At 41.2% G+C, this 144,179-nt stretch overlaps 3 protein-coding genes and 1 long non-coding RNA gene across 4 annotated transcripts in view; 2 read left to right on the plus strand and 2 right to left on the minus strand.

The window, feature by feature from the left end:
* The window catches only part of EXOC3L4 (exocyst complex component 3 like 4), a 19,290-nt gene extending 19,160 nt beyond the window's left edge, over window positions 1–130 (minus strand). The window contains exon 1 of the mRNA XM_053475469.1: window positions 1–130. This exon is cut by the window's left edge and continues 294 nt beyond it. Within this exon, the coding sequence (XP_053331444.1) occupies window positions 1–82 (82 nt within the window). The 5' untranslated portion in view covers window positions 83–130.
* Window positions 131–26,533: 26,403 nt separating this feature from the next.
* On the minus strand, window positions 26,534–45,595 carry LBHD2 (LBH domain containing 2). The gene is made up of 4 exons (XM_053475482.1): window positions 45,254–45,595; window positions 29,693–29,780; window positions 29,265–29,466; window positions 26,534–26,649 (listed from the first exon to the last, which is right to left on the minus strand). The coding sequence occupies exons 2-4, from the start codon at window positions 29,777–29,779 to the stop codon at window positions 26,603–26,605; spliced, it is 336 nt and encodes a 111-aa protein (XP_053331457.1). The 5' UTR covers window position 29,780; window positions 45,254–45,595; the 3' UTR covers window positions 26,534–26,602.
* LOC128505175 (uncharacterized) lies at window positions 36,231–37,157 on the plus strand. Its single transcript, XR_008355542.1, has 2 exons — window positions 36,231–36,289; window positions 36,721–37,157. It is a non-coding gene; the product is annotated as an uncharacterized LOC128505175 (long non-coding RNA).
* A 24,069-nt stretch (window positions 45,596–69,664) lies between the features above and the next one.
* On the plus strand, window positions 69,665–105,552 carry CDC42BPB (CDC42 binding protein kinase beta). Its single transcript, XM_053474317.1, has 36 exons — window positions 69,665–70,272; window positions 81,198–81,289; window positions 81,848–81,931; window positions 82,299–82,394; window positions 82,929–83,077; window positions 84,326–84,419; window positions 85,356–85,556; window positions 86,617–86,865; window positions 86,961–87,040; window positions 88,561–88,727; window positions 88,808–88,927; window positions 89,102–89,235; window positions 90,407–90,649; window positions 90,808–90,918; window positions 91,163–91,407; window positions 91,488–91,593; window positions 91,904–92,028; window positions 92,584–92,689; window positions 93,448–93,596; window positions 94,182–94,276; window positions 94,370–94,449; window positions 96,888–96,980; window positions 98,099–98,204; window positions 98,417–98,553; window positions 98,824–98,963; window positions 99,364–99,445; window positions 99,566–99,785; window positions 100,360–100,422; window positions 100,831–101,427; window positions 102,083–102,180; window positions 102,278–102,362; window positions 102,657–102,777; window positions 102,891–103,008; window positions 104,397–104,514; window positions 104,850–104,905; window positions 105,073–105,552. The coding sequence occupies exons 1-36, from the start codon at window positions 70,098–70,100 to the stop codon at window positions 105,202–105,204; spliced, it is 5,067 nt and encodes a 1,688-aa protein (XP_053330292.1). The 5' UTR covers window positions 69,665–70,097; the 3' UTR covers window positions 105,205–105,552.
* Window positions 105,553–144,179: the final 38,627 nt, after the last annotated feature.

Genomic DNA, 144,179 nt, shown 5'->3' on the forward strand with positions numbered 1-144,179 from the left:
CATCAGGTGTATCCACCATGCTGGTGTTTCTGGATCTGTTACCGGCACCGGGCAACATGGATTTTACCACCTTGGTTTCCATTCTTTATCCCTGCCACCATATAATCATCTACCTGGAAAACAAGAAAATACTTCACCATTGTTTGGTAATGGTCTTACCCATCTATCCAGTAATGGCCAACTTTGGCTTTCAGATCATCCTTGGAACCACCATCCACATCAAAAACCCTACCAAGAATGCCCAATGTTGTAGAAGAACCAACACAATGGGTAATATTGTCACACGTGTACATACCTTAGTGGAATGTAGCTGTTATGATATATAATTATGTCTTATTTATTCATCCCTGTCGCTCTATGGACTTACATGGAGAAACTGACTGGTGGGTCTATAAAGCCTTGTGCCTACTCCACATGCTACATGATGAATGTCATATATGTGGAGCATATGGAGTTAATTAATTTATGGGTTTATAGGATAAAGGAGATTATCCCATTACTCATGATAGTTACTATATGATCCCAATTATGACTAATTAACCCATTCCCTAAACTCTGTCTTCTTGGGAATTTTACAAGCCAGTAGGCGTCACCTGTCGTATAGACAGCCGGTGGATTGACAGTAGGGCGGCAGAGGACCAAAAGGGATAAGGAGAAGAGAGAACGCTGCTCAAATACTAAACTACTGGCTGAAGGTGCAAACAGGATGGCAGGAGGAGTACCCAGAATTTTAGGAGATTCCAACGTTAATGTTCTGCAACCTAACTTAAATATTTAATATAAGTAATCTGGGATCATGACGACAAACATTAAATACTCTAAAAACTTTACTAAATTTAATTCATCTGAAAGGGATTGGATTCAACTTGGGGGTTACGGGGTTCATCACTGGTTGACTGATACTGTTTGTATTTATTATCCTAACTGCGCATATCCCTTTAAACTATTAACCTCCGTATAACCTACAGAAAATGTAACACCGCTTCCTGGAACAGACATGTCGGATCAAAGTACACAAACCCTTCAAATGCCAGAAAACACACCAAAAACCACAGTGATGATTCATTTCAGCATAAACAGAAATATATTAACAGGTGTCCACGAAAGATACGTTTAACAGGGTTACTTTTTTCTCGTCGTACGGAATCCTTACCATTCAGGGAACAGTCGCCAGTCGTTCTATGAGGCTTCACTGGGGGTCATCAAATAGAGATAATCGACGAAAAGCCATAATGGTTGTAAATGGGAATCTATTTTTCCTGTGGCTACGTTGTTATTTAATGAAAGACGGGAAAGAGGAGATATCCTTCCATACTTAAGGGCTGTGTTATACTTTTCCTTTCACTTATAAAACAGCTTGCGCGATTAATGCCCTCTGCTGAAAGTTCTTTTCACCATCAATTATTAACGTCAACGGTTTGCTGCATTGCCAGCATTAGTATCTGGATACTGGAAAAAAAGTTATTATCAGTCAAAAACAAAATAAATTGTGCCAAGATTTCACATTCTTGTAAGAGAAAAGCAACACAAGTTAGCAGTGAAGTTCTAGAATACTGAAATTCTTAAACTGAAACCAAAAGAATGAGCAGTTTATGTAATAAAATATACAGTAATATATATATATATATATATAGTTTCTATTATATATATATATATATATATATATATGTGATATAATGTATAGATTTTTTTAAAATTGAAACCAGATTTTGTCGTTATCATCACAGGGAAGATACTGAAGTTTTTTTTCTTCTTCTTCTTGTGTGAGTTTTAAAGCAAGTTGGCTTTAGTGAATTTGCAATTTAGACTTTTGTCAAATTCATTTGAGATTGATGCTGCTTATTTTTTTTTTTGGCAACTCTTAAGCACTCATAGTTTAGTGAATTGACCTCTTTGAGTCTTCAAGAAAGTCTCTCCATTTCACCCCAAAGTGTTTATACATTTTTTTTTTTTTTAAATACACTGACTTTGCTGGCATGTGGATATATCGATGACGTACCATTGGGGTAGGGGCTTCTTGCCTTCTGCAGCGTTGAAGTCCCCATGTTGGTATTGAAGGTCAACCTGTACGGACGAGGATAAACGTATGTAGCTATAGTATAATATAGTAACTAAAGTAATAAGCTCTGATGATGGCTATTCTTCAAAAAACATTTAAAAAAAATAAAAAAATAATATATATATATATATATTTATAATGGTGTGCTAGGGCCGTAGCTAGAAGGGCTTTTGCCTTTGCCAAGGGTAACCAAAGAAACCATCTGTTGAATATAGAACATAGAGCAGTCCCGGAACATGTCAGATCCGGGCAGAGGAGGCTGGTTTTAAGGAAGGCTATTAACGTTATAGATCATTCACTGAATACTTGGGATTCCTTTCTCTTCACACTGGTTAACATTCTTGTGTGTTGTTGCCAGGAATCACATGACTGAGGAATCGTCGATTTCGTGGCCCCCCCCCAGATATCCACTACCTTAACCCACCAAATAAAACGCACGGACACAAACCGTTTTGGATACGAAATTGGCCACAGATTTTAATATGTATGGGAAACAAACCCAATCAATTATTAACACAATAAAGTCATTGTCAGAGTTAACACCACAAGTAATACGGTGCATACATTCCACCATCGTTTTCCAATCACCCCCTGTCAATGACACCCCCCTATCCATACATATAACACTATTAACCCCGAGCCTACTGAGATGCACCTTTCCTACAGGTTCTGAGCCACCGACCAGCTCAAAACCACCAACACCAACCAAACCAGAAACACACTATTTCTTATTAACCAACCATTATTCCCCCCCCGCCTTACACTGACCAGCCCCGCCACTGTGACACCGACGAGAAGACCCTCAATCATCCTACTAATAACAGGGAAGGATGGGGGGGATTCAGGTAAGAAAAACTAATTAAAAGTCCTACTTATACAGGACCTCCCGAAACAAGTCCCCAAACCAATGTCCCTTAACCCCAATATCCTAAGCCCACCTCGTCACCCAGTCAAGGCCTCTTCCACTTAACTACGCTGTTTCCATGGCTACATTATGCTGTTTACTTGCTGTTTTTCCTTTGCTTATAAAGTTTTAGAATAATTTTAGTATAAAAATATCTCAAAATATGTAACTTTTTAGATTAACCCCTTAATGACAAAGCCCGTACATGTATGGGCTCAAAATGCATTGTTTTCAATGGGTTTAGGGGCCGCCCATTGTCATTAAGGGGTTAAACCTGAAATGTACCTATTCTAGAGGCATATATATATATATTGGGAGATGCTCTTTGGGATAACACTGTTAAAAATGGTTGATGCATAATAACTGCCAACTGTCTCATAGCTGATCAAGACTAAAAGTGATTAAAAATGATCGTTTCTGGTCTTACCAAAGCTTTGTATTTAATAGGGTGCAACAACCGAAAATTCCAAATTCCTTTGTATCCTTAATTAAAATGGATCTATCTCGTCAGATGAAACCCTCTGTTTTTCGTCTAGTCAACATTTTTTAGCCTGCAAAAAAAAGAAATTGTTACATTTACTTACAGAGGAGATTGTGGGACTGTTACAATTGTTACAATTGTGGGACTGTGAAAATGAACGTTAACACTAAAATTGCCAATATACAACTCGACAATAAAATGAATAAGCATTAAGATATACTGGTACAGAAGGAGAGAGCCCTGTTCGTACGAGCTGACACTCATATTTATATAAATATATGTGTGTATATTGTCAGCACATTCACTAAAAACCCTTCAGCTTAATTTATTCGTCAGGGTATTTTTAGACTCGCTCGGCCCGGGTTTAGTCACAGCTTCTGTTTAAGCTCCCGAACCTTGTTATTTACATTGTGGGTTTTTTTGAATTGCAAATTTTGTATTTCAAAAAAAAAATCAAAAAAAAAAAATTCAACACAGCGTTTACTTTTTACAGAGATCGTAGAAAGAAGTGTCCATTTATATATATAAAAAAATATTCTTTTAAAATCTGTTGGCCTGTTTTCCTCTGCAGCTATATGCAAATTCATTGTTTATGAGCACAACCGCTCAATTGCATACAGGGTCAGACTGATCACATGACGTTAAAATACATTTTTCTTCCACTTTGTAACTTGGTCCGAGTAACTATGCAGCAGGGGGGAAATTATTTTTATATTTTGAAAGCCACGGCCACATCATTAATTTATTCCCTATCATTCCGAGGGTCTGGGGTCCCATTTGGTCAAATGGGGCATCAGAGAAAACCATGGACTCTCCAGTAGCATAGATCACTCATTCGCCTGCCCCTACTTTAGTCCCCTTGTGAAAACACTGTCGGTGGGATATAACCCATATAATCTTCATCCAAAGACCTGGGGACAGACCGGGTTCGCCCCTTAGGCTCCGGACATCACAGTTTAGTACCAGACCCCTTATTCCCTGACCCCTTATTCCGTGACCCAAGAGGCTGTGGAAAGCTAGCCCTCCCTTCAGACCTCAATTCTCCACTAGCAAGACAGAACTAATATAAGATTTATTTTTTTATTTATTTATTTTTGCTTATGAGCATTTTATTTGGTTAAAATTCTTAAAAAACAAAAAAAAAAAAAAAAAAAAGGAAAAAAATAAATAAATAATAAATAAATAAAAAAAAACATTTTGGTGAAATACCCATTGCTCAAATAATTACCACATTAATGAAAGTGTATATTTTTGAAAAAGAACAATTGTTATGCTCCACATTGCTTTTAGCCGATCGTACCTTGTGCGAAGAGCGAAGGGAAAATATGATAGAAAGGTTTAAATATGTTAATGGATAAGTAAAATCCAAGAGGAAAGCATTAGTGAAACATGAGCGGCAGAAATAAAAGGCATTATTTAAAGTCAGAGGGTAGAAGACCAGGAATAATACGTAAAATATTTTTGTACAGAATGGGTAGTAGATACTTGGAATGGGCTTCCAGTGCAAGTAGTACGGACAAACACCATTAAGGAATTAAGGAAAGTTTGGGAATTCAAATGTTTTTTTTTTTTCTGGCACTACTGTTACCGAACGCTTTCTCTGCTTTTATAATGGGTCTTCTTCAGCTCTGCTGCGGAGTTGCATCTCCTATGGCTGCACTACCCCAGCTCGGACACCTGGTGGCAGCATTTCCCTGCCCTGAAACAATGGGAACCTTCGCAAGAAATTGTGCCGATTCCCGGCTCCAGCCACCTGCCTGCACTAATTACTAGATTTGCCTTCATTTACATATAGTCATTGTAGATCTACGAGGAAGAACAGTGTGTCCTCAAGAGGAAGCGTGTCATTCAAATTGATTATTTGCACATATTCTGTTAGCCTGAAGTGACTTTGTGAAATCAGTCGAATTTGTAGCTTAGGAACGATTTTTGTCTGTAGGATCATAGAGAAATACTGTGACCCAGAAACATGTTTCGCACATACAGAACAGATACATTCAGTGTAGGTTCAGTAGGTCCATTCCCAATGGGCGCTAGAACTTGGTATATCCTTGGCGCCCCTTGTGGCAACACATGGAACTGCGAGTACCAAGAAAGTCCATATTGTTTAAATCGAGGAACCAGCCACGTACTACCAGCCGTTCTTCTATCCCAGGCCACCTTGCCCTACTATCAATGCCTAGCTTACATATTAAGCGATATCTCATTCTGCACACCAGAAGTTACATCGGAGCTCATGCCATGTGGACTCGATACGCACCTAAAACGTAACACACAATATTTTGGCTCAGAAATCCACTTTTGAATGGTAAAACCCCGCAAACAATACGACTGGAAAGGTCAGAACCTTGGACTCCTTGTATAATACGAATTGGGATCCAGAAAGGCATTGTGTAATGGAAATCAACACGCAGGCGTCTTAAATGTTTATTTTATTTTCTTCTTTAACTATGTTATCAGTTTCTGATGCTGGGGGGAAACGTGGAGGAGATACCGTAAGCAGCCAGTTCCAGGTTTAGAGGATTCCAGTGCAGATACGGAGGAAACGAGCCAAAAGAATGAGCGCACCGGGGTCAGGCTGCGATCAGGGGGCACACAAAATATATAAAAATCCTGAATTTATATTAAGTTGCGACTGGCACTGTTCTCATTCCACTGGGTTATTAAAGCATCCGAGCTCATGTTTTTGTTTTGGTGATAGAACTATTGACTTCATCCACTAGCGAGCGATGGCCGCCCTTTTTTATTTTTTTTATTTATTTATTTTTTTTAACTCCTTTAATAATATCGGCCAGGATATACCTCTCCCCTCCTTTCCATTCTTTATTGTAAACACTTTCCCCCGCTCGGAGAAATCAATCTGGTATTTATATATCACGAGAAACCTGCCAAGCTATTTATAGCAAAAGGAGCAGAATGTGAGACGCGAAAACACGGGGAGGAAACGCGTCTGCGACGTCTCGAGAATAAGGTGTGAATATTTCGCGAACGTATACATTTTTATATGTTTTTTTTCCCTTTTTTCGGGCTCTATTTTTAAGTACTCGTCATGGTTTGAACAGAATTAGCAAGCAATTTTTTCCGATTGTCTTCTACGATAAAGCGCTAAGCTGTAGACGGCAAGAAGCCACGACCAGCATTTCATACTTATTATTTACGTACAAAGCTGCGGGTGTTACGTTGACGCTGGAAGAACGCAATTTTACGTCGGTAAGTCAAACCTATTAAAGGGGTGACATCATAGATGTTCTACGGATGAAGCATTTTGCCACCTATGACCTTCATTTTCCATGATGGTCCACCGGGACCGGTGGGAACGCGATTAAGGGTTTAATCGCTAAGGAGTGAGTTTTTTTTGGGGGGGTTTACGAAACCAAGGAGCCAATATGGAGGCCTGTGCCTTACATCCTTTAAGACACAGAGCACCAGGATATGACATCATATCCCGGCATTCCATAATGAGGATGGCGGACCTGGGTCAAGCCTACGGTAACTCAACAATTAAAAATAAACAAAAATATATATATATTATTAAAAAAATATATTTTTGCTGAAGGAAAAGTATATGTATTATTTATATATATTTATATATTATCTATATTATTTTTGAAAGGAGCTTTAGCATTAAAAAATAAAAAACTTTTTTGTAAAAATTCTTCACCGTTTGGATAATATTTAAATTTAGGTCAACAACGTCCCCGTGCTCCTAAGGACATCCTAAGGTATCTGACAAACGGTTACAGTTCATATTTCTCAAATCTCCCATTTCCTTGCAGACCTGGGAGCGTCTTCTGAACGCGGACTCGGAAATGCAAAGTGACATTTTGTTTCTATTTTTGAAATTCTTCAAAAGATTACAGATTCATTTTTAGATTCTATAAAAAAAATAAAAAATAAAAAAAAAAAAAAAAAAAATTGCTCGCCGGCAATTTTACAACTGAATCGCAACACACCAAGGTTAATCATTACCGTCCAAAAAAAAATAAATATATATTTTTTCTTACAAAATGTAAAATATATAGACTTTCCTGCTGCCTCGTATATTAACATACAACATATGTGTGTAAAACATTACAGATAAACGACTACATGGGCCACACGTTCTGCTTGGTGATATTATATTTGAGATACATTTTAATGTCACGGTATACAAGAAATTTAAGAAAGTTTTTCAAAAATATATATTTTTTCTATTTTAGTATATTTTTGTATATATATTTTTTAAATCTAATATCACTAAATATTATTGTTATGTTAATTGTATTGCTATGATTTTAAAAATAATGCATCATTGGAGCGGATTCATCAACTATGAAAAAGTGGAATCGTGCTTTAACAAACATATGGTAAAAAAATTAAAAATGCTAAAAAAATATATATATTTTGGTCCTTTGGTTATGAAAACCCCCAGGACTGAAGGGGTTAAATAGGTAGGTGGATGCATCCTTAGAAAAGTCAGGTAAAAAAAACTAAAAGCCTTTCATGTTTAATCTAATTACCCAGAAAAATATTTAACAAAAGGACCTGTCACTTTCCCTAATGCCACATTTTACAGTTTAATGCACAGAATATACTCGTCGTTCACAGATTATATACGTAATTAGTGAGTTCTACGTGGTTATTTCTCTCCATTAAGTTATCTCTGCCCTGTTGTCAAGTTGCTGCTTGCTGCTGATTGGTTCAGGAAGCCTTTAGAATGGTGGGGAGAACAGGAAATGGAGTAACACCCCAACAGGAAGTAAGATAGCTTTAATAAACAAATCTAATCATTCTGAAAGCTTCACCTATGTTCTCTTTTCTGTATCAAACCTATCTGCACAAAAACAGTACATTTTGTTGAGGTTTTTTTTTTTTTTTTTTTTTTTTTATTCAGTTGCTATGTTTTTTCTCCATGGTGATGCGGAATATTACACGAAGCATGTTCTTTACATTCATTCTTATTGTACCAAAGCAGCTTTCAACCCACACAGTGTCAGGAAAACTTTCCAATGAATGACTATCAACGGCACAGCGCGGATCACTCGATAGAAAGACGATCATAACACTAGTGCTGCTAAATCACTCCTCCACTTTCTCGCCGACATAATGGCAGTTCAAGGTAGCAGACTTTGTATTTTTTCATTAAAGGCGATATAAAGAGAATATAAAAAAATAATTACAAAAATAAATAATAATAAAAATTATATACAAAAAAACGCGGGTCTGAAAGATATTTGTGATATTGGGCAAGCAGACACGGGGAAAATAATTATATATAATATTCAATTCAAGGTATTAGATTTTATGTCTCATTCATAAAGACAAAGGGAGAAAAATGACCTAGCTGTTTTATGTTTTTGAAATTGTTGCTATGGCGATTAGCACTTTTGGAGTCTTCAGTTGACGTTTTATAATTTTATTGGGCAAACATAGCAAAAGATGTAAGGCTACGTATGCTTTTGGGAAGTTGGGCGTCTCTCCTCCAGACATGAAGAAGAGACGGTGATAGAATCTAAACATTTTTAGAACCTAAGCATACACCCCAAAGAATAAAAAAAAACAAAAAAAATGAATAAAATTAAATAAAATGACCTAACAGACATAAACAGACTTTATGACAAATAAAAAGCTTTACATGTGTTTGTACTTTAATGATGGATGCCCACATGTTTAACTTTTTTGTTCACTTGTGTGTCAACAAACCTTTACTGTCTACTTGTAGGACCACAAACCTTTTCTGTCTACTTTGTGACAGTTTAAACCCCAGGGAGATGCTCAGTTTGGCATTTGGGTACAGGTGCTATCCAGATCATAAATATTGGTCCCTGGGTGGAGCAATTGGAGAGCAGGGTGGGCCAATGCTCCGTTTCCCCATTTTGTGGAAATTCCATGCCGGGTTTCCCATGAGGCAAGAAGTCCGCAGGATCCGGTCCGGGATTCCTATGGGGCCGGCGTCAGGCACAGGTGCTGGGCATTAAAAACCCCTGGAGCCTGATACTCGGGGAGACTGTTGGGGGAAGAGGATGTTCCCTGAGCTCCCAGGGCAAGGAGAAGCCCTGGAGAAGACAATCCCTGAGCCAAGTGAGGCAAAACCTGCCTGGACATTTTGTGTGCTGTCTGGGGGAGGTTTTCCAGAGCCTGGCGTAGCTGGGTCTGGCTGGGAGGTTGAGGTAGTGGGTGATTAGGCCGGTCAGTCTGGACCAGCATAGTTTAGTTAGAGAGGGCTCCAATTGGGAGCTAGGTTTTCTTTTTAAGATTTGGTTTTTGGGGTTTCAGCAATTAAAAATAAAGATCTGTTTTGTTACAAGCTGGTGTTCCTGAGACTGATTGCCCTAGAGGACTGTGCTTAGGACCCCTAAAAGTGACATGTATGGCCCTCATGCTACAGGGTTTGTCACAACTTGTAGACATTTTTCCCGGTGCTCACTAGTGTCAGTATTACAGCTCTGTTGTAGAACATCAAGCTTATTTTCCAAGCTGGAAGCCACACATAACATAACAGGGGATTCCAGAAACTCGACATTTCCCGTAGAGGTGGGAAATAATTCATGACGAGCTTTCCTTCTGCTGATAGAAGAAGACAGCACAAATAACCTGCGTCTGTAAACCAGGCTTAGAGGAGATCTTAGAAGCTCTCTACGACAAGGTGACCTCTTTTTTAGTCTCTCTTGTCTGATGTAGAAAACACAGCTATTACAGCCGCATCGGATAAAATTCATCAAATTTGGATTATCCTCGTTGGGGGGATCAGCTGAACTCCTTATCAATCTCCAGAAAATCAAACCCAACATGCACAGTAGGGTAGGCATCCAGTGCCGTCGTTCATGAATCAGCTGTACACAATCTAAATGTTGGCTAATCAATAGAGTTAATGGACAGTAAAAGCCTAACTCATGTAGATAAGCAGATGCTCGACCTGTACGCTAATTTATATTTGCTGTTTGTTCGTAATTCATTGGCGTATTCGTTCAAAGTGCAATTGTAGGGCAAGGTTCTAAATTTGGTGCAGTCACCATGGAGACAAATTGAATGTTTCCGCTGTTTATTCCACATTTAGAAGTTTGCTCAATATTTTTTTTTTCTCCTGGTCAGACTAGCTCGGGGACCAAATATTTCTTGATGGCTTCTGTTCTTGCCAATGTGCCAATGGAAAAAAATATATAATTTCTTCTTATTTTACAATTCTCATTTTCTGCTTCTAGCATTTGGCTAAATAACCGAATAAAGCATTGCATTTTCCAAAAATGGTATTTCTCTTTATGTATTATTGAACAATAGGATATATTTGTACCACTTTGTCTGGTCAATATCTATATATATATATTTGTTTTGATCACCTTAACCCTATAAAGCCTTACAACTAATTCAGGTTAATTAGCTGAAATATTGGTATTATTTGTGCTTTTCTAAGTTGTGCAAGCAAGGGTTACGCCAGGAATAAGACCTTTCAAAAAACGATTAAATCGTAACCCTTTTAGAATATGTGGGGCACAGACCAAGTTCAATACATCCTCGCAGACATAATATGTATTATGCACAGTTACCATATCATTATTTCATATGGAGGAAAAATCCGTTTAAGGCTTTCCGCTCGGTAATGATAATTCAGACAGTCGGCAGATTAAAAATAGTACTTTTTAGCACATCTGCCGCTCTTCTGCATGATTCATAAAGGAGCATTACTCGTGAAAAGCTCTATAATATATATATATGTATCCTCTTTCAGTTCTATTTCGTGGACACAAATTGGCATTGTCGCCGCTCTGTTGCAATCAGAATACAATTCCAGAGGTTGTGGAATTATAATTCATTCTCTGAAGCAGGGTAGCGATCCTTTTATTCCATTCACTGCCGGTAAAATGGTTTCAATGCCAATCAGCGACTTAATAACAGGGGAGAGCTAACTTAATGGAGAGGAATAACCATGCAAATTAAGATGGCGGTTCCCATGTTGTATGTCCATGGTTGGTTCCCAATAGACTTTTTTTTTAATCTGGTATAAAAAGTGACAAATCCTATTTATGTCTCAAAATAGAAGACTACGGCAAGGTTTCTCAGTGCGAAATGCCGCTGGTTAATAAATGAGCATTCAAATGCCGTTCGTAGATCATCTTAACAAATGTTGAGAGCCCGCGTCTTCAAGAGCGCTCTTCTCACACGGTAATTGCGTGAAATTATAAAGGTCCCCTCGACATCCTTGACATCGGTGTGTCTGTGATCGGGAGAGAGGTGTTCCAGCCTCGTAAGGGCACTCTAGTTATCAGTGGATCTGCTGATGATGAGACTGTACTCCTGACCCGAGTCAATTTGACCTCTTCCAGTCTCGTCAGTTCTACCAAGACCTGGCTTTATTGCTTCTCCTCTGAAATGTATCACAACATTCTTAGAGAGACTGTAAAATAACTTTTAAAGCTTAACAAGCCCATGTAATATATGACTTGTACTCCAAAACCTTTAATTATGCTTTGAAACATGGCCTTCAGAGACGTGGTATATTCTTATTTTTGAAGACCTTTCAATGTATGATGTTCCATTTGCCAATCTTCAACGCCACTCAATACTCTCTCTCTCTCTATATATAAATTCAGAAAGTGCTAAATTGGCTTCAGAAGAGCATTGAGATTAACATTTTTAGTTTAGGGTAGCCACTTTAAAGTTTGTAGGGTCAAACTGGCCCTTCTTGTAGGCGAAGCTACCGTTGATGAGTTGAGCCCGTGAGCTCAATCGCCGTTGACATGTTAGCTCGTGGAAACGTTCAGTATTCCTCATTCCCCCACTCCACACTCTCGGCTTTTGATGGGTTAATGTGGAGCACGAGAGAGAGTGGGTAATTGGATAACCCACCACCAGGGTAAGTGGCCATCTTGACGAGTAAGATGGTCCTCCTGGTCCTCACCTGGATCTTTGCCCCTCAAACTTCTGTTTGGTGAAACTCTACTGGAAAAAAAAGGCACTCAAACAAATAGTTTTTTTTGAATATTTTTATATGTCCGCCATTCACTTGAGCACTAGGACCTTTTCAAATGACAGATACACGAGTTCTATTTCAGATGATGCAGAATAAAAGAGGGTTTCAGGCAGAATCGTTCATACATATTTTGCATTTATTGTGGAAATTCAGCTGAACGATGATAACATATCGAGTAAAATCACAGGAACATTAGAGCAAAAGGGCATAATCAAGGTAATGCAGAGGAGTTAGAGACGTGCGAGGGGAAAAAAAGGAGTTTTCAAAGGAGATTCGCGAACAGACCATTAGTCATACATTAAAAAAAAAAGAAAGAAAACAAAAGCATGACTGGGATACAGAACATGAATTAAAAAGAATATCGGAAAAACAGTATGTTACTACTAATATTGCAGAATTCCCACTGAAAAGTGCAGGCAGGGCCGGCCTTAGGGGTGTGCGACCTGTGCGGCCGCACAGGTCGCCACAGCAACAGGGGCGCCTGCCCGGGACTTAAATTAAAACATCGTATTTTTGAAACTTTATTTAACATCCTTCATGTTAAATAAAGTTTTGTGAAAATATTTTTTTTCCTTTCTTTTTTGGGATTGGGGGGCGCCAGAGGAGTAGTCCGCACAGGGCGCCAGAACACCTAAGGCCGGCTCTGAGTGCAGGTTACGAATCAAAGAGTTTTCCCCCAAAGTGTTCATCGCAAGCCTAGTAGACACCTTCATTTATTGGACTGTCTTCCAAAATCCGTGCACAGGGTGCTTAGAAAAACGTCTATTTAAAAATCTGTACAAACAGAGTTAAAGTTGAAAACATACTTCTGAAATGAGACATGATAGAAACATAAGGAATGGCCAAAATACCTCTAGGAGGGTCAAAAAAAGCTAAATATCCAAAACAGCCAGGGATCCAGACCTCTCATTAATTGTTTCTGCATTCTGCGTATATTTTTCCAAATTGAATATTCATTATTTTATTATATTTTTTTCCACAAAAAAAAAAAAAATAATGACTTGCTAAATTACTAAAACTTTACTAAAATGCCACCCTTTAGGAAATATCTTTTTAGGCTGAATCCCAAACCAGAGGAATATTCTGTTTTTGCATTAAAACATTTTTTTTTGTTCCTTAATGCAGAATATTCGCAAAACCCTTCCATGGGTAACAAATGATTTTGTGAGACCAGTCGGTTTATCCTTGGTACCGCACACTCCTCTGGGAATTAAAAGGGTTAATTTGAAAATCCAAAGGAATATTTATGGGGGTTTTTTTTTGTCATTTTTTTGAGACTAAAAGCAATTTCTTTAAGTAATGAGCGCCTGTTCTCCAGCTGTGAAAATAGTCTCTTTCTCTACATGAAACAAAATCAACCACTGGTTCCACCCAATGTCCCCCCCCACACACACACATGTGATCGGAAGGGGTGATTGCATGTGGCACGGGTTGTAAAAACATGCTTAATTAAAAAAAAAAAACATAGATAGGAAGGTAATTCCAGCATTTTTTTTTTCTGCACTTGCAAATTATGGAATCCCTGTCAAGTGTCTCCTGCCGAGTAATTGGTTTCATTAGCAGGTGTGCCGAGGTTTTTGCATATTAAGGAAATAAGAGGATGTGCTCGGGGAGACTCTAACATTTCCGTCTAATCACACACATGTGTCATGTGCATACATGTCATCTATTTACCCCCCCCCCCATTGCCTTGTGTGGGTGATATTTATAGAAGGACACTAAGTATGAAAATTAGCTTATTTGGTGTTTTTTGTCTTTGTCTGTGGAATGATATGTAGAAGGGTTGAAAATGATGGACTTAGGTCTTTCTTCAACCGAAATTGCTCTGTTACTATGTAACAAGTGACTACCAAGTTCGCCTTTATATTTTTGCGGATAACGCTCTGGTCCGCCCCGTATGTAACCTTCTCTCCTGGTCGCGTGGTCATCATCTCTAGGTCTCAATCATTTCTGGATACATTCTACTGATGCCACTGCGTCTCTGGGTTTGAAGCTGTAAGGGAGTATGTGTCGGAGCAACAACATTGGTACGGCTGGGAAGTATCTGGGTCTCTCGTGGTCCTTCTGGATGTTTTTCCGCACGACATGACACGAGGGCACACATTTAAGCTGCTTGTTACATGAAGCTTACCCTCACATAACAAAACATAAATATGTGGTCTATATCTATCACACCTTAAGACCATGAGACTTTACTTCCGCTTTAGATACCTTGAGAAGATCTAACTCTAGAACGTTAAACCTTGTAAAACATCTAGGTACTTACTAGAATCCAGGCATGTTGGGGTATCTGGCTCAGTCAGCATCTTCTGTCTGTCTGACAGACACAAGCTGACGGTTTGGATGTGAATGGATGATATCTTCAGGGTAGAGTACTAGCAACGGGACGATGGCATGCAGCTCAGAAGGACGGTCACCACTTGGTGATACCAAGCGGCAACACTCAATTACTAAAGATGTGAACCACTTTATCGTCAAGCTAAAAATATTCTTTATTCAACCAGTGATAAAAGTAAAATTTGATAAAGACTCATTCATATTTGTTGCAAGCAAAGCTGGGCAGACGATCACGAGGTGGCCCTGGCGCTCTACAGCCAGCTTTTAAGCTCAAGGAGCATTCATGCCACTGACCACACACACTCCAGCACCCAATCTCCCGCTGGACCAGATCAGTTGAGTCAGAAGGCCAGTCCATGCCTGGTTGCACTCTTCGCAATCCCAGCAGGCAATTTCTGACAAACCTGCGGTGCATTAATGTGATAAAAACAGTACATTTTGAGGGTTCGCACTCGTCAAAGAGATTTAAAGCACTTGGAATGCTGCATGAATTTTAAAACAGTCCTGACTCCACGTGTTTACCAGCGCAGCTGTACAATGACACATACACCCTATAGACACAGCTATTGTGTACTTTTTTTTTACGAAACCACCTTTCCTATTATTTCAGCCCCCGCTATGCGCCCTTATTTTGTAAATCGCAATGACTGCATTTCAGCTGTGTTATTTCTGATTGTTTTCTCGTCGCACTAAAATGGAAAGAGTGATGTGTACGAATACCCCGTCGGAGGATATCTGCCCATCTGCCGCTTTGGACTGTACATTTCTATATTTATTTATAGTTACTGATGAGTGGTATTTTTCGAAGTTGCATTTCATTTCCTTTGCCAGAAAACACAAAATCTAGTAAATACAAATCAGATTTTTTTTTTTGTTCTGCTTAAATCCTCCAGGCTGTAGTATAAATTGAACCACTAAAATTTTAAAATCGGTCACCTAGTTGAGGCCAGATCTCCTCTGCTAATTTTGTCCTCCCCTGATCCCCTCTTTTCTAGGAGCTCAGAATATTTGGTGGGTATCGCGGGGTTCTACAGCCCTAAAAACCCCAGTTATATGTAATTAAACAGCAGAAAATAAAATAGTTACTAATTTATAAGCAATTTACTCAATTATACAGAAATAGCTATCGATCGGTCAGCAAGTCACATTAACGACTAATTAATACCCTATCCCCCTGGGATGTCCCTCTTTGGCCATGTTTTATTATATTCTTGTTTGTTAAAATTATTTTATGTTATATGAATGTTCTAAATGATTGTTTGGGTACAAAGGAAAGTTTCGATCAGTTCATTTGCTTATTGGGGAGTATAATGAGGAAAGGGCCACAATAATTTATTGACTCGTTGGACATCACAAACGTCCCATACGTCCCATTGCAGACGGCAGATTAGCATTTAACACTTGGTGTGATTCGTTGAGTACCCGTGATACTTGGAGATCTGTTTGACCGAAATGCCTGTTTCACAAGCTGGTCTAAACCCCTCGAATCTTCTGATCATGACTGGTTTGACCAACCAGTCATGATCAGAAGATTCAAGGGGTTTAGACCAGCTTGTGAAACAGGCATTTCGGTCAAACAGATCTCCAAGTATCACGGGTACTACATAGGCAGGGAAGGGGTGGCACCTTCTAGCTGGGGGTGGGGGCAGGTAAAGCCAAGAGGCCCTTTGTGCCGGCTCCCCCCAATACGACGTACTCCGCCAATAACGGCATACATATTTACACACACATAGACACTCACGCTAACACGCTCACATACATACACACATACTTACCCTAACACACACAAACAGACACTCTAACATTCACACTCAAGCTAGTATAGAAGTAATGCAGAGATGTGCAGTTGTGATGGATGTCAGCTATTCATGATAGTTTGTATACCATTGCACAACGAACCAATCACGGCGGAGAATATCAATTTCAATGTTCCTAATCGTACTGAACTCCTACACAATCACTTCACCTTTCGGCGTCGAGTACTTCAATGCGGCAGAAACGCTCTACACTGTACGACGTGTAAAGAAACACAAGTGCTTTTCTAGAAAATGCGTTCTCTTTGTTTTCTCCGACCTCCTCCGGAGACTGGAAAGAACATACATCGCGCGGAGCTGGAGACCTTTATTTTCAACAACTTGCCTCTAAAAAGCTGTTTATTACACAATGTGAACCAAAAAAAAAAAAAAATCTTTTATGTCTTAACAGAAAAGCTCAGCGATCCCACGGCTTTCAAGAAATGGTTCCACGAGCTCAGTATGTTTCACGATTTGGGGTCGTTTTTTTTTTTTTATTTTTATTTTTTTATTTTTTTTAAATAATGACTATAAAAAAATCCATTACACATACTATAAAATAATAATAAGAAACCAATAACTGGGCTACAAGCAGTCGTATAGGAGATGCCATTGATTGAATCTTATCTTGGAAGTGTCTCCTTTTCCAGCAAAAATACTGGCATGATTGTCTCAATTTGAATGATGTCCCGCTTTTCGCTTATGTCTTGTATGCCCCTTTGGTCTGGCTATTAAATATAAGGCTCAAAAGCCCCTTTTTCTTGTATCCTCAGGCCCTGAAGAGTTACCCAACCCATCGCCTTTATGGAACCCATCAACCCTAAGGCTTCGTGACTGCTTAAGCCCATAGCCCGAGGTCAAGTAACCCAACACCAAGCTTAACCCCAACATATCCCCCCAAATAAAGACACAGACACCATTAGTGGGGAGAGGGCTTTTGGCCACAGCTTTATTAACATTTGTATGCATTCCCCAGGCCAGCGAAACAACACACAACCAACCCTAAAATGACCTGCCAGCTGTTAAGCACTAAACCCAACAGGCAGATAATTCCCACATGAACCAAGAGTCCTAGCCCCGTAGGTGCCATAAGCCGCCCACGGGACGCGTCTCCCCAAATCCGTGCTGGCCAGGGGACCCAGACCGCAGCTGTGACAATAAAACAAAAAACATGTTGAAATAAAAAAAAAAGGTAACAAACAGATAAGTAACCGGACAGACCAGAATGAGCGTAAAATAACCATCAGATTGAGAACACAAAATGAGGGCCGGCGGGAGGGGAACGTCTGCAAGGTAGCCGGTGACAAAGGAGAAAGAGGGAAGATTCACCTCTTGTCCCCAATATAACCCTAATAGCTGCAACAATGTTACTGCTACCCACCAATGACAAGGACCCTGACTTATGCCCTGGGCATGAGCCAGCAGTCATGACCCCCTTCCCTATTGGTCCAGGGGGGCCCCTTTGTTACAAAGAACACGATTTCCCGTGAATTGTTAGCATTTTAGCACAATATTTTATTATTGTAGGGTAGAAGACGCTCTTGCTTCCTGGAAAGGATGATGCAGGTTAGGCAGAAGAGTCGCGGAAACCTCGGACAGACGGACGCAGGCTGTCCGAAGCGGAATTTAATGCTAATTCAACCTAAAAAAATAAATAAAAATAAACCGGGTCGATGTAAAAATAAATGTAAACGGAATTTTAATGGTTGTTAACTGATGTAAATAAGAAATGGCTTGTGTCGTATTTTCGAGGAGGAAAGGGCTAAATCTAAGTGCGGCGTTTTTTCCGAGACAGTCAGCATCTCGCCTTATCATTTATTTAAGCTCCTCTTTAGAAATATCGGTGGCGCGGGTCATTTCCGTGCAGAATGAATGCTTTTGTCGGAGAACTGGAACATCTCCTCGTTAAAAATGCACAACTTGGTCCAATGCCATACGCCAACGATCACCCAGTCACCGGAAAATAGTTTTATGCCAACCCCCCCCCCCAGCACCCACTTGTCCATGCCGGTCACGCGGATAAATTGCACCTTGCAACAACCGCAGCTTTGATGCAATAATCTCCTTCCCAATAAGCGCATATACTTAAGTTTGTCAATGCATGCAATGTCATGGCAACGGGTTTTTAGGAACAGTTGCCTTGGTTCAGAGTAAAGCTCAAGATTGGAGAAATGTGATGTCCCATGCAGGCTCCTGAGCTTTACTTAAAGCTGGATAAACACAAGGATTTGGCTTAAGGAGAAGCTGCAGTGGAAAGCCTCCTCCGTGGTCTGATGTTTCCCGCCAGGGATTGGCTGCTTGAAAGAGCCAATCAGTGGCAAGGAAGTGCTCCTATTGGAATCCGTTAGAATACTTTAATCGATAGACCCCCCGCCAACACTCGCTGAGCCAGCGCTGGTGCTGAATGGCATGAGATGTGTTTGGTGGAGCTGGGGGACGGGGGGGGGGGTGTAAATGGAGGGATGGGGGGGCCATGAAATCAAGCTAACATACGCATTAAAGTAAATGTCACGGCCGGAGTGTCCCTTTAACCACGATTCAGCTTGGCACCAAACTCTTCGGTGCCAGAGAGAGTTTTTTTTGTACCTAAAACAATATATATTTTTTAATTTAATTAACCCTAAATCCACGTTAATATAAAACACCTGCGGTTGATGATTCCAGGCAATTCTAAACCGTCGAGCTTGACTGTCAATCAGTCCGACTCGCTTCTCAAAGAGATCATCGACGTCTCTGTATCCCAAGAGGTTCTGAAGAAGTCCGACACACTGAACGCAGCGGCCCAGCTGCTACCCGCGACACAGAGTAGTCCTGGGGGACGATTAGTAGGATCTCTTTTGTGTCCCACTCTATAAAATATAAAATAATCGATTAGTCGATTATATACTTTTGTTTTAATTAGCAGTCACAAAAAAATCACTGGACTGGATTATTACGAATTATATTGTTGATGATTTGCTACCTAATTGATTATAGAGAAGTAACATTTTTCAACACAGTGGAACGTCAATCACGCTAATGCCTGCTCCTTTCATTTTGTGAGTCAGGAGGGGGCATCTTTGATTTGCGTTGCCAGACGGGGAGGGGGGGAGGGGGGTCTAGCACAGGATGATATGCTTTTCAGATTCAATCTTGATTTCTGTTCCTGCCAGACTTCTGTCAGAGACATATGCTAATGCCTTCGAATGTCTTGTCGGAAAACGCATTGGGTTGTAAGTCGGAGCTTCTCTGAGCTTTGTCACTTGAAGAAATAATTTACGATGACAGAATCTGACTTATTTATCGGGGGGGGGGGTGAAAATGCATTTAAGGCCATCTCACAGGAGTGTCTGATTTCATATGCATAAACCAAGGGAACTCCCAACAATTTATTTTTATTGCTCGTATCCGATTAAAAAAAAAACATTTTCAGGAATTTTCTTCTGTTTCCTTAAACCAGTTGTAGTTTTTGCATATTATACATTTTTTTGGGCTTTAATCTGAGCCCAGTCTCCTATCATACTGCCTGTTCTAAACAATAGAATGACTCAGTCTTAGTCACCCAGTAGGACACTCTGACCTTATGAAAGTCCATGAAGGAACAGACTTCCTGAGCATTGCATTAAAGCATCAGCTCAGTGTATACAGTGTTGGGGGTTATTTTATTACTGTATACAGCGCTGGGGGTTATTTCTGTATACAGTGCTGGGGGTAAAGCAACATGTAGAAAATTATGAAAAAATCAGAATTTTCTGCACATTTGCATGCATCGCTATTTTCGTGCGTCTTTGTAGACTATATGCTGGGTTTACTACCCCGATATAACTTCTCGACTTAAGCGTGAATACTAGGGGCAAATACCCCTTACTTACCCCAAACACAAAACAATAAAAAACGTCCTTTATGGGACATAGGCAGGAATGGATGGCATGGGTAAAACCGGGCATCATTTTACCACCGTTGACGTTGGCACCATGTATCTGAATTTGTCCGTCCAGTATGACTCCCATATCTTGTTATCCGATGTGACTTCTGGTCTTCTTTCTTGAATAAATAGAATAAGTGGCTAAAAGCTGGCTTACGCTGAGTTCAGACTTTTCCCCCGATCCATGTATCCATTCTATAGCTTATCACATATTCTATATATTGCAAGGCAAAAAAACAAACCTGGTTTAGATAAAAAGCCAAATATCTCAATTAACAGATGAAATTGCTATTTTCGATCTCTGCTATCTACAATCTCAGTTTCCATAGCAACCTATTTTTGTTTATAAGATCAGGACGTTGAGATGACATGATCAATCCGTGTCTCTGTCTTTCGTGTCAGATAAAGAAGCGGAATTTGAAAATGCTGGCCTGGGATGAATGATATGTACTGTCCATCCTAACCTCAACTGAACACCAATCAGTAATAAGCCATTTAAAGCGCCTATAGGTGACACAAGGTTATTTTTAACACATTTATACTAATATACCACTATACCACATACAACATTAAATCACTTATTGTTTGCAATTGTTGGGGCCCAGTCTGGGATAAATTAAAATTAAGATTGAGCGACTACCGTATTCTAAGGCGCTCTGCTCAGGAATGGAGCCAGTGTTGACCACCACATTGGACCGCATGATGAAGACAAACCAGATCGGGACGAGCCGGGTCAGGACACCAGAGAGCAGACAAGGTCGAGACAAGCAGGGTCAAAAACCTAGAGAACTGGATAGAACATGACTGCTCTCTAGCGGCCAAAGGGGGAGCGGAGGAGGCAGCCACATGGTTTCTGGATCTCAGTCCTGACCACCAACATGTCAGGTGTCCAAACCAGAACACCTGTGCTGGGTGTGGAAAAGCAGGAGGGACAGAGTTAGCCCCATAGGTGGACAAGGCCGGGGCATGGTGACCAAGCCACCGCAGTGGAAGAGCCTCCTCATGGCCCCTCAGAGTATCACGAGGTGACCACATAGGAGCTGAAGAGGAGGTCTGTTCTGTAAATGCACAGATCTCCATTAATTTTACATTTCCTTGGGCGGATCAGGGGAGATCAGAAGATATGCCCAACTGGCCCATGATGCCCACTGCCTGCAAAAGCAAGCCACTTCCCAAAAACTTAGAACTGTTGGGAGGTATACAGTTAGCTCACATGTTTAGCACCGATTACTTCCAAAAAAGTGTATGACCAACTTGACCGAGAACCGAGAGAACCTTCAATAAAGTGCTTCCATACTTAGATGCATCTCAAGTTTTAGGTTACCTTACACCTTACAGAAGAAACATTTTCATCAACATATCAGTCTGGTCTTGTCCACAAGGGTAGTGCACAACCAAAATGCATGGCAAATTATTCCTACATAAGGGAAGCCTAAATATACATATTTGTCCTTCATGGGCGCCATGCTTTCAGTATGTCTCTAGGGGCAGATGAGCCAACAGGGGCACAAATGGACTCACTGTCAAACCTGAGGAACCTCAAGAGATCCCCAAAGGTAGTAGCTGCATGCAAAGTCATATAAGATAAATTTAACAAGAACTTAATAGCCTGCCCAATGGTCCGTTCCCGCTCAGGAACATCTCAAGCTTTAGCTTACATGCAGAAACAAGCACAAGTGAGCTAATACGTGAGATGCTCCTAAGCGGGGACGGACCGTAAGACAGGCTGTTAAGCTGCTGTCTGTTCTCAGTTGAGCTAGAACCTTTCTTTAAGTATTTTCTCCCTTTGGACATCTCTTGGGGTTTCCTCCTGCAGCACCCTTGAGTGATTTGGAGTGCTGCTTAAAACCCCTTTTTTTAAGCTTGCTCCTTATACAGAAGAAAATACATCCATATTCTTTGTCGAGGTTCTCTCGAGGGCTTTCATTGTGTTTTCACGGGTTATAAGGATTATCTGCGAAATTCTTAGGATTCTGTCTTACACAGAAAGCAGGAGCCCGCATGACCCTGTTCCCTTTGTAAATCAGTGTAACATCTCCGTTGTAAAGGCTTGCGATGCTTAGCCTTAAATCATGCTTAACTTCTTCAAGAACAGTGATGCGTTAAAAGCTTTTTCTGAAAATATTCGAAGAATTCTCTTTCTTTGTCTTAAAATGGACACATTTCTCACAATTCTAATTACCTTAAAATTATGAGCACAAAAATGTTGCTGGAAAATGCAAACCACACATTAATCTATACTTTTAATACATATTTTTAGCATTATTTGTCTTTATATGTGATTTTTTTAATTGTTAAAATGTTTTTTGTTAACGTAAATTGGGCTAATTTAATGTTTCCAAAACTACAGTTAATTTTTCTTTGGAAATTATTAGTGTGAGTCTTTTTAACCCCTTAATGACAACGCACGTACATGTACGGGCTCAAAATGCATTCTTTTCAATGGGTTTAGGGACTGCCCATTGTCCTTAAGGGGTTAATCTACGATAGAAAAACTATTATTTAGTGCTGTCTTTCTGTTTCTTATTCCAATCTACTAGACAAACACCTGACCCCTTATCATACTGCCTGTGGGAAACAATGGAAGGGCTTAGTCTTAATCACCCAGGCAGACACTCTGACTAATGTCTATGGAGGAACGGGGGTTATATTACTGTATACAGCACTGGGGGGTTATATTACTGTATACAGCGCTGGGGGGTTATATTACTGTATACAGCGCTGGGGGGTTATATTACTGTATACAGCGCTGGGGGGTTATATTATTGTATACAGCACTGGGGGGGTTATATTACTGTATACAGCGCTGAGGGGTTATTACTGTATACAGCGCTGGGGGGGTTATATTACTGTATACAGCGCTGGGGTTATATTCCTGTATACAGCGCTGGGGGTTATTACTGTATACAGCGCTGGGGTTATATTACTGTATACAGCGCTGGGGTTATATTACTGTATACAGTGCTGGGGGTAATATTACTGTATACAGCGCTGGGGTTATATTACTGTATACAGCGCTGGGGTTATATTACTGTATACAGTGCTGGGGGTAATATTACTGTATACAGCGCTGGGGTTATATTACTGTATACAGCGCTGGGGGTTATATTACTGTATACAGCGCTGGGGAGTTATATTACTGTATACAGCGCTGGGGGTTATATTACTGTATAGAGCACTGGGGGGTTATATTACTGTATACAGCACTGGGGGGGTTATATTACTGTATAAGCGCTGGGGGTTATTACTGTATACAGCGCTGGGGGTTATATTACTGTATACAGCGCTGGGGGTTATATTACTGTATACAGCGCTGGGGGGTTATATAACTGTATACAGCACTGGGGGGTTATATTACTGTATACAGCGCTGGGGGTTATTACTGTATACAGCGGTTATGCTCAAGGAATTAAATATTTTTTTCCATGCGATTTCCCCTTTAATAAAGACCAACTATTTTACCGCTTTAAATTACAAATTACCAACAATTTCGGCACAAAATATGTTCAGTGATTATTCGAGGCTTTCAGAGTACTGAAAAATAAGAGCTTAATTAACATCTCGGCTTTTAGTAATAGTTGCAAAAATATCACACTGGGAGGCAAAACACTGGCATGACACACGATAAAATGTCTTATATAAGAAAGTCACACATTACGCCCCGTCCAACGTGATGGCGTTTTCCAGATGTTTAATTTGCGTGTAAAATGTCACGATTGTGTACTTATATTCAGACATCATCATAATAACGCTTTTAATAACGCTTTTACTCATAAGCAGCATTTTTTTTTATCAGGCCAAGACAGACAAAATGAGTAAAAAAAAAACATTTTTGGTACATTAGAGGTCTCGCCCTCCTGTGTTTTGTCCCGGTAAAAGGTATCAGCTTCGACTATCGACTATATCTTCTCTTGGGCCGATGTGTCGTCCATAAGAAAGCAGGGATGACCTTATGTCTATGATATCATTACCGTGTCATACTCAAGATTATCATCAACCCCTTAAGGGCAATGGGCGCTCCCTAAACCCATTGAAAACAATGCATTTCGAGTACATGTACGGGCTTTGTCATTAAGGGGTTAAAGAGGTAGGATCATAACGTCAAGCGCGAATTCCATTGCGGGGCAAATGGACAACCCACACCAAAGGTCTTCTTCGGCGTCTATCACCAGGAGTAAGCGTTCATGAGAATTTTTTTTTTTTTTTAAAACAGTAATTCTAAATACATCCTTTCAGTATATATATATAGATTTATTTATTTTCTAGTTGAAAAACATTACTTCACCTTAAAATGTTTGAATAATAAATGTAGCTACACAGAAGATTATTGTCCGCCTTCGACGAATGCCTACACACAAAAAAAAAATATTCTTTTCCGCCCTTTTTACGCGGCGATACAAAGATTTTCTTCTATTCCCAAGTAATTGCTGTATAAGATAAAGTACTTCACAACAAGGGCGACTACATCTCAAGCAGGCGAAGCCTTCTTCTTACTCAGAAGACTAATTTAAGCTGCTTCATCTCCTCCCACACACCCTGGAAATGCCTCGATTTTTCGAATATTCATGAGTCGACCCGGTGCAGCTGGTATTAAATCTGTCATCGATGTATCCATAATTGCCCTTGCGCGAAATAAAAAAAAAAATATATAATAAACCAAATTTAGCACTGAGGAACACACGCACACGGCTAATGGTCGGTTAGACGAAAATTCCATTGTATGAGCGCGGTTACAGAAAACGTTCGTTTATTCGCAACATAGATGAGAATTTAGATAGCTCTACGTAGTCGTGAAAACATTCTAGGTCATACAAAAAAAATGCTATAGGCTTATAGAACACTAGATAATACATCACAGTGCTAATTTTATTAACTAGTTAAAACAAAGTATGCAAGTATGGAGGACTATAGGCAGCCATGTCTTCTTTTGGCAGGTCCAATGGGGCGCCCCCTGGTGTGCCGTTGCTCAATGGGCCGGTTACAAAGACGATCCAACTGGCCCATTTACAAAAGGAAGGCTGGGCCCTAATTCCCTAAATTTAGAGCGCCGGGGGAAATGACATCATATTCCGGCACCCCACGACAAAGACGGCAGCCATGACTTTAGACAGAATTTGATTCAAAAGCATTTTACCTTGTTGATTCAAGGTTACAAAATTTGAGGTCCGCAGGGTGCAAGGACAGAGCTTTTTAGGCCAATCAGTCAATGTTCCTTCTACTTTCTTGGGCCTTGGGCACCAGGGACCGAATGATCAAGGATTAGATTGAGATGAAGGAATTTTTGGAATTCTTAAATTAGATAACAATCCAAAAAAAAAAAGTTATGACTTAAAGTTAAAGTCAAGCCTCGTCACCCCCCCCCAAAGTTTAAGATACTTAGCGGGATATTAGGTCCTGGGCAACAAAGGTTGGCAACTCTAGCGGAAACATGATAGAAGCGGCAGCCCGGATCTGATAGCATGCAAGAGGTGACCCGATTTCTACTTAGTAAAAGATAGGAAGACAGAACGCGTCTGGTCTCCAGGACACTAAGAAGAAAAAGAGAACCCCGACACCATCTTATTTATGCAGTAGATGATTTTTAACTAACATGAATAAGGGATACATTTATTCTGGAATGTATTTTACAATAAAATCCATAGTTTCTAACTGAAAAGCTATATATACACATGGAGTACTGATTATCTAAAAAAAAGAAATCTAATTACATACAAGGAAAGGGTTAAAGATTTAAGATCCGATTCTTCAAACTGGAGATTAATCAAATATAAAAAAACAAAATAAAAAAAATAAAATAAAAAAAAACACTATTATTATTTTTATAGGCTCTTGTCTAATAATTGAGATGGAATCACCAGCTTTAACCCTTAACGTGCCAAGGGACTGAATGATGCATTACATAGTGATGTCTTATTTACATTTGGTACATCATAGGTTAACCCTTGATTCTTACTGGGAAGGGAACTTGCAATACATTCTGCCAAAATACCCATGCCAGATTCTTGGAAATCAGAAAGGAACGGTTCAGTGTAGTCCCAACTGTTCCTTGCATGCGCTAACTATTCCGCCGATCATTAATGACGCCTGCCTGTTTTCTTCCACCCTGGAAGATGAAGACTTAAAAAAATAAAAAAACAAAGAAATGCGAGAGAATCCCAGGAGAAATCCAGAAGGCTTTCAATTATTACTTCCACGTTCTTCTTCCTGAGATGAATAAGAAGCACCTAAAAAAATAAAAAATAAAAAAAAATATATTAATAAAATGCAATCTCATACATTAACCCCTAAATAGGACCAAGGATTGATGTAACAATATTATGTTAGAACTCTCTTTCCTCCTATATAATAAACCATAGTATTCCGTGCAGGTACGGGTATGTAAAAAAGTAAAATTAAGGGAAATATAATTGTTGAATTCCAAACATAAGTCCCCAAAAATAAATTTCGTTGGCTGATAATAGATTGAGATTTTATCCCTTCTGTTGGGCAGCGGGCACATCAAATTTATTGGTTTTCTCAGCTTTGGGGAAAGAAGGATTTGAATGAAATATTGACTGATGGATCATGGGAAATAAATGATAATTTGCACTGACTACTCCTTTAGAGCTGGAAAGTCTAAATCTGAATAACTGAAAACAAGAACATTAATTAGAAATAATTTTCTAATTAACAAAACAATCCAGTTTTGATTGCACAGTTTTAGTATTTAATGGCGATGACTCTATTCAAACACAGACAAAATACACACATTTTTTTAACTTTTCTGGCCATTAAAAAAATAAATAAAAAATAAATAAATAATATATATATATATATATATATATATATTTATATATATATATATATACACACACACAGTGTTTGGGCTTAAACAGGCAGAATTTGCGAGACATCGATTACTGTAAATCAGCAGGTACCTCGATATTAAAGACAAATCTCGCAAACAGACTCATTAAAACTCTCAGCTTTTCCTAATAGAACTATAATAACACGAGTCCCCCGGAGGTAAGAATCGATTGGGAACGTAGCACTTAATAAATGTTGGATAAAAGATGTACCATATAAAATAAGATTCATTGAAGGGAAAAATAAACAGGACAAATAATATAATTGGAGATGTAGGCACCATGCTGACGTTTCATTAACCCCTTAAGGACTATGGGCGGTCCCTAATCCCATTGCAAACAATGCATTTTGAGCCCGTACATGTACGGGCTTTGTCATTAAGGGGTTAAAGTCTGGTTCCTATGGATAGGCATGACTATAGGGGGTGTACATTGAACCCTCAGGGATCCCACGATGTGATAATTCTGCCGGCATCCCAACTTCAATGTTGAGTTCTGCATTAACAGCCCCTCAGCTAGGGGGCAGTCATGGTCACCCTTGTTGGTGTCATTGTAATTGTATCAGTTATCCACGTTTGCGTTACTTGGTTACTTTTTCCTGTAACATCTCAAGCTTCTTCAAGCCACACATCTTGCCACAAGCTTCTTACAAAAATATGCGGCAAATAGGATATTTTCTATCTGATTTCAACCCAAAGCTCTAGACCTGGGTCATTTTCTTTGTCGCCGAGATAAACATCAATTAAACAACCGTTAAAAAGTTTGTAATTTGTAATAACTCAACTGATTCCAAGGTTAGCTGTTTCCGAAATGTACAAATGCTGAAAATACTTGTTTTTCTTGGTCTATTGAAAATAGGTCAACAGTGCGAATAAAAAGAACACATTTTAGGAAAAAAGATTTCATGTTTCTAACTTTAGAAAACCAACCTCGGCTAGGGACATGCTGTATGCCGAGATATATTTCATATCACTTGGCTAAAAATATATTATGTCACATTTCCACCGAAACATATTTAAATAGTACTTATCAAGAGGTAACATTATCCCCCCGGTGCCACAAAATATCATATAGAACACATTTTCTGCGTCATCAACTCTCTCTAGGCAGAAATAAATGCTCATTTATCTAAAATCAAGTTTTGTTTTTTTTTTAGTACCTAAAACACGTAGAAGAATATTTGGTGCTTTAAAATTGCTATTCAACCGTAATCAAGGGCGTCAGGTGACAGGGTAATATATGACTAAGCCTACTACGTGTAACCGAGTAATAAGTAACAGGAGAAATATGTTTCAAAGCAAAAATACAATCCTCATTTTGGATAAAAGTCTAAATAAATACTCTATTTGTTGAGCAGTAGAATTCCCCTACAATATTATTCCTTTTTTGATACTAGTGTTTGCTAGTATTAGGGATGTTTTGGGGGCTCCTTTTGCTCCTAATGATACATTATGGCTATTTAGGGGTTAATGTATGAGACAGCATTTTATTAATATATATATATATATTTTATATTTTTTTTATAAATTTAATTTTATTCGATGTTAATAAGAAATAGACTTAAAAAAAGGAATTGAATACTGAGAACCATCAATTATTGTCTTGTTTCAGTGCTAATTTTATTAGGATCAACCTCATTTACATCAAACCGTTGAGGTATTTCTTGACCTGCTAGGCTTTAGAGATATGAAGCTTGGAGAAGAACTTGAGTTGGTTCCTCCTGAGCTTCAGAAGACTCTAAAACAAGTTGATCTAAGACAAAGGCAGACAGCACTAAATAGCATATCTTTGCCCAATTATATCATTTCACGAGAGCAAAATTGGCAAAATTCAATTTTATTGGACTTTCAAGAACCCAATCCAGCATGACCTTGCTTTAGCTTGTGATGGGGAACTCAAGTTGAGCCTGGTGATTTCTTTGGATCTTTTGTTGGTTTATAGAAGAGCCCATTCCTTCATCTAGAGAGTCTGCAGAACAGAACATACATCCATACCTTCTGCATCAGAACACTGGCCTTTACAGGACTTTGCATCTCTCTGATCCCGGGCGGTGCTTTTGTCATCTGATGGTTTCAGGTCCTCCGGTGGCCAACGCAGTTCTCCACTCTCAACGTCTCCAGATTCCGTCGGCTCTACAACTATCGAAGGCAATCTCTTTGTCAGCTTGGGGTGTTTCTCATGTGAATCTGGAAAAATCTAAGGCAATGTCGAATTTGGGTAAATTATTCTGTATTCTACATTCCACTACAGACGTTTTTGCCAAAAAAGATGATAAAATGGACACCAAAAGTGGTTCTTTTTAATTGGTGAAATCCATATTTGAATTCTCATGTGTTACAATTCATTTAGTACACATATATAGCAAACACGTGGGCAAGGAGGTTCCTTAACCCAAGATATAAAGATGAATGAAGTCTTATACCTGAACGGCGTGTCCTTCTGCTCCGGACGGTGGAGCCAATGTAAATTCTTCCATTGCCGGCTCACACTTGTTCATCACTTCTGTCATACTGGGAAAAGATCGACCAAGTTAATCGGATTAATCAGAGTTATCACCGCTGGAATAATGGCGTCAGAAAAGTTTGATTATTATTAAACGGTATTATGAAATCGAATCCTCTAGTTAGAGCCAATAACGTAAATGCTCTGTAACACGTACTAATGCTTTATAAGGGAATGTGTCCGTCTGGCTGCCTGAACTTTAATTTAACCCCTTAATGACAAAGCCCGTACATGCTTTCAATGGGTTTTGGCACTGCCCATTGTCCTTAAGGGGTTAAAGACTTTGAAATACATTAAAAGAAAAAAAAATGTATGTGTTTTGTATTTCCAGGCGGTCATCCATGAAACGGTAGTTTTTTTAAAATGTGTTTGAGAAATCAGCTCTTGTCACATAATAACATTTTAGTATATACTCTAAGCTGAGTTTATAACCGCTGCTGGGCTATAATCCGATGAAATGTATCATTAGAGCAGTTATGTGGCTACTCTACCCTCAATCAAAGCTCCTTTCAACCTTCCGTGGGTGTCTAATGCAAGACTATGTGACGTCCTCTAACTGTGTGTATAACAGGTTGTTTAAGTCTTTCCCCCGGTCTGGAGACATTTTTAAGGACACACCGATGCTGCCATAGACTATATGCTTATGACTAAACAAAAGGGATGAGTAATCATAGAATAAGTCTCCGAAAACGAGAAGAAATCTCCAGAAACGAGCAGAAAGCTAGACTTTCCTCCTGGGAAGAACCTGAGGTTATCGCATCACAGTCTCATCGGATACATCGCCGATCTTCTCGCTCACCAGAAGCCTACATTTTTGTGGCACCCTCAGTGCCTTGGGGCATCTAAATCATCGTGTAAAGCAAAAGTACCCCAGGTTAGAAGTTTACCGTAACCCCACCACTACTCAACTCAGTTTAGAACTTGGAAATTGCATGGCGTCCACCAATCTTGAAGAATCCATGGGAAATTGTTGTTGGAAACAGGTTTTGTGAGTCTCTCTGAAGGTCTGAGCTCACACTCATTTCCGATGAAGGTACAAGGACTGTCCCGAATTTTGCAAGAGACATGGAGAAAACCATTTTTAGGAGGTTTCATGTGTAATGGAAGGTGAAAGCCTTCCAAAGTGAGACAAAGCGAGTATTTCTTCCCCATTTCATCGGCCTCTGTTGCCCGTAGAAAGAAAGCCCTTGTATATGAGGAAAAGTGTCTACAGTCTATGGAAAAACGAGTCAATGTCTGTATAGTCCATTGGTAGATGATATATAATATATCATATATAATATAATATAAGGAACAGAACACGCTCTTATTTTTGAGGATTTATATCGTATTTTCTTCAGATGAGCCAATTAGTCAACAATTTTTTTCTTATTGGGTTTGTGCTTATACACTGTGGGATTCTCCTTACTTCACGCATGCGCATTACTGTTTGGCTAATGGATGAGCATTATGGGCCGTTATCATTAATTAAACAACTAATACAACTTTAGTAACATCAAGGACTAGAGCAGCCGGGGTTGACTGCTCTATAATCAGAAGCCAACATTTCAATCTGAGATGTTTTATCATCACCATAAAAATAGATGGAAACCATAAAGTTAAATATATATATATTTTTAAATAAGATATTTTTTCTATAGAACTGCTCATGGAGGTTGCTATAGTTACATAGGCTTCCTTAAGCTAGAGGAAGTTGTTTTTTTTTTTTTTCACGTTTATGCCTTATCTATTTATAAATTCTCACAGCTGCAAAATTGTAAGAAAAAGTACGTTTTTTTACACAATTTTATGAATTTTGTTGTTTGGAACGTAAGAATGAAGACTTTTGAAACGTGTGCTTCTCAGATGTGGGTTGAGTCAGAAAGATTATCATCAGTTCAAATAAGACTCAAGTCTCTTGTGCTATTCATCAAGAAATCACACATTATAGTAACTCATTAATAACATTAATTAACAGGACGGAGTTTGGCCAGAACTTTAATTCTGAAATATCTTAAAATGTGTAACCGTATGGTTTGGTTATAAACAGACTCTAGAACATTGGGCAAAGAAGCTTCAAAGATCTAACACGTTATCCTTTCCCTAAATGGCGGATACAGAAACCTTTAAGAAGTTCTTGATCCTGTGGCAGCAAAGACTTCCATTCCATGCGTGCCCCCAAAGATGCTTTTATTTTGGGCTAAGCTTAAATAAAGTGAAGCTTTATCTTCTGACAAAGGACTTCAAATCCTTCACACAGTAGACTGGACCCCTTGCCCAACTCTTCTCATCCACTTAGCAGAGGTCAAGACAACGCAACCATCAATGGCATGTAGATTCCAACAGAAGCCTCGTCGTCCCAACTGCACAAGATCCTCGGATCTCTGCGAATACAGGGCCAGACTGGCAATGACAAAGTGCCGCTGGAGCTTTAAGACCGACGGCTGCCCGATTACCTATGTATAGCCGACGGCTGGATACGTGCTGTCGAACCATGAGGAACCGTATATCTTATGACAAGGCTTAGATAAACTTAATGAGAAGTGTAACTATATTACAGACATGTTTAAATGTTATATATCGTAAAATAAACGGTAGCTATGGTAATAATCTGGGAATTCTTCAGGTGTAATTGCGGCTGTAACTTTTATTACATTATTAGAAGGAAATTTCCCAGTGCCAAGAATAACAGTAACTACAGTTTTAGGAATTTTAAGTGTCAATTAAATGAAAATGCACGTATAATACAAAAAAATGACAGTGTTTTGTTTTTAAGCCATATGGTTCTTCAGATATTTTGTTTAAAGCTCTTTTTTTTGGGTTAGACAGATAGTCTGCAAATTACCCAAAAATGTATTAGTTTGATTAATAAGAAGAAAGTCAGTTCAAAGGATCGAATGAACATAGTGTGTCCTCATTTGCTAATAATGTATTTAGACATCCTGAACCAGGTACCGTATTTGCTCGTTAGATGACCCCACATACTTTGGATCTTAGAAAGGACCTGAATATTAGACGACCCGATTGGGAAAAAATATCAAAACCACTGTTTTTGCTTTCATTGCACTCACACTCTTATTCACGCTCTCATTCACTCACATTCTTATTCACACTCGGATTCACAAAGAAAAAGAGGTGCAGAAACTCTTCTCTTTCTCCACAAATCCGTCTGCGATATTTTGGCCTCTTGGGGAACTTCCACAAAAGGGTGGAGCTACGGCGCGCCTCTCCCCTGTTCCTCCAATAGGGGGAGGGGGTGTGCCCAGAGGCTCCACTCTTTAGCTGATACCCGGAAGAAGTGGATAAAGAAAGAAGACAGAAAAAAGAAGACGGAAGAACAAGAAGAAAGAAGAAGCAGAGCTGCAGAAAACGAGACAACCTTGATTATAAGACAAGGTCGCTTTTTAGATGATTTTTTCCTGAAAAACTGGTCTTATAATAGAGCAAATCCGGTAATCATACCTGGGAATTTCAGTCCCAGGGTTTTTGCCCCAACCTCAGGACGAAGGGACACATTCTCAGGTCACATAGCATGTTACAGAGGGAGAAGAGGGCCCTGGTCTTGGGAGCTTACAGTCTATTAGGAGACAGAAGGGCAATGAAAGGCAAGGGATTTGAAAAGATGGCCTCTTCGTATTTATTACACCGTGGCAATAGCTTTTGCTAAATTCTGTTTGCTCTAAATCTTTAATGGATCTGGTTATTAAGCTAGTAACGCATTAACATTAATGTTTGATGATAGATTCACTTTAATATTTTATTGTATTACTTTGTGATCTGTTACAAGCACCTCTTTCAGCCAAAGGGTTAAAGACCCTCGATAAATTTGGCCAGTAGCGGCAGATCATATGGTTAAGGCAGAAATAATCAAATGCGAATGACAGGATTATCAGACGATCTGCAACCTGCCAAAGCTAAAGTCTGTTTCGTGCTATTCTTAACCCCATTTGACCACATATTTGGATTGCATATCAGCAGATCTGGTCCCTGGCGGAGTATTCAAACATCATTTGCAAATCTTTCAAGGAAAAACAACTGATCGTCTGTTTGTTGAACGTACTAAATGGATATCCGGAGAGGAAATAAAACACCTTAATAAACAGAATTTTGTTTGTCAATGAATAGCGCTGATTAAAGTACTTTGTATGTACTTTAATATGCATTCTTTAACCTAGAAATCAATATATATATATATATATATATATATATATATATATATATATATATATAATCACTTACCTTTAGAAGAAGGTGCAGCTTCAGAGCTGCAGCCACAACACCATGTCAATGGGCTGGCTGTTGCACACTAATTGGTTGCTTGAAGCAGCCAATCATTGGCAGGAAAGCACTGTCAATGAAAGCTACAGGAGCCCTTTATGAGCATGGGGGTCTTGCTAGACCCCCACGGAGGTCTGCTGAGTCAGCGCTGTGGCTGACTGGAGGAACAGAGATGATAAGAAAATTAAAGTGGATATGATGGCTGGCGTGTCCCTAAACCCTATAGGCTGCTAGCACCCTCTCTCACTCTGATGGCTGGCTGACGCAATGAATGGTTTAATGACTTGGAGTAATATATACACCATAGCCTCAAATGATTGTTTATTTGTAATTTTGTTTCTTTAGGTGTACTGTAAAAAGTTTTTAATTTTTTTATTTTTTTTAAACAAGGGCATTAGTTGACAAAAAATAAATAAATAAATTAAAAAATAAATTAAAAATTAAATTAAAAAAATGCAGTTGAAAACTTAAACGGGGAGAAGACTTTTAGGGCTGTAGAACCATGTGATACCCAGCAAACATTCTGAGCTCCTAGAAAAGAGGGGCATCTGGGGAGGAAAAAAAGAGACAGAGGGATTTAGTTCCTATAGAGGGACTGGTCCTATTAAACAGAGACACCTGGAAGGTGGGAATATGCTTGTGAAACCAGAAGAGAATCCCCCTTTTAAAATCTCTATGTCTCATCAGTGTCTTTAATCTACTGTAACCTAAAAACATAGGAAAAAACATACAAAAAATGTAAACTGACAATTTGCACAAAAAAACATCTTACCAGCTGAATGGAAATGTTTGGTTTTATGACAGTTCTGCGTGGATTCAGCAGAAGAATCCATTCTCTTATGGCTCGGATAATGCGTTACTAGTTAGTTGCGCAAAAAACAAGGCTTGACCCGTTTCGTACGCAGGCTGTTTATACCAAGAAGATAGATTTTCCTGTCCGACTTGCCAAAAAATCAATAAGTTAACGCCACTCCCTAATAATTGACCTCCTGCATTGTTCTGTGTTTAACATTGTGTTCCATTATTTTGAGCAACGACATTCTTACATACACTACCGTTCAAAAGTTTGGGGTCACTTAGATGGTTTTGAACTTGGATCAGCCAACACAATGGCCGTTTCCCTTTAAAGAGAATGGGAGTTGTAGTTGGACAGCAGATGGAGGGCTACCTGTTGGCCACCAATGGATTAGAACAGGCAACATCTTTAATGTACGAGTTAAAATGCCTGAATACTCTCTCTTTTTATACCTGCAGGATATATTATTCTCCGAAGCAGTATTTTTTGCTCATCAATAAGAATGCGTTTATTCAAGGAAATGATGTGGGTTGTGTTTCTGATCTCTTGTCACAATAATTAGGGTTTCATAGCAAATGCATCCATCAGTCAAAACTGGTTTGTGCAGAAAAATGTTTGCCTTTCCGGTCGTAAGTAAAATCTTAGAAGACGCAATGCTACAGACTGACCCATGTGTAGGGAGGCGCGATGAGAGGAAGGGTGAAGGGTGGCTCCAGGGGCCGACAGGGCCGGGAGAGACCCAAATTATGAGCCACCTTGTGGTGATTGGGTGCAGCTCCCTGGGCCAGTCAAGGAACATTAGAGATCAACCGGCCCATGAAACCAACTGCCCAGGCAGTTTACCAGGACTGTCGCACAGAAGGCAGGATTGTTGGTAGGTATCGGCCTCTGCATTCTGTTTGTTAAGGGGTATAGACATACGCCCCCACCATCTATATTTGATGTTAGTAGAGATGGAGGACCTGTGGGAACCTACTTGCCGTGCTGCTCTCTTCTAGGTCATCAAAATGTGTTGTGATTTGTGTTTTTAAAAAGTGTTCCTGTTTGGCAGATATGGTTCTAATTAAAACATTGGGGAGTGAGGGGCAAAATAAAAGGGGATCTGTGAATAGTTTTCCGTAATTCAAGTGGAAACAAGATTGCTTACTTAACCATTCCGTGTGTTTGACCCATGATAAATAGTAATTTACTACTACTACTGCTACTACTGCTACTATTACTACTACTACTACTATTACTACTGCTACTATTACTACTACTGCTACTATTACTACTACTACTGCTGCTACTATTACTACTACTGCTACTATTACTACTACTACTGCTGCTACTATTACTACTGCTACTACTATTACTAGTATTACTACTGCTACTATTACTACTACTACTACTACTTCTACTACTGTTACAGGCCTCAGTAGAAGTTAAGGTTAATGACTGTTACAGGTCTCAGTAGAAGTTAAGGTTAAGGATTTAACTACGCAGTCACAAGAAGGACTTCTTAATATTGTAAGCCATGGAACTTTTGGTTGCACAGTTTTGCTTGCTTGCAATGGACCTCCTCATGAGACTTGTTTTGGTGGGATATGGAGAAATACTTTGTTGCATCTGTATACAGAGTCTTATGCATTTCAGTTGGGTGATTTTTTTATCAATTGCAGAGTTCTCATGAAAATATAACTTGTGATCATGTATGGTGTTCACATTGTAAATGTTTTGTTTTTCACGAAATCGCAGAAACACCTTTCTTTTTCTTTTTCACCAATAGATTTAGAATGTGGTGATTCTAATCTTGTTGATTAATTTAAGTTAATGTTATTAGCTGGACCGAGTAGTCACGATTCTTCTGCCCAGCTAATGGAGAGGGACTGTTACAGGCCTCAGTAGAAGTTAAGGTTAATGACTGTTACAGGTCTCAGTAGAAGTTAAGGTTAAGGATTTAACTACGCAGTACTAGTAGTTTCTGTTACATAAGATTTTTTTAATGTTTTAAGATTAGAATGTTTTGGCTATTCTGTAAAAATGATCAACAGCTCGGCCTTGGTGATTTTCCTCTCCTGATTCTCTCCTGAGTTTTTTATGACCGTTAGTACTCTTTTTGAGGTAGCGATACGCAGGTCTAGTTACAAAATCTTATATATATGTAGACCTTTGTTTATACTCTGGGGCAGACCGAGAGACTGAAGCTAGACTTCATATCGAGACTGACTGGTATGTTTATTTTTATTTTTTATGCATATAAGCTTTTAACAGGCATTCTATGTTATACTCTGTTTTAATTTTGGATTTCTGTAATTTTTATTATTTTTAAATAAATAATTACTATTTTGAATTCTCAGTCCTTTCTTATAATTGTGCTCACGATTTCATCTATTGAATGTGAGACCTATCCACATGTATAAAATTGAAATTTGGTAACTTATCACTTAGGGTGGAGAATAACCTCTTTTTAAGACATTACATGGGAGGAAAGGTGTGAACCTATCACACTACTACTAATACTATTACTACTACTACTACTATTACTACTACTACTACTATTACTGCTAATAGTAATAATAATTGCATCAGCGGAATGTGATTGTGCTTCCTTAAGGATAATTATAATAAACGATATGCTATAAGGACAGGAATGTAGAAACAGAATGCATATTTTATACAGCATTACTGAAAAGGGTTAACATTAGCAAGCAACCAACCGTTACATATATATATATATATATATATATATATATATATACAGGGCCGGCCCTATAATGGGGCAGACTGGGGCAATTGCCCCAGGCGGCACTTTAGAAGGGGCGGCACTTTGCCGCCCCAAGCGCTTTTTTTTGTTGTTTTTTTTTGAAGCGGAGGAGAGAGAGAGGGGCACCGAGTGGTTTTCGCTTACCCGCTCAGCGCCCCTCTCTCTCTCTCCTCTGCGGCGAGTCTCCCTGTTCGGTCCCGGTGCCGGCTTGTAATGCAGAGCGCCGGAAGTGACGTCAATTTCCGGCGCTCAGCATTACAAGCCGGCACCGTGGCAGAGCAGGGAGACTCGCCGCAGGACTGTATAAAGGTAAGTACCGGGGGGGGGGGGATCATGGATTATGGCGTCGGCGAAGTTTAAAATGCCGCCCCCTCCCCCGACGTCGGCGGGGGGGGGTGCGGCGTTTTAAACTTCGCCCCAGGTGGCGTTAAGTCTTCGGCCGGCCCTGTATATATATATCTATATCTATATCTATATCTCTATATACATATACACACACACATGCATTATCTGAGCAGACAGGGAGCGAGTGACTCATCCTCAGATCAGTGTCCAGCTCCCTGCTGGGGATCCCTGACTGCTACAAAGAAGCCAACAGCACATCAATGAGTATTTTGCTTCTTCTCTCAATGATCTATACTAAGGGAGAGAGAGAGCGAGGGAGAGAGAGAGAGAGAGAGAGAGAGAGAGGTCCTGTAAGATGAGGGGGCAGTAATAACATTCTCAATGGAAATGACAAAAAATTACAGGCAGATAGAGGTGGATTTGTGTAGCATGGGGCTGTGTGAACATTTTGTTGGACTTTCAAAGGCAAGAAAATGAGAATTAAAAAAACCATGATAAGACCACAACCTGTTCCATGCAGAGGTGGCGTTGGCACAGGAGAGTGCCACGCAAATAAAAGACTAATTGGTAGATTAAAAAAAGAAATACAACAAGTTCTACAGGATACCCACCCTCTGTGGAAACAGGTGGACACAGAGACAGGGTTCCCCATTATCAACTACAATCAAGGATAAACTCTCTTCAGGGCCATGCCTCAGTTGGACCAGTAGGTGGTTAAATCTTTTTTGGTCCTCCTCAAAAAAGTGTTGGTACCAGCGAAGTCTTCAAAGGAAGGTGGTAGCCAGAAGTCCAGTCCATCTACCCCACCAAAAACGTTGCCTTTAAATGCATCGATACGCTATTTTGGTGATCCAGGGCAGGGCTACCTGCAATTTACCTATCAGACCTCAGGACATTGACTCCAGATCAAACCTAAGTTTGTCTCCAATATCAATCCCCAGCGTGCATTTGAAGAACGTTAAATATGTTCTCCTAAGAATGAATAACGTCTACAGATATTTCTGTGAAGGCCACCTGAATTCTGCCTAAAGCTCAAATTTAATTCCTGTTCTATACCAAGAAAATATTAATCCAAAAAGGATGAAAAGTTAAACATCAACATAATTTTAGTAGCCATGACTATCCTGTAGAAGTGTCAGGAGATCGGTGGTGTTCCTCGGTAAAGGAGTTAAGGGGTATGTTATATAAACATTTTGAGACTGTATCAGGGTATGGATCAGTCAAGACGAGTCGGCTGAAATAATCATACAGTCCCGAGCATCCTTGAATTTTAATGTCCAGAGAGATGATGTCGTTAATCTCAGCACAACGTTAATTACGAGGAGATCAATCCAGAAAGCCAGAGCAGATTTAATTATTCATTGGTTAGATCCAGGGATGATGAAATTTAAAGACCCAGAAAAAAAAAAAAAAAAAAAAACTAGAACAAGACCAAGAAAAGCAAACCACGCTATGAATGGTAATGTTTATTCGTGTCTATTTATTTTTTTTAATCGAAATATTGGGTTCTTTATTAGCATTTACCCATTTAAATGCGTTTCATGCTCTTCTGACATTGGAAGGCTTAGTCCCTGAGCCATTCCCAAGAGGTCTCAATGTTTCGGTCGCACGGTTCCTTGGATGAAACGAAACAAAGTTACGACTGTTTGGAAAGGCTTCCACGCGCGTCTATGAACTTGGCTTGCGTCCCAACTTGGGGCTGCGGTTTCATAATCAGCTGCTTCCAAAAATAAAACTCTCTAGTATAAAATATTCAATCCCTACCCACGATAAAAAAAAAAAAAGACTACAAAACTCCACTGTAATAGGTGAACCGAAGAACATTCTTGAGGCAATTCGTTTGGCAAACGGCACGTCTACCAAGGAGCTGCTCATACCCAAAGAATAAACAGACGTTCTATTTACGGGGTGTAACCAGCTTCCCGGTGCTGCGGATTAAATTAAATTAAGTTATATTTGCTAACCTTATGGAAATAATACTGCGCAGCATTAACTGTCCTGATAGCACGGAAGGTGGTAACATGTTGGCTTCCTACAGCCACGTGTCACTGGAGCAAGCAGGATGGCAGTAGCCTTTAGGATAACCAAATGTTAGTTTTATTAAAAAGTTAGGTAAAATGTATGAGATTTGCCTCTTAAGCCTTGGATTTCAGAGAGAGCGTGCGACAAAATTTGGCAGAAAAATATAGATGATGAGAAAAACCTGACACGGCTGAGATGAAAGCTCCTCGTTTTAATCCAATTAGAAAGCATTGTAGAAAACACCCGGAATAGTTTATCCTAATGCCAGACTCCTTACCCATACCTGGGAGCGTGGAGTCCGTCCTCTCCTGCTCCTAGTAGGCAGGGTTAAATGGGCAGGGCCTAGGTGAAGAGTGGGTGTGGCCAAACACTACTAACCTACCCAACAACTAAAACTGTTTAAGAACAATTTCTTCCTATAGAACTCTATACTAAAGCTGTAAAATTATACATATCACATGTTACCATACATACGTATCATACTCTGCGATATTATACACACACCGCAACTTATCATACATACCGTATTTGCTCGATTATAAGACGAGGTTTTTTCCAGAGCAAATGCTCTGAAAAATACCCCTCGTCTTATAATCGGGGTCGTCTTCTAATCAGACCCCAAAAAAATGCTGGCGCCATGCTGCTTACCGGTCGCGAGCAGCGTCTCTTCTGTTAGAAGCAGGGCAGGAAGCTTGCAGCGTCCTCACAGAACTCTATCTCCCCCCTCCCTCCTCTGAGGGCGGGGCCAGAGAAGTTGCTACAGCCGGTCCCCTGCAGAAGTCTGCGAGTGGGAGATCTGCAGTTCAGGTGAGGGGGTGGGGGAGGGTTTTTGAGTATGTGTGAAGTGTGTGTGATTAAGGGAATGAATGAGTATTTAAATGTTTGTGAATGAGTGTGAGTGTGTGTGTGATAGCATGGATGTGTAAGGGGGGTGGGGGTTGTAGCATGGCATATGGAGGCTGTAATCCCACTGCTATCATCCCCAGGTTCCAGCATGTACTGGCTGCCTTGGCTTGATAGGAGTGTGATTGCTGTTAGCAGTTTGATATATATATATATATATCAAACTGCTAACAGCAATCACACTCCTATCAAGCCAAGGCAGCCAGTACATGCTGGGTTAAAAGGCATATCATGGGGCTGAGTGGCCTCCAGAAATGCATTTTAACCCCCTATATGCCACTCAGCCCCATGATATGCCTATATACCTCCAGAAATGCTTTATACCCCCCTATATGCCACTCAGCCCCATGATATGCCTTTTAACCCCCTATATGCCAGAGTGGCATACAGGGGTATAAGGCATATCATGGGGCAGAGTGGCAAATAGGGGGGTATAAAGCATTTCTGGGGGCAGAGTGGCATAACTGGGGGGGGGCAGGTTGGCAAATAAAAGGAAATTTAAAAAATATATTTTTCTCAATCATAGCTTTTATTAAACATGAAAATAATTTACATTAATTAATATTTACTGGTAAAACTTTTTCCCTATAGGGTAGTCTTATATTCAGGCTTTTTGTTTTTTTCCTAAATTAATATTTTGATTTTGGGGGGTCGTCTTATAATCGGGGTCGTCTTATAATCGAGCAAATACGGTACATACCATACACTGTAAAAATATACATATCACACGTTACCATACATACGTATCATACTCTGCGATATTATACACACACCACAACTTATCATACATACATACCATACGCTGTAAAATTATACATATCACACGTTATCATACATACGTATCATACTCTGCGATATTATACACACACCACAACTTATCATACATACCATACGCTGTAAAATTATACATATCACACGTTATCATACATACCATACTCTGCAATATTATACACACACACACAACACGTTACCATACATACATACCATACTCTGCGATATTATACACACACCACAACTTATCATACATACATACCATACGCTGTAAAATTATACATATCACATGTTACCATACATTCATACATATCATACTCTGCGATATTATACACACACACCACACGTTACCATACATACACACCATACGCTGTAAAATGATGCAAATCACATGTTACCATACATACGTATCATACTCATACTCTATCATACAAACCATACTCTGTAAAATTATACATATCACACATTATCATACATACATTCCATATGCCGTGAAATTATACATATCACACATTATCATACATACACACCATACTCTGCGATATTATACACACCACGCGTTACTATACATACACACCATATGCTGTGAAATTATACATACCACATGTTATTATCATGCATAAATACCATACTCTGCAATATTATACACACTACACGTTACCATACATACATACCTTATGTTACATACACACCATACTGCAAATTTACATTCAAAGAGTCGGGTGGGAAAGTCAGACCGATGAACACTAAGGAATATTTGCGTATTTCTCAGACGTTTTAAAGCGTTTCCCGTGTATTTGTGTTACCGGGTTCCGTTATTATCGTGTACTTATTAAGAAGCGGAGAACATTTAAGATTTACCATCCAAGGCCTTCTAATTCCGACAGAACAATCTGCTATATTCAGTGCAATTAGTCACATAATAAGTCACGTCGCGCACCAGGCTTTTACTTCTCAATGTGGGCAAAAATAGCAAAGTGTGTTCTAGAGACGTCCGCGCAGGCTCTGTATGTCGCATGCAAAAAAAACACATTATTCAGCTGCGTTGGCATCATGCATTTGGGAATTTTTTGCCTGAGACTCCGTTATTTAAATCTAAATCTGATTTTAATGATAACGGAAGGGATTGGTCTTCAGGGCAGGACTGGCGATGATAGGGGGTGGCTGGCACTTTAAGGCCAGCGGCCACCTGAGGATGTCAGTCGAGCGGCTGCATGCTACGATTTTATCCTCACGTACAGAGCCGCCGCTGTCCGCTTCAGAGGCAGATTTGGATGGAGTATGTGGCTCTGTTGGCCAGCGGCCCACCGGGCATTTGCCCGCTGTGCCAGATGGCCAGTCCAGGCCTGGCTTCCTTGGTTGAAATGAGTCCGTTGATTTATTTAAAGCCCCTCGCTTCTCAGAATTCTTCAACACAGATTTAATTTCCATCCTTCTGTCGGGAACCCACATCATCTGCTCTACCTGCATTATTTAGGCCGCTACCTCCAAAAAAAGCTATTATCGCACGAAGGGTGAAGCAGCAACTTAAAATGTGTTACGACAAAAACATGGCAGCTCCCACACTGGTGAAAATATATATATCTTTATGGACACTTTGCCGACCACCGGAGTTGGCAGTACTGTGGGGTACCATCACAAAAAGGCCTGAGTATGGTTAATATGTAATGTGTAGTATGTAGTATGTATGCGTAGAGCAAGAGGATTGAGGACGGTTTGGAATGTTCCAGTTATATATAAAAAGTGACTTTTATTTCAAAGTTGGGAAAAAGTGGTCTTATCGCCATAGCAACCGATGAAATGGCCCAATCAGTGGGAACATTCCACTGGTTGATATGGCGATAAGATTCCTTGCATAAACCTTGAGTTTGCTTCAAAATTTTCTGGAAAATTTAACGCATTGAGTGCCATAGGGCTCTTCAGCACCTTGGGACTTTATCATAAACACGTAATGTAAAGAAATACACGATGATGACCTACTTTCGAGGCACGCACTCCCCCCCCCTTCTCCATAATTTGCATTTTGCTTCCGGTGATGCCCATTTTTGTCGCTATGGCTATTTTTATTTTTTTTTTTACTTGATTTATATAGCGCCATCATATGCCGCAGCGCTGTACAAGGAGGTAATAACACACACCCCGTACAGCCAGAGGCTCTTTCTGTAGTCTGTGACCTGGGAATTCCTAATGGCCGCTCAAGAGGTGAATAGTAAACCTTGTATCCTAATGTATTATTATCATTATTATTATTATTTATTGTTTTATATAGCGCCATCATATTCTGTATCGGTTTGCCTTGGACTGGTTTAAGCGCTGCGTAAATTGTTGGTGTTATATAAATAATAATAATAATAATATAATTCCTTTTAAAATGTACCTCTGACATTATTTTTTACATTTTTTCCCTTAAATATTCTCACTTTAGATCAAAGCAGATGTAGGGGGAGGGTAATGAATTCACATAGCACAGCATTAAATGAAATAGACCGCTATACACACAGACCCACGCTGCCAATCCACTTGCTTAACGATCATTGCTTGCGGAGTATTGGCATTAACAATGCAGGATTGCTTACGTGATAATGTACCTTTAAGTACTATAGTATAGTGAAGAAAGCATTGCTCCATCAGCTTGTCGAAGTAAAAAAAAAAGATATTTTTGAAACACAACTGTAAATATCTGGACATGTTTTTGGGGCAGCTGATGGGTTAATAGAATTAGGATATGAAGATTATTGCAAAGAAAATAAAATAAATAAACATAAAATAAATAAAACATTAAAAGATAAAATCTAAAAAGCTTAAGGAAACAGTACCACAAATACTGGATAACATTGAGTCAATTCTAAAATCATAAAATAGATACAATGTTTCTGCAAATCTTTTTCTTAACCCCTTGTAAGCCACACACTGTAGCTTCAGTACTGTAGCCCTCCTTACACAAGGGGGGGGGGGTATTTTCTTTATGCAAAGTGCTCCCCCTATCCCCATATTGGGGTCCTGCATCTGCTCCATCAATGGGTCTCCCCTCAAATGCACCCACCTCAGCTCATGTTTAACACTTTGTTGGCTGCAGAACATTAACTAAATGCAACTCTCCCATCCACAAACCAATTATCATGACCAAAATGTGCTCCCCCCTTACAATTTAACATGCCATTATAAGACACACAAGCATTTACACAAGCAGGGAAGTAATAAACAGTACTCACCTATTAAATTAACCCCTTCTATTCCTTGGGGGGGGGGGAGAAAGAGTAGCAGAACAGCCCAGGAGAAGAGAAATATATTGCAATGCATGCACCAAATATTTCTTTGTTTAAGAAAAAAAATATTTATATATACAAACCAGAATTAAGTATAAAATCCAGCAGAAAATAAAGAAAAAGAGAGCCTGCAAGTTCCCCTACAGAATCTTCTGGGCAAAACTTCTTTTTTTTTTTAACTCCAATTTCCTTCCTTCCTCTTCAAACTCAAGTCATGTGAAAAGCAGCCCTTAGACATCTGATAAAAGCTGAGGCAGAAAGCATGCAAATCCCCCAGCTCATGGTCTGGCTCATGCACAGCCTTATTTGCATGGGGTTGCTTTAAATAAGCTGCAGGATGGGTGCCTGCTGTGGCAGGGGCACTACTTGGCTCACCTGGAATGGGTTAATGGTGGTCTCTGGATCCTAGAGCCAGCGGGGGTCTCTTTTTCTTGGATGCCAGCTGTCCTTGGTCCCTGGTGGTCTCTGGGTCCTTGTAGTATGTAGATTCTTAGAGCTGTGATCTTAAGGTTCTAAAGCTGCTTATTGCCCCTGTGGTTTCTGGGGGGGTCCCTGGATCCTGGTGGTCCCCTGGATTCTGTGGATCAGGAGCTGGGAGTTCTCTTTGCCTTTTCCCCTTGTCAGTGGCTGTGCTGCTGGTGTGCAAGGCTGGGAAAGTGTGCATGTGTGTGGGGAGGAAGAGAGTGTGTGTGCATGTGTGTGGGGAGGAAGAGTGTGTGTGTGTGTGGGGAGGTAGAGAGAGTGTGTGTGTGTGTTAAAGCAGCAGTGTTTCCAGAAGCTGGATGTAGTGCCTGTATGTGAAGTGCACAGGGCTATGTACTCTCTGATGTGGGAGAGGGAGCTTGTGTGACTTCATTCCAGAGCAGGCACACTCCTCACTGTCAGGGGATCCTGCTACCAGCAGAGGAGGTGCCAGGAGAAAATTATTTCAGTTCACAGGGGCAGGCTGGCAGCTCTCCTAGAGGGGGGCAAATTAATCTTGATAATAACCCAGATGACCTCAACCCCTAAGCAGCTCAGACACAGCTATTGTGTTTAAAGACAGATGTGGAAATACAAATTCCTTAATCCACAGCTATTAAGGTTTGACAAGTCCCTACTAGAGCAATGCTGATTAAATCATTGGATTACTGACACAGAAAATTAGTGGCAGGCATAGCATTCAATTTATATTTTGATACAAAAATTGCCCATTTAGGACCTCAGATACACCACCTTTGCTTAAATTCCCCCACCCACTTCTCACATAAGTCCCTTCCCTATGTAATGAGCAAATAGCACCTCACAGTGGCTCAAACTAGTACTGCATCAACAGGGATTGTTTGGGGGGCAATTATTTCCCTATTTGCACCATGCAGTGAAGTACCAAGAGTTCTTTAATTCATCCGCAAGCTTGACGCATTCCTATACATATCCCGTGCTGTCATATCGCCTGCAGGGACTGTCACGACGCCTTCCATGGATGGGATTGTTAGCAACGTTCAGGAAATAAAGCATATAATAAACAGGGTATTCTATTAACATGTATACTTGAATGGAATAATACATCATGTATTACATTAAGTTAACACTCAAGGATACATAGATACTCATTAGATATGGGATTCTTTACATGGGCAGAGAGTTCATTAAATTAACTATTTTATATACATATATATATATAAATATATATATATATATATATATATATATATACCCATACAAAGTATGAAAAGTAACATTTACTAATTTGTACTTGGTGGGTCATCTGGAATATCTATGGCACGTATTGATTTTGTTTTCTTTCATAACAATTTCATGCGTTCCGCCTCACTGATTGTTAAAGAATAGATTTCTGTTAAGGGTATTATTTTTTTTAACCCCTTAATGACAAAGCCCGTACATGTACGGGCTCAAAATGCATTGTTTTCAATGGGTTTAGGGACCGCCCATTGTCCTTAAGGGGTTAAAGTGTGTTAGCGCATACATACATTCTCATCATTATAGGTGGGTGAGCCAACTACGGGGGTTATTACTGTAAGCTAAAAAAAAAAATGCTTTTTAAATATGATCTTTAACCGTTTCGCAGACACAGGTTTTTGCCCGATAACACATCTGCAATATCCTCTGCTGACCTCCTCGAAATGAAATAGAGATTTTCAGGGACGATACGTATTAAAAATGGATGGTGTCTCCAGAAATTTGGCAGCTGTTAAAGGAGCGCACCAATTCTTTGTGTTTAAAAAAATAAGATTCATAATGTATGTATGTATATGTTATTACTCTTTATATATTACGCACATTCTGCTGTATAATCTGAATATAAGGGTAGTTAATAAATACAGAACAAAGATATACATACAGACACAACAGGAATTGAGGAATCAACAGTTTGCAATTTAGTCTTATGGCAAAGTTCCGGGCTAAAATGTATATACATATATATATATGTGTCATTTTGGAACTCCCTGTTTAGTGAATAATCAAAGCTATATAGGGCCTATGGGCTGCGTTTAACGTAATCCTCAAACAGCCTAATTAAGGTACAGCCAGGCACATAATGACCCTGGATTCCAACACGGGGCATGTTAACTGGCTCTACTGACAATCATAATTGTCCATGAACGCAGCCGCCATCTACGGCAGCTGACGAGGCAGAGGTCGCCTGCCGTGGAATAGACAGTGCATGTTAATACACGTCTGTTCACTCCTACACGCCCTTTGTGGTTCCCAAGCAACAACACTATAAACTCTCGAATCGATGATACAAAAAGGCATCGGAGCAGCAGGTAATATTTGTGAAGGCTGAGGTCTGACAAAATGTAGGTGTAACAGACTGCTTTGGAAATGTCTAACAGGACCCTCATAGAAAATGCTAGAAGGTATGACGCTCGGAGACAAGACCCTACAGATTTGTCACACATTCAACAGGTAGGAAGTTCAGCGGACGCCATCATACAGCCTGTGCCTTCCAAGGCTTGTTACTAAGTATTATGACCGAGAGGAGATGCACAGATGTTGCTCGACATCATAGGTGTAAACAGATATGGTATGGACAAAACCATTATCAAAGATATTAAGATTAAAGTCCTGGGGTTCCAAAGCTTCCATCATGGTCTCTAGAGAAGATCCAAGCTTCCTGTTGGCCTTCTGGATGGAGAGACATTTATTGTATCGGTGAACTTGGCCAAGATAGCTGAAGACCCTACCCTTCTCGCTGGCCTTCTAGATGGACAGGGCTAGGGAAGAAGACTATGGGCTTAGTCCATAATGTGACACAGATTCCCCATTGAGTGTAGGACATATCTTTAGTTTTTAGGATATATTTGGAGAGTACAACATGGGCTTCAAGAAAAGAGAAGACTCCTCTTCTTGTTGCATAGCACAGCAAGTTCCGAGAGCATATGCAGAGGAAAACAAAATAAAAAATTCTAACCCCTAGCCTTTTAGTACAGATGCCCCTGGTTTTTATTTTCTTTTAACAAAATCTACATATTATTAGCTCACAAAAAAAAAATTCCATTTGATTTTTTAAGTACTATTTATTGTCTGTGTAATTATATGTAATGCAAGACATGTCTGGACTGTCTTGTTTTTCCATTCTAGCTTTTAAAAATTATTCAGTCTTTTTTTTTTATTTTTTTTTATTTCAACACCTACTGATGAAGATAGAATTTCTGAAAAAACGTTCAAGTGTTGGCCTGAAGATGGAAAAATTACACATGCGCTTAATCTACATCGGTTTGTGAATACGTAACACTAGCTCAGGGTTTTTAATCAGACAACAGATTAGTTTTGTTATTGTAGACGTTACAGTAGATGAGGTATTTGCTTCGCTAGATAAATTGTCTTTTTTTAGTGTAATTAAGGGTATAAAATCAGTAGTTTCTGGATTATGTAACAGGATATTTTGCTAGAGATATCGGTCCATTCCGAAAGAACACAGCCTACACAAAACTGCTATCTTTGAGACCAACATTGCTACACAGCTACAAGCCTCCTGTTATGCTCTGACATCTGAACGTTAAACTGAGAACTGAAAAAAAAAAAAAATATGGAGTTTAAGAAGAAGAAGAAAAAAAACTTTCTTTAAGACCAGAATTTGGAACTTTGTAGGGTAGAAGGAAAATTTTGCTTCCAGTTATCAGATTAAATCTTTATTATCGTCTGCCTCGGAGTCCTCCATTGGAAGGCATCTTCTGATATGAAGGTTTTATTATATTCTGGCTTGGAGTCCTCCATTGGAAGGTATCTTCTGATATGAAGGTTTTATTATATTCTGGCTTGGAGTCCTCCATTGGAAGGCATCTTCTGATATGAAGGTTTTATTATATTCTGGCTTGGAGTCCTCCATTGGAAGGTATCTTCTGATATGAAGGTTTTATTATATTCTGCCTCGGAGTCCTCCACTGGAAGGTATCTTCTGATATGAAGGTTTTATTATATTCTGCCTCGGAGTCCTCCATTGGAAGGTATCTTCTGATATGAAGGTTTTATTATATTCTGGCTTGGAGTGCTCCATTGGAAGGTATCTTCTGATATGAAGGTTTTATTATATTCTGGCTTGGAGTCCTCCATTGGAAGGTATCTTCTGATATGAAGGTTTTATTATTTTCTGGCTTGGAGTCCTCCATTGGAAGGTATCTTCTGATATGAAGGTTTTATTATATTCTAGCTTGGAGTCCTCCATTGGAAGGTATCTTCTGATATGAAGGTTTTATTATCTTCTGCCTCGGAGTCCTCCATTGGAAGGTATCTTCTGATATGAAGGATTTATTATCTTCTGCCTCGGAGTCCTCCATTGGAAGGTATCTTCTGATATGAAGGTTTTATTATATTCTAGCTTGGAGTCCTCCATTGGAAGGTATCTTCTGATATGAAGGTTTTATTATCTTCTGCCTCGGAGTCCTCCATTGGAAGCTATCTTCTGATATGAAGGTTTTATTATATTCTGGCTTGGAGTCCTCTGTTGGAAGGTATCTTCTGATATGAAGGTTTTATTATCTTCTGGCTTGGAGTCCTCCATTGGAAGGTATCTTCTGATATGAAGGTTTTATTATCTTCTGGCTTGGAGTCCTCCATTGGAAGGTATCTTCTGATATGAAGGTTTTATTATCTTCTGCCTTGGAGTCCTCCATTGGAAGGCATCTTCTGATATGAAGGTTTTATTATCTTCTGCCTTGGAGTCCTCCATTGGAAGGTATCTTCTGATATGAAGGTTTTATTATCTTCTGGCTTGGAGTTCTCCATTGGAAGGTATCTTCTGATTTGAAGGTTCTGCACCCTTCAGCCAAATCTCTTTTGGCCTCATGGCAGCGTCTATGGAGTCCTTGGGGTGAATGCGCGAGCTGCGAATGCTTGGAAAATGTACCACTCGACAAGCAACTTATTGTTTTGAGTCCTCATTAGTATGAATGAGGACTCAACTCAGCAGTAGCGCACCTAGCAGATTACTAGAAGTCCCATTACCGAGCATTGCAGAACCTGCAAATGCCTGCCTCGTTCAGGCCAATTAGGTGGTGGAGCTAATCATTTATTGTGTGTGTCCACCTGTTGGATACACACTCCTAGTTGGTACACTCCTATAACCAGTAAAGTCTGCTCATGATTTATTTCCCATTGGCCTTAAAGCATCAGATCTGATTTCTATACCCAGTCCAGGGTGGACTTGCCAGGGCCAGAAGGGTTTTATTCACTAATGGGACAGTTGAAAGAAGAGTTGCAGTTTCAGCTACCTCACTTCACTATACATTAAGAAGGGCCACCTCCAATGAGCTTCTGCCGCAGAAGAGCTTGGCCGGCCACCAGGAACTGATTACAAATACAAAAGGAATGGGTTAATACCCTGTATCATGTAGGTCACATGTTTGGAATGTGATCAAATCTTGTGTCCTGTCATTTGAAATCACATGGACACATTAACAAACCCTTTTCACCCTTCATTAAATAAAACTGTATAATTATAAAGCCCTTTAATAGCAGCTCCACCATGACCCAAAAAAATCAATTCTTCAGCCACTCCATAGGATCTACCCAACGTAAAAGCAATCTGGCATACACCGCACATGATATATTAGATAAACCATCGCTCTGTTACTATGTACATAACTGAGGGTAACTAAGTACTTAGAGCTATTGACTGATTGAAGGAAACGGATGCCGTATGTAAAATAACGTAAGTACTTCCAACGCAATGAGCAAATATTACAAAATGTTTAACGTACATATAGGCAACGACATATCACGCAACCAATGTAAAAAGAGCGAGTATAAAAAAGCAGATATTTAAACCTGGTGCCATGTCCATTCGTAAGCCACACACACACTCACGCGTAAACACACATATATTTATATACATGGATTGCGTAGGGATTTCATGGACAGGCACCCCATGGCATAAAAAAGTAATAGGCAGGGTCGGACTGGGGATGCCTAAGTGGACCTGGCACTTTAAGGCCAGCGGCTGCCAAGTGTGTATCCAACTGGAGCATCAGACCAGGTAAGGATGGGACACTATGTGCCAGCGGCCCACCTGGTATTTGTCCAGTGTGCCAGATGGCCAGTCTAGGTATGGTAATAGGCTTTCGAACAGGACATAGGAGAAATGGGTAAAGCATAATGGGATATTGGTACACTATTATAAAAAAATGGACAGGGGCTGGCTGGGGTATCATTAAGTGCCTCATCTTTGTTTCCCTTATACATCTTGCTCTTGGCACACACCTAGGGCCATGAAGTGCCTGTAAGGTAGATGTCTGCACTTGGACTGATTGAGAATCATGGGACTTATAAAATGATGTCATGGAGTTTGCATAACATTTAAGCGGCTCTAGACCACTGTGTTATCTCTGAGGGCTCACTGATCATCTAAACATCAACAGCGTCCCATAGCCCCGTTGACCACAATAGGGTGTAAGTCATCGACTCAAAGTTTTAGTGACGCTCCCCTTATTTGAGGAACGTGAGCTGTCATTGCAGTGAGTTTAGCTGCGGAGTTATCCTGTTCGAGTTTAACAAGTACCCCCAGAGGGGGCCAGGTTTATTGACCCCTGTAAAAATAATGAATAGGAAGCGACTGTTAGACGCCATCAATCATCTGTCGGACAGATGACAGCCGTGACAAGATGTGGAAGGAAAAACTCGGAGAGCCGAGAAAATCTATCCGTTAAAATCGATGGGGATTTCATATCATTTGGCAAATGGCATCCAGTCCCAAAGGGGCCGCGCCACTCCAAACCCATCTTACAGCTGCGCCCTCCTGAGCCTTGATCCGCCATTAGGTGTTGCCTTACGCTGATTAACCCTATTCGTTTGTGCAAATCTACCTGATATTAACACTTTCATGTGAGATGTCACAGCCATGGCACCTAAAGGGCTACAAGTAATGGGGAAGCAAGCGTGGGGAGCGGGGACGTTGCTCACTTTATCCTTCCCCAGTTGTGATGATGGAGCAAAGGGGGTAATAAAGTTAGTTGCCCCTTTTTTTTTAACCCCTGAGCCATAAGTGAATGGAGCAACCAAGACATTCCAAATTGTATCCCCTTATACTGATGCTCCAATGCTTCTTCCTCCTATGGGTTTCTCGTCTTATTGTTACAGGACCGGTGCTGCCGACTCTGACCTTGGACTGCGCCTGACATTACATGCGCTTTACTCCATTTGTACATTGGAGTGGTAACTGTGCCGTAACCTGCTGCCAGAGAGCTTCTACCTTCCATTGACCCTTCTGGTAGAGGAATATGGCAGAGGTGTCAAGACCCCAATCCTCACAGCAGCCTCCTCCTCTTCCCTCTGCCCGTCCTTGCGCGTTTCTTGAAAGAGCTCTGATATTTTCAAGACAGGTCGAGCTCAGCTTGCATCTAAGACCTTCAATACCGTGTTTATTTTTTTTAATGTGTCTCTCTTTAATGGCTGCTTCATTGGGTCACGTTAAACTTTTGCCTATGACGCTCCACCCGAGACGGATCACATCTCAGACGCACTCAAGCAAACAAGCAAATCAACATCATTGTCCTCAACGAAGGACTGAGTGATAAATCACAAGTGCTGATTTTCTTAATTCAACGGACTCGGGTCAGACTGACCTGAATTTTTAAGGTTTTGGGAGTTGAGATTCGTTAATAACTGGACAGCCAGCACAAGCTGCCTAAAATAATACTTGGACTTTAGATCTTTGATTATTTCTCTCTCTTTGGGAGATAAGAGGTTAAATTTATCTTTTTATCTTTTTTTTCTTTTTCTGTTCAGCATCAAGTACTGTTTGAAATGTCTCGTGTGATCTAACCACGGTGATTCAAGGTAAAATGCTGGAGTAGGGCACGGCTTCGCACGCATTCCGTCCTAATAAAAAGGCGCTCGCGAGGACCTCTGTTTTCACGGAATGTCGGCACGTCTAATTCCGTATAATACCCAGGTCCTGCTCGATCGTCCGATATCATGCATATCATCTATTCTAAAAATACCCTGCACGCACCTGCCTGTTCCATGGAGATGAAGAGTCTAAATATATGACGGGCTAAGCCAGCTGGCATTACTAATTATATGCTACATTTTCTCTCCGTTCCTAATATAACAAAGCACGAATTAAAAAGGATACTTAATCACGTTTGCGGAAATCTAAAAGGTACACCCCACGACAATGCATATCATAGCTGAATGTATGCTTATGTTAGCTTTTTTCGAATACAGAATCCTCTTTAGACATTGGTGCGCCCCCTCCCAAGTTATTTGCCCTATAGGAGGGGGCAGTAAACTGCAGCTCTGAAGCTGCATCATTTTCACGAGGTTATTTTTTTTTTCCTTCGTCATATTCCACGCCGGGGTTGGCTAGCCAATATTTTTTTTCTTTTTTCTCATTATCTTTCTCTTTCTATCTCTGTCTTTCCTCTATCTGACATCTAGAGAAAATAATTTGGCTTCTATAATTCTACATAACTTTGTCCCATCCCAGTTAACGGGTTCGGGTTCATAAACCACTAAGCAGAACTAGGTAATGAATGCCATTTCTCGGTTGTGCTCCAATTGATATCCACAGCTTTCCACACCCGCATACGGGGGCCTGAACGGACAGCACCCCGCAGCCTTCATCCTTAGAGGGGGCATTTGGTGCACAATCATCAAAGCAAGTAAAGAAACGCTTTAACCAGTCTGTTTGGATTACTGACACTAATTAAGTGCATTCTAAAGCTTCGGTTCCACTATGTCTATTAATGAATGGGATGTATGGGGCAGCTCAGGACCTCCTCACATTTGGTTTGGCTTGAATGACATACATCATGATTTCGGTGGTTGAGAGAAGCTTGTTTTCCAGTTTAGAGAGAGTCGCAATGTTCCCTTTCGCTCAACAATTACACAGATTGGCTCCCGCTGTAATCACAGCTTTGTTTCGCACTGTTGACAATCCGATTCTTCCTTTCCTCTTTGAACGTCACTCAGCCCTGACACGGCTCTTTGAAGGGAAATGATAATACCTCCCCATGCTGCCTAAAGAACGATATTTTAAGCAGGGTATTATTTTTTTTCGGAGGTTAGAGTGTCAACAAATCCACACGGAACAACGGCAGCGTTCCGTGCCAGTCGCCAAAAAAAAATGATCTGTTTTACGTTGAGTCCATCTGGATAGATTTATAGCCACTTGTGAGCCGTTTGGTTTACACCGGATCTTTCGCTTTTTTTTTGAACATGACAAAGAACAAAACATTTGTTATTGTTAGTTTTGGTCCATGTAATAATACCCTGCCATTGTGATTCATGTTTTAACAGAGAAGGGCTAGGAAATCATAATCCGTCTGTTGATACTTTGTGGGATCTTTAGAACGTTTAAGGACTTACAAGCAATCCTATGGATTCCACACCAGGAGACCAAAGGTAGCGCTTCATCTGTTGCGAAATAATAATTCCCATGGGCATCTCGCTTCCACAGCAAGAGGATCGCTTGCTTTCGTCTGTAAGTTTGCTGCATCGTTGGGCCTAAAAAGCTTGGGACTGTGGACTTTGATTATGTCTTCTCCACTTTGCCCAGAAAAAGTTAATAAAAAAGTTCCATCAGAACTCGCATACTACAGCAGTCTGGAAATGACTCAAGATGTAGTTACACCAAAAACCCCAAAGCTACTTTATTAGCAATCCATGTTTTGGGTTAAATACAATCACATGTAGATAAGAAGAAGCAACACTTTTTTTTGGTGCTTAGGTGTCCTCTGGTAGAAGCTCCATGGTGCCTTCACCTGCTTGGCGTACATAATGGACCAAAGATACCTCAAAGATACCTCAAGTTACTTTGTATTTGATTATTTTTTATTGTAATACATTGTATTAGTTTGTGTTTTTCTTATTTCCAAAATAACTTTAAGTAAGTCATAACACAAACTGCCCATTTCTGCTGACTTTCACGAGCCTTCTTTTCGTATGTAAGGGACAAATGATTATTTGTCTGTGATAACGTCCTTAGGAATACATTTCCGCTTTCCTCCCAGTTCTACCCAACGTTGATGGTTTTCAAGGTCGCCTAAGGACGAGGGGCTCTTCGATTTTCATGGGCGGATCTGTGCATGTATGAGAAAGACCTCAAAACGGGCAGTTTTGGGGGTTAGTTACGGATCAATCTTTACAAAGGATGACATAATAATAATATTTGTAAAAAAAATACTTAGCCTCACATCTTACCTGGCACCAGCTGGTACATATAGTTATCCTGTATTGTATATTATTATTATTATTATTATTATTATTATAAAACATATTGACTGAGAGGGTCCAACAGAGATATTTGAGTACAAAAAAAGAATTTTGGTGGAAAGTGGTAAAAATGCTGCAACAAATGAATGTCTCTGCTAACACCTTTTCCCACTTTACATCAGAACCACTCGCCATAGAGAGTCCCCATTGATTTACGATTGATCCGTAGGAAAACAACATGCGAATACCAAGAACTGAGTATATTCACACAGAAGACTTCTCATCATTATTCATCAAGGTGACTGTTCACAGCTGGCTGAGCACATTATCAATTCAACTGTCCATTTTGCAATCATTCATAAATCCATGTTTGATAGTGGAGAAAATCCCAACGGAGCATCTGGGGGTATAAATCTGCTTCATGGAAAGTTCTGCTTTCCATATGGTTGAAGGAAATTAAAGTGGTCGTTACCGTTGCCATAACCAAGTAAATGCTATCAGAGATTAGGCCTGGGTAGTAGACCCCTGATTTCCAGGTATCGGGGGGTACAACAGGGTTCTGCTGTCCATTAGAGTGTATGTAGAAAGGAGTTGGTCAATGGGGAGCCCAGGGTTGCTCCAACACCAGTGATTGAGTCTTTGTGCTGGACATAATGGACCAAAGATTGAACAAACACACAGGTCGCTCCTTATTCTCATACTTAATGAAGAGGTCTACTCCATTATCCGACAATTGCAGGTTGTTCCTCTCGCCAGCTTAACTATGCATTATGAAGGGTCTTCTCTGATGAGCTTCTGCGATGAGACAATTGAACCTGGATAATGCATAGTCAATTTGGGGATTATCTCAAGAATTCGACTATATATTATGAAGGGTCAACTTTGACTTCTTACAGAAGATACTTGGCAGGTTTGAGCCTTGTGAATGTTGCTATTTATGTATGATAAGTGTAAAAACAAGTACACTGTAAAGGGAAGAGGACGATCTGTATCTATTTCATTCGGTTGCCTTTTGGTTCCTGGCTGCACAGCAAAAATCCCTGGCCCGTGAGCAAAAATCCATGTTGTTTCTGTTTCCTAAGAGTTAACACTCCAACGGCTGATATAGTAAATCAAAAAGACAGGCTAATAAAAAGAAATAATGCTTGGAGCTGAACCTACACATTTTCCACTCTAGCTCTTGTTGACCAAGGTCAAAATATGCACCTTGGTCCCTCAACACATTTTTTTTGCTACTGGATTCACATTTTTTGGCTCATAGACAATTCCTAACACATTCCTAATCATTCCCAAGAATTAAATTGATTTTGTTAATACAAAAGGAAATTCTACTTGGTTATTGGATCTCAGTGATAGTATTAATTGATCTATTGTAAGTCTCTCCTCGTAGGTTTCTTGATTTCTTTTTGCTCACTGGTACCCACGAGAGCGGTTCTGATACCAATTGCGATGTAAACTTAATTTTGTCGATGAGTGACCTTGTCAATGGGTGGTCGTCGGTACCTCTCGACTCCCTATGTGGTCAACGGGGTCCAGATCTGGATTACCCTTTCTATTCTGAAGCCCCGAAGTCGCCACAATAATATTTACCAAGATTCTAAAACGTTTTAGGGTTCTGTTACATACAGATTATAACAGTATACATTAATTATCATCTTTATAATTCTAAACAAAAACAATAAAAGTCCTTAATACGAAGTCGACAACCATGACAAAAAATAAATAGGAATCTACATTTCCTATAAATGTTACTGGAGTACTGATTTATCATTTAACGCCCCAAAAAAAAACCAACAGTCCACTTGTGTATTTCATTTTATAAAGATCCAAGCTATTTGTGCTATTATTCAAGCTATTATCTAATGGGAGCTATGAAATATGAAAGCTAGAAGAAGCAATTTATATTAAGCTTTTTTTTTGGGGGTTAGGTTATATGCCGCATATTTTATTTTCCAAAGCTTACTTGAATCCTCATCAGGCCCTGACTTATCAACGTGTGAGCTTTTAGTTTTTATTTCTCCTGGCAACAAACCTCGCCCGTGGTATGTTCACCGTGCAGAAATAATCATGATGTATGACCTCATAAGATTTCTATCTGTTAATCCTGTTATTCTGTGCTGCTGATTCATCAAGTATAGACATATATGAAGAATGGACGATTAAGAAGCTTCAGACAACAGTACAGCAGCAGACAATGTGATCCGTGTAATGTAATGTCTTCTACTTGGATGGCTGGCCCTAACTTATAGGTGACCTAGAAGGCTGCCTGGGTTAATCGGCTGTTGGGAACACAACTGGTTATGTTTTCACCCAGTTTAACACAGGAGATGTAGGAGTCACGGGAGATATAGGTTGTCCAGGGTGGTAGGAACCCAAAAACACGAGGTCTGTCCTGGAACGAGAGTTCTATATGAATATCAAAAATGTTCTATAAGTAGGTACTATCAGGCTGGCTGCGGCTGGTCCTTTATAATGCAGAAGAAAGTCCGAGAGATACATTGTTTCAATCCCAGTTTGAACGCACAAGTTGAATTCTCACGATCGCTTGCTCTAAAGTTGACTTCACTCCTTTTGTGTAATCTTCTTAATGATTTACCATCGATCTGGCGCATCCAACTCGCCGCTAAATGACTTCCCCTAATTATAATTATGTGAAAGTTCCACGTCTCGACATACTTAAGGTTTATTTTCAATGACGTCAACGTAGCGGAAACGTTATAAACACAAAACATTGCAGAACATACAAGCATTTCTGATTATCTGGCTCAATACTGGACTCTTGAGCCAGTCCTGGCACTTTAAGGCCAGCAGCCGGTAAACAATAGGAGTACGGCCTCACCCTACATGTTTACAGCATGTGGCCGTATGGTAAAAGTAGGTGGGAAGCACCAACCTAGGCCCCCTTTTTAAAAAACACCATCGTTTTTCCCCCCCAAACACGGTTTATTCTAATATGCCGTTCCCCATAAAACAATATAAATCACACTTGCTATTTTTTAATAGCAAGATCTGTCGTTGTACTCTTTTCTCTAATTACATAAAAAAAAAACAACTTCATGACGTTTTGGGGTTTCTACTTAAAAATCCTATGGATGGATAAGGCAAGGTTTCACAAGATTAAAGAATCATTCCTGGGAAGGGATTGGACGTCTAATAGAACAAGGAACAGTCTCTTTAACCCATTAATGACAAAGCCCGTACATGTACTGGCTCAAAATGCATTTTTTTTCAATGGGTTTGGGGACCGCCCATTGTTCTTAAGGGGTTAATTGTGTGTTTTAATTACAAAAGTGTGAAATTTGTTAAAGGTGTTAAATTCAGCAGGGGCGGATAGAACAACGTCTTTATTTAGAAGTATAATTAGGTCCTGCCAAATAACATTTTCATTACGGTCACTCCATTTCCATCAATGCGTTCGCGAGCTGCTGATCGCTCAAAGGGGTCCCCAAACATATTTGCGAACGTCTTCCGGCCATTTTTTCATTTCCTAACGCAAATATGTAGCTCGTATGATTAGAATCACAATTCTTTTCTTTTTGAACGTTGTTGGTGTTTAACCCTTTCCTTATTCTCTTGCGTATTATAATTTGCACATATAATAAAAAAGGTTCATATTCGGCAAACAAGAACATATTTAGAACGGACACATCCAGGCTAAAATGACACTCCTTAGTTTGCTTTGTTTGTACAAACCTGGTTGCTTTTCATTAAAATAACCACAACACAAAAAAATCACATGGACGCGCTTACATTTTTTAACCCCTTCAGGACAATGGGCGGTCCCTAAACCCTATTGAAAACAATGCATTTTGAGCCCGTACATGTACGGGCTTTGTCATTAAGGGGTTAAACTTACCAGATTTTTTTGCACCACGCCAAAAAAAAAAAAAAAAATACTTCTTTTTGTTTCTGCACAAAATGTACCGAATTCTTCTCGATAGCAAGCCAGGTGGCCATGACGATAGAACAATTCGCGAAAACCTTGTTGCTTTTAGAGAAATGTTTGGTAACAACGAGCTATTCCGAGGAGATGTTTGTGAGAAGATGCCAAGAATGTTGGTCTCGTACAATCTGTTTCTTTTTTTTCTTTATATTCTACCAAAGTGCTGGCATCTTTCCTATACGTGTTATGGTTAAACATTTACTTTCATTATAAAACTTACATGTATAATTCATGTGTAACATATGTTTTATAATAAATACTATACACCAGAGAACACGCATACCTTATACAATATGTTGCATGTTGGCTATGCCTGGAACTGGTAGACCTTGATACCATTACTTGTTAGGATTACTCAAGGAACCGCGTAAAGCGCCATTTTTTGGCGGGGGCGCGTTGGGGCTTCTTTGGCGCTCTGTCCATGCCTCACACTTGTCCATTTTCTGTTCCATGGAATCATACCACATCTATTTTAACAAATTCCATCCAAATGGCTTCCACGTATGAAACACCTTCACAATATTTCTTACAATGGGTCCTGCGGCACTGGGGCCACTGGGGCATAAACAGAGACCTATCAGCGACATTTTTTTTTTTTTTGGAGACTCCATATGTTAAAACTGCAGATACTTCTTCTTTTCTTCTGCTGTGCAGTATGGGTAACTGTTATCGCCCTTGTGCATCATCCTTTGACCTTCAAATGGGTCTGCTTGCTTCTATAATATAAGCTAGAAAAAGAAGCTCGGAACACAATCTCATCATTTACTTCAAAGACTAGAAGGAAACAGATGGAACGTCACTTATCTGCAACATCCATGCACACCACCCACCGCCCCTACCCCACAGTAAATGCCCCCAAAAGTGAGGAAGAACTTGACATTCTTCTTCCTTCCTTACACCGAGCAACTTTTCCCCTTGACCTTATCCCAACGCACCTTGCTAGATGTCTCTCCCTTTCTCCACTATTTACCCACCCATTCAACTTTCCTTATCCTCACTTATGAGACACTTAAACACTTTGTAACACCCTTCTAGTTGGTATTCCTTTGTCTTGACTCTCTCCCCTGCAGTCTATGCAAACGTCTGCCGCTAGGCTTATCTTCCTTACATAACACTCGTTTTCTGCTTCCCCAATCTGTGAAGTCCTCCACTGGCTCTCAATAATTAAATTAAAATCCTCATACTAACATATAAAGGCCTCCATCATACTATTCCTCCATACATTCCTGCCCCGATCACAAAATACTCCCCTACTCGATCTCTGCGTTCTGCCGGCGGTCTAAAGCTTTCCTCCTCACTTATCACTTCTTCCCAAGTCTAGCAAAACGGGAGATACAATGGTCTTTATTTCCTAAAGGTTTTGAGTGTTTTTAAAATGTTTCCATTTTTTGGCAAAAAAACCCCGTATGGTCTAAGTTTTTTCATATTTTCAGCCATATCTGGTGTCCCATGTAGCTTCCACAGCAGGCCTCCAATACCATTCCTTTTAACTAGGATGTTATGCTGGATGCTAAAGGAATAATTTCCTAAAGGTTTTGAGTGTTTTTAAAAAAAATTTATTTTTTGGCAAAAACTTAAGGTCCGGGGTCTCAGTTTTTTCATATTTTCAGCCAAATCTGGTGTCCCATGTAGCTTCCGCAGCACGCCTCCAATACCATTCCTTTTAACTAGGATGTTATGCTGGATGCTAAAGGAATTATTTCCTAAAGGTTTTGAGTGTTTTTAAAAAAAAATTATTTTTTGGCAAAAACTTAAGGTCCGGGGTCTCAGTTTTTTCATATTTTCAGCCAAATCTGGTGTCCCATGTAGCTTATAAACTAGGCTTTCTATACCACTCCCTTTAACAGGAATTATGCTTGGGGTTCAGATTGAATGATTTCAGAAAGGTGATTTTATAATAAATCATGTTGGTTATTCCACTATTACTTTTATAATTTGAAGCTGTTTTATTGACGTATCCGGTCTGTTGTTTAAAGAGTTACATCTTCTTGTAACAGAATACATTTTAATTTAATTTAGTTGTTTTAATTAATCATATTAAGTAATTACTCTGCAGATATAAAAGAGACACTAATGGATGAAATACAAGTTCTTGACCTAATATTTCTAGATGCTGAGATGACGTTTTGAATAATCATTGTGTGTATATTACCGTATTTGCTCGATTATAAGACGAGCAAATGCTCTGAAAAATAACAATCGTCTTATATTCGAGGTCGTATTCTAATCAGACCTCAAATACTGGTCTGACTATAAGACTAAGATCCAGTTCCCCCGCAGAGCTGCAGGGGACCTGGATCCTCCTCTCCGGCAGCCGGTGGAGGTCTGCAACCTCCACTTTTGCCGGGGCTTCTATGACTGAGCACCGGCATCACATGACCTTCCGGTGCTCGTCCACAGAAGCCCTGGCGGAAGTGCCGGCAGCAGCTAAGGTTGTCTGCGCGCATTGCACAGACCTCCACCGGCTGCCCCACTAGACACCAAGGAATCTGGAGCACGAGGAGAAGTCTAAAGAAGCACTGGTAAGTCGGGGAGGGTAAGAGTGGCATATGGGGGGACTTTAAAGGGCTTTCTGGAGACAGAGCAGCATATAAGGGTTAAAAAGAATATCAGGGAGGCAGAGTGTCATATAGGGGGTTAACAGGAATATCAGGGAGGCAGAGTGGCACATAGGGGGTTAAAAGGAATATCAAAGAGGCAGAGTGGCACATAGGGGGTTAAAAGGAATATTAGGGAGGCAGAGTGGTATATATAGAGGGGTATAAGGCATATCTGGGAAGCAGAGTGCCATATCAGGGGGTATAAGGCATATCTGGGGGGCAGATGTGCATAACTGGGGGCAGAGGGGCAAGTAAAAGGAGATCAAAACAAAAAAATCATTTTTCTCATAGTTTTTATTAAATATGAAAAAATAATTTACATGTGACTTAATATTTACTAGTAAACTAGTATAACTAGTCTTATATTCAGGCCTTTTTCTTTTTTTTCTAAATTAATATTAAAATTTTGGGGGGGTCATCTTATAATCAGGGTCATCTTATAATCAAGCAAATACGGTATATTTTACTCCCAGCCAGGACAGATTTTAAGCAATTTTATGATAAACAACAGCAAACTAGAAGCCTGTTGAGCAAATACATATGACAATGGCTTCTATGGATAAGAACCATTCCCATTGGATTTGTCCCATGCATGTTTAAATCCCTCCACTGTATTAGCCTCTACCACTTCTGCAGGGAGGTTGTTCCACGCATCCACCACTCTCTTCGTACATCAAAAACTTCCATACATTACATCTAAGCCTCTGACCCTCTGCTAGAGAAAAAAGCATTGATAAAATAATTGTGAATTGTGCATTTGTACAGAAGCAAATGACTATTGAAGTATATATTTTTCATCATTTTCCTTAAAAGTTGTATATTGGCCATCAAGGTTTGTAATAAATGGCTATTTAATCAACAATGTTTCTTCAAATGTAAATTTATACTGTAGCGCCCTCTACTGGATTAAGTTAACCTCATTTATTTTATAGAGAGAATAACCCTCTCGTAGCATGAAGGATACATGGATATACTTTGTTAATAAACTTGGAGTGAAGAATTGGCATCGACGACCCCCTCATTCAACAAAAATGTTCGTATCAGGATTATTGTTCTGTCCAAGTAGGGTTAATAGTACAATTAACTCAAACTGATGACAAAATAAAATAGCTCTTAAGAAAAAAGGTGATACCCTTTACAGCGATTTGAGGATGGACTACCAATAATGGCTCTATTGGGGTACATAGTTATCGCAGAAAGATATCTAAAACTGTGGCTGCGGGTGAGAGAGGTTGAGGGAGGGATGAGGTGAGAGAGTAAGGAAGGAGGGAGTGAGTACGTATGTATGTGAGAGTGTATATATAAATGTGTGTTAGCATTAATGTGTTTGTACAAGTGTGTGTGTGAGAGGGAGTGTGTGTTAGCATGAATGTGTATGTGTAAGTGTGTGTGAGCATGAATGTGTGTAAGTGTGTGTGATCATGAATGTGTATGTTTGTTAGCATTAATGTTTATGTGTGAGCATGAATGTGTATTTGTAAGTGTGTGTGAGCATGAATGTGTATGTCTGTGTGAGCATATATATGTGTGTATGTGTGTGAGCATGAATGTATATGTGCAAATGTGTGTTAGCATGAATGTGCATATGTGTTAGAGTGTGTTTTAATGAGTATGTGTATGTGTGCCAATGCGTATGTGAGTTACTGGGTGGGGGGTACAAGGGGCCACTTAGCTTAACCTGCCCCCTCCCCCCGCCCAGAAGGTGCCAACCATGCCCTGCTGTCACCCTTATAGTTACAACCAAAACTTCCCAGGGTCAAGAGCTCTCAGATACCTGCTTATTGGTTGTCCAGGGATACACCCCCTGAATTTTAAGGTTTCTCAAATTAATACGTAAATATTAGTAGTGGTGCCCCTGAAAATGGAGTGCTGTGACCCTGACCTTTCAAGGACTTAAGATGGACAGGGTGTCTTTATGAGCTTCTGCTGTGGAAAACACAGCATACCACTGTGGAATGTTAAAAGGCTATCATAATACTTAAATCTCATCAGAAATGTTACTTATTAGACATCTATAGAAGCACAAAGTGATTTGATTCAAACGTTTTAAGTTCCTCCTAACTAACAAGTAAAGTACGCAGTGTCTCTAAGGGGTTAAAAGCATTTCCTTGTCTATTGTTCCGAAGGACTCCATACCTTCTCCTGTACGTACTCGTCTCAGCTCTTTTGATAACTTAATCCGTGTTATTATAAAAATAACAATGATTTCACAGTCACTCAGGTACCGGGTTAATTAAGTTAGTAATAGAGATATCAAATAGCTGCTATGTCTTCAGCACAAACACCATCATGATCATTTAACATGTGGAAGGATTTCACAATAAACCACAAAAATATGTTACGCCATATGGAATATTTGAGATTTTTATCATTTAAGACAGCTTTTAAAGGTTGCAAATAAGTATTAGCTTTGCTCAGTCAAGAGTGGTCTTGTAGTGAAGGGGTAGTGGAAACATGGACCTCCACGCTCGCCGTACCTAGAGGGATGCTATCCATACCTTAACGACAAATCTTATAAAGGATGAAACAGCTTTTGTATTGCCCAGTGGACCAGTGGTTTATAGGGCTGCATGCTTATAGATAGTGCCATGTCAGAGTGGCATCCCTGGGTATTCTCCGGGTTTTGCCCAGAGACGCCAGGTGAAGCATTGCTTCTCCGGGACACAATCCAAAATTGTCAGGTCGCGAAAGTTGGATGTAGACACTCGCTGCCCATGGACATCTTCTCCTCCCATACCCATACAAATGTAAAGCGGTTGGGGTTAGGCCCACTGGCAACGTTGCCGGCCCCATCCACTGATGCCATTACCCTACTGATTGGCCTTCCTGAAGAGTAAGTGTCTGAGAAGACAGAGCCTAGACCAGATTGGGTGCTGAAATGTTAAATATGTTGCCTTGTCTTGACTGAGCTGTCCATGTTCTTCCATAAACCATTTCAATATATTTAATCTACTAAATCAGGGGCGTCCAACCTGCAGCCCTTCAGCTGCTGCAGGACTACATCTCCCATAATGCTCTTTCAGCTAAGGGAGAGGCTGAGGAGGATGGGAGATGTAGTCCCGCAGCAGCTGGAGGGCCGCAGGTTGGACGCCCCTGTACTAAATCTTACATCCAGACTCTAAATGCAATCGTTCACATCACCAGAAGAGGGTGCGGAGAGTTTTGGAAATCAGGGCATTTAGCAACACATTGCAGAACATGGGATTGGCTGTCCTGGAGAATAAATAACATTATTTAACCAAACAGAAAAATTAGAAGGCTGAATGGGGCGTTTAATCCGGATTAATTAGATTTTGCGGCGAGGCAGGCTAGGGTGGATAAGGGGTCATTGAGTCATTGTTTACCCAGCATGATGTAAACTACGATTCCACCATGACACAGTGTGTAGTCACCGAGCATACCTGGGAACCTTTGTGGGGTCCTCCTATTTCCTCCTCTGAAATTATTTATTCAACTGGTAGACTCTGGTGGAGGTAAGAAGGTATCGAGTGAAGATTGGGCAAACGAGAAAGGGGTCCATGAGTCCATTAACCCTGCTTGAAGAAAGGCCACTGCTTTGCAGGCAAACAATTGATAAACCTCAAGAGTATAGGCGAATGACCCTGGCATAGTAATGCCCATCATCATTGCCCACAGATCAATGATTCTGGTCTATGGCTAGGGTGGCAGGTCCCAAGGGACACCCCTTGTGTTGCATTATCGGAGACGGGTCATCCTATTGGGTGATTAGGTTCACTGATGGGTGCCGGTCAATGGGCCAGGGGTGATCAGAGATCTCCCTTATATCCTGACCATTTGTACTACAGAAGTCTTTGTCTAACAAGCATAGCCTCCAACAGGACCAGAAGAAGACCTTCTCTTTCAAGGCTTTCCCTAGCCGTTTCCGATCAAGAGTCCATCTGTGAGGCAGATGATAGCACAAGATTAATTTTTACCCAGGTCCCCACTTGGACCAGAGTCTACCCTTCTTCGAAGAAGTCCTTCAAGTCCTACCATCGTTTATAGCCCACTTGGGCACCAAGACTTATGAGCCAGCCCTATCTGTTACTATCAGGTATTGATTTATATAGGGTCGTTATATCCCGCAGGTCTATAATATACCTTCTAAATCTAATATGAAATCATCATATATTTGTCCTAATGTTGCCTACTGTGTTTTCTTGGGCCCTTAATTGTATTCCCCCCCCCTTTTTTTTATAATTGTAGAGATTACGGTGATTTAATCCTAAAACTATGTTCGTTATATTAAATATTTCCTGGCTCCGTGTCTTGTTCATTTACACCAGCCACGGTACATAAGATAAATAGATGATATTGAATGACGGTGAGACCAAAGAATTTAATTATACTTTCATAACTTTAAAGTACTTCAGTAACAGCCCAATGGACGGATGCAATTTAATTCGGTGATTATGAACTGATTTTCCGGAACGAGCTGGATTGAAGTATCTTATTCTGTTGACTCCTGAGAACGAGTGCTTTTAAGAATGTACTTTTAAATTACCTCCCGTCACCCTGTCTGAAATTCTTACTCCTGGGACAGGTGGTTTGAGGTAAAGAGACCCAAATCGCAAACGAACTACACACCCTCGAGAATAAGTAAAAAAAAAAACAACCATTTTTTGTTGTTCCTCTTGGACTAAATATGAAATAGCAAATAAACCTCAGCAGATCTCGCATTATATTCCTTCCTCATTATTTCACATCAGTTTCCATAGCAACAATTATTGCCTGTTTGTATGTTACATGACAATTACGTGTTACTGGCAAAAATCGAGGCAAACTTTTTTGGTAAAAAAAACAAAAGAAATAAAATAAATTATTGCAAAGGTTTGGCCATTCAGTCAGCTGTACGGTCAATGATGTTCCTTATGCTCATTAGTTCCTTATGCTCAGGCTGGAATAAACCCCTCCCTCTTTGGTGGGTGTGGCTTAGTGAGGGGCAGGGTTTGCTATCTATAATGGGGCGGGGCAAGTCCCACATATCTTAAGGCGGGAGAAGGGTGGGGCTATCATGCCTAAACGCCAGTCCTGTAACCAGGAGACAGATCCCGGGCGACTTGGTGACCCGGAGAAGCAGCACTTCACTCAGAGACTCCGGAGACTCTCGGGAAGAGCAAGTTTAAAGAACACGGTTAAAAAATATCTCATTGTCCTGTCCTTTGAAATCACAATATCATTAAAATGTTTAAATATTTAGCTAATATCTAGTCATCTGTCTATAAAGCTAAAGTTCCACTAGCGATAATATATGTTCATTTATTTCTTTAGGTTTATGACAAATTAGGGAACAGATGAAGGAGGTAACGATGGCACCAGCGCAAAAAAAGCATCTCTGGACACCATCTATCCTGAAACCTGAGAAGTCCCCCAGTAGAGTGATTATCCTTGATTGTCCGCTCTCCTCAACCCCAGGTGTCACTTCTGCCATCATAGCACCCTTTGTTTTATTGCTTTGTTGTCTGTTGGTTCTTTATATATGTGTTATAGACTGATGTGTTGTTTTGTCACTTTAAAAAATGCCACAGCAAAGCTAGATTGCCAAAGACTCGGCATTTTGGTGTGGGCGGTGGTCGAGCCATTTGGCCACCATCCCCCCTTGAAGACTTCAGTGGGTCTCCTCTTCTGAGGAGATCTGAGAAGACCTGGTGCTCCCTTGAGTCTGGGAGGGAAGGAAGGGGCTGCATTGGGGATCTGGTTTCCGTGTGGCCCTAAAATCACTTGGAGCCCTTGTCACCTTTTCTTCACAGACAGTGGGAGTACGAGTGTTTATGATGTGAAAGATGTTGATTGTACGATGATATGCCTGACTATATAGTGAAGCTGTTGATGTCTTCTGCGCATGCCTGGATATGAAATGTATGTCTAGTCTATGAATAAACCTCAATCGAGCCTCCGGTATATAAAGCTATTATTACGAATGTTTTAGGGCGAGGCAACGCCCATAACTCATAATGCTGTGGCGGATTGGCGGCTCCCACATACGGCGTTACAGAAAATAATAGCGACTTATATACAGATTGACATTCTTATATTTACTGGGTAACTCCTCATTTCAAGATCCACCCCATGAAGACAGAACACAGGAGAGCGTACTGAATTCCTTCATCTATCAAGCAGTGAATGCACCTTTACTGCAGGGTTTAGCAACTTTACCTATAGAACTATATATATATATATTTATATATATATATATATATATATATATATATATATATATATTAGGGATGCACTGAAATACACACTCATTCATTTACTCATTCACATAAATGAATTAACTCCTTGATATACTCATTCATTCTCAGATACTACTCATTCATTCCCTCATTAACAGATACTACTCATTCATTCCCTCATTCACAGATACTACTCATTCATTCCCTCATTCACAGATATTAATCATTTAGATACTCTTTCATTCCCTCAATCACGCATACTCATTCATTCATTTTTTTGCTGATTGCATTAACCAGTAATAAAGTTCGGTGAGGATTTTTTAAATGTTTTTTTTTTTTAATTGTTCTCGGAGGCAACCTCCTAATACCCTCTGTAACAGTCGAAAGAAGCATTGTGCATGCGCGGGGGCAGACCGAACACACCTTGCATGTATCATTGTGCCCCTCTTTCCTCTCCTGATGCCGCACTTTTCAAGGATCTCGGAATGTTTGCTGGGTATGAGGGCATCACAGGGTAGTACAGCCCTAAAAGCCCCGATAATGTATAATTGTAACACTGTAGTCTCTTTAAGGCTTTACTCTGTTATATAGGTTGAAATATCAAAAGGTCGCCAAGTCCCATAAAAATATTTTATATGAAACAATAAAAGAGGCTACAAACCGTGAAAGAAGCGTACCGGGGTGGCAGACGTTCCACCCAACATCTCAAATGGCTTCACTTGGATCCTTTATGTTTTTTCGTGGCCAGTGGATAGCTGTTTCTAGCAGAACTTTCACCGAAAATGGGGAAAAAGTCTGCGGGATAAAAAATATCAGGAAAGAGAGAGGGGTTTGGGAAAGAAACATTTAAATACTTAAGGAGGCAAGTTAATTGTTAGAACAAAGGCCATAATTTAAAAGCAGAAAGTCTGACGATTAGATGCAATGGAGTTTTAACTTACTGACAAGATGGTAAATAAGTGGAACAGCTTCCCAGCAGAAGTGGTAGAGTTTAAAAGGGAATCCTAAGAATCTGCCCCTCAGGGTCTTAGGGTGAAGGGGTAGATTCTCAGGGTAACACATCTCGACCTGATCCCCTCTTATTCTACACTGCTGTGATCACATATGAAGTGTTAGCCACCAGTATGTTATAGATGATATCCCTGCTTGAATGCAGGTGGCTCCATCAAGTGTATCTTTAAATAATGAAAAGTCAATGTTTCCATGGGAACCCGTATTAAAGCCATTTGGCGAATCAATACTTAGAATCTTAACGATGGGAAGCCAATCAGCATCATAGGGAAGCGCACACTGCACAATTTTGTCCCTCTCCTCCCCTCATACTCCAACGCTTATTCCCTATGGATGTGCAGTGTAGCCAAATGACCGGAAGAGGGCTATTCCAATTTGTTGTGACGTCAGTCGGGAATCATTCCTTCCCTTTCCGGTGGGCGGGGTTTCGCCTCCCGGTCGGCTCTCCGTGATTCCGATCCCAGGAAGAGGGGCAAACATACAGAAGGGGAGGAAAGGTGGGCGGCTATGCTAAGGGCCGCTTCCGCTCTGCAGGATCTGGTTAGCGACACTTGGCGAGCTTGAGGAGGAGAGGCCCGAAGCTAGTGGGTGCCGTGTGAGGGGAGAAGGTACTGGGCAGGGTCGGGGGGCACGGCTCGGTTCATGGACCCCCTGGGGCCTGGAAACCACACGGTGTCTGGAGCCCCCTAACATGTCGGGATAATCCCTGAGGAGAGAGGCGGCCGCACCCACAGGATAAGAGGCCATTATACCGCGCGGAGGTCCCCATACCGTGCGGGAGGATTACTCGGCTGCCTGGTGTTATTTTAATCTAGCGCTTTACTCGCCTGAAGATGTCGGCCAAGGTGCGGCTGAAGAAGCTGGAGCAGCTGCTCCTGGATGGGCCCCAGAGGAATGAGGGGGCCCTGAGTGTGGAGACCCTGCTGGATGTGCTCATCTGTCTGTACACGGAGTGCAGCAGCTCCACGCTGCGCAGGGACAAGTATGTCAGCGAGTTCCTCGAGTGGGGTAAGTTTGCAGGGAGTGTGTGGGGGTGCTGGCTGGCTAAGCGTGATGGGAGTGACAAGGCTTGTGACAGTCGTTGATGCCTATGGGCACCACAACCCCTGCTGCATACCTCTCCTCTGTGGCTAATGCCAATGATAGAGCCCTGAGCAAAGCTGAGGACAAGAGTGTGGCCAGTGGTCACCCTAATCAGGGGCAGCTGGGGCTTTAGGGATGATCCTTGATCTAGGCATTAAGGCAGGGTCCTGTGATTACACAGAGGTATGGTGGCCGGTGGCTTGAGGATGCCTTTGTGGCCGGTAAGTGTTCCGGTATCTTTAGGCACCTAGGTCATCATGTACAGATAGGGTTAAACTCTTGTACCCTGGGTCTGGCTGGGAGCCTTCGGCCGATTGTGCCGAATAATAATCTCAGAGGCCATCAGGCTGTTAGGGTGGAGTCACGCAAGCTGGCCAGGGGCTTGCAAAGGAGGAAATGGCCTAGGATAGTTATGCCAACACATGATGGCTCTGGCGTGGCTACCAGACTGGCAGGAACAGGATGATTCTAAGGGAAAGATGATGCGTGACCTCTGACGCTCGACGAGTGGAAGCCATTAGAACAGGGCTAGTCGTATATAACATCGAGGCAGGTCATCGGTGGCTCCCTTTCCATGTTGTATGGCTTTTGAAGCCTTGTATCCGTCGTTTAATGCATACTTTGTCATAAACGCCCCCTCCTCTGTGAAATCTACCCTGATGTAGTCTTTGCTTCTTGATAACGTCTTAAAGTTTTACAGCTACTTGCCGAGAACTTCGGCTTCCAACGTTTGCTGTCGGGACTCCGGGATGAAGAATAATTTTAGTCTGTTTAATAATACACGCAATCCAAATAATGGTTATTTCTAAACGTCTTTAATGTTTTCCGGCTTCAGCTTTTAAATGGAATCTCCTGGTTTTATTGACCCCTGACCTGCATTAATAATAATTTTCTTTCGTTCCTATGCTTATTGTGATCACAGACGTTCCATTATGGAGAGAGAGATCACATGTGACAGCGGATATGATCACATGATTGCATATACTGTGTATGTATACCTATATATATACATATAATTAGTATTTTGCATTAATATCAGGGCCGGGCCGGACGTAGGAGGCGGGTAGCGCCTGATATCTCGCTATCGGCTCTGTTCCCGGCTGGTCCCCCCTCTGCGGAGGTTGCACGGATTGCGTTGTGGTTTCTCGCTTTGGGTGTGACGATAACTTTTAGCTGTTGTGTTTGGAACCAGATATGGAATTCCCAGGTAGAACGCACTCCTGCCTATACACTCGGGCTTCATTGTGCAGTCCCGATGTTGTGTGCGTTGAAGTGACACGGTACGTTCCTTTCTTTGGTGGCGATCACACACGTGAAGCATGGCTAGATAAACAGCCGACAGACGCATACAGCTGAATAAACAGACTGATGACGGCGCACAGCAGTGGCAAACCTTCCCGTCTCAGCTGAGTGGCAGATTCCAGCAAAGGAGTGATTGAACTTTCTAGATGGATGTAAACATTTGGGTCGGCCATCGTGAGGCTGTCTCCTTTGTGTTAATGGATACCCCTTGGCCGTGTTTCCTTAAGCCCTGGCGCCAGATATTTTGCCCATTGCTCTGACAATGATGTTAGCCTCTCGCTGCGATCCCTTCTGTTTAACGGTTTAATTATTTTGTTAAAGGGACTCTCCAGCACTTTAATGCGTATCATGTCTGAGAGGTCCCTTTAAATTGGCATGATGTCCCACTTGCAAATGAACGAGGGAGTGTATAGAATCCCCCCCCGTACGCTTTTGCCCTTTTGTCTTGCGCCCGATATTCTTATGGCTTTACAACCGCGCCGGCCGGCGGTCTATTGAGACCTCCCGTTGAGCTTAGCACGCGTGCGCACGGGTTTTGTGTGGCCAAACACATTACCTGCAAGCCGAGGTGGGCACCGAGGCAAATGCATGGTGGGAGAATGTGCCAAGTGGGACCGGTGTCCATTCACAGGGGGACACTCGGCTGTCTGTACATTAAAGCGCGTATGATTGGCGGCGTGATGCTCTGAACGGTATCGTCGTAATGCGCGGCTCCGAGTTGCATCCGGTAAATCAGGACTGCCGAGCGTGGCTGTGCTCTTGGATGGACTGCTCCGCCGTCCCTACTTCCCGTCCGCCCTGTTTCTGGATATCGTCCTCCGTGTTTCTGGAATGCGTGTACGCGGGATAAAATCAGCGGCTGTATATATATGACAGCTGCTTCCATAAAATATATGACAGGAAGCCGGAGCTTTAAACACAGCGCTTGCCGCTGCAGTTTCCCGCTTCTCCTGGCTTCAGCATTTTTGTATCGAAACGTAACTTTAGAAACGTTGTTGCTGGAACTGTTCAAAGTAAAAAAAAAAAAAAAAAAAAAAAGCCTTCCTCAAACTTGTCTCCGTCATAGTTTTTGCTGGGAACAGGTAATTGTCATGTGACGTAAAAGCAGGCTGCTGATAGGTTGTTGCCATAGAAACCCACAAAGGTTTCTGTTTTGAGATCACTCAGAGGAAATAAGTGTATTTGCTTAATGAATTACAGGGTGCAATTAGGGTTGAACAGCACCGTTATCAGAATGATTCCGATAACACAGAAGTGGCGGAATATTTGATATATGATATTATAATATATTACATTCTGATATTATATCCTGATATTATATATACAATATCATATATTCTGGTGTGTGTGTGTGTGTGTGTATATATATATATATATATACATACAATATAGCCTGATATTATAAATACAATATATTCCGATATAATATATTCTGATATTATATATCCTGATATATATAAAAATATTATGATAATATGGTAAATATAAATATTATTCTTTTGTTCTATGTATCCAGTGCGGCAGTGAAACATACATAACCCTGCTTTATTATCTGTGTGTTCAGGCCCAGCCGCTGCTAATCATTTAGCGCAGTAGCCGTTGGGATGGCCTTTTCTACAAAATCCACTGGAATCATCTCTGCGAGAGGCAGGAAATTTTATTTCCTGTTTATACGGCTAAGAATAAGACTAAGCGGCCGGGGGGGTTGGCCGCTCAGACCCTTATCTGGCTGTGAATAGGAAGGCGTTCACAAATTCTGATATAACCGTTCCCGTTAAATACTTTAAAAAGCTTCTTAAAAGCCTCCAGTAAAGCGAAGATCTTTTCTTGTAGTTTAAAGCGTGTTTGCCTTTAACTTAATAGATCGTTAATAATAAAAGTTGAGCAGACTAAAGGGACGGTTTACTGACGGAAAATGCATATTAAATGACTTATAGGACTTTAATGCGCACTCTTCTTCTTTTTCCCCCCAAAAAGGTGCCTTCCTGCGGTAGAAGCTGCAGCTCTGCATCTGCCGCCCTCCTCTGTGGTCTAAAGATTCCAGCCGCTGGTTGAAGCAGCCAGTGATGTGGCTCCCATTGGAATAAATGGGGGTGCTTTCTGCAAATGGGCACGGGGGTCTGAAGAGACCCCCCCCCTTAGCATTCTGCCCATTTATCCCCTATTGTTAGTCTCTTTTAAGTAGTATGTCCCCAAACGGCCCACTTGCACGAGGAGGCTGTGACAGCATAAGACACAGAACGTCATGATATGATGTCATATCTCTGCACCCTGTAGACGGCGGGGGTGGCTAGCGGCACCGCCTTGGCCTAGGGCAGCGCCGCCTTGGCCTAGGGCAGCGCCGAAGATAAATACAGCACTGATCATACTATCTAGTAAATATTTGCGATGAATAACCCGAGAGAAGCGCGTGGGGTAATTAGACTTTTATGCACACTTGGGAATATTTAAATTCATATTAAAGCCGCGTGACGCGGAACAGGAGACCGTAGCATTGCGGGCGTCGGAATAAACCTATAGAATCTATAGGGGAAGGTCTTCAGTCTCTCCGCGGGGGGGGGGTAAAGCACGAATAAGCGAACGACTTTAATGCGAACGGCATGGAGATTACGGGGGCCGGTAAATGCTCCTGCGCTTTCGCTCGCTGGAAATGGACTCGTTAATATTTAATAAGACTAATGCATTCTAAGCACGGCTCTCGCCATTGTTTAAGGTCACGCGGATGCCCTTATTTCATACATTGAGTTCTCGCAGATAATCAGGAAGCCTGCGAGGGACAAACTTGTGTTGGGTTTTTGCTGCGCTCCATAGCCGGGCGCTTGCGTTAGGTCGTAAGCTAAAGAACACATTTGCAAACCATTTACTAACCCCCCCCCCCCAAACCCTCTAAAGCTGCACAACTTTAAGTTATTTATGACACCCGGCTCTCCAGAAGCTGATTCCACCACATTTTATGACTGTAAATATAATAAACGGCATAGAAGATATGCGGATATTGATTCCGTGAGCCGACTGCTTTCACTTCTTTTTCTTTTCTCTGAAATTGGTTAAATGAAAAGATCAAAAGACTCATTGAAACCATCTGGGAATTTGATGTGCACTTTCTAAATCCCAGATTCCCTTATGGAATAATATATATATATATATATATATATATATATATATTATAATATATATTAATTCAATGCTTACAAACGGCGTAATATCTACACTAATATAATGCCCTTATTAAATTCACATTTTTATGCAGTGTATTGTGGTTTCCAGCTTAAAAATTAAATGAAATGGCTGGAAAAATATATATATATTTTTTTTATTAGTATTTTTAATACTGTGTATATATATATATATATATATATATATATATATATATATATATATATATATATATATATATATATATATATATATATATATATATATATATATATATATATATATGAACCCAGACCCTTGAAACTATCCTTAAACCAGCCCAGAAGGAAGCCCTGGCCTAAAAGTACTTAGAAATCATACATTGGGTCACCTGTGTTCAAGCAGGGTTGTCCACTGTGAGATAAGATAATCATTTAAAGGGGGGGGGCACCTTCATATTCCGCGGGGCTGCACAATGGATAAACAGGACTTGACAGGTAGTTCATCCCATAACAATTTGGATTTACAGAAACAAAAGGTGAGGAGGGCCCTGCTCCAAAGAGCTTACAATCTAATCTAGTTACAGTATCCCGTGTCTTATAAACGGTATTAAATGCGTGTGATAATTTGTGGCGGTGATTTATCATAAGGCGGACAGGCTTCAGGCTGAAAAAGGTAAAAATATTTCTTTATTGTTCCGGTGGGGATGCTTTTATGGCTGGGTGCCTGCGGCGGGATGTACATGAAGGGGGGGGGGGGCTGCATTAGATAACACAACTATAGATCTTAGAGCGGTTTTAGGTTTCCAGCGAGCAAATTGTTCTAAAAGTGATTGAAAGCTCTTTGGACTTTTTTTTTTTTTAATAGTTTTTATATATTTTATACATTTTTTTGTAAAGGGACTACATAAAAAATCCTTTTGTTTCCGCCTGCCTCCTTTGCTTCCTCGCTATGCTGTCGATCTAAAGTGGCTTTTTAAGAGTTTCTTCCCCGTTTCCATGTATAGATCAAAATGTTCGGTCAATGACTTTCGAAGGAGGAAAGTTCTATGGAGCGAATGGGTTTCTGTTGTAGGGGGAGACCAGAGGATGGCCTTTTCCCGAGTCTGTTTGTTTGGTACCTCATCAAGCGGTATAATAATAACGTGTTTTCCCAACGCAAAGCAAATAGCGGAGAAGAGAGAATGACGGATAACGAGGGGTAAAAAGGGAAAGGAACCAGGATTTGGAAGGAAGGGATACAGAAACTTCTAAGCTGCCAAGAATGGAAGTCGTGGAGAAAATTGCGGCCGGGGAGAGGCTCTTATCCTCCCAGATTTCCTTCTTTTTTACGATTCCATAGAAATCTAACTAGACCGACGAGTTCTCTGAAGACCTCATCCAAGGACATGTAATACAGAGCTCCCCGCCGTGCCCTGTTAAACAATGAATGTCAAACGTTTGCTGCCACCAAAGTGATTGCTTCCTTTTTCCTGTCCGACATACTTCCTGGTAAAATGTGCTTAACCACCTCGCGACCAGATGGAGCCCCGGTGGCCCGCGGGACGGGGAGGTTAAAGGGAGACACAGAGCATTAAAAATGTATCGGGTCTCCTTTCTAGAGGTAGAGATCCTCTCTCGGACATCTGCCGGGCGGGTCGATGGCCCCGCTGTCCACGCTTCCTGCTCGCCGAGAGGATTCATCCATTATATTCGCGCCAGCTGTCGGCCAACCCTGCCTGCAACAAATCAAAAAAAAGGTTTTACGCTCCCCCGACGGAGAGCTTTACAAGAAACGCACTCCTGTGATGGTTTCCATCCAAATGATGTTTAGTGCTAAGGCTGAGCAGAACTTTTCACCTGATTATCATCAAAAAAAAAAAAAGTGGAAGCCAGAATGGTGACGATAGAACTTGACTTTGAAGCTTTTAGAGTAAGAACACCAAAAATCAACCCTAAAAAAACAACTTTTCTCTTGAAAAAGTAAGGGCGTTGAGATTCTCCTTGGAAGCGATGTTACAAATCCGTCCGGCGAATAATCACTTGGGTTCCAAAGAGTAGATGCTTAAGAAAAGGAGGAGTCTTCCCCTTAGCGAGTCCTCCCCGAAGTTGGACTTTCCTGCCTCTCTAAGCTCTTCGGCGCCCATGGGCCGCTCTCGGATCACATGGTCAATTAGACGCTAGTTAGACTTTTAATGGCTCTGGGGTGACGCTCGCTCCACGGTCTTCAAGTCTAATGGCTTTCGGTTAATTCCATCAGAGCGCTCAGCGGCTTAAAATACGATATCGATAGGAGACCTGAGGAAGTGTCTTCTGGAAGCTGGAGATAGCCGCCTCGGTTTAGGAGACCTCGCGGGGGGGGTGTTTGGTGCTGGGAGATGCCCATTAGTCTGCTATAAGTAATAGAAAGTGAAGCGGACCGGTGGGCTGCCAGATTATTATTATTTTTTTTTGTTACTTTTCATTTATTTTTTTATGATATAAAGGGGACTTAACACAGTTCTTGGATTTTTTAGCCGGTCGGAGATACCATAGGATACCAGAAACGCAGGATGACGCCACCGTCGGGAGCTAGTTATTATTATCTATTGTTTTATATAGCGCCATCAAATTCCGTGGCGCTGTACAATGGCTAAATGAAGAGGCTTCCCGTAAATGTAAAATTCGTGCAATCATTCCCTTAAGGGGTTAATATAGGAGATTGTTTGCTTTTGTTTGTAACGTGGTACGTTGAGCTTGGCATATTAAAGCGAGTTGTTGTTCCCAGATACTCGGCCCACCGGGGGCCACGTGTCTCGGCCAGATAGGCCCGTTTACTCTCCGATGGGAGCGGATTTGTAGCGACAGCCGGGAGAGGACCGGGGACAGCTGAGTGAGTAATTGTGATTTACTCTGCAAGGTTCCTCATACAATTCTTTTATCATTTTAGTGACAGTTGTCAACCTTGTCTCATCCGCGTGGCTTATCCGAGGCTACGTCTGGGGGCCGCATCACGCCAGCGTTCCTAATGGTGCAGAGACTTGCATAGAGGGCCACGAAACCTTTCCCAGCAGCTCCCGTCGAGCTAAATAAACTCTGAGTGTTCTGTGCTCGACCTCTAGATTGTAAGCTCTATATATATACAGCGCTACGGAATATGATGGCGCTGTATATATATGTGCTATGCCCCAGTAGAAGTCCCTTTGTGTGAGTAGGGAGAGGCCGATGGAGATCCAGCTCTTTAAAAAGGGTCTCGTTGCCGGGCGGTGTAGATGGGCTGTACGGCCGAGCAGAGGAAAGATCTGATCTGTGGATCTGCGTTTCGGCAGAATGACCAGGAAAGGGAGGAAGCAGAACGTTCTGCGTGCAGCTGCAGCCGAGGAAGCAAACAGGATGCGGACGTGTGTTTCCAGGAAGTCGCCGCGTCCATCGTGGTTACTGGAGAATATACGAGGACCCCAAAGTCTTCCTACCCCCTAATCCTTTGTGTTTACACGCTACCCTTCAAAAACTCAGCTGTTTTTGCGGTTTCTAACCATCAATTAAACTTTTAAACTTGTGCCATTGGAACCCAGGAGTGATGGGAGTGATAAAGGGCCATTGGGACCCAGGAGTGATGGGAGTGATAAAGGGCCATTGGAACCCAGGAGTGATGGAAGTGATAAAGGGCCATTGGAACACAGGAGTGATGGGAGTGATAAAGGGCCATTGGAACCCAGGAGTGATGGGAGTGATAAAGGGCCATTGGAACCCAGGAGTGATGGGGGTGATAAAGGGCCATTGGAAGCCAGGAGTGATGGGAGTGATAAAGGGTCATTGGAACACAGGAGTGATGGGAGTGATAAAGGGCCATTGGAACCCAGGAGTGATGGGAGTGAAAAAGGACCTCTGTACGCCTATGAAGAGATTCCATTGAAAATCGTTTCCAGCTACAATAGTCATTTACAGACATTAACCCCGTCTGCGCTGGATTTCTGATCCATTTATTTTAATGGACAACATTTTTTTTTTTTGTCTCCAAAAACAGCAGGAAAAACATCTAGTTGCCCATTTTTCCTGCTGTAACGACAAAAAACTTAATCAGTTGTTGGTCTCATCTTAGATTCAGGAGCCATATATACCTATCCCATTCCCATATATTAGTCTCTACCACTTCTGCTGGGCTTCTGTTCCACGTATCTACCACCCGTTTCAGTAAAGTAAAACTTCCTTACATCGGCACCTGGTTAGATTAAAGGATAAAAGGCCGTTGCGAGTTCCTGGACGTGCTGCGGCCTTAATCTCGCTTTCCCTGTGATGACTCTCCGATTATCCTTCCTTCTCCCTATAAATCCCGCCAGCGTTGGCGTCTGACGGCGCAGGGGAAGCGTGTTGGCCGCGCGTGGGTTTTGCTTGTACACGGATGCCGCTCTCTGCGTGTTTTGTTCGGGGAAGGATCACCTTCGCATTCTTTCAGACACATTTGTCACACGCTCAGACAATGGGACTGCGCCCCGTTTGTTTTGTGCCGCTGCGTGCCGCGGCTGGGTGTGCCGCACGCCTGCGTGTCATCTGTCGACTTTTAAAGAGCAGAATGACCAGGCGGCTCCTCCGCGCCCGCGCCCCGGGGCGATTAACAGCGTGGCGATGTGTGCTCGGATTCCATCGTTATAAGAGACGCACACGCAGCACATATAGCGAGCGTTACAAAGTGAACCATCGCACACACTTACTTTTTCGAGATGCCCTTTGGATTATTCCCGAACCTGCACCGGTTTATCCGTTTACGTTCGCTTCCTTTCTATATTTTAGTGTTCCTTATTGTCATGGAAACAAGTTCCCGGTGTATATATTTATACAATAGGTGTGTGTGTGTGTGTGTGTGTGTGCATATATATATATATACATTACTGTTCAAAAGTTTGGGGTCACTTCGCTGTTTCCATGGAAAACAAGGACATTTCTGGCTGTAACGTAATCATAAAAGGGTTTTCTAATCATCAATTTGACTTTTAAACTTAACCTTGGATCAGCGAACACAACGTGCCATTGCCACACAGGAGTGATGGGAGTGATAAAGGGCCATTGGAACACAGGAGTGATGGGAGTGATAAAGGGCCATTGGAACACAGGAGTGATGGGAGTGATAAAGGGCCATTGGCACACAGGAGTGATGGGAGTGATAAAGGGCCATTGGCACACAGGAGTGATGGGAGTGATAAAGGGCCATTGGCACACAGGAGTGATGGGATTGATAAAGGGCCGTTGGGACACAGGAGTGATGGGAGTGATAAAGGGTCATTGGAACCCAGGAGTGATGGGAGTGATAAAGGGCCATTGGAACCCAGGAGTGATGGGAGTGATAAAGGGCCATTGGAACCCAGGAGTGATGGGAGTGATAAAGGGCCATTGGAACCCAGGAGTGATGGGAGTGATAAAGGGCCATTGGAACCCAGGAGTGATGGGAGTGATAAAGGGCCATTGGAACACAGGAGTGATGGGAGTGATAAAGGGCCATTGGAACACAGGAGTGATGGGAGTGATAAAGGGCCATTGGCACACAGGAGTGATGGGAGTGATAAAGGGCCATTGGAACACAGGAGTGATGGGAGTGATAAAGGGCCATTGGCACACAGGAGTGATGGGAGTGATAAGGGGCCTCTGTATGCCTGTGAAGAGTTTCCATTGAAAATCAGCCATTTCCAGCTACAATAATCATTTACAACATTAACCCCGTCTGTGCTGGGTTTCTGATCCATTTCATGTTATCTTAATGGGGAAAAAAAAAAATCTGCTTTTCTTTGGAAAGCAGGAAAATTTGTAGGTGACCCCAAACTTTTGGAGAGTAATACAAGGGACGCTCGTGCGAGAGTTTCTCTGCGTTAAATGGTCAGGTGGAGAAGTATAATAAATGCTCAGCCCCCTGTAGCGCTTGTAACGCCCGCTGTGGGATGTTTGCGGGTTCGTTTTGCGTTTGTCTTTCTTTTTAAAATAAGTTGCCGCTCTGAACCCTCCTTCCAAAGAATGAAACGAATCTCCCGAAGTTAGAGCGGCTGCCGTTACGACGCACCGCGGTATTCTTTCTCGGCCTCGTTCGCTGGGATGCAGTCAGAGCGAATATCGCGCATCATCGATCTAAATATTCTATAAACAGTTCCAGTTTTATTTGTAAACTTACACCTTTAATTACAAGCATCTCTTTAAAATATTGTGGCTTTCTGTTTCAAAACATTTTCACATAAATACAATAAACTTAATTACCTCCTTTATTGGCTGCGTGGGGCGTTATAAAACATCCTTCCGTATTCTAATGATGGTGATTTCTGTTTATCAAAGATCTTTTTAATAAAAAAATGCCCGTTTTGTGCCCTATTAGTTAAGCTATTCAAGCCCCCGGGGGGGGTAGGTGGCAGAGGAATAGGACCGTGTTATACGACGCGCATGCACTTCTCTGATATGTCTGTTTCCTGTCCGCAGCCAAACCGTTCACGCACACGCTGAAAGGGATGCAGCTTCACCGCGAGGACTTTGAAATCATAAAGGTTATCGGAAGAGGGGCGTTTGGAGAGGTAAGCGGGGTGCCGGCGTGGACAGATCACCACCAAGCAGACCGTCTCAATTATTTGATAGCCGTGTCTTTTATTATTATTTGGTTGGGTATAATTGAGATTACGTGACTGACTTGTCCTGCCGGGGGGGCTTCACCCCTTTGCCACTCTTTAAAATGACTTAGAGGGCAACCGGGACTCCCGTCAGACAGGGTCCCCCGAAACGATGTGTCTGGACATAAATGACCCCTACATCTTCAACATCTTAATGCTTAAAAGGAAAGAGAGCCAAGTACCCGTTAACCAGGTGTGATGGTTTAGAGCCGCTATGGGCTGTATTGGGAGACGGCGCCTGAATCCTCGCTGCGTCTGCCTTCCTCGTCTTTCCTGCTCCTAATGAAGGTTTCCGAACATGCCGGTTTCATTGTTTGAAATGTCTTTCCAGAAGCCGGTGGGTTTCGGTTAACAGACCCTCTGACTTCCCACAAGCTTGGGTGACTTAACATCCTTTTCCTCGTTCCCTTAAACCCTGTTTAGACAGGGGAAGGTGGTTCACGTTTCCGTCCTTGTTTTCCGTAGGTGGCGGTGGTTCGGATGAAAAGCACGGAGCGGATATACGCGATGAAGATCCTGAACAAATGGGAAATGCTTAAGAGAGCAGAAGTAAGTATGGCCTCTCGCTCGGATCCGCACCTCGCCTCCCACGCCTTGGGGCGCGCGTCTTAGAAAGCGGTGACCCAGTTTCCGTCGCCCCTTCCGGGCGTATGCCGCTTGCCTGTCTGGCCTTGATTTGGCGATGACGATGGCCCCCGTGGCTGCGTGCATGCGGGACAGGCTCTGTTCCGTCGTGGATCATTAACCCTTTAACCGATATTGTACATCGATAATGGAAACGAGACTCATACAAACCATTCCAGCCCTACGACCCTACTCTTTGAGGATAAAATGTTTTACGGCAGGCCCCGACCCTTAATGAATTTTCCGGGTTATTATCCGCGGATTTTGATTGCCTCTGCTTCCACCCACCCAGACAGCGTGTTTTCGAGAAGAGCGGAACGTGTTGGTAAACGGCGACTGCCAGTGGATTACCACGTTACACTACGCCTTTCAGGACGAGAATTATCTGGTAAGCGCGACCTTATTCCCTTCGACATTAAATCACCCCTCTGGTCCGGGGAGGGGGGGGGTAGTTCTCAAATCCTTCACTTTAGGGTTCGATGAACTAAATCACTCTATCGCCGTGTTTCAGATTTTATTGTGTGATATACTTAAAGACTCACATTACGTGGCGCTCTAACGCGAGAATCTAATTCTAATCTACACAATTAATTTACCCACCCTATTTATTCCTCCTCGTCGGTAGAAGCTTGTTCCGACGGGCTTGGTTTGACCGGGGAAAGAATAAGTAGAGGACTTGTTTGCCACAAATGCCATTTTTAACCCCTTAAGGACAGTGGGCAGTCCCTAAACCCATTGAAAACTATGCATTTTGAGCCCGTATTCATCTTTTGATATTTTTTCAAATCGGTTGAATTAATAAACAAACAAAAAAAAACCCATAAAGCACGCGGTTTAAGCTCCATTTCTGCCTTTTATTTTTGTTGCCCGAACAGACAATTTAACCCTGTTTTCTCTTCTGTTTTTTTTTTTTTTTGCGCAGTACCTAGTCATGGATTACTACGTAGGGGGGGACTTGCTGACGCTTCTCAGTAAATTTGAAGACCGTCTACCCGAAGACATGGCTAAATTTTACCTCGCCGAGATGGTGCTGGCCATCCATTCCATTCATCAGCTGCATTACGTGCACAGGTGAGCCGGAAGACGACATTCTTCCCTGCGGAGATCTCTGCAATCACCCTGTCCAAAAAAGAAGCCCGAGGATTTAAATCTGTAAACCTTCGATCGTTACGAGGGAAGATCCTTAAAGCAAAAAGCATTTGGTCCCGACGTGTACCCCTACAACGTGCAGATCTGCTTTGCTTAGTAGAAGAAAGAGCAGGGATTTATTCAGTTCCATAACACAGAGAGGTTTTAAAAGGTCACCTGGGGTCATTATCCATCAAAAAACAAGCCTGAAGACAGCAATTGCCCCATCTCGTTGTCTTATTGCCCAATCACCTCCATCCAGCCGCCGTAACCCCCAGGTTGATGGGGGTAGTTTGCCCACAAACTGTTTTATGAGTTGCAGATGGTGCCACGAAACCCACCCAGTGCCATGTACTCCTGGCACTTAAGGTGTTAACCAACACAGGTTTTTTTGTCTACTTTGCGGGGATAGCTTCTTTTGTCAAGCTAAGAGATCTTAAAACAAACTAGTTGATAACCTAAAGAATGTTACTAGACGCTGCACCGGTTTGCGAAACTCTTGCGAAATAATCTGCACCTTCGTAGCCCGACGCGATGGGGTTATTCAGTAACCCTTCAAACCCCACTCCTCAAGCAGGAAAAATCATCGTTTGTTCCTAATGCCGTAATATAGTCTCCCCTGTTTCCCTTTTAATCAGCAGATTTAAAAAACCTTTTCAGTTCAGGGCTTCCTCCTTAACCCCTTCACGACTTACATGTACGGGCTCACAAGACATTGTGACTGATAGGTTTAAGGGCAACCCGTTGTCCTTAAGGGGTTAATGATCTGATTTCTGTTTGTTTTTGGTTTAAGACAGTTAGTTTACTACTGAATTAAAGGGGCAGTCCCGCTTTTAAAGTCTTATTTATTATCTATACTGCATGCAGACCGAGAACTTAATCCCCATGGACTTCGGTTTAGCCTCAGCAGTCCTTGCGCTATGGACTTGCGCAATAAAAAAAAATCTTGGGTTTCCCTTTAAATGTCATCACATGGGTAGGAGAGATTTGGGACACATTGATCATCCCGAGGTGGTCTTCCCATGAAATCTGAGCAACGGCATTGAACTCTTTTGGTTTTAGGAAGGACGGTGGCATATAATGCGCATGTTCATATAACCATACAGCTGATCCTTTATGCGTGAGCAAAAGACCGGCAGCCGTAAATGCGCCTACCCTTATTTCTATCATCGCGTGTTTTTTCCTCTGCAGAGATATAAAGCCTGATAACGTCCTCCTAGACATGAACGGACACATCCGCCTAGCAGACTTTGGCTCGTGTCTAAAGATGAACGATGATGGAACTGTAAGTACCGACTCTATGTAAATGCTTTGCACTTTGTGCAGTTTAGGTATTTATAGTAGAATTACTCTGAAAACGATGCTTCTCGATTTCTTTGGACGTAGTATAAATAAACCAGTTTCTATAGACTGCCGTTCACAAGTTTGGGGTCACTCGGCTGTTTTCATGGAAAACAAGGACATTTCTGGCTGTAACATCATTACAAAAGGGTTTCTAACCATCAATTACCCTTTTAAACTTAAACTTGGATCAGCGAACACAACGTGCCGTTGGAACACGGGAGTGATGGGAGTGATAAAGGGCCCTTGGAACACGGGAGTGATGGGAGTGATAAAGGGCCCTTGGAACACGGGAGTGATGGGAGTGATAAAGGGCCCTTGGAACACGGGAGTGATGGGAGTGATAATAGGGCCCTTGGAACACGGGAGTGATGGGAGTGATAATAGGGCCCTTGGAACACGGGAGTGATGGGAGTGATAATAGGGCCCTTGGAACACGGGAGTGATGGGAGTGATAATAGGGCCATTGGAACACAGGAGTGATGAGAGTGATAACTGGCCGTTGGAACATGGGAGTGATGGGAGTGATAAAGGGCCATTGGAACACAGGCGTGATGGGAGTGATAAAGGGCCTCTGTATGCCTATAAAGAAATTCCATAAAATAGTCATTTCCAACATTTACCCTGTCTGCGCTGGATTTCTGATCCATTTCATGTTTTAATGTTCAAAATTTGCTTTTCTTTCAAAAACAAGGAAATTTCTAACTGACCCCAAATTTTTGAACAGTAGTGTATATACATTTTACTGAAGAATGTTTGCTGTTATAAGCTTTGTGAAGGAACGATGTGGTAATGAATAAGTTTTTATTTTTTATTTTTTTTTGTTTTATCATTTCGCTGATAAGGTACATTAATATTCAACGATTACATTTCCTTCCAGGTACAATCATCGGTCGCGGTTGGGACACCTGACTATATCTCGCCCGAGATCCTGCAAGCCATGGAGGATGGAATGGGCAAATACGGCCCCGAGTGCGATTGGTGGTCCCTGGGGGTCTGCATGTATGAAATGTTATATGGAGAAACCCCGTTCTACGCAGAGTCTCTCGTGGAGACCTACGGAAAGATCATGAATCATGAGGTATGTCGGACGGTTTTTGGTGCTTTGATAAACATATCCATTAGGCAACTAATTGGCAGTGCATCTTTCTGCGCATGACCACAAGTGGATTTTGAAGTGTTTGAGCCTGTGCTTGTAGACCTAGACGCTTAAAATCCAAGGGTCCTCTGTAGCAGGGTTTGAGATAGAGGATTTAACCCATTCCACTCTAACAAATAGGTTTAAGGTAGACTTGCGAATTTGCATTCATACAGAATTCAATTTTAATGAAATTACCTATTTTCATTTATTTGTACTGACGTCTGAAAACGTCGGGGGACCCCAATGAATCAAAGGGCTCCGAACTTCCGTTTATCTCTCATGCTTCTCTGCCGCTATGGCAACAAAACCTTTTAACCTACCAGCCCTATAAAAGGCCATAATTAACTTGGTCTGGAGAATGTGCACGGCAGCCCGGGGTTAACATGAATAAAGACGGCTTTTGGCATTTAAAGATAATAAGGCTAGAAGCTGCAAAACTAAATTTAGTTCTGGGACAGAGCGTAACCGTTCTATAAAAACAAAAACACTTTTTTGCCTTATTCAAAAAAATGGAATGTGTTAAAAAAATAAACAATTTTCCTTATTGCTGTAGAATAACACCTTTAATGCGTTTTATGAGGTTAAAATAACATTGAGGTCGGCGACGTCTTTAACTCCCATGATGATAGCTGAACATGGCGTGGTTTGCTCTTCTAATGATAGGAGTCAATTTTTTTTTTTTTTTTAATTTTACTTTTTTTATATATCTGGAGCCAGCAGTGTTTTATAAAACGTTTATAAAATTATATTAGAGTCTGAATTAAATAACAGGAAATAACAACATTTAATGATTTCTACGTGTCCTTAGTGCCAGGAGTGTTGCACAATGGCTTTTAATATAATTTTAGATTTTGCACAATATTGTCAGAATTTATTTACGGTTTTTTTTTTTCCAGAATTTTTTTTGTTTCTGAGCCTTACTGTTTGTGTTTATAGAAAGAATGAAACTAGGATAAGTTTTATTTAAAAATTAAAATATAATGTTTTGTGTTTCATTTAGGAAAGGTTTCAGTTCCCCTCTCATCTTGGGGACATCTCCGAATACGCCAAGGATCTCATCCAGCGGCTGATCTGTAGCCGGGAGCGCAGACTTGGGCAGAACGGGATAGGCGATTTTAAAACGCACCCGTTTTTCGAGGGAATTGATTGGGAAAACATCAGGAACATGGAGGCTCCGTACATTCCCGATGTCAGCAGTCCGTCCGACACGTCAAATTTTGATGTCGACGATGACGTTCTTAGGAATCCTGTAAGACTCTGACTTTTTATTTATAATCGTTGTATGGATCCTTTAGAATCTTTTTTATTTTCACGTTCTGTTTTTATTTATTTTTTTTTGCTCAGGAAATGGTGCCCCACAGTACTCACAGCGGCTTTTCAGGATTCCACTTACCTTTTGTAGGATTCACCTACACCACCGACAGGTAAGCCTGGCCTTCTTGACAGCGGCTTACACACAGTTTGTGGGAAGTGTGATGAAGTGGATGTTTTTTTTTTTTTTTTTTTTATAGAATAAAGCTTTAATCACCCATATTTTTTTTGAATAATATATCCCAGTTCTGATATGCAGCACAGATTAGAGACTTGAGTCTTTGGGAGTCATTGCAGTTGTCCTTTCAACTCCCTCTTTTCACGCCTGCTGCCCAAGGAACTTGGCCAGCCGTGTATAATGTATAGTTAAATCAGTGGGATTTCTCCAGTCTCCTAGTAAATTATACATCACACAGGGTCAGCTCAGTCCCTTACACAGAAGAAACTTGCCAGCATTGGCCCTGACTGTCCTACAAACTCCCACAGAACTGGCATTTCCCCTGCAGTATCCCTGGCTACTCCGTTGTTTCTTTTCCATTCCTGAAATGTGCCATGGGTCACCACCACCTTTGCAGGATCCTTTGTTGCTATTAATTTAGAAGATCTGTGTCCTGCCTTCCAGGAAGTAAGCTGTCATCTCCCTTCTTTAGAAAGATCTAATGCATGAGCTTCCGTGGAAACATTTTTTACAAGCTAAACTCTTGTAGATGTGATCATCTCGCTGCTTGCGTGTACACATAACTTTTTAACGGCTTCTCTGGAATCATTTATGATTTCTTTTAAAGTGAATGGGTGCAGGGCATGGACTGGTGGACACTGCTATAGCGTTTTCAGGCATATGCCTGTACCGTGTAACATTAAAGTGTTAATAGAACGTAGGATTTAAAAATGCTTCCTTCTGTAAGAAGATGAACCCCTTCATAACCCTGGAAAGACTTAGAATCTTGGATCGGATGCATAAATATCAACTAATCTGCGACTGTGAGCAAAACCGTATTGTCCTGATTATAGGCTGCTCCCCTATAGTTTTGTGCTAATTTAATAAAAAAAAAAAAACCCAGTAGAAGGATAAAACAGTATTTTCCCACTCTTAATCACGCTGTCACGCTTACTCTCTCAAGGCTTCCTTACCGTCTCCAGCATCCGCTTCCACGTCTCTGTCTCCTTTTCCGCAGCTCTGCTTCTTCTTCTCTTGCCTTCTTGTTCTGGCTTCAGTCGCTTCTTCCTGGTATCCGCCTCCTGGAGTGCTTCCGCGAGAGGACGGAGCCTCCGGGCACCCCCCCCCGACTAGAGAAACAGGGGAGGGGCTGCCAATGTGGGTTATGGTGCGGCCCCACCCATTTTCAAGAGAACGCCAAGAAGCCAGAATATTGCAGACAGAATCGCGGAGAAAGAGAAGCGTTTCTGCACCTCTTTCTCCGTGAAGAAGGCGGGGAGACATTGAGAATCTCTAAACCTCAATTATAGGCCCCACCCCTGATATTTAAATATTTAAATTAGGGGGAAAGTGCGGTCTATAATCAGGACAGTACAGTATACATATTTTTCTAATGGTGGAACCCTTTTTTTTTCTCCACCAAAAACCTGCTCTTCCCTTAATTCAGTGCACATTTTTTTTTTTTTTTTTCTCCAGCTGTTTTTCGGACCGAGGCTGTTTGAGAGACTTCATTCATTCTAACGCTGTGACCAAAGACGAGGACGTTCAGCGAGGGGTGGAGAACAGCCTGCAGATCGATGCCTATGAGCGAAGGATTCGGCGCCTTGAGCAGGAGAAACTGGAACTCAACCGAAAGCTTCAAGGTTAGCGGAGCTGCGATCTTCACAACGGCGTCAATTAAAACACAGGCTGTGGTCTGATTACATTTTTGATCCCCCCACAGAATCCACACAAGCGGTTCAGTCTCTTCAAGGTTCGTCTCGATCAACCGGGACCCTAAACAGGGAGAAGGAGATCAGAAAACTGAATGAGGAAATTGAACGTTTGAAAAACAAATTATCAGGTATGTCCTTTTTTGGCTGAAATATCACCTGGGTTCATTTTTTTTTCTGCTTATCTGCTTGGAAATAGAAATTTGTTTTTAGAATTTAGGAGTCCCCCTGAAAACGTTGAAGCATTTAATGTGTTACTGGACGTTCTTCTTGGATATTCACTTTTTGATTACATCTTATTTTAGATTCAAGCCGGCTGGAGAGGCAGCTCGAGGATGCGGTGGCTCTCCGACAACAGCTTGATGATTCTACCATCAAAATGAAAGGACTCGAGAAGCAGCTTAGAACCTTAAAGCAAGAAAGGGATGACCTCCATAAGGTATGTCACCCAGACGGGACTTATGCCAAACATGTAAGGTGTCGATCGGAGATTATGAAGGGACATCCGTTCTACTAAGTAACGTTCTTGGCTTGTATGTAACGCCCACAGGGAAATATGAGACCGTGAAGACCTCTGCCATTGACGTAGCATTCCTAATGAAAAGTGAAAGTGAATTTAGACACCCGAGTAAATTAAATAACAATAGAGAGGTTACATTGCAAGTAATGAGAGCTTTAAAACACAGGCGTTATCCACCGCGCCATAGATTTCTCCATGGCGCGGTGGTTGCCCTTAAGGGTTGAGTTTTTGATGTTCTAGGACCTAGGTATATTGGAGTCGTGATATTGACCAGTATTGTAGTAGCGGGAGTTGTAGTTGCAGAAGCTCCTAGTGATGTAATCGGACCTGCTGATGACATCACTTTGTGCTTCAGATCATGCATACAGTTCCCAGGATGAACTTCAAATAAAGAAATTGATTCTATGTTTAATTATTCACAAGTCAAACATTGACAGTATGTAACTGGTTAATCAGACTCGCTTGTAAGGGGCAATGAACCGTCAGAAACTGGTTTATTCTTGCCGCGGTCCATCATTTGGACCCTAGCAGGCCTTTCCACTTTCTCAATACCGCCAGAGCCGGCCAGCCAACCGATTTCTGCTTCGTTCTGGATAATCGGCCGTTTATCATAGGCTGACTTCTGCGTATGTTGGCCGCACCTCGTGGTTATACGGGGTTGTCTCTACTCTCGGTACATTGTGTCCAGTTATTTCCTTGTATTATCTCAGCGTTGCGCAGAATAGCGAGTGTTTCATATCTCCTTTGGCCTCGTTACAAAACCTTTAACCCACATACCTGCCGAGGTTTTAAATATAGCGCGTGTTTAGCTGTTTATGCCTTTTTTTTTTTTTTTTGGTGACTAGTGCATTATAACATTACCCCATTTTTATTGGGGGCAGATCACCTAAACCAGGTTAGACCTGAAAATACTGTGTTTGAAGAGAGAAAGTAAAGAGGATTGGGGGAAGTGGAGTTAAAATGTAAAATGCCTGTAATGCAGTACTTCTGTGTCTCGTCCAAATGGGCTAACCAGTACACAAGTGCATAAAGACCATGTAACATGTATAATAAATACTGGTGGACATGATTTGTCTTCCTTCTGTTAAAGCAACTGGCTGACGCTCAGGAGAGGCTGAAGTCGCAGACCAAGGAGCTGAAGGACGCCCACCAGCAGAGAAAGCTCGCCCTGCAGGAGTTTTCCGAGCTCAACGAAAGGATGGCCGAGCTCCGCTCCCAAAAACAGAAGCTGTCCCGCCAGCTACGGGACAAAGAGGAGGAACTGGAAGTAGTCACGCAGAAAATCGACTCCATGCGCCAGGACATTCGGAAATCCGAGAAAGCCAGGAAGGAGGTGAGATCGCGGAATAGCTACGTTTCCGTGCGCGATTATTAACAGATTTTGGTGCAGAAACTTCTTTTTTCTTTGATACTCTGAGGGATGCAAAATACCCCCCCCCCCAATTTTTTGGGGTGCATAATTTTAATCTTATGCGTATTGTCTCGCAACAGTTGGAAACTCAGCTTGAAGATGCCGCTGCCGAGGCCTCGAAGGAACGGAAGCTGCGCGAACATAGCGAAAACTTCTCCAAGCAGCTGGAAAGAGAACTGGAAGCTCTCAAGGTTAGAATGCCGAGCTCCTTTTTCCCCCGCGCGACACCGATTGCCTTCTCTGCAAGTTCAAATCGCAAAAGCAGATCCAGGCTTCTGAATTTGCAAAGAGCAGCCCTTGAACCGTCTCTCTCGGGTTAAGGCTTTGGAAGATGATCCTAGAAAGATGAATATCTAGCTATAGGTTATAGGATGTGCACGTAGGACACTGTTGCACAGTCTTAGATGCCCCCTCTTTTGTTGTCGTCCCCCATAGGTAAAGCAAGGAGGACGTACCCCCGGGGTCACGTTGGAGCACCAGCAGGAACTGTCTAAGATGAAGTCCGAGCTAGAGAAAAAAATCTTGTACTTCGAAGAGGAGCTGTTGAGGAGGGATACGTCTCATTCCTTAGAGATCAAGAACCTAAAAAAGGGAATCCATGACTCTGAGAGCCAGCAGCTCGCCCTGCAGAAAGAGATTCTCATACTGAAAGATAAACTGGAGAAGACGAGGAGAGAAAGGTGAGTTGCGTTCCACCTCCTAAAGGATCCCTCGCCCTGTCTACGGACGATTACCGAGTCTGTCTTTCCTTCTGTCCCAGGCAAAGTGAGCTGGAGGAAGCCGTGGGAACGGTGAAAGAAAAATATGAGCGAGAGAGGGGCATTATTTTCGAAGAGAATAAGAAACTTTCTACAGAATCGGAAAAGGTATGGCTATTGGGGTCGGGTTTTATTTAAATCTAAGTAAAGGTTCCATAACGTTGGTCCCTTGGTATTGGGAAAAAGTCCGAATTTATTTAAAAAGAACATGTTTTAATGCTATTGTCAAAAATACCTGGGATGGCTGGGATGTCACAGGTAATGTACACGATGGCACACCTGTGCTAAAGAATTGCTATACTGAAATCTGTAGGTTTAGTGGCATTTTACAATCAGACATCGGTCGTAGAAAAAACTTTATATAAAGACATCTGATATTTGCGTAAATTAAAAATACACATTTTTGTTTTCTCCCAAGCTCTCTTCTTTAGTGGATAAACTGCGCTCGCAAAACAGACAGTTGGAAGACGAGCTGCAAGATCTGACGGCCAAAAAGGAATCCGTCGCGCACTGGGAAGCCCAGATCGCTGAAATCATTCAGTGGTACGTCTCGTGATCTGTAGCTTCCATTTATAAGCAGATACCCGTCCTCGCGTGTAAATTCTGACGTGGCCGGTCGGAGTCAAGTTGATTACGATTGACGTTGTATAATGTTTGTTTTTTTTAAACTTTTTTGATTATTATGAGGATGGAAATGCCCTACGTTGTTGGTCACTTATGCCTCAGCAAAAAGTGTCATGTTACCAGCAGGTGTTCAGTGCTGACGAATCTCCATCTAACTCTTTATATTCTATTTTTTTTGTATAACAGGGCTATTGCTTGTTCTGAATTATACATGGTTCAATAAATAAAATTATCATAGGAATGTACCATACTTGATAACATTCATTGTCCTCTTCCATCTTAATCGATATATGTGTGTGTGTGTGTATATATATATATGTGTATATGTGTGTGTGTGTGTGTATGTATGTATGTATGTATATATATATATATATATATATATATATATATATATATATATATATATATATATATATATAATGTCTAAATATATAATTTTTTATATAAATTTATATATAATTTTTTTGTTTTCAGGGTAAGCGATGAGAAAGATGCCCGGGGTTATCTCCAAGCACTAGCTTCTAAAATGACCGAGGAACTTGAGTCACTGAGGAGCTTCAGTCTGGGACCGCGGACTCTGGTGAGTTAAGAGTCGTGATGTAATGTTTAAAGCTTTCTTTTTAACTCCTTGTGTTGTGCTCTCCATGGAGGGAAAGGAAGAACCTGTTTGGTGTCTGTCGTCATTGTATGCATATTTGAATTTCAGAAACCTGAATATCGGTGCAAAGCGATTCGTCAGTCAATAGGCAGACTCGTTACAAATAGTCCTTTGTATACAGATCACTTAATTATCTAAATACAGATGAGACATGTAACTATATTTAAATTAACCTGTTTGGGCACAATATTATAGAGAGAGATAGAGATAGAGATAGAGATATATATATATATATATATATATAGCAAAAAGTTCTATTTTAATATTAACTTGGAGCAGATTTGAAAGCTTGTTTTTTGTTTTGGTTTTTCCGTTGGGATTTTACCATTTTGTTTCTAGTAACAGATTTTATGTTCTGATTACTTTAGCATGACCTCTCATACCAACAAGGCTTGGCCCCTTACAATTCTGATAGGCTGGTGAGTTATTCGCGTGATCGCCACTGATCAAGGCAAACCGTAAATCACACCGTGGCAATCCAACGCGACGGTGATTTGCTTTGGTGATTTCGGTGGTGGGAATCTAAGTTTTTACCCTCCGCCCTCCCGCAATCCTTGGGGGATTGGGGGGGGCTTTACTCTTGACTTCTGTTCTCTTCTATGACTTAAAAAGGAGTAAGAAAACCTGTACGCGCGTCTGTATATTAAAGGTTTATTCCTTTTACGATGTACCTGCTGCAGGATCCGCTCTGGAAGGTGCGTCGCAGCCAGAAGCTCGACATGTCTGCTCGTCTGGAGCTGCAGTCCGCACTCGACGCGGAGATTCGAGCCAAGCAAGTGGTCCAAGAAGAGCTGAGGAAGGCAAAGGATGCAAATATCTCTTTTGAAAGGTCTGATTTTTATTTTGTATTTTATAACGCCGTACGATACTCGGTGTATATCGTATGAAACGGGAACAGACACACTTTTTAAGAGTAAAACCAAACCATCTTATCTCTCCGAATGCTTTATTTCAACGTTCCACATTCCTTTGACTCGACCTGTAAACACTCTCGTCATTGAGATAAAACAGATGCTTTATGTTGAGGATTGCTTATTGCTCTGGAGCTACATGTAACGGTGATCTGTGCGTTCTAGGCTCTCGACATTTCATACAATGGCACCGACCTGCAGTTCAAGCCACCTTTCTCAAAAGATACTGTTTTCTTCTTGGCCATGAACTTGGGCTACTTGAAACATATGCCAATGCTACCTAGTGGTAGTCTTGCTCTTTATTTACACGCTATGTATTTAGAGGTAGATATTTAGACACGTCTATGTATTTGTGTGCTCTTATTATGTTTACAGTCTTCGGGTGAAAGCTGCCCTTTTTTTTTTTTAGCTAGGTATTTGCAAGTAATCTCGGTTAGATTTCCATCGATGCCGCCACCAGTTATCGCGTGAATGTTATAACGTTACTCGCCTTTCCTCTACAGCAAACTGAAAGACGCCGAATTGAAAAACGTAGAGCTCTTGGAGGAAATGGAGAGCTTGAAAAAGAAGTTGGAAGAAAAGCTAAGAGAAGATAGCGGTGAGTGAAGCAAGCGCTTTCCGTGGATTCAAGCGATACTCTGTAATCTTGGCAGAACCTGATTTCTTTACTTTTGGCTTCGTTTTCTTTCAGGACTGAAACTTCCCGACTTCCAAGAGTCCATATTTGAGTATTTTAACACTTCTCCTCTGCCGCATGAACTTTCACTTAGGGTGAGTATACCTTGGTTATATTTGCTTACCAAATTATTTGGTATATACGATGATCTTGTTGTCCCTGTGGCTGAGGATGATGGAAGTAGTGGTTAATAAAGAGGCGCTGTTAATGTACAAATTTGACAGTCCCAAACCAGAGTATGAGAAATGTAGTTTATCCACATCACGGGCATGTTTATTAGGCCTAAGGCATGCACACAGATACAGGGGCACACAGACAAAAGCCCGCAGGCAGGGATGGATCTACCCCTATGTGCATCTCAATTGGCTTGGTTATACCCTTGTCTTCTGCTGGTTGATGTGAACTGCTTCAATGGCGAGCGGCCCACGGTTTAAAATGGTTAAAAGTAGATGCCAGATCGGTTAATCATTTATCAGCGTGCATCGCTTACATTGTTAATCATATGATTGCTAGAGCAGGCTTTATCTATAAGCAGTTGAAAGGGGTGCAGTACAAAGGCCAGCTATGTACCCATCACCCGACTGACATTCATGTATATGTACATTTTAAGTGATTTTTTTGTGTCCCTCGTGTGTCCCACCAAAGGAGCCAATGTCTTCTCCGTCTAGAGCCTCACTGCTAGCCTTTTGGGAAGATGTAAGTCCTGTTATAAACAGCTTTTTTTGTGTTAAAGCCATGACTGATGTCAAACCAGCACCCAATAACCTAGGACAACCTTTTAATACCCAGTAACACCGTCCTGTGTTCACCAACATATAAACCATAATAGACTAATATGAAGAAAACACTGTTAATAAGGAAATCAAAACATTATAAATGTTTTTTTTTCTTATTCGTCATCCACTCATATTTAGTGCCATACGTCGACTATATGTGGAATCCTTCTTAACCTAGTCATTGTTCTACCTAATTCTGAATGGAACATATTTTCAGATTCTGATCTATGAATTTTTTTCTGTAACCTATTGCAAACCACTCAACGATTTTTGCAACGATGGACTTCCTGAGATGTACAACTATCCGTGACCCAGTTAATGTTATTTAAGAAACTAGACATATATTTGGCATGGTGGGCTCTGCAGCAGTACTATGTGACAGTATCTTTATTTCCAAAACAAATGCTTCTGTTTTTCTTAAAGCAAATTGGTTGTGCAGTCTTGTGAAAAAGAAAGTAAAGCCCTCTTTGAATTCTATGATTTTACATATTCGGACATAATTATCTGTTCCTTAGCAGGTCTAAAAATTGGTAAATAAAACAACACATGACATTAGAGTCATGATTAATTTAACAAAAATAAAGCCAAAATGTAGAAGCTGTGTTTTAATAACTAAGTACACATTATGATTCAGTAGCTTGTAGAACCACCTTTAGTATCAAAAACTTGAAGTAAACATGTTCTGTAAGACTGTATCAGTCTTTCACAACGTTGTGGAGGAATTTTGGCCCACTCTTCTTCATAATGTTGCTTCATTCCATTTGCAGGCATTTTTTTCCATGCACACCTCTCTTAAGGTCCCACCACTGCATTTCAACAGGGTTGACTGGGCCATGGCAACCCCTTGATTCTTTTCCTTTTCAGCCATTCTGTTGTAAGTTTCCTAGTGTGCTTGGGATCATTGTCCTGTTGCATGATCTAATTTTGGCCAAGTTTTAGCTGTCTGACGTACAGCCTCACATTTGACTCTTGAATACTTTGGTATACAGAGGAGTTCATGGTAGACTCGATGACTGCACGGTTCCCAGGTCCTGTAGCTACAAAACAAGCCCAAATTATCACCCCTCCAACACCGTGCTTGACAGTTGGTGTGATGTGTGTGTGCTAATATGCTTTTTTCCCCCCACATGGCTTCTCCATTTTGGCTTTATTTTTGTTGAATAAATCATGACATGGTGTAATGTTATGTGTGTTCACCTGAGGTTGTATTTACCTAATTATTAGACCTGCTAAGGAACAGATGATTGTGTTCCGATACGCAAAGCAATAGAATTCAGAGGGTTGACTTTCTTTTTCACACGTTTTCAATTTTAAAGATCCCTAATGTAAACGCGCATTTTGCAAAGCTCCATCATACACCATAACCCTCACCGAAATGAGTGTGGAGGTAATGGTGACGCGGGGTAAATGGTAAAACTGCCCCCTGCTCACGAAGCTCCAGCCTGCCATCTGCTGGCTCAGTATCACACTGCAGCTTACAGCATCTGCACTAACTTCACTAATTGTCGTATGTACATACATCCATGTAAACAGTATTTCACGTGTAAACTTGGCTACAAGAAATTGGAACCTGAGCCAGAGGTCAATATTTTCATAGATGTTGAAGCCTTCCTTGTATCTGTTAACTGTTTTTGTCTGGGTTTGTAAGGACTTATTTTGCCCTGTAAATCTAGTTTCTAAATACACACCATTTAGTGTATTGTGTAATTCATGCCTTGAACTTAATGAACGGTGTATTTGTATATTTGTTTTTACAGACCAGCACTATTATTGAACAAGATCTCCCTTCGTTCAAACCTGACGTCTCCCCATCTCTGTCTGTCCCTTCAGCCCACGAGCAACCGCAAGAGGCAAGTGAATTTCAAATTAATTTCTTAATTAAACGAAAGTTTGTTGATGTTGTCCAGGGTTCAGCAGAAGCTTTGCTTCTCTTACGTTCCGGGAGTTTTCTACTCTTTTCTTTGACTGTTGCCCTCGCACCCAAACTCCAGTCCCCTGGCACTTATCTTGTATCGTCAGATGGAGTCTGTGCTTGTCTTGTAGACCAACGTCAGTGTGGAATTGCTATAACATTGCTTGGCAGCTGATTAATTAAATTGAGAATTGGTGCGTGAATGTCATTTTATCCTATATCGAGCTTTTTTTCCCCCAGAGCTGATGTTTGGCTCATAGTAATGACGTCGGGGGAAAGTCCACATGAGTGAAAATGTGTGTGTGTTTATAAGACAGAACCTGAAGTCCGATAAGAACTATTCAGGCCATCTAGTGTGCGCGTTTTTATAAACAAATTTAATTTGGGATTGTTGAAAAGCTAATTCTTTGACCGGGATGCAGCTCCTTGAGATCTGTGTGGCTTCCTGGAGAAAACCGTTCCACAGTAACAGCTCTTTACATGTATAGCGAAGCCTCCGTGGGAGATCACTAAGCTGGGTCCTATTCGCTGTAGGGTTTAATACCTGCGCTAAACTTACTCTAAGTCCGCTTGCTTTGATTTAGGAGCCCACTCGACAGTCGGTCCGAGCACCAGCTGCTCCTTCACCCACTTTTACTCCAATCTCCATCTCTATTCCTAAGGTAAGAGCTCTTTTGATTCTTAAACTTGATGATCTGCCTATTATATGTCTACAGCTAGCAGGGACATCACCCCTGTTTGTACAGATTCCCCAAAATCTGCTAAAACCCCCAATTCTGTGTTTTGCTAAATGGGCCAAACGAAACCCCATATGATCTACTTAATAGTAAAGCTGTTGGGGGGGATCGGCCACACAGCAAGCCCCTCGGTAACATTCTTTGGCGTTAATGGTTTCGATAAGTTACAGACGAGAGATTTCGCCCAGATTCTGATCTGGTTTTGGTTCTGCCAGCGCTGCGGGGACATCTTGTTTATGAGAATGTCTGTAATGCTATTGATTTTGATGCTAGGGGGTGTTTTATTACTTGCTCATCGTATCATTTTACTGTATTTTAGCCTAAAGCTCACCAGCTTGCAATAAAGACCTTTGCGAGCCCCACTCAGTGTACCCATTGCACATCACTCATGGTTGGATTAGTCCGACAAGGCTATGCGTGCGAAGGTAAGTGCCCCGGGAAAATGAATGGGTTATGATCTGTTAACCGTGTAGAACATAAGAGGATTCAGTATCTTTGTATTAATTTAATTAACCAAAAACCTCTGTTTTTTAGATTTATTTGTTTTTGCAGTTTTTTTCCCCGCAGCATTATTTTCTGATTGTCGGTTTCGTTTAGTATATTCACTCTATCGTGCCTTCTTCTGTTCTTATTGCAGTGTGTCCTTTTGCTTGTCACGTTTCCTGTAAAGACAGTTCCCCTCAGGTATGTCCTATTCCCCCCGAGCAAGCCAAAAGACCACTTGGCGTGGATGTACAGAGAGGAATAGGGACTGCGTACAAGGGCTACGTGAGGGTGAGTATCTCTTGTGAACTCTTTGCTGAGTGGCTGGTGGAGCGTTCGCCCCAGTGTTGTAGCGTTAGCGCACCTGGATGCTTTAAAATGTATTTATCAATCCTATTGGATAAAATTATAATTTGATAAAGCCTTTGATCCTTGATACACTATTCTGAAATACGGAATTAATTCTTTAATCCGATACTCTTGCTGTGTTCTTTAAACTTGATTTTAAGACTGTTTTCATGCCCCACCTTAAGGATTAAATATGTTAATCTTTTTTGACAGATACCGAAACCAACGGGAGTCAAAAAGGGCTGGCAAAGAGCGTACGCCGTGGTCTGCGACTGTAAGCTTTTTCTGTACGACGTCCCGGAAGGAAAGTCTACCCAGCCTGGGGTGATTGCCAGCCAAGTGGTAGATCTCAGGTGTGTATATGATCAGCGATCCGAGTATTTGATCCACTGAGAAATATCGCATGGCTACGGAGCAATTCTTTAAAGCCCAGTGCTGTGCTTTTGTCTTCAAAATGACTCTGGATTTTAAATCTAATACAAGAATACTTGAACACAGCAACTGTCTGCTAATCCCACATACCCCCCACGGCTAATATTGACCTCTGTACCGAATCTTAATTGACGTTTTTGCTCTTAAGGGTTCACTTACAAGGCAACAACAATACTAAGCGCACCCAACCCAATAAATATCGCTTACATATCGCCATTGTTTTCCAGAATATAATGTTCTACATTTTTGTCCGTAATTACTAACGGCCAGACTTTTTACGCGAGGATTGCGCTCATCCTTTTCTTTTGTCCGATTAATCAGAGATGAAGACTTTTCCGTGAGTTCCGTCTTGGCATCCGATGTGATCCACGCCACCCGCAAGGACATTCCATGCATATTTCGGGTAAGCTTTCTGCTTGTTTTCGGACATGGCCGGAACACTGTCTGTATTAAAGAAATAAAAACACAGAATAAGCCAGAGGCTGCTGATATCCCCGTAACGATTCATGCTTTGGCTGTGCAGGTGACGGCCTCTCTTCTAGGCGCACCTTCCAAGGCCACGACGTCGCTCCTTATCCTAACGGAGAGCGAGGCCGAGAAGAGGAAATGGGTCGGGATTCTGGAAGGCCTGCAGTCCATCTTACAGAAGAACAATCTCAGAAACACGATGGTGCATTGTCCGCAGGAGGCGTACGACAGCACTTTGCCCCTTATTAAAGCAGTTGTTGCGGCTGCTGTCGTAGGTATGGACCTCATCATGTCGGTGGGATCGGGCCGCTCCTGTTTGATGTGCCACTTTTTCTGTCTATCCACGTTGTAGCCATGTGTCTTTCCTGTCTTCGTCATGGCGGAACTCTCAATAGCATTAATTCCGTCCGGTACGATGTTCCGCGGCGGCTTTTAATGGCACCGTGTTACTGGGACGGCTGATTGAACGTGCCCTCTGTGTTTCCATGTCTGATGGCTGCCACTCAGCTACATTAAATACCATGGGAGGGAGTGGGGGCTGTGGCTGATAAACCCCCTAAACGATCAACGTCACTTCCCTTTTTAAGGAAGCGATTCCCCCTAATAACATGAGTATCATACATCCTAAGTGATGCTTCGGGGCCATGTAATTAGTAAATTAAACTAAAAAAATATATATATTTTTCAGTGTGCTCCATAATTTTTATGTCTGTATAATTATTTAAAATATTAAACTACTTGCTTGCTGATTTCTGTTGAAATGGTTAACTTCTTTTTTTTTGGTGGCTCCGTATTGGTGGTGCTTTCGTCGGCTGAGGATTTAATGATTTGTTATCCTTTGTATCATAGATCGAGACCGAATTGCCGTGGGCACCGAAGAAGGACTCTACGTAATAGAGGTTACAAGAGACGGTAATTACACAGCTTACCTTTAAACGAAAGATGTGGGAACAGAAAAATAGTCAAATAAATTAGATTCTGGTGCAAACGATTATTACACCTACACAGGACCAGCAATGGTCTTTATACGACCCCTTGGTCTCTTGTGACAATGGCTTTTAACCTCTTTGCTATTACCTTACTAAGAGTGTCCTACTGATGTTGAACAGACTCCCAGCAGAAATGGTCAGGGCTAAAACAGCAAGGGAGTTTAAACATACACGGGATAGGCATAGGGCCCCTGAATCTAAGACGAGACCAATGACCGAATAACGTTATTGCATCACAAATAACGGGCACACTCAATGTGGCCGAGTGGTTGTTTCTTTAATCTTCGCGGTGATATTGACCGGATAATAATGACCCGTTCTGTCTTTGCAGTGATAGTCCGTGCCGCCGACTGTAAGAAGGTGTACCAGATCGAATTGGTCCCAAAAGAGAAGATCGTTGTCCTTGTGTGCGGCCGCAACCACCACGTTCACCTGTTTCCTTGGTCCGCGCTGGACGGCTCGGAAGGCAGCTTTGACATAAAGCTTCCGGAATCCAAGGGCTGCCAGTTCATCGCCACCGGAACGCTAAAGAAAACGTCCACGTCTTGCTTGTTTGTGGCCGTCAAGCGGCAGATTCTTTGTTACGAAATCCACAGAACTAAACCATACCACAAGAAGTTTAACGAGATCTCGGCTCCGGGAAATGTTCAGTGGATGGCGGTATTTAAAGACCGGCTTTGCGTTGGCTACCAGTCCGGCTTCTCGCTATTAAACGTCCACGGAGAAGGGCAACCTGTGAACCTTGTGAATCCTAGCGATCCCTCCCTCGGGTTCCTGTCCCAGCAGTCCTTCGATGCCCTGTGCGCTGTAGAGATCAGCAACGACGAATACTTGCTGTGCTTCAGTCAGATGGGAGTTTATGTGGATTCGCAGGGCAGGCGGACGCGCTTGCAGGAGCTGATGTGGCCGGCCACCCCTATTGCTTGCAGTACGTATCTCATGTGACTGCCGACCCGATGGCTTGGTTCATTCATGTGTTTGACTTGGGAAAGGCATTTTATAATTGGGTTCTGGGTTTGTTTAAGGACATTTTAGGTGTTGAGCTTTGTAATAAAATATATAAGGCCAATACAAACTTCAAATAATTGGATCAACACATATGAATGTATGTGCGTCAAAAATAGGCAGAGTCACTTCACCTGTTTCGAGGAGTATTGTAATCCCTCGTTTACATAGTTGACCCATGTATCAGCCAGGCATGTGCACATGCAGACACACGCGTGCATTTATTCTGTTAACCCTTTGATTGTCGGGAAGTAGAGCAGGTGCGTGATCAGCGACACACGCATGCATTTATTCTATTAACCCCTTGATTGTCCGGAAGTAGAGCAGGTGCATGTTTGTGTTGCTTCACAACAATTTTAAGGTATAGGAAAAGGGCGTCCAATGTGCGGCCCTCCTGCTGCTGCAGGGCTACATCTCCCATGCTCCTCAGCCAGCCCCTTGGCTGAAAGAGCATTATGGGAGATGTAGTCCTGCAGCAGCTGGAGGGCCGCACGTTGGACGCTCCTGGTCTAGGATAACTTTTCTCGGAAACCTTCTGGGTATTTAATGGTTATGACGATGTCTTCTCTTTTTTGCAGGCTGCAGCTCCTCTTATGTCACCGTATACAGCGAGTACGGCATCGACGTGTTTGATGTGGCCTCTATGGAATGGGTTCAGACTATCGGATTGCGACGGGTAAGATGAAACACACAAATTAAATCTTCCATTGTTTCCATTATTTGTTGTCCTTTGATGTGACCTCCTAACTTTTTTTTTTTAAATTATAATACAGATCAAGCCGTTAAACGTGGAAGGTACTCTGAACCTGCTGAATTCCGAGCCCCCGCGTCTCCTGTATTTGAAGAGCACATATTCAGGTTCGGTATCACAGAAACACACTTGCAAAGTCAACCAGTAACCCGAAATGTCCCCCAAAAATGGATATGGATAATGATTTTAATTATTTTATTTATATTAAGTTCTAGTGAGATCATCCACAAATGATTTAATCCCTATAAATAACATTCACTCTTATTAATGAACCAGGTCAATAAAGACTATGGAGTCGGTGGCTTCTTTTGCACAGTAGTAGTCGCCTTTAATGAGTGTATTAAGATTTTGGAACGCTTTATCCTGCTATACTGATTTACTTTTCATTTCTTTATTTTCAGAGGGCCCCTTCCTTAGCGTCCCAGAAACATCCGATAACAGCAAAAAGCAGATGGTGAGAACGAGGAGCAAGAGAAGATTCGTATTCAAGGTGCCCGAAGAGGAGAGGCTGCTGCAAAGGAGGTAAAAAAAAAAAACAAAAAAAAAAAAAGATGGTTGATCATGAAATGTCTTCTCACGATGGTAGGGGATGGGGGTGTTTACTGCTGGTTCAACAAAGCATGCTTCTGTTGCAGGGAAATGTTGAGAGATCCGGAATTAAGATCTAGAATGATATCGAATCCCACCAACTTCAACCACGTTGCCCACATGGGACCAGGGGATGGGATGCAAGCACTCATGGATCTGCCTTTGGTAAACTGCTTTCTGTTTTATCAGAAAGTAAATAGAAAGCCAGTCCGGATGAACGTTTTGCTGCTGAACTTTAACTCTTTCTGTTCTGCTGTGTTCGCAGTTACTTGGAAAATAGTCACTGTCCTTCATTTTCTTGTTTCCCATAAAATAACAGAGTGAATTTGCTCCCCCCTCATCCTCCCGAAACTCTGCTCTGATATCGCCTCCGGCAAACTTTGAACACGTCTATCACATGAGCTCTGTTTCTGCAAACCTCTTCCTTCAGCACGAGCAAGAATTCTCTCTGTCTTCTTCCTCCTCCTGTCCCTCCTCTTCCTCTTTAGCAAGGGTAGGACCAGCTGCTCGAAACGGTGCTTTGAAGCGTGTGCTGGGGTTTGGTGCACAAACACAACTACTAATTCTTTTTTTTGTTTTAATATATATATATATATATATATATATATATATTTTTTTTTTTTTTTCTTCTTTTTTTCATTATTTAACCCCTTAAGGACAATGGCCGATCCCTAAACCCATTGAAAACAATGCATTTTGACCCGTACATGTACGGGCTTTGTCATTAAGGGGGTTAAAGCATACTCATTAACACACTTTTATGCAATTGGCTAGTGTGGCCACACCATGGGAGTAATGCGCAGACACTTAAAAATAAATTACCCTGGTGAACTGATATCTATTTAAGGCAGTTCTGGAGGACTTGTTGTCCACTGGGCAAGATTTGGGGCCATCGCAGTTAACCTCCTTTGAGTGTCTATAGAAAGATGGCCTGCTATTGTTTCATAGTCTGCATTCAATAAAGGGAAGAAACCTCTGGTTGGAACGATAAAAAGGAGAACAAGCCCCCATAATGTCATAAAGTAAATCATTGGTTGAGCTCCCATGGCACACAGTCAAGTAAATTCTGTAATCGCTCAACCATGTACTCCGCACGTTACTTTGTATCACCCCTGAAAACGCTACTTTCCATACCAATTGAGATCAAAGCATTCCACTGCCCAGTTTTTGGAGAGACCAAACGATGACCTTAACCCTAAGTTTATCTTCCTCCACGCGCGTGGATTAGCTTCCGACATTACCGTTCTAATCCTTCAACAACATTTCCAGCGAGAAAGGGTGTTGTCCCTTAATGGCGATCACAAAAAGGAGCGTCGGTATTTGGTTTGGTCGTATTAAACCTCGGAAAAGTCTTGTTGAAGAGCAGATATGGCGAAGACAATAACTTTATTGACTAATTGAATTGCATTAGATTGCAAGATTTTAAGATCACTCAATATGTTGGGGAGACCCCAATAGCTAATTATGCATTCCTGGAAATGCTTGAGAAATAACATTACCTTGTGTATAAAAGCTTTAGTTAAAGTTTATTAAACCTCTAATATTTTTCCTAGAGCGTCTTGCCGCCCAGTCAAGATGAAGCCTCTCGAGAAAGGCAGCGCCCCCCTTCAACCAACCTGGCTCGGCAGCAACAGCAGAGGAGCAAATCCTACATCTCACGGCCTTCTTCAGGTAATCAAGGGACCCGACCCTAACTTTCAAGTGTAACGGATGTTGGCTACTTAAGAGTCGCTTACTGGGAAAAAAGTCTTAAGATATAAAAGTGGGCAAGAGTTTCTCTGGAGGTCCTGGTACTTGCACAGAGACCAAGTTGATGATGATGACGGAAGCTCCAGCTTGCGCTTATCCGCCTATAAAGCCAACTGTTGCCTTTGAACTCTGCTGGCTTGTCCATATATTGGTTTGTAATGCATTATATGCAACAATGTATTTTCCTATTATTGTGAACCAGCCCTTGTGGCAATTTAATGAGAAGTGATGATTGATACCCTTAATTTATGTCTCAGGTGCTGGAGAATTGCCCTCGCGGAGCATAGACCCTGACCAGGATCTGGACAGAGAGGTAAATACTTTTGGTTTTATTTTTTTTATTACCTATGCCTAGGTCTACGTTTTCTCATGGTACTCGGGGATAGATTTGCTCTTTGGAGAGCTTTGGGAAAGTCAAAGAGTTGGTAGAAAGCACCAAACCCACTCCGAACTCACATTTACCCCACTTTATATTCACAGCCGGATTCAGACTCCACAAAACATTCCACTCCATCCAACAGCTCAAACCCAAGCGGACCCCCAAGCCCCAACTCCCCACACCGAAATCAGCTGACGTTGGACGGTATGGACCAATCAGCCTGCGACGCATAGCGCTCTCTCCACGCCAGGACTTCAAAGCATCATCGATCCCTGACCTACGGGGAAGGAGACGTCCGTTCCTTAAGATAGTGCCAAGACGAGACATCTCTAGTGTTGCACAAATCCTAAGCCCCCCCCTGTTGTAGATACAGTAAAAGTTAAAAACAACAAAAAAAAGTAGAAAAAAAGGGTATAATATATGTGATCAAGCTTTTTATATGCAAAAGAATTCACTGTTTCTTATATTGATTCTGTTCTCTTTTGTTTTACTATAGAGAGACAAAAAGATAGGATGTTTTTTTTTGTTTTGTTTTTATTTTAAATGTCACCTTTTTTTATGATGCTGCTAGTTCTGGGGGGGAAGGAAAATAAAGAGGCTGCTACTGCTTTTGGTAACCAGCGTCAGAGATAGGATAATTCATTAGGAACGCGACATAGGCTCTTGAGGAATATTACCGAGGCGTTTGGGGTTTTGCATAGGAATCGTGACACTGGTCCGGCTGCACCAGAAGGTCAGACTTCTTCTGTTATCAACCTTAGATACAGATGAACTACAACTCCCATGAAGCCATGTCAGACCGGGAGTCGTACCTAATGAAGGCTGCCCTGGTCCTTTGCCGTTAATATACTGCATCTCCGGGTAAGAGCCGATCTACGCCTGCGTGGGTTTAAACTCGCAAGCCTAGATCGGCTTCACGTTTTAATTAATGTTTTACTTGCACAGGAAAAAAAAAATGTATTATGAGCTCAGTATTTTAATGAAGAAAGGTGGCTTCTTAGTAACGATAAACAAAAAGGGGCGATCGAATACAAGCAAAAACAAATAAGCATCTCACTAATCTCCCGTTGGTTGGTTTATCATGTACAAAAACCCTAATGCCCTCCTGCAGGTGTGAACTCTTTAAAAGCCCCCCCCCCCCCCGTATCATGCTCTGTCGGCAGTTTCGCAAGTAAGTCCTAGCGGTTACTATGGCTGTAAGTGGAAGAACATGATTAACAAAAAAAAGAAAATCTGTCTGCTAGGTCTACCTGTCCCTGCCAAAGTGCGATCAGTGGTGGGCAGCGACGCCAACGTTCCAAGGCTTACTAGTTTTTGTTGCGACTTATCCTCTCCCTCCATCGTTTCGTAGTCTGCTTCATGCCGTTTCCCCCATCCACACGTGAACATTCGGCGTCTTCGTATGGGACCTGGAAATGCTTCTTACCTGTGAACTAATCTTTTTTTTTTTTATGTCTCCGTTGCCATCGTGAAGACCACACTACATGTCTATATCGCGTTTGTTCTTCTAGAGGAGGAACCTTTCATGTGCACATGTCACTGTGAAGATACTCTCTCGTGTAATAAGTAGAATATGTTCTTAGAGATCAGAACAAGGAAGAAGAGATTTTGTCACCCGGGCGTCCGGTCGAACGAATCGCCAACCAAAGTGGGTCATTAACCCTTTAAATTATAGGCGAGCCTGCAAGCTTAAACGGCAGGGTTTAACCATCAACTCTTGAATATGAAGAGTTACTCAGATGTATAATATGTGCTGCTTTTTTTCTTTTTTTTTTTTTACACAAAATAAAAATACTCCCCCCCCCCCAAATCTCCATGGCCAGAAGACTCAACCCCAGCAAACACGCTATCCATTGTATGTACGCTTGCATGAGAACCACATGGATGTTCAGTCTTTTGATCATGTAAAAGGAAAGATTGTCACGACACGTGTATATTTTGCTCCTGTCCGTACAGCCGCCTGGCTCTGCGTGTATATTTAATCGTATGCTTTCATGTCCGATGCGTTTTAGAACCCACGATCCGTGACCCTGTTTTATTAAAAGCTTGTCATTAATATTTTGGCTGGCGTTATCCGTTTTGTCACCGCTACACTTAGGGTGCCTTCTGTGCCGATCATAAGACGGTTGCATCGCCATTAACTTAAATTCGGTCTTATCGGGCTAATCATGTGTAACGACGGTTAATTGTTCCTTTCTGAAACACTGTATAGGACGTGCACTTATTTTTATATGAAAGCCAAGTGACTTAGTCTTTTTTTGCCTGTTCTGTTGTGCGTTTCATAGCTCCTTTCCGATTAAGAGGTTCTGCTAAGAGCGTCATGGGGTTTTCTAATTTTTTTTATATATATATATAAATATAAGTTTTCATTGTAATTATAAATTGTACGTTTTTTTTATTTTATTATTTTAATTTTTTTTTTTTTTTTTTTTTAACACGTGACCTGTTAATAAATCAGAGGAGGCGATTTTCAAAGTTCTGGTCTGTCTTAACATATTAAAACATTTGACATGGATACCCGCTTGTCATTTTGAATGTAGTTGGTTTCTTACTAATGTGGAGAATGAGTCAAAGCACACTTCTCATCAAATGTCAAATCATTGTTTTAAAAACATTAAAATTAACTTGTACAGCCAAAATGTCTTATTTTTCATTTAAGTGGCCCTCCCGCTCAGGAACGACCTCATCAATAGAGCACCCAAGGCTATCAGGATTGTGTAAAAAGTTATTTTGTGTACAAAGTCTAAAGCATTGTCATTTCCAGAACAACCAGTTATGTTTTCCTGGTCTTTGGACAATCCCACTCTCCGAGCTTTGTACCAGAATCACTTTTTTATGAGTATCCTCTAAAGTGTGTGTATTCAGGGTAAATCGTATGTAAAATAAATATAAATATATATATATATATTTTATTATTTGAGCATTAAACAAATTACCGTATTGTCTCGGATATAGGCCGCCCCCGTATATAGGCCGCACCCTAAAAGTTTGGTGCTTTTTTAAAGAAAATTTTTTTTTCTTTAAAAAAGCACCAAAAAAAACATGCTGCCACTCTGTCCCCCCCCGAGATATGCTGCCACTGTCCTCCCTCCCCAAGATATGCTACCACTGTCCTCCCCCCCCGAGATATGCTGCCACTGTCCTCCCTCCCCAAGATATGCTACCACTGTCCTCCCCCCCCGAGATATGCTGCCACTGTCCTCCCTCCCCAAGATATGCTACCACTGTCCTCCCCCCCCGAGATATGCTACCACTGTCCTCCCCCCCCCGAGATATGCTGCCACTGTCCTCCTCCTCCCCCCCGAGATATGCTGCCACTGTCCTCCTCCCCTCCCCCCCGTGGGAAGTGCTGGCAGGGGAGGCTGTCTGAGCGTATCGGAGAGTAGGATACAGGTCCCCTGCACCGCTGCGGGGATCTGTATCCTAACCCCGCTGCCTGCCTGGCGCCCGGGACTGCATGTCCCGGGCGTCGGGCGCTAGACCCCGAATATAGGCCGCACCCCCACTTTAAAGACTTAAAGTGGGGGGAAAAAGTGCGGCCTATATTCGAGCCAATACGGTATAAGGTAAGAATGAGAAAAAAGTTTTGGTTCTAATCATTATTTAAGTGTTATATTGTAAACTGCTGGTATTCTAGCTGCTCACGTGATATTTAGAGGTCTGTTCAGAAAAGTTGATGTTGTATCCCGTTGACAGCAGAGTCGAGGTATTTAGGCCAAGTCAACTGTGTTGGCTCAAAATGAGAATTTTGTAAGTTCACCAAGTTAAGTTGGCAATAGAAAGCCTTACAACTTGCCCTTTTAAAGAATTCCAACTAGTGTTTTGCAGTAGACATGAAAAAGGACTTCATGGTTTATGGTCAACTCAACGCCGTTGACCATAAACCATTGACTTAATGAATGGAACTCAAAAACTCTACGGCTAAGGCTCGGGTGCTCAACATCTGGTCAATGGGATTCGACTCGATGGAGAACCAAACTTTTCAAACCTCGCAGTGTTTTACCCAAGACTTCAAGAAGTTGAGAAGCCTCATCTCCACAATGCCACCAAGTATAGAAGGACTCTAGAACTAGCGTTTTGTTCACAAAGGGAATATATTTGATACAAGCTGTGTAGGGCGATTGAGCAGACGTTTCAAACAGAATTCTTATGGATCTGCCATACTGGAAAGGAGGGAAATAGCGGTCGTCAATCTTTTAAATTAGACTTTATCTGAATAACGTACTCCGCTTGCCTGTCTGTACCGGCGTTTGTTAACAAACCGTGCTTGTACAGAAGAAAAGAAAAAAAAAAAAAGGCGCACCGATCAAGGCATTAGCGATGCGGTGGACGTGCCAGAGAAGAAGGGTAGGATTTGTTTTCGCTGAAGATATAAACTGAATTTGACAGCACTGCTTCCAATTTGCATGACCTGTTTCACTCGACGCCACATCCCTGGTGTCACGCTGACAGCCGACAGCGGCAATGACAGCGGATATGCAGAGTATCTCGGCAATTTCCCTCCGTTAACTCGAACGTTACCGTAGCGAGCTGTGCTTAGTGGTTGTACCTCTTAAACCGTGTGATGCGAAGCTCTCTTGGATTAACGGTCGGTTAATGGAATCACGCTGGCTCTTGTCTAGCGTGACTGTATACACCGAATTCACAGTACACGGAACAGTTAAACTTGACTTTTATCTCACACATCCTTGACTGCAATACATTACCCCCCCCCTTTTTTTTTGTATTAAAACAATATATGAAATAGAAAAAAAATGTGCCCCCCTAGATCCCCTGTTGCTGGTTACTATTATGGGAGATTAAGACAATGCCTATGGGAACAGGGATGCCTACCATGCTTCTACCTACATCTGTTTCTATTTTTTTCTCTTCCTCTGTATTTACTGCTTCCATCGAGATGCTTCTTAGCCTGTCTCATGGTGCGTCACCGCCTAGGGGCATCTCACATTTCATCTCTCTTGCGCCGTTACAGAGGAACAAATCTCCATCTACATAACCAGTCTAATCCTGCCCAAAAGGACAGTCCAGAACCTAAATGCTCTCTGGGCGAGCGAACCAACAACCTCACGCATATTTTGACCTCATCAATGGGGCACAGTTGATGTTCCTCTAGATCAGGGGTCTTCAAACTGTGGCAATCCAGGTGTTTCAGGACTACACCTCCCATACGCCTCTGCCAGCCTCTTAGCTGGAGGAGCATTATGGGAGATGTAGTCCTGCAGCAGCTGGAGGGCCACAGTTTGAAGACCCCTGCTCTAGATACAAGAGCGCAAGGAGGTCCACTGTCCAAAATCAATGCATTCAACCCCAAGCATCGTCTCACTGAACGCTTGCATCTCTTCTACCTATAATTCTTTGTTGATAAAGCGTCATCTTGTCTGTCTGCACTCGGTGTAATCAGGATATAAGGAGTCCTGGATCGAGTAATAAAAGACGAGGAGGACCGTGCTCAAGCAAGCTTCCAAACAAGAATGGATTTTGGTTTCCTTTTTCCTTTTGGAACCATTTCTGTCTTTACTGGATACATTTGGTCTTCTTGTTCTTCGCTGATTTGGGTTGGATAGAAAATGGCACTAAGCATTGACCTTGTTGAGAAAATCCAGAATAGAAGTAAAAGGTTTTAACACGTTTTCTATATTATGATTTTTAGGGCTGTGATGCCCTCATACCCAGCAAACAGCCTGAGCTTCTAGAAAAGAGGGGCATCAGGGGAGGTAAAGAAGGACTATGTCTGGTAGAGTGATCCTTGGGACTGGGCAGGTCACTATAAATCAGTGTTAACTCTGTCTGGTATTTTTCTCTCTTTTTTTTTTGTGCTGAAAACATGTTGCCTCTAGATGGCAGACCGGTTACACGACATAAAATGTGATCTTCTGCACTTGGCAGGGAACGGGCGCAGGTTAAGCACTGGATACAAAAGCATTATTATCCTAGGGACAATGTTCGGTGATGTCTGCTATGTTGCATTCTGATAGCTGTATGACACGATCGTCTCCATGTATAAATCACGAATGCAATTAGTTCTGCATTAAAACCCACAGATTTTGGTGAAACGTGCGAAGGGAACGCCGGCTCTTCCATTACTCTGTAATTAGCACTAGACTCGTGTCCCCTGCTTTAAAGAATTACTTATTCATTCCTGCTAAGCACGGCAGCAACTAAATGTCTTTCTGCTATGCTTAGTGGTTAATCTCGGATAAGATCCCATTTCCAGCTCAACGTACACCTCCCAGTTAAGGTTTAAATGGCTGAGGATCATGAGAGTTCACCTGCCTTTTACTGGTAAGTACAGTTTCGTCCCCCCCCCCCCCCAAGAACTCCTGTGTCTGACGAGAAGGGTCTTCTTCTTGGTCTCATACTTGGTGTGAGGCATGGGCAGATCGGTGGGGCAATAGGGAAATTGCTCTCCCTTTTATGTGACCATACAGTTTTAACCCTTCCGACCCTGCCCAAGGCATCTAGAGTCCTAGTTATCAGTAAGACCCCCACACTTATCACCTACGAATCGAGGTTTGATGTTCTATCTGTGCTGCTCTTCAGAAAGTGGAGAATATTTTTATCATCATTAATATTCTAATTATTATTTATATGGCACCAGCAATGTCCGCAGCGCTTCTTATAGTCCATACGTTCAAAGAGCCTGAAACCAGAACTGGAGGACTCTTACAGCAGACGTCAGTGGCCGTAAAATGCCTCTGATTAAATATACAGGGAACTTTAATTCTTCTCCCCAACAGCATTGACGGGGAGTATTGTAATGAAAAATTATGGAAACGGCATCTGTCAAATGTCTCGTGAAAATACGACATTAGGAGGATTTGGGAGGATTAAAAACTGGGCATGAGAAAAGGGAAGAGGGAACGAGCGGTTTAAGAACGTGTGTGAGAGAAGGAGACACCAAGGAACAGACGGAGGACGGCGGCAGAATGAGTTAAGGGACGTGTGCTAAATATTTACAGGCCGCTTACTGATGAACGGTTTGCTTTGGCAGAGCTTCTTTATTGAACCTCTTCGGCACAGATAATTACAACCGAGTTCAAGTGATTGCAGGACCCACGGAGTGCTTCGTGCCGGGAGGGAAAAGGTATATAAATATTGTATCGATCTGATTAAAGCAGAGATTCGCTGAACGTATCTGGATGCAGCTTCGTTCAGTTTTTCGAGTGATTCCGCCCCGCCTGCCACTCGTCTGACCTCCAGCCAGGGGGGGGGGGCGCGAGAATCATGGTCGTGGGGGGTTGCAACTTCAAACAGGCCCGCTGCTCTAGGACCTCCCCTTTAAAGCCGTTATGTCCCTGTAATACCCGCAGCTAGCGGCACACGTCGCATAATCTCTTACTTTCCCTTACAGAATGTTTGGGGGAAAAAGATGCACAGGCAGGCTTTTTAGGGGCACTGACAAGCCTCCAGTCCTCCAGTCCTGCGGCTGCATTTGTGTGCATGCGCTGCGGAGCTCTGTGTGGCGAGTCTGTGCTGCCGCTGCGCTGCGGAGCGCCCCGGGTAACATGCTGAGCACCGCTGACTTCACACGCCGGCTCTGGAGAGTGTCATTGTGTGTCTCTTTGTGAAAACACCCCACTAGAGCACCAGGGAACATGTAAGTGCAGAAAACGAGAAGAAATGCTGGCATAAAACAGTTTACCGATTTGTGTCATAAATATTATTTTACATTTTAACGTTTGGGGAGGAGGTGCCAAACACTGTAGGTGCGCCCCCGCTTAGATTTAAGACCACCCAATGAGAAAAAAACTGAAAACCAGTCTAAATTGTGTAAAGGGAGGTAAAAGAAAGCTGCTTAGAAACAGAGTCCTATCGTTCGTCCAAGGCTCCGCCTCCATGTATTACATCACAGCGACTGGCAGGCAGCCAGAGCAGAGCAGCGCAGAGGGTACCAGTCCGGCTCAGTCTACTTCACATCCATACCAGAGAGTTTAGGGAAAAAAATGTCTGGGTGGAACAGCAGCTTTAAGTAATTAAAGCACAAGGTAATCACACGACGGAACCGAATCTCTTTGAGATGGAAATCTTTCCTCTGCATGACCCGGAACGCCCGGAAGGGAAAAGCCGCGAGGTTTGCGTAGCAGACACCATTCCAGTCGCTTCACCCAGGAGCTTCCATATTTAGTAACAGATGTGACTAAATCTACAATGTTCTAGAATTTTCAGGGCAGCTACATTCTATACATAATTAAATGTTTATCTTCTAAGCACAGTGAACTTATGTGATTGCCCCGGGGAATACGAGGGGAATATCAGATATGTCAACTATTAAAAAAGCTATGAAGACAAAGATTGTTACATTAAATATATCAGATGATAATGACGGATGTGACCTGAAACGTCTTCTTTCTCCGGATCTTTACGAGTTTCTAGGAGGACAACGGCTATGAGGCCTTCAACCATGGTGAGGAGAGCGGGAGTGAAATCAGGTGGATACACGAGGTCTGGGCTGGGTAAAGCTCTGACCCAGAGTTTCGGAAGGGAATAACTAACAGAATTGGGCAGAAAATGTACAATTTTTCTACTTGCAGGACTTGAAGTACTTACGACTTCTCCCCGAGGAACGCGGCCCTTGCAGAAGTAGTGCAGAAATGTCGACTGCTTGTGGATGTCATGATGAAAAAAAATAACTCAACTTCCCAAAACACTTTAAATATTGTGACGTCGACTGCATGCAGAAACACCGGGTGGAAACTACCATTTTCCGTCAATATTGAAACCCACCAATTTCACCCAATCTCTGGTCGTTACCTTTGACAATTTGTACGTTTCGCCCACTGTGAACCATGAACATAGTGTTTTCCATCTTTGCAAATCGACAGGAGCTCCACTTCCAAGAAGAGACATTTTGGCAGAAGAATTGCAAAAATCAATTTTAAGGAACTCTACCTTGATTTGAAACCAAAAAAATGCTATTTCCAAAGACCCCAAAATTCTACTCTTTCAATTTTTTTTAGATAACCAATAGATTAACAAATATTCCGCCTTTCATAAGATGACACACCGTTGTAAGGATAAAATGGGTGATGAATTGAAGGTTGAATCGCTGACAGCTTGTTGAAGCCGAAAGAACAATTCTTTCCTTGACATTTAGGGTTTAGAACTTCATCTGGATACAGAAAAGGTCTCGGAAACGTCTTCTGGGAGTGAAGTAGATTGATTCATGATTTTTAAGAAGCTCCGCTGTGGATATCAAGGACAATAAGGTTCAAAGTCATAAAATGGAATTAATCTTCATTATATCTCTTATAAGCGGACATTTGAACCGTGGGTCTAATTCCGCTCTAATTGATTGCGCAACCAGAACTGTCCACGGGGACCATGTCTACACACAACTTGGGTTCCATTCTAAATCGTTTAACAGGAAAATGAAAACTAAAAGGTTAAAGTTTTCATTTGAGGCAAAGACTACAGATTATTTAAGTGGTTCTTAATCATCACAGTTGACTCATAATATTCTGCTGAGGTTCCTTCGACGTGGAAACATTGCTATATCTTTTAACCCAACTGTCCAGTGGCTGCTCACACTGGCCATGATTAGGTGGCCCTGGCGCTTCAAGGCCAGCAGCTGTCCGATGACGTTAATGAGGTCAACAGCTGGATCCCCGCGTCCGTAAACCACGTTTTTATGGTCATGTAGCGTATGGCCGGGCATATCCAGTCACTGACTGTAACTATTGGTCTCCCGCTGGATCGGCAGATCACGCCAGCGGGTGGCTGTCGGGCAAAGCGACATTACGGGTAAAAAGAACCCAAAATCTATTTTTCGAAACTTCTGATTTTTTTAATCCACTGCACCCTAAAAAACAACTTCAGTCTCAGTATTAAAAACATATAGCGCAGCATATAAAATGCTCGATGCGTGCGGCTTTTATTTAATTGTCTCGGTGAGATTGTTGCACGTTTCAGAAACCTGATTACTGTGTAAGCGACGTTATAAGAAGAATTGCTGGAAATTCAATCCGTCTTGTTTTGATCCAATCTATTCCCGAGGATTTATCCATCAATTATTCTCTATAATTGCTGTCCCGTTAAAATAGGAATTTTTTTTTAAAAAAAAAAATACCCCCCCCAAACATTATTTTGAAATAGCCCTATTTCCACATCTTCTTGACTTATAGTTAATTGGTCATTTGCTACTTGAGAAGGTTGATAATTCAAGAGATATTATAGAACAGAGAAAGAATAAAATTAATTAAGAAATGGAAAACTAAAATAGTTGTTTATGACAAACCAACAAAATTAGAGAAAGCAGATTGAACTAAGAAATAATAGAGGAAATTGGGAAAAAACGCACTTAAAAATATTACTCTGTCAATGAAAGGACCTTCTAAAATAATTGTACTTTTTACTTGAAGACGTGACGATCGGCATTAAATCCCTCTTTTATGTTAGTACCTGTTGTGCTCTGTTGGACTCTTTTTATGATGACAAGACTAGAAAATGTCAAAAAGCTGTTTAATAGCCATAAAGTAGCTATTAGTTGAGTGATCTGCCTTTTGTGATTTGCGCATGTCTTATGCAGCTGAAAAGCTACATTGTAGACGGTTTCTCTCACATACAGGCCATCAAAAAAGTCTCTGCCTGCGAGTTCCAGAATCAGTGTTATTGGCGAGGACATTCGACCACACAGCCATTTCATAACAGGCCTTTGGAATATTTATTCAGTGTTTTAAGGAATGCTGTCATATTCTGGACTCTCCCTAATCCCAATTCTTTTGCCTATGACACACTAATCAAGTATTAAAACTAGTATATTAAAAATAACAGTTATATTGTGGCCTAGGTTGACTAGGCTTAGGGTGGTAGGTCCAAGTGGGTCGCCCCTGATGTGCTGCTGCTCAACAGGCCGGTTACAAGAGAGATCTCCCTAACCGGCCCGCTTATATTATGAGCTGGCACAGCCTCCCTAGACTGCTTTATGTCACAGAGCATCAGGATATGACATCATATTCCGTCGCTCTGAAATGAGGTCAGCAGACATGGGGAGGGCTTTGGCTGCTGCCCTGGGTCGGGCCTAGGGAAGTACCTGTGGTAAATAGGCTTTAGATTTTAAAGAAAAATGTTGATCAATTTAGCTTAAGAAAAAAGTGTTTGATAGCTCAGAAAGCTTTGAAGTTACATTAAATTTACATCTTACAAAGGAAGACAAACCTCCCCTGAAGGTAGTTACATGGAGCTGCGTACAAGCAGGGCTGGTTTCCTAAAACAAAAAGGACCAGGCCACCTTGTACACAAAATCCTGGGCGATGCTGGGCTCACCTCCTTCTTTCGTCTCGCAGCTTCTTCACAAAGTATTGGAAGAGGACTAAACTAAAGCTGGAAACTTAAAAAAAGTTTTGTTGTAATTTTATTAATCGAACAGCTAATCCATAACTAAGGAAATCGAGCAAAATCTCTTGCGATATGGGTTGTCGAAGTTCACGGAAAGTTAAAACTTACCATTTTAAATTGGGCTGAATAACAGTATGTTGAACATTCCCTCGATATTGAAATGATCAGTCAAGAACGCTTATTAGGTTATTTCTCTGCTCCAGCGTAGTACGAGAGTCTTTTCTACCTCTCATGGGAAACAAAATATGAGATTATTTTATATTTTTGGGTACAGAAGTGAGCCTAGGGTCAGTGGCATCTTGGGGCAGTATTTCTTTAAGCCTCCCCATCCCTAACTAACACACACACTTACTCTAACACCATTCACATACATACACACAGTCACTTTCTTTCCTCCTTTCCCTCTCTCTTCCGTTAATCCAAGGCTCACCCCTGATTTACCAACAGCATATACCTACCCAAGCCGACATCAGATGCTAACGCATACACACTAACTCCATTCACTAAGACACACACACTCTCAATGTAAGATGGTGCATGCTACCTCCAAGTACTAACACTCATGCTAACACCATACACACTAACGCCATTCACTAAGACACCCACACACTCTCAATGTAAGATGATTTATGCATTGTAACACAAACACTCATGCTACCACCATACACTCTAACGCCATATACTGACACACCGACAGACACGCTAATACCAAAACATCATGCGACACTTCCAGTCAACGCATGATATTGTGATGGAGAAAATGAATAACCATCAAGACCGAAGATCCGGCCTACCTGTCAGGGTCCATCCAGGCTGCGGAGCTGCATATCTCTGTTTTTCCCTGCCTTGCCTCAGTTCCCATGTTTTGCTGTGGTCCACTCCTGGATTTCCGTATGCTGTCCTGAACCTCTGATTCCTTGAATCCAGTCTGCTCTTTGCTTCAGCTCCTGTTTCCTTTATAAGGTGTCCCACCCGTTTGTTCTGTTTGTCTCAGTCTGCAGTCTAAGGTTTGTCCTTCTCGGTTCTGTGTTTGGATTCAATGTTTAGTTTCGTATGCAGGGCTTAGCGTTAGGACCCACCGTCATTGGAGTACTTTGGCGTAGTGGTGGGCTAAGCATACTATGGCCATAAGATGTGACGGAATCTCCAATTGTTATCTTTTAGTCCTAGGCTAGTTCCTGTATTCGTGTTTGTCTGTCTCTTATGTACCTTTGCCCTCTATTCCCTGAATCATCTGAGGATTTCGGTTCCTCTCTCCTTTCCCCATGTCCCAGTTAAGTAGTCCTATCCTTGCTTAAAGGAGAAGCGTCCGAGGATTCTGGCTCCTCACTCCTTCCCCTGTGTTCCTTGCCTTGTTCCCTGTCCTTTGTTGTGCCCTGTATCATGTATGTCTTGTTTGGTTATGTTCCTTGCCTGGTCTTCCTATCCCTTGCTTGTTATGTTTCTTCTATAACCTCTGCTTTCCTTCCATACTCCCAGCTCCTGCAGCATGATTCTAGTGCTATGTCTCATGCCTGCTCCAGGGTGCCTGCAGGATATCTCCAAGTTTTGATGCTTTGTCAGATCCAAGTTTAGTTCGGATTTCCGCATCCAGCCAAGTTTAGTTCTGCCTTGTTCTGGACATCGTCAGCTGCTATGTCAGGGCGCTGGTATGTGGCTGCTCAACCCTAGATGCCCACCTGGGAGAGTGCAGTCGCCCTGCACCAGGCCCTGTCCTACTCCACTCCTGCGCAATACCTCCTGAACTCCATCTATGGGCGCGCTGGGTCATTACAGTCGTCTGTATGGACCCAGTTCCCTGACACTACCCCATCCCAAACCAACAAAGGAAGCGAAAACGTTGAAGAACGAACAAACGCGATGGAGTAGAGCCAAGGAGTTGGAAGCAATAAACTAAACTCATGATTGGTTAAACCACATAAAAGTAACACTTGGTTCTGATTCATAAGTATGAACATCTGCTCCCTACGATGAATGATATTTGTTTTCAATGCAGAAATCTCACCTACGAGCAACAACAGAAGGTCAATGTGTGATTTAGGTATGTCTGTATCTGAAAGTCACATATTTTCTAGTTTGGGGACAGGAGATACAATACGCCAGATGCCAACAACCAAACAACGTTAAGTTACGAGCGTTCATTAATAGCGGAACAAAAAAAAACAACAAAAAAACGGTCGCATTTCTTCAGTTTTACTTGTGTTGTGACACATTAATTGTTAATTTCTTCCTAGGAATTTGGGGGATTCAATAAATTAGCGGAGTTACGGAACTTTAATGTTTACCACGTAGGGGGTATTTCACAGCTAACCTGACATGCTAATGGTAAGCAATAGCCATGAGCTATATTATAATATACAAAATAAACATTATGTTTTTTTTTTGTTTTTTTTATTGTTATATATTCAATAAAGTGTGGCGCTCAGCTAATTCGGGGTTTAGTGGTGGATCACGCCCCCCCCCCCAAAGGGTTTAATTTCTTTAATCATCTTAAGTATCTTTCAGATGAAACATTTTTTTGGGGCACATTCTATCACTTTTCCCAACTTCTGCCTTTTACAGTTCTATACACTGAATAAACCAATATAATGATTTTACAGAGTAAAATAAGCAATTTAAATGCATTTAAAATTCCCCATAATGATGCCCACGGGGGGGGCAGCATGGGCTATAGTGGGCCTTGACTGTTGTGCGGAGGAGGGGTAGGCTTTTTGGCGGGAATTTCGGGGGTGGAGTTGGGGGAAGATTATATAAGTGGCTGCTTTCCCAGGCTCAGGAACCATTTTTTGTGGTTAGCTTACCTGGTTGCGTGTCCCACCCTCCCTCCCCTTTTTTCTTTTGTTTGTAGGTTTGTGTCGTTTGTCACAGTCTGTGGGGCGGCAGCTTGCCAGGTATCCAGGGGGTTAATGTGGTGGTAAGTGAATGGTTGGTAACATCTGGTGGGAGGTTCTTGGCTGTCAGTGCTGGGAACCTCAGGTCAGGATGGGGGCATCTGGGTATGTCCCTTCCTTAAGTGGTATTTGGTTATGGTGCCCGGATTACTTGGCAGGCTTGGTGTGTTCATTGTGTTTATTGTATATATTTACACGTTGGTGTTTGAGTCATTGTCCTTGTTAACGCACCGATGTTTATTGTTTCAGGTTTTGGCGTGACAATGACTCTAATAAATAAAATTGGCTGTGGCCTTTTCTCATCCATATTTATGGTGTGTGGTGTCATTATTGGGGGGTTTTTAATGGGGAGTTAAGCCTAGCCCGGAGAATCGAAGCTACAACAGTCATCATCATGTTATCTCTTCACTAATGTTGAGTTGCTGATGATTGTCGACTGGTTCCAGCGGTCCTTGTAAAGCTGGAACGACGAGAAGAGAGACAACCGGAAACTCGTTAAATAATTCTGATTTACCACGTATTTAAACTTAATTTCTCCGGAATAGCTTTAATGGCAACCGTGCAGTTTAATGCGGTGCTAATTTATGCATTTTAATGCAGAACCTGTTGTGTGTGATGTCATAGGTGATCACACACATTCTATTTATAGACTGCTCCTTGTCGCGAGCAGTCCAAAAGCCACGCACTTTTGTTCTCAACTTACATTTTCTCTGTATTCTTCATGATTTAAGATCCTATTATCTCCAGAATGTCAGATTTTTTTCTCCTAATGGCTTCTTTTTATTAAGAAAAATTCAAGTGAATTATTGATCTATTGTGCGGTTTTCTTCCCATATTGGATCTGGGCTACCACATTTTGTACCCGTAACAAAAAAAACAACAACCTCCCGCATCCCGAAAGCTTACTTAACTTTATATCTTTCTATGTTTGCGCAATAAAAGGTATCAACTTCAACCAAAGCCTCTATTTCCTCTCTATTTTATGTCATATTTTTCACGAAATAGCAGATGTTTTTTATGCGTCTCACAAAACAATAGAAGAATAGAAGAGCTTTTCATCCTATAGTAACATTTTTTGTGTTATTCTGCCGACAAAATACTTTTGTCTACATAAAAAAAATGCATCAGTACAATTGTAAAGTTTAGAACATGGCGTTCGTCCTGAAAGGGTCTAGAAATTGCAAGCCCTTCGTGCACTCAACTACTGCTGGACTCCAAGTCCCATTATCCTCCCCACCCCATGTTGTTTGCAGGACATAGTGTTAGAAATGGCTCCATTAGCAAAGGCATTAAGAACTTTGAAAAAGCAAGAACAAAAGCCGAGGGTATAGACAGTTATTTTCACTCCAAACAGATATTATGGGGATTATTAGTCTGACAATCCTTTGAAGAGCCGTGCATTTTGCTTACATAAAACCTCTTCACAATAATAACTTCATTTTACCGACGACTCTCGAAAACGGTGGTAATGTTCGGCTCAAAGGGTGTTGCTGTGATGAAGAAAGGTTCTGATGAGACGGTAAGTACAATGGACGTCAACAAAATGCCCCGTAATTCTGCACACAACAAAAAAAAAACCATGCTGCTGCTTTCAAGTATGAAGTGCGGAGCGAGACACGAGCCCATCGTAGCCGGAAGTTACAAGGCGACTGCGGGGAAAATGCACTCCATGGAACACGCAGCCTTTATTGGACTCATTGGGAAGCATCCTTTGAACTCCTGTCCATAGCAGCCCCGTAACGACATCTCTTGCCTTTCTGTTTTAACCATGTCTCTAAAAGCTCTAAACTTATAAAAAAAAAACTAGAAATCCAACTTCGTTTTGTTAGACGGAAAATATACAATGTAACCATTGTCAAAGCGAAGGTTGCTCTTCTCAACTGTTTTTATTTTATGGCTCTATACACCAATTAATCCTGTGTCATGTTATTTTCAAATTCAAATATTCGATATATAGGTTTAACCAGGGATGTGCCAGACATGTCACTCAAAAACAGTCAGTTAATGACCGATGACGTGCCTGACACGTCATGGCATTAAACAAGATTAGAAAGCAATCTAAGATTAGATTAGTAAAAGATGTTTCATTATATTTTTTTGTATTCTTTTTATAAGAAATTAGATGGTTAAGAAGACACCTTATGTATGTACCTGTTTCTCAGGCGCTGTGGTGTTATTCCTCCCCATTAGGTTATACCTCTGCTTGTGTTCAGTTACTACTAAGGCTAATTGGCTACTCCTTCTTTTTGGTGGATGCTGATTGGTTCTGATGGCCTTTTGTAAGGGTGGAGCAAAAAAGCTAAAGGAAGCTACTGGTTTTTACAAGTTTGTGAAAGATTTAATCTCCCCTGTTTAAAAAATTTAGATTTTATAGTCATATTTGTTTCTAAAAACTGTTATTATCCAGTGTAAAAGATAAAATTCATTTAGATTGGGGGAAAAAATAAGTCAGTTTAACAAGGAGAAAGGCGAGTCTCCGCATTGTGCATATTTTTCATAACATGAAAGTCTAATGAATAAATTGTGGACAAAATCCAATAATTAATATTTTAATTAAAAAAAAAAGAGAGATTTATCTCCCAAGCTGGATAAACGGGGTTCATTCTTCTTTATTCTTTATAATGTTACTTACAACTTGTTATATTACATAGTATATAATATATTAATATAATAAATACTACAAATAATATCAGTTAAGTAATAACGTGTTGTGATAAATAACATCAATACTATCCAAGTTTGAGAATTTGTTACAAAATCATAAAAATTTTGCCAATAGCCCTGTTTGGGTCACTTTGGTAATTTATTTCCGAAGATTAAAACTGCATAGATCTAACTGCTTCTCATCACAAAACATCAAAATGCTTTAAAGCCAATTAATTCCCACTTATTTCCTTGGATATCAAGGTCCTTTAATCAGTAAAACTAAAGCATCCCTTTCCGCTGTGCCCTTGAATTTCTTTAAAAACTAGAACCAAAGAAAAGAAAGAAAAGGAACGCAACTAATTTAATCAAACATTCCGCCTTGAAGCTAAATTCAAAAGAACACTGATAAATTAAAAAAAAAAAAAAATTAGCATTTTTTTTAACCCCTTAATGACAAAGACCGTATATGTACGGGCTCAAAATGCATTGTTTTCAATGGGTTTAGCGACCGCCCATTGTCCTTAAGGGGTTAATTTCAAAAATACATCATTAATATATATATATTTTGTCACGCGTTGAGGTTCAGAAATGATCATTATTGTCCGAAAGCCTCCCGTCGAAAGCGTGACATTTTCTTAACCACTGTTTGGAATCCTCGCTAGGAAAATGAGGCAGATTCCGCTTATTTAATTAACGCTTCAAGAAAACAAACGCCAACAAGATTTGTTGACGTTGTCAAGTCAATTATGCTTCTACCTATTGAGCCGGTTACATAGCCACAGACGCACTGCAACACTCCATGTTTCCCAAAATGATGCACTCAAACTGTTCAGGGGGCTCCAAGTTGACATTAGCGATGTGCTGCCATATTGCTTAATAATTAGTTAATTTCACTCGAGTCTCACAACGGGGTCAGACCCAGCTGAGATAAACATCTGTACGGACTCGAGAGGAGGAAGCAACATGGTTTTTTTTTCTGGCATGGATTTTTAAAGGGATTTAGACTATACCAGCATGTTCAGGAAATTCTGGTTTCTATCAAAAAAAATAATTGAGTAGAACGTTTCACAAGTACCTTTACAGATCTAGCAAGACATGTATTTGGTCTATTGAATATTTTTTTGGCTTTTAAAACTCCCACAGCGCAGAAATACTGATATTCTTTGCTTTCATAGTTTGAGTTGATCATGGAAGCACAAATGCGTAACATTGTAGTGAAAACGTTTAATTTCCTGATCTAGTACATGGCTCAAGCGCCAGTAATGCATATTATCATAAAATATATAAAAAAAATGTTTTGTAAGATTAAAACTTGGAACTTTATCCTCAAATGGGGGAGCTATGGAGGTTGGGCTCAGGGTGTTTTGGTGGGTAGCCAATTGAGGCACCCAGGGCCTGAAGGGTACTAAAACTGCCTGCTTTTCTCTCCTTCGGTGGGGATTTAGCTGAAAGAATGAAGATCTTCAGATCACAGGGTCAGTTCATTTCATTAACCCGGCCGAGATATGTTTTGTAGCCTAGTCTCGGTAAAAAGAGTAGGGAGGAACTTATCACAAATGCTACATGGAGGGGTGATCCTTGGAGTCCAATCAAATTAAAATGGAAGATATTTTAAAGACTCAAGCAATAGAAAAATAAAGGGAGGGAGGGTGGGACACGCAACCAGGTAAGCTAACCACAAGAATGGTTCCTGAGCCCGGGAAACACAGCCACTTATATAATCTTCCCCCAACTCCACCCACAAATTTCCCGCCAAAAAGCCTACCCCTCCTCCACACAGCAGTCAGGGCCCGCTATATCCCATGCTGCCCCCCGTGGGCATCACTAGAGGAAAATCTTGCTTTTGTCACCAATTAGTACATTCTCCTTTTTGTCTTCTTCACGAAAAGCTTCACTAAGGACATTCATTAATGAAATACCATGTATTGGAATTAGAAGATACACAATACAAAAGAACATGGCTCCCGTACCTTTTTTTTGGCCCCTAATGAAAATATACTGGAAAATAAACACGTAAAATACGACACGGACTGGAAATGCTTAGAAATGTTTTAAAATTAAGACAGCGGTTTTATACAAACAGATTGATGTGCATCTTTACCCGGCGGCCATGCGTCTCTATTTCATTGAGTTGTATTTGGAAGACCAATTATTTGAGATGTCCTGCTAGGAGAGCACTCCGGTGACGAGTATGTGGCCCATTATAAATTCGGCAGCAGCTTGAGGCTGAAGTGGGAACCTCACAATACATCTTTTTCAATAACCCACCGTCCCCGGCATGATAGCTGCTCTAGTATTGAATTTTGCTTGGAGTATTTGATTGCATTTAGAGATATGTGCTTTTCTGTCATTATCTTCCTGCGAAGTAACCTTTTGATGAGAATGTCGGGTAACATTTGCCTTGAAACACAACACTTGGTTGCTAGGATGTGTTCGGTAAAATATAATTAATAAGTAACCTATTCTTTTTAAATTTCCGGCTGGATAATAAGCAGGCGTCCTTGGCGTGTCATATTAATTATAACGGTTCGCTTCCCGTCCGGTTACCACGTTAGCAACAAAGGTTAGAGCCCAAAAAAGGGGATCTTTCCAAAAATTATACCAGAAATGATGATAACTGCTAGGTTTCTGTATCTGATTACATCATGTTAATATGTTGTAGTCCCACCGAATGTATAAATGGGGAAATGTTTCTACTGCTCAGTGTTGTGCTGAGAATAGCATGTAATTGGGAAAAAAAGTGAAAAAGACAATAAGGATAGAGTGCTGCATAAAAATTGTTTCTACCAACATATATGTATTTTGTAAAATATTCTAATGATGTACTGTGCGATACATGAGATCAGCCAGCAGGGGGAGCAATTGGAGAACCCTACAGGATCTCTCCTTTCCTCCAACGAACTTCCGGTGGGTGTCAGCAGTGAAGAAAGCTAGGTGCCGCCTGCCTCTTGGAGTACTTCTGCAACAGGGCGGAGCCAGTGGGCGCCCCCGAGGGGACAACCTTTCCTCCTTTCCTCCAATCGTGGGAGAGGCAGAAGCGCGCCGTCAGGCTTGGCCAATGCAGCGGATACCAGGAAGAAGCAAGCCAAGAAAGAAGACAGAAGAAAAAGAAGAGGCAAGAGAAGAAGCTGAGATGCAGAAAAAGGAGACAGGGATGCGGAAGCAGTCGGGGGAGAAGGTGGGGAGACATTGATAGGGAGCATGACAGAAAGTGACTGAGAGTCTTAAAAAGTGTGAGAGAGGCTGAGTAAGAGAGAGCGTGAGAAAGTGTAAGAGTGAGTGAGTGAAAAAGCAAAGAAATTCAAAGGAAATCGGGAACTCTCTGCTTCGTTTCCGTATGCTTTGTTGGGTGTCCGTCCTCTTTTTTGGACATTCATACCAATTAACAAAATTATTCAAATTAAAATTCGTACGAATCAGAATGCACAAGTCAAGTAAATAGTCATTTCTACTTTTTAACAAATATAGTGGAATATTGTGCTTTATAAATACCCGTTTAGCCCTTTTAGGTAATGGATTGATTTTTTTCTTCCCCGTAAAAGGTCCCCTAAGGTTTATTGTCCCGTTGTCCTTTCTCACCCTCTGTTGAGCGCTTTAATGTGCATTAGGCATTCACGAGCCCCTTTTCACAACACACGCGTACACAAAACGGTGTTAATAAAGGCATATTATTTTTCATCACCAAAATCCCAGTTGGTCTCCTGAGCCATCTCCGCCGGCGTACGTGTGATCCTCTCCCACAGTTTAGCCGCCTTTGTTGGCTCTGTTAAATGATGAGATAAAATGACCTATATAATTCGCCTGCTGAATTTAAATACCACTCATGCTGTTTTCTTTCTTTTTTTGAAGTTAAAGTTTTATCAGTAGCCAGAAGCATTTGTGTTTGACTCCGCTGCCGTTAATCAATAGCACCCGTCACAATTATGCCGTTATATGCCCCGCACGAATGGTGCTTTGCATAATTTTACATCTTCTCCATAATTTATGTTTTCTCAATAGTAATGCAGGGGGAAAAAAAAGAGTCCCTTTCTACCTTCTTGAAAAGTCCTGGAAGAGATTAAAAAGAAAAAAAAAAGGGAAAAATACACCTCGTGATCATTAAAGGCATCCTTGAAAGCATCAAGAGGAGTATAACACGCCGAAAAAAGTACGAGCAAAAGGAAACATAAATCAATCAAAGGTAAGAGACGCTATAGTACAGAGGCAGACTTGTTGCTTTCAACCTAATAACAGACGTTCTGTTATAATTTCATAAAATATGGAATCGCATTAACCTTTTGGTTTGTGCTCCACATGCACATGATGGTACCATTTTTTGACAAATAATAAAAATAGAATAATTCTTCAAAGAAGGACTTTTATCCTTAAAATTTGAATTATTGATATTTTTTATTTTTTTGGGAATGCCCCTCCAGTTGATGATGATGGGCCATTGGAGAACAAGGGGTCCATGTTAATAATTATGAACGTCGGGGCGTGTGCTGCCAACGGTTATTTGCGGATGAACGCAGCTCGGTCTGTAATGGATATCGAAGTGGCTGAAAAAGGGGGGCTTACACTTACCATTTCCTCTGCAGACACATAACAAATGGCTTCCCAAGTGATCTGAAAGACAGGAGGCAAGTTTGGAGGAGGCAATCCGTGGAGGAACAAGTCTGCGTCATCGATGAAATAATCGGGCCTAATCCAAGATGGCGCCGGTGACGTCTTCCCAATTGAGGTTCCCCTCAATGATTTTGATGTAGACACTGATGCACTTCAGGGATTTCCCAATAGGAAACCAATGAAAGAAGACACGGCATTTTTTTACTGATACCGTTCAAAATGAAGTTAAAGGTTAAGGAGACAGAGCAGATGAACTGGAAAGTAGATGGAATCGGGTTCTGTTTTATCCAACCTCAGTGAAACTTTTATATGTTCTCCAAAAAGATATACCGACAACGGATATCATACTAGACAGAACACATAGTACACAAAGCCATAAACATGAAAGAGATTTTCTAGCTAGAATTTATTATTTCCACGTGGAGGAAAAACAATTCTTAAGTCTTTTAGACAACGTACTGAATTTTCCGAAATATGTGCAAAATTGGAGTTATGGACCGGTCTTCCACCAGGTAAGAAGAGAATTTGCACCTATTACAGCAATACTAAGGAAGAAAGCAATCTTGTGCAGATGGGGTGTTCCTGTTTTTTCACCATTTCAACTGTAACTGAAGGATAAAAATTACAACATCAATTTGCCCTTATGTAAACCTCTTCACTAAAAATACTTAGCTAGCGACCATGACTGCTTAGACCCAATAGCCAGGAGAACCCAACATTAAAGCCTAAACCATGCAAGAACTCATGTATGGGATTTGGCCACAGGTCCTGTTGGGAGTTGAACTCAGAGCCTAGAGGGTACTAGAGCTTTTCCCTAACCATCGCACCACTACGGGTCGCTGTGCTGCGTTTTAAGATTATCTGTCCCGTCTCCACAGGACTCATCTTCTCCACACTGTTCCAAGTTAGTCCCCTGTCTTAGATCCTAATTAGCAGCATTATATTAACCAGCCTTTGTTACACATTATTTCAGCCTGTTCTGGTATCCTGCTTTTTATTTTGCTGCTAAGACCCTGACCTCGGCTTGTTTCTCGTTTCGCTGCTGGGCCTGTGACCCTGACCTCGGCTTGTTTCTCGTTTCGCTGCTGGGCCTGTGACCCTGACCTCGGCTTGTTTCTGGGCCTGACATATATAACTGACTGAGACTTTTCCCCACAGGCAAGTTCTCACATAACAAGGCACCATGACCTCTCATCCCAAGGGTGCCATCAGCCGCCACTTTGGACTTGTCTCCCCAATCTTCTTGGCGGACCTCAAAGTGCCGGCCCGGGTACATCCAGCTGTGACTAAAACCACAGAAGCAGTTGTTGACTCTGCGCCTAAAAAGAGGTAGGCCTCCACGATAGCGGACATCAAGCCTTCGGCCTATGACATAAAGATGAATGTTTCACATTGATTCCATAGATTATGGGAGATGAAAGAACAGCGTTGCATCACACATACGACGGTATTTTCTTTTCTTCAAGACGCTTTAAAAATAATATTCATATCAGCTACTTCTCTGTGCCGATGTCAAGTGGGGGTTTTCTACGTGCCTCCACCAATTCAACCAACACAGAGGTTTAGAACTTTGATATGAATTTATAATAGAGTTATTGTTACATGTACAATGTATTAAAAGCCTTTCAAGGAGAAGGGGCATATTTTCCATTGCTTAAAAACACATATTTTGTATTCATCTTTTCCGTTCACTCTTAGTGTGGTTTGAAGTTAATAGGTAGTACTACAAGGAGACTGAAATAGATGACATTTAAAAGCACAAGAAAAGGATTATAGGGAAGGGAAAAAAAATTATCTTTGAAGCTTGAGAGGTATCTAATCCGGCACTATTTAGAGAAATATTGGAACGACTACTATTGTACGTAACCCAATTAGTATGGCAAACCCAACAAAGGATTAGTATTTGCAAGCTGTGCGGGAAATTATTAGCCGACAAACAAAGACCAACATTATGTTCCCTCCCCGTTAGTCAGAGCCACAAGAGCAGCTGTCAAATCGAGCATTATTTTCCTCTTATTTTTTATTTGCATAAGATCGGACTGATTTGAACTTTTCCGAACGTGAATCTCAGCCCATGGAGACCTTTGGCAGAAATTGGGTGGAATTATAGCCGTTGGCAGAGCGGTTACCAAAATATAATACAGTATGATGTCATGGCTATTGTGAAAGCCTTTAATGACCCTACAGAAAAAAAAAATATGCATGTGAAGAAAGTAATGTGCTATGGAACATTTTTGTAGTAACTGTTGCCCAGGTCGTCATAACCCCAATGGTCCATTGGTGATGGCATCCTAGCTCGATGGTGGGACCAAGGCATGCGCTCCACCAGCCTACAAAAGATACAACGGCACCATATGTTTCTATATAGTTTTGTAAAATGATCTAACTGGGTGAATTAATAGAATTGTTACCCCCCCCCTAAAAAAAGTATTTTATATTGACCATAAATCCCTTGAAATTTCCTAAAATCATTCCATTTTCAAGAAGACACATACACAACATTAACCAAAATCATTAAAAGTCAACATTAGTCTTTTAGTAAGAATATTTCTGGGCATTCTCCGCCTAATTAGTTTGAATTACACTGCTGAACGTTTAATATGAAACCTCTTCAGTGCCTCTAATTACAATTTCCAGATGATTAAAAGGAAAACTCAAAATAATATATATTTTCTCGACGATTGGGATTTTCTTTGTATATTTACAGTTCTTGATCCAGGATGTAGAAACCCGGAAGCATCATCGTTGTAAGAATGATACATTGTATGTCCGAGAAATCAAACAGACAGAAGACTCTCGAGTAATTAAGGGCATTGAATTTACCTAAAATATATAAAATGGGGCAAATTCTATTTTTTTTTGTAAATAAAATGATTTACGTTTATTATTGGATAGGCATTATTGGCTGAACCTATTAATCCACTTGGTTTCTATTGGTTGATAATCCCGTAATACATTAATAAAATGTTTTCCATTTATTCAGCAATTCTATCCCAGGGACAGATAGATGTTAAGTCTTGTTGGGTTTAAGCCCGTCAAACAAATCAATACACTAAATGGTGAGTTATATAGTCTGATAATGAATAAGGCTGGAAAAAGACATAAGTCAAAGAGGTTCAACCTATTCAAGGTATCTCCCGAACTGCATTTATCCGGCTGAAGGCAGAAAAAAACCCCCACTAAATTCCTTCATGACTCAAAGGGCAGTCAAAATAACCCCTAAATCATCAACATTTCAATTATTTTATGTCCTTGACCTTGTTGGAAAGCAATCCAGTTTATTCTTGAAATCCTCGGCAGCATTTGTGGTCACTGCCTCCATAGGCAGCGCATTCTGGAGCTTTACAGCCCTCACTGTTTAAGGCGGAGTTCTGGTTTATTTTATGGTTTATGAAAAGTGACCTCTTGTTAATTGCTCATTTTTTTAGGAGGTTAACATTTCTCAGGAAAGGAACTCATATGAGGGTCAGGTTTTTGGGAGATTGAGCATTACAATTCTTCATTTAACTTTGGGTGGGTTTGGTCCTTTGTAGCAAAAATAAATGAAAACCACGAAAACCTCCTTCTACCCAATAATACACCATAGGGATTATTTATAAAGAGTAATTATGGTACACGGACCTCCTCTTAACCAGTGGGTAACTGATAATCACCTCTTCTACCACCGCTTACGCCATGAGGGGTAATAAAAAAAAATCTTGTGTATGTATAGTGCCCAGATCGCATATCCTTTTCTCTGTTTATCCTCTTTATGGTAAACAAATAGAAAAAAAAAACAATATTTTTTTCTGTTTGTCTCCAAATCGTTGTTTATTATCTCCTTTCAATTAATAAAAAATTATAAAAAAATAAAAATTATTAATCGCGGGGAAAACACCAATCTGGGGGGAGGGGTAACATTTGCGGACTTACTGGTGTATGTGATTAAGTTATAACTTGGAAAAAGCTAGAAAAATGTTTCTCTCTCTGGCTTCTTGAGAAATTTTAATTTGCTAAGTGAGTTTCTTCTCATTAGAGAAGAAGACGCTAGAAATAATATTAAGTAGATATTAACGAGCTATCCATAAAGGCAAAAAAAAATCACAAGGGCCTCCATTGACAAAAATAGGATAATTTGCTCATTAACCATAATATTTAATTCCCGATTTTTACCTTGAGATATTTGTTTTGTGTCTGTGAATTCTCCAGTAAATTATTTGCATATGTCCTTGGGGTCCTGTTTACCTCGAAGACTCTATTAACATCATGCAGAGTTTAAATGAACTATGTTGTCCTTCAGTCTCGACAGCCCAAAAAAAAAAAATTGTTTTGACTGACGGCATGAATGGTCTTGCATTCGGAATTACTACTTTTAATGTAACAGAAAAGGTACCATGATAGGTCCCTTTCTTTAACTCCTTGATGACCAGCTGGGTCACTGAAAACTGGTACTATAATATATGTGAGGTACCTGGTACCAGATGGGTTAAAATCCAAGTTGCGCCACTCCTGATCACTGGCGGAAGACGTTTGCTTACGGGATGGTTGCTATATGTTAACCCACGACATCTATGGATGGGGTAAGAGGCATGGTCGAGGGTTCATGCCTCCCATAGGGCTACTTAGAATATTTAACCCCCCATCCCTGGCTGATGAGAACATATTCCCTCAAATCAAATCAAAATGGGGTCCCCAGGGTCCTCTATTAACAAACCCATGCGCGCTAGGAGAAGTGGTGGGGCAATCGTTGCCCACCCTTCTCTCTCTGTAAGTAAAGGGTCCTGGATACCCCATTTCGATCTTAATTGTATTTATTTATTTTAAAAATGTATTTATTACAGTGGGATGGGGTTTTCCTTTTGAGAGTCACAGTTGAGGACATGCGAGTTCACAGTGACCTAACGTGCCCTCGCCTGTAACTTGCAAAAAGGTCACAAGCATCGGCAAGCACTCTGTGAGTTATTTTCCAAGTGTTAGCATGCAACTGGAGCTGAGCCTGGTTGGTCGCGTTAACCCATAACTCGACTGACCACCCTACTGATGAGGTTTTGCATGATTTGGGTCTATTCACTTTTTTCCCCATGCAAAACCTCGTCGTCGAGGGTTAAATGCAGCGCAGCACGCAAATCATTCCAAAACAATGAAAAAAACATTAATTCAGTGTTGACTAAGAGCATCTTTAGCTGTTTTAAGGAAATAATGAGTTTGACCAATTTCCTGGGTATTAGATAAGTTGCACAGACATTCTAGAATGTTCGCATCAGACCTGATTCTGTGAATCCGCTTTTGAAGAACAAACGCAAGCCATCCATCTGAAGAAGAGAAGGGTTATTACTGCTTGTGTGTAGCCGCGCATGTCAATTGCAGCCTCTGCACAGCCTAAACCCCACAGCGAGTGTTTAGAATATTAATTGTAAATGTTTCAGGCAATTCTGTGGAGATGTAATAAACAGAACAAATTACATCATGGTGATTTATTTCCAATGCCGTATTGGCTGCAACTGGCCGACTTACAGCTGTTCTGTATCCAAATATGCCTAATTAGAGGATTCAGCACACAACGCCTATCTCTGCTCTCGCTATAAATCAAGCAAAGGGTAACAGAAATCTGTTTCGTATGTTACAACACCTTTATTGTCTATGAAATTTATTGGCCCAAAAATACACCTAATTTCCTAGTTATGATAATCCTTTAAACAGAGATAATCTATTCTGCACTTTGGGAGAAATCTTCCTCCACTAAGAGAATCCCCGCCTTTCCTTATAATAACTCACATAGTCTACATAATAGAGACAAATAGTTTCAACTTTAAGCGTAAAGTTTCAAACATTTTTGGCAGTATATTCAGTCTGGGATATATTTTAAAAAAAGCCGAAATGCCTTTGGTCGCTATAGAGTTTTTATGTCTTGGGTGGTCAACCTGTACTTGGCAGCATGCAGCTGATATGTAGCCAACCCAGTAATGGAACCAATGAGCAAGCATTGTCCTATACGTATCATCACGACAAAAAATGAGGCATTATCACGGACAGCGAGGTTGGAGACACTGATGCAAGTAGGACCCAAGGAACAGATAAGTTCAAGGTCAAGATCAAGCCGTGGTCAGGGTACCAGATATCCCGAAATACGAATAACAAGCCGAGGTCAGGAATCCAGAAGTCAGGAGTAACGATAAACAAGCTGAGGTCAAACACAGAAGACACAAACCAAAACGCGCACTGAGGAGTAGCACTGTGAAACATAGGCACGACCATCAGAGGGCAAGGTCTAAATGTCCACTGAGGGTTTATAAAGGATGAGAAAGTGACTAGGCACCAATTGGAGCTATTGGCGCCAAAATTTGAACAGTCTAACATCACTTCCTGTTTGGTGGAATCCGGCAGCCATCTTGAGTGTTGCTAGACCGTAGCCTATAAGTATAGGTGCCTGCGGTTCTGGGTGGCTGCTAGCTAGCAGAAGGAGGTCTCCCTCTCCTCCGTGGAGGCCGCTGTGGCTGCTTGCTGGCACAGGGCAGTCTCTCTCTCCTCTGTACCGGCGGCTGCTGATTCAGGTTGGTGACAGGAATGATCTTTTCCAAAATCATGTAACAAGACATTGTGAATTGTACGTACAAGAGCGGGAGTTAAAACTCACCAAGTTCACCATGAATGGAAATACTCAACTTGGCCGCCAAACAACCAGAACGACCCCCTGTCCTTCAATATCAAAGGGAGCCCCTTCGTGCTAATCAGAGGTGTGAAGATGTGAAGACAAGATCACTAGAGCTGCAGCTTCTCCTAAAGATATGTAAATTTAATAATACTATTATTATTATTTTAATAGGCTGGAGAAGATCTGGTGAGTACAGGAGCTGCTGGCCAGGGGACCAGCGGACATATATATACGTCCAATGCACAGATACATGATTAGATACCCGTTATATATCTTATAACAAACAATGATACTAATAATCTGTATTCATAGCTTTCCTTTTCCCAGCTATGACAAGATCGTATCTATTTCCGATGAACTTGTACTTAATTTCAAAGCCGATAAGAAGCCCCCCCCCCATTTATTGTTTGGAAAGAGAATGTTTCTGTGCTGCGATTTATTTGTCGGTATCAATATCTGTAATAAAAACCTGTCTTTCTTCTCCCATTATCAGCGTATCGCCTTTAATTTCCTGTTGTCTTCTCTCTAATTGCGAAACGGAGACAGGTGTTGTCCTTTCATTTACTTCTCATCAAGGTTGTACTTATGATAATACAAATTCATTACTTTTGTGTTAAAAAAATGTATTTTTATTTATTTTGAAGTGTAGAATTGCCCAAAAAAGCAGCTGATCAGAGATCTATGTTTCTAGGGGGTATTTAAGAAAATATTCTCAGTTGTAGTTAATCCTAAAAAGCCGAAATAATGTTATATGCCGGGAGCGGTGAGAATTGATTTTTCTACGTTATCTCTATTCATCTTAATTATAAAGGCAGAATTAGCATCGTTCAGTTAGAACAGTTAGACAGTAATGCAGCTTCGTGTTCTACTCTAGGCGTAGAGTGGCAGGTCCAAGGAGGCGGCAGCCCAACACGCAGCGCAACAGTGAGCGAATCGCACCCTATCGGAATATCAGGATCCCCGTACGGCCAATACTCAATGGAGGAAAATCAGTGCTCTCCCCAACCGGCTCGTTCACACTATGGAGGACGCGGCACAGTCCTTCAGACTTTCCTTCCACTCAACGGCGCACGTCCTGAAAAAATTGAGCGCTGGGACATGACTAATGCCTAGCGGTAAGGTTATCGGTGTGTATGTGGGGGGTGGTTGGTGCCGCTGCCCTGGGTTAGGCATGGGGCAGCCCGAATATAAATACACAATGCAGTATTGGTTTTTATTTCCACTCATATGAAATGATCATACATGTAAATTGTTGGGCGGCTTGGATGTTTCGCAGTTTTATTGCCCCAATGTATAGCAGAAAGTAGACTAGTTAAAAAGCCTCAAACATTCTGTGTTTGGTTTACTGGCTCCTCTTTCTTTAAAAAAAAAAATGGGAATAGAGCTCTGATTTTAATAACTAATAAATTACAGCCGATTGACATAAACACCTTTAATTATACAAAAAAAAGTAAAAATAACCATTTAAAAAAAATCACACAGATATAATGGTAGTAAATGAATGCCAGGAAACTGCACATATCATATAACAATATATTGCTTTTACATAAAAAGGGAATTACTGAATGAACTCACTTAAAGTTCTGAAGATAGCAGCGTGGGGTAACCATGGAGCACCCAGATTAAATAACAAGGTACCTACTGAGCAGTTTTTTTTAATGGAAATGCTAATGAAGTCCGTTACTCCATAGACCTTTATTAATCGGAGAGTCCGGCCGGGTGATTAAGACCAAGCAATTCTATTGTTTGCCGCAGGCAGTATGATAAAGAGGGTGTCTGTCAAGTAGATCAAGCGCAGAAAACACAGTGAGAACTCATACAAATGTCTTAAACACTACACTGAGCTGTTTTTTTTTATGGCAATGCTGATCAAGTCCGTTCCTCCATAGACCTTTATTAGCCGGAGAGTCCGGCCGGGTGATTAAGACTGAGCAATTCTATTATTTACTACAGGCAGTACGATAAGGAGTCAGGGTTTTTGTCTAGTAGACTGGGCTCAGATAATAAACATTATATTATGCAAACTCTTTTAAAAAGGAAAAGGGTGCAATATTTTCGAAAAAAATATATTTTTAAATCTGATGCTAAAAAAATCTGCATTTTTTTTTTAAACTGACTTTTTTTTTGCCATTATTTGGATCGATGCAGTTTGGGGTGTATTGGGAAGCTTAAACCCAACGGATAGATATTCTCTTCTCGTACCAAACAATTCTGTATTATTGCTGAATGTGTGATGCTGCAATACCCCCGACATTTGTGTAATTTCTGAAATTTAAATTTGCTGTTTATCGTGGATCTTTAGCAGAATATAAAAGCCTCTCTGTTATTTTGCTTTTCATTTGGCGCTGCTCAAGTAGCAGACATCGATTATTTTTATGTTTCAGAAACCGAGGTATGAAAATTATGCAATTTGCCTGAAGTTTCTTTCCGCAGTCAGAAATCCCATCTCTGGAATAGAAAATAGATTTATTCAAGGGCACCAGTGATTAGGGGCTGATTTGCATTAATGAGGAATTAGGGATGTGCATATAGTTAAGGGACAAGCTTCATCTACGATTGCTGCGAACTACAACTTCTATCATTCTCAGCCAGCCCAAAACTGTATTTTCGTTGTCCCGTAAGTTTAAGATGACCATAAATGGGCAAAAGATTGAAAAATTGTTGTACCCCCAAAAAAACATAATTTTTTTTTTGCTTTCAGGGGTTGTGAAAGTAGCCGGAAATTGACAGCCACGGATGGTATGGTTTCAATGCAATTTTTACTGAGGAATCATGGGAAATTAGGAAAGACTTTGAATTTATTGTGCTTATCTATTATTATCTTTTGTTATTAACTCCTTCAATCCCATATTAATATACAGGCATGTCCTAAAAACTGCTTAAAAGCCCATTACACTATGTTTTTGGGCATTCCCTTTCAGTAGACATCACTGCTGATGTCCGCCAGCAAAAGGTTATATGAGGACAGGTTATACCCAACAGAGTCTGTCTAGACCCTGCTGGAATTGCTCCCCTGCTGGCCAATCACACGCATTGCAATCAGCCGTGCTTGCTGATCAGTGAAGGGGAGACCCACTTGACGTTTTCTACCTCTTCTCACAAATGGAAAAAGTAACAAAAAAAATATATATATATTTTTTCTACATAACCTCCCACCACCAGTCACTACCCCAAACCCCTTAAGCCAGAAGTAATACAAATCCTAAAGGGTGCTATGTAAGGGATAAATGCGGCCCTCTTGAACATAAAAACATTGTATGTGGGGTATATATGTGATCAGAGGATGTTGCCAAACATAAATAGTGTTATTGTTCATCAGTGGCACCTACTGTGTAGAAGAAGTTTAAATTGCCAAAAATTTTTTTTTAAAAAAATCAAAGCCCCTGGATGTACAATTTGTACGGATAAACATGGAAAAGAGGAATCTTAACTAAACCCGTAAAAATAGCAGCAAAATATACAGTCTTTAGGGTATTGACACCCCCTGGGGCTGAAGGGGTTAAAGCCAATATAATTATGTGTACTTTGATAAATAAATAACAATACTAAGACACATTGTAAATGGATATATTCTATACGGCCAAGCCGCTTCTAAATCATCTCCATGGAGCCACTACTTCCAACAAGGATGCATATCAGCAATAACAACGCAAAATGCGACGCGGTGGACGCAGCAAACAATATTTATCCATGACGGGGACCTTCATCCACACGTTAAGCCATGATGTGGAGCCAGGACTTTACACGCACAAGAGTTCTCCCTTCTGGACTCATCAAGGTCAACAAAACATTAATAAAAGACAATGGCGCGACCAACAAAAGACCAACAGCCTTTATAATCCAATATGGTGCCAGCCATCGAGGGACTTGATCAGCTATCCGTTCTAATCATAACCGCCAACGAGTGAAGGCTTATCGCGGCTTTATTGGTTCCAATCCAGGATTCTGAAGGCCATGGCGGCTTCTATGTCCCAACCAATATGACATCTCTACTGTACATAGCACTATACAGAGGGGGGGGGGAGACGATCCATTGTCTGTGTCTACCAAGGCTTGGATGACCGAGGGGCTGTCGACAATAAAGATGGTCCGACCGAATTCATTCATCGGAAGGAAAACAGCCGTATTACAATATTTACAACGTTTGTAGCCGATCCGTTCCCGCTTATATGGAGGTTTTTACAGCCGCTTCATCACGTTTTATTTTTGTGTTTGGAAATATGCAATCTTCGTAATAATGCGATATTACATTTGTGCTAAAAATAATTATTCTTTTGTATTTTTACTGCATTGACGCCGAAGTTCCGAGTGGAAATGAGCCAGGCAGTTGCAAACAAAGTCAATACCCGCAATTCATAAATGTGGGGATATTTCATACGTTTCAAAGAGACTCAAGGTGAATTCGTGCCAAATGCTAAGTGATTTTGAGAAGGAAAGTGGGGGTTTATCGAGGGAATAATACGCTGAGATTTATTATAATCTCCTTTAATAGTTTTGTACACTGTTGACGAGCCAGTATACGAAATGAATTAGAGTTTTGCAAAACGGAAAAGTCTACTTATTATTGTTATTCTCATGTTGGTTTTATATTTCTCTTCTCTCTCACTCAACATACACTTCCAAGCACTCACTCTAACAGGCACTCAATCACATACACAACTTACATACACTCACTCTATCACACATACTTACCGTAAAACAAACGTACGCACGGCCACTCTAACACATACGTTCACTCTAACACACGCTAACTTATATAAACTCACTCTATCACGCACACACACTCACCCTAACACATGCAAATTTACACACACACACAAACCTATATACACACACTTCCAAGCACTCGCTCTAACAGGCACTCAATCACATACACAACTTACATACACTCACTCTATCACACATACTTACTGTAAAACAAACTTACGCACGGCCACTCTAACACATACGCTCACTCTAACACACACTAACTTATATAAACTCACTCTATCACGCACACACACTCACCCTAACACATGCAAATTTACACACACACACACAAACCTATATACACATACTTCCAAGCACTCACTCTAACAGGCACTCAATCACATACACAACTTACATACACTCACTCTATGATACATACCTACTCTAAAACAAATGCACGCATGGCCACTGTAACACATACGCTCACTCGAACACACGCTAACTTACATTAAGTCACTCTATCACACACACACACTCACCCTAACACATGCACATTTACACACACACTAACATATACACACACTTGCATAAACTCACTCTAATGCACACTCTAGCAGACGTGCACACTCACTCTAACACATACAGAATATATGCCATATATATATATTCATGGCCACACACACACTTACTCTAACACCTACTAATATACAGTCATTACACCAGAGGGACCCCCCCCCCGAGCTCCAGCCTGTTGAGAGGGGTAGCCCAAGTTGGACATTCACTGTTTAAAGATTTAAGACCATAAAATATTAAGAATAAAAAAAGACCCACTAACATTATCTTTTTTTTTCCAGTTGTTGATATATTGCTGAGATTTGTGTCAGAAAACAAGCACTGACTGTGCCGCTATCAGCTAAGTTCTTTTTCCGTGGGCATTTTTTGGTTTTTCCTCTTTCTTTTTAACTTAATTTTAGCACCGAAGCACAAGGTTGTTAAAAAGGATGTCACAAAAGATGAGTTATTGTGCCAGGCGAGTGCAACATTTTTGACAGCCTTATGCTTGATATAATGCATATTGGAACAAGAGGCACAAAATGAATCTTTAGCGGCAGGTGCCACGGTGCCCTTGTTTTGATTATTTATGGATTGTGATTTGAAGGCACTCGCGGCGTATATCTAAAGCTTTGGCTCCGAAGGTAGAGAAGAGAAACTATGTGGCGCTGACGGTAGGGATGGAGTCTGAAGGTTAACTTCAAGCCGGTCTTACCTCTCCTGGTTTTATTTTTTCTCTGCGATTCCCAGAAGCTCTAAGACGGTAACTTGGACTAACTGGAAGTGATGAAGTAGATGAGAGAAGGATGCATCCTTTCAGGCAGGTGGTACATGCGGAGATAAGATGAAGATAAGATGAAGAAGACCATCACAGATGGAGTAATGCTGAGTGTCTCCCAGCTTGCATCACAAAACAGGGACAAGAACAGTTTTCCGTACTATAAGTTATACTTAATACTGAATGGAAATGCAGTTTATGATACAAAGTATCCCAGTCCGATATAGTTCATAGGCTATTACAGAATTTTGGTAAATAGGGCAATTCGTATGAAGCCCTAAAAACGAGGCCAGACCCACCAGCAGAAAGCGCTGAATTTTCAGCCAAATGTAGTAGGTCCACATTCAAGCACTCTCACTCATTCTCACTCACTCTCTAACACTCTCATTGTCATTCATTCTCACACACTCATTCCCTACCTTCTCTGCCGGCCCCTTCCGCTTTTTCCGGCCACTTCGGTTACTGCCAACAACTTCCACACCTTCTTTCTTCTCTTCTCTCTTCAATCTGCTATCTTCGTTCTCCGCAGACAAAACCCGGCACAAATTTCCACCAAAATGGTGGAAGAACCGACTCAAGACAATATAATGGCGCTTGTGGTGACCTCCTCTCCCCGAGAAGGTAAAGAAAGTCTACAGTTGGGGGGAAAATGGCATCCCCTAGCAATGAAACTTTGTTTAATATTTTATTTGTGTATTATATCCAAAGTATATAAAAGTGTGCATGTGGGATCCCCCCACCTATATATTAAAACCCTAAAATCCGTGGTAGAAGCTGCAGCTCCAGTGGTCTGACAATTCCTGCCACTGAAACAGCCAATCGGTGGCAGGAAAGCAATCCCATTGTTCCCATTGTTGGGCAGAAGACATCTCTTGGTGGTGGGGCAAAGGGGCAAACGTATATGGAGGGATTCTGCATATGGAGGGATTCAAGGGCATTCAAGGGCTCATTAAAGGGACGAGATTCCCTGATACTCAAATATAACGGACGGTCAATATAAATACAGATTTGATTTCCCTTTAAGGGCTCCAAAATTCTGAAATTTATAGACAAATTATTAAATTATTCCTGACTTCTGCATCCCAGCCAGAGTCTATAGAAATAATTTGGTCCCCTAATGCCAGGTTATATCTCTCGACAGTTTTAAATTCCCCTTTTTCTATTTTCCTCCGAGAACTCAGGAGGAAAGGCTCTTTGTCAGATGAATAATTTAACAGCCTCTCTGTTTGCTGTTTTACTAAATACTTACCCCTGGGTTTATTTTTTTTTATTTTTTTCGCGGTGGATTCGGTTCAGTTGCGGAAATAAGTTAACATTATTTCTCGGAATTTGTGGTATGAAATTGGTGATTGTGTTCCGTATAATACCAACGCGAAAGTAATTAGGCAAATACAACTGGCTTTATTATATGATCAGTAAAGGCTTCTGATGATTAAGGTTTGAGTCATAACATTTGAGAACGTAATGAGTTGTATACTGTGAATAATCACGAAAGGGAATATTGAATATGGAATTGGCATTTAAACCTCGCTGTGCGCAAGAGATAAATTGTTTTGCTTTGGAATCTTTTTAGGATGAATTACTTTACAAATATATATTCCAATCTCTGTGACTATAAAGAGGCTCTGTCAGCTAAACGGCGATTACATTGTGAATTGAGCATTGAAACCTATAAATCGCGTTAACCGAACGCGCACCAATTTAAGAAGAAAACGTGTGCAGTCCCCGGATCTGTCGCTTATTTATGACATCGTCGTTTACAAATGAGCTAGTGGTGATGTCAGACATGTGATGTCAGAGCGGCATGTCTGGGAACTACCCGGAGCTCTCACTCCTCTCCCTCTGCTGGGGAGGTTTATTCATGAGAGCCAACCATGTAAATAGGGCTAGGCCTGTGTAGGGCCAGTCTAGCTGTTATAGGGGAACAGTGGGTGAGGAGTGGGCATAACCCCTCTCCCCATGAGAACCAGCCAACTAGACCCAATATAGTTTGGGCTATTGCCTTATTATTCTAGAAGCGTACGAGCCCAATAAAAGGTGCATTATCTAGACAACTCAGTTCTACGCAAGTTATTGATTTAAAAGATAATGGTGTATAATGTACCTTCTTTTTGGTATATTTAGTAAGTGGATGAGTGGTTAGAGTTAAGATTGACTCGACTGACCAGGCTTGACAAAGGTTGCATTTCCTTTCATGCTAACACTGCCAATAACAGCTTGCAGAGTCGTTGGTATTCAAGCTGTTGTTTTGAGAGTTACAGGCGAAGGCATGCGAGTTGGCTTTAATGAATATGCACATTGCTGCAAACTTGCATTTTTTGGTAAAAACTTGCAGCTTAGTAAGTAGACCTGCCCATCTTTTTTTGGCCTGTTTTTGTTTGATTTCATTCCCTGCTGATGTTATTTCCTAATTGATGTTTTGATGAGTCTATAAGAGTTAGTAAAACTTCTACACTGTAACAGCTATAAATAATAATTAATAATGCCCCAGCGGGGACAAGGGTAAGTTACAACTAAAAACAAACCAATCCTGTTCCCGGGATCAAAAATACCCTTATTATTACCCCACCCTAAAACATAACTTTTATTAATATGTATGTTAAAAGGTATAACCAAAAAAAGATTTTTAACTGAAGGTTTCTCCTAATAATAATAATAGGACTCTCTTTGATTTGTAATATTGATTATTTGATAATGATTTACTTACTTTATAGGGAGGTATGACTATATTATGGAGACTTACATTGTGATAGGGATATTTGGGAAGGGAATTATTCAATTGTGATGCGTATAACTGTGTACGGTGAATATGCCAAAATGATGTAAATTTACACTGGTGTTTTTTGGATATGGTGCCTTGATGGATTTTGGTGTCTTTGGTGGGATTTGAACCCTGGACCCTGGTGCTGCAGGATAATGGTATAGGCCACTGAGCCACTGTGCTGCCCGGCAATTTGCATTGGTGAACCGGGTGTAATGTGAATAATAATTACAACGGGTAGGAGATCTAGTAATAGGAGTGGTTCTGAGTGGAAAGGAACATCTATGATTGGTGAGAATAACTGTCAGTCAATTTCTTTGACTGCTCACCTTTGGGAATTGGAGAGAACCACTGCCCATCATGTATATGGAATGCTATTGGACTATGTGGGTGATGTCATGCTTAGTCACCTTTAAAGCAATTGGCTGGATCTGGCAACACATCTAATACATCGGTTACCATTGGATATGATTGTTCCCTCCCCGAATCTGTGATGTCATTAACAAAGGAGATATAAGGCCAAACAGTCTCCATTTTGGAAGCCATTAGCTCGGAGGAGCGAAACATGTCAGGGGGGCTACTCGTCTGAGTTTTTAATAAGCCTGTGTCACTGGTCATAATTGAATTATTTCTGTTGTTAGGACTGCAGCCATCAACAATATATATGATCTGATATTAGTGTTACACAGCTGTGGGCATATGAAAAAATAAACTACTTTTGGTGAATAAAAAATGAATAACTGAGTAGGTGGTAGGGCCGTGAACGTTATCAGCACAAGCGAATAAAACTGCAGTGCTACAGAAAGTTTTCTGATTAATTCGTGGGACGGGGTCAAGGGCTCAGTGCTAAAAACGTTTAGTTTTTTTGCACAAGAAAAATCCAATGGGTGCTTCTTGGGGAAAAAAAAAGTATTGGGACACGAATCCCAAATGTATCTCTTCCCTTTTCAGTGTAGATGTTAATACAAGTTGAGTTTTGTATTAAGTAGGGCTATGGCCGTTAAAAAAAAATAAAATAAAAAATATTTTTATTTGAAAACATATTTTTTCTATGCATAATAATTTCATTTTTATGAAATATTAAAAACGATTTAACTGCAAAAATAAGAATCAAGTAAGAATTGTGCTGTACGGGTAGTTTTAATAGTTTTTTTCTATAAAAATTTTTTTTTTTTAATGCTGTAAATGGTAAACTCAGACAGTAGGTGGGGCTCTTTCATAAACTTAAATTTTCCCATTTTCTCTCTTTTTTTACCTTTTTTTTTTCTCTCCCTTTGTATTATGTCATGTTCCTTGATCCCATTCGCTGTTGTCCAGGTACGTTCAGTTTTCAATTTCAGCATTTTCAAATAATGACATTTTGTAAAGCTAATGAATTTCACAGTCTGAAATGTAATGGTCATATTAGCGGTTATTTAATTAGGTGCTCCTTCGGCCACGCATTTCTTAACCCCTTAATGACAAAGCCCGTACATGTACGGGCTCAAAAGGCATTGTTTTCAATGGGTTTTGGGACCGCCCGTTGTCCTTAAGGGGTTAAAAAAAAGGCTCCAGACTTAATAACACGGTAAAGCTGGATAAACGGCTCGTACGATAATTACGCACTGTAGGTAATTTCATCCTCATGTCATTGGCAATAGAATTATAAAACGCCAGGCGGTTTGTAATAAAATTAGGCAACACTGGACTTTTTAAAGAGTACAAATAAATAAATAACCAGGTCTGTTTATAAACAACAACATTCCCAGATTGGAAGATATTTATAAATATAAATTATATAAATATGTGTAAATAATATTTTATATTTAATAAGTAAATAATTGATGACGCACAAACAACAAATTGTATGTTATTTAGCTTTCGTGGAAATTTTGGCTTTTATATTATTATTATTTTTTAATAATAATTTTTTTAAGAATTAAGGAATTGCTTCATTTTTTCTCATAATGGTGTTTTTAAAAATTTTTTTTTAACATGCCAGCAAAACCAAATACACTTATGCTTAAGCACTCTATGAACTTAATTACGAGACATTCAGATAAGGAGATAAGGTTTGTCACTTTTTGACTGCGTATCCTTGGGGTATGCTTGGGGTCTTGGGGTTCCTGATTTGCATATGCCATCTACTTTATACATAGCTTTGGGCATAGCGCAAGGTTTTAAGTGCATGAGGTTTCAGTCTTGTTAGAACTCACCAGGGCGAGATACGGGTGTTTTATAGTAAATATAACAGTCGTGGGGGGGGTATAGAGCTACCTATGCCCACCCATCCCCTGCCCCCATAGACATAAAGGGTTAAAGTGAATTTAACCTCTCAAACT

Source organism: Spea bombifrons, chromosome 9, assembly GCF_027358695.1.
Source record: "Spea bombifrons isolate aSpeBom1 chromosome 9, aSpeBom1.2.pri, whole genome shotgun sequence".
NCBI lineage: Eukaryota > Metazoa > Chordata > Amphibia > Anura > Pelobatidae > Spea > Spea bombifrons.

Excerpts from the sequence above, each read along its gene's own strand:
- CDC42BPB (XM_053474317.1), top strand. The coding sequence starts at position 70,098 with ATGTCGGCCAAGGTGCGGCTGAAGAAGCTGGAGCAGCTGCTCCTGGAT. Across the intron at positions 82,395-82,928 it reads TTCAGGACGAGAATTATCTG|TACCTAGTCATGGATTACTA; the intron begins GTAAGCGCGACC and ends TTTTTTGCGCAG. Across the intron at positions 83,078-84,325 it reads CAGCTGCATTACGTGCACAG|AGATATAAAGCCTGATAACG; the intron begins GTGAGCCGGAAG and ends TTTCCTCTGCAG.
- LBHD2 (XM_053475482.1), bottom strand. The coding sequence starts at position 29,779 with ATGACAGAAGTGATGAACAAGTGTGAGCCGGCAATGGAAGAATTTACA. Across the intron at positions 29,467-29,692 it reads CAGAAGGACACGCCGTTCAG|ATTTTTCCAGATTCACATGA; the intron begins GTATAAGACTTC and ends ACATTGCCTTAG. Across the intron at positions 26,650-29,264 it reads CCAGTGTTCTGATGCAGAAG|GTGCTTCTTATTCATCTCAG; the intron begins GTATGGATGTAT and ends TTATTTTTTTAG.